This window comes from Archocentrus centrarchus, unplaced genomic scaffold (assembly GCF_007364275.1).
Source record: "Archocentrus centrarchus isolate MPI-CPG fArcCen1 unplaced genomic scaffold, fArcCen1 scaffold_64_ctg1, whole genome shotgun sequence".
Classification (NCBI taxonomy): Eukaryota; Metazoa; Chordata; class Actinopteri; order Cichliformes; family Cichlidae; genus Archocentrus; species Archocentrus centrarchus.
This window is the reverse complement of record NW_022060281.1, coordinates 764,548-876,095: the sequence shown is the minus strand read 5'-3', so window position 1 is coordinate 876,095 and position 111,548 is coordinate 764,548. Positions and strand designations below refer to the sequence as shown.

The 111,548-nt window shown below is 48.4% G+C and overlaps 1 protein-coding gene across 11 annotated transcripts; it reads right to left on the bottom strand.

The window, feature by feature from the left end:
• Positions 1 to 2,563: 2,563 nt before the first annotated feature.
• dlg1b (discs large MAGUK scaffold protein 1b) lies at positions 2,564 to 106,710 on the bottom strand. Of its 11 annotated transcripts, none has more exons than XM_030725646.1 (26): positions 105,888 to 106,710; positions 102,345 to 102,476; positions 87,264 to 87,427; positions 47,452 to 47,616; positions 43,564 to 43,713; positions 28,352 to 28,447; positions 27,635 to 27,688; positions 26,283 to 26,333; positions 24,874 to 24,998; positions 23,868 to 24,037; positions 23,080 to 23,216; positions 22,171 to 22,315; positions 16,651 to 16,780; positions 15,277 to 15,433; positions 14,886 to 14,988; positions 14,595 to 14,709; positions 14,335 to 14,511; positions 13,357 to 13,423; positions 10,945 to 11,044; positions 8,323 to 8,364; positions 7,376 to 7,426; positions 7,033 to 7,134; positions 6,772 to 6,944; positions 6,580 to 6,689; positions 6,405 to 6,496; positions 2,564 to 4,674 (listed from the first exon to the last, which is right to left on the bottom strand). In XM_030725646.1, the coding sequence occupies exons 1-26, from the start codon at positions 105,904 to 105,906 to the stop codon at positions 4,568 to 4,570; spliced, it is 2,934 nt and encodes a 977-aa protein (XP_030581506.1). In that variant the 5' UTR covers positions 105,907 to 106,710; the 3' UTR covers positions 2,564 to 4,567. The 11 variants fall into 11 exon arrangements, with proteins under 11 accessions (XP_030581506.1, XP_030581507.1, XP_030581508.1 ...); XM_030725647.1 differs by having other exon boundaries at positions 10,945 to 11,041; XM_030725648.1 differs by lacking the exon at positions 10,945 to 11,044 and adding an exon at positions 10,544 to 10,577.
• Positions 106,711 to 111,548: the final 4,838 nt, after the last annotated feature.

Genomic DNA, 111,548 nt, shown 5'->3' with positions numbered 1-111,548 from the left:
TGAACAGCCCACAGCGCAGGAAACTCAGCCGCCCTCTTTCGTGCCCCCCACTGGTCACCAGAAGCACCTGAAGGATGTAAAAATGGGTTTACTGCAGAGCAGACGCACCAGCAGGCTGGAACTGATCCAGGCTGCATCGCTGAGAGGCTGCAAACCTTTAACAGCATTTTCTTTCTTTGATTTCTGTCAGCTGAACAAAGAACGAGTCCAAAAAAAACCAGCTGTTCTTCCAGATGTTTCATGACCTCTGCTGCAGAGTCCCATTTCTGAGAGATGTTGGTGGCTCTCCGCGGGGTGCCGGGCTCACAGGCCTGCAGCCAAAATGTTTCTGAAAGAAATGAAGTCAAACTTCTCTGATTTTGGGCCCTGAAGCTGAAAACGTTGGCCGGCTCTAGTTTTGGTGATCAGGATACGACCAAAAGTTTGGAGAGCGTTTTCAAACAAAGCGGTTTTTATTTTGTTACCTCTGTGAACCAAAGGCAGCGTGGACACAAACGAACGCCTGCCTGAACGTCTCAGCTGCTTTTCAATGATGTCAGAGTCACGGACGCTCCTCCCCTTCAGCTTTCAGATGGCTACACTGAGAACACGGGTGGCGCAGTTCCTTAACTTAGGTGGGGGCCATGAAAGTAAGAACCCAGATTTTACACTGAAAGGACAAAAAGTCAGTGCCAAAGATTTAAAATCATTGGACAGATTAAAAGAAAACAGCATCACAATAATGTGAGCGAGAGGAGAAGGCGGCATGGCCAAGCAGCTCCTGAGTTTGGGAGACAAAAACCGGTCAGAGACAAATATGAACGAGAAACACGATCCGGAGCTTTATCATTATCATTAACTGAGCTGCTGTCTGCGCTCAGATTTAGACACTTTGTTTTATCCGCATCAGGCTGCGAAAAGCTATTTGCGCTCCGACCTCTGACTGCAGTAAGACAGCCATTTAAAACTTCAGTTACATTTAAATTTATGTAAACTGTCACAGTAACAAAGTGTTTGAATTCTGAGGTTTAACATACAGGACATCATAAACTATTCTCAGCAGGTTTCACTCTTAATAATAACCTCACTGCTTCCTGAGGCTCAGGAGCAGCCAGGTGTGCAGGATCAGAGGTGTTGGTCAGGTTCAGGTGTGTTAACACGCTGCCAATGAGGAAAAACATCTCAAAGAAGCAACTGCTGCTGCTCAGTCTCTGAAGGGTTAAAGGTCATTTCCAAACAATCCACAGCGAAGGCATTATTCTCACATGGCAAACATTCAGGACGGCTGCCGGTCTTCCCAGGAACGGACGTCCCGGCAGATTCACCCCCAGCTCAGAGCGAGCAACACTCTGAGAAACTATAGAGGCCCCAGAGCTGCATCCAGACTCTACAGGCCTTCATTAGCATGTTAGAGGTTAAAGGTTATGACAGTCAGAGAAAGACTGAATGGGTTTGGCTTGTTTGGAGAAGTTGATGAGAGAAAACCCGTGATGGTTCTAGTTTGTCCTCCCTCCCCTCAGCAGTGAGAAGGAAAAACTCGCTTTAACAGGAAGAAACCTCCAGCAGAACCAGGCTCAGGGAGGGGGGGTCATCTGCTGAGGGGGGGCTGAGGGGAGAGAGCCAGAGATTAATATCAATTAATGATTAAATGCAGAGTGGAGTATAAACAAAGTAAATAAGGTGAATGAGAAACAGTGCATTATGGGAACCCCCCAGCAGACTAGGCCTATAGCAGCATAACTAAGGGAGGGTTCAGGGTCACCTGATCCAGCCCTAGCTATAAGCTTTATCATAAAGGAAAGTTTTAAGCCTAATCTTAAAAATAGAGAGGGTGTCTGTCTCCTGAATCCAAGCTGGAAGCTGGTTCCACAGAAGAGGCGCCTGAAAGCTGAAGGCTCTGCCTCCCATTCTACTCTTAAGTATCCTAGGAACCACAAGTAAGCCAGCAGTCTGAGAGCGAAGTGCTCTGTTGGGGTGATATGGTACTATGAGGTCTTTGAGATAAGATGGGGCCTGATTATTCAAGACCTTGTAGGTGAGGAGAAGAATTTTAAATTCTATTCTAGATTTAACAGGGAGCCAATGAAGAGAAGCCAATATGGGAGAAATCTGCTCTCTCTTTCTAGTCCCTGTCAGTACTCTAGCTGCAGCATTTTGGATCAGCTGAAGGCTTTTCAAGGAGCTTTTAGGACAGCCTGATAATAATGAATTACAATAGTCCACCCTAGAAGTAATAAATGCATGAATGAGCTTTTCAGCATCACTCTGAGACTGAAACACTGCTGCTTCATCCTGACAGGTGATGAAAACCGTCCACAGTGGCTGACGAGCTGGATGAGTCACCTGTCTGATGCTCACTCAGGTGAGGCTGCTGGTAAACTGTGACCACAGCACAATCGCACAAATGCAGCATCGAGTTTACAATATGAACTCACAAGAACAGATCTGTGTTGTTGTCTTCAGACTTCATGACTTTATTATAAATAAATAAACTGACCACTCGTATTGTTAAGTTTTTATTATGCTTAAAAAAGAAAATTAAAAGACAGAGGAGGTGGTGATCAAAGAAAAAGAAAAAAATATATTCATATTCAAATATCTTTATACTTTTCTATTCATATATGATTAACAATGCAAAGAAAATAATTCCCGTAGTAGTAGTGCTTAAGTAAAGTTCAATATAGACTTTATTATAACAAAATAGGCAGTTTACTGAGGGTTAAATATCTGTCAAAATCTCATTGTACAATAATCGTGTTTCTGACGCCCGCCCGGAGCCGGCGGCTCGCCTCCGGCCGCGCAAATCACGTGATCGACATCGTTTTCGTGGTAAGACACTGACGACGCTGACGGACGTCACCGTGACGACCGGCGGGGTTCTTACTGCAGAGGGCGCCGCTCCATCACATGACCGCGACCTCATCGCGGAAAACAAGTTCATCGATGTGAGAGGAGAAAAACCTGCTCGAGTCTCGTTTTCGTAAACCACAAAAATAAAACTCACAAACTCGCGGTTTCATATCCGACGAGCGCGAGACTCGTTATCGTACGATCGATGTTCGCGTAACGACCGTATTTCAGACGGACTAAAAATCACGTCCTGATTTTTAAGCCTCACTTTGGATGTTTATAATAAATTTATTTTGTGATGAAATAAAGTTTCTAATAATTCTGGTTTCAATGTTTTCTCCAAACATTAAAATTGACCTAAAAAATCTTTAATGAATGTTTTTAGTATTTCAGATTTTGGGGTCATAACGAACTATTAAAATAAACTTCTTATAATTCTGTTTTTTTAATTTTGTAATTGCATTTTTGTAATTTTTGCCTTTCAAAGATTTTAGTTTTTATTCTAATTTTCTGAATGTTCGGTTTAATTCTTTTTTCTGTACATTTAAATAATTTTTGTGATTTTTTTAAAAAACTTGTTGAAATTCTGACTTTAATATAAAAATGATTTTTTTTTGTTTTTCTTAAAACCTGCTGCATTTTCTCTCGAGTAGATTTTATGTGTGATGTAATCTTTTAAAGTTTCTCTGTAATTATGAGGGACTTTATTATTTATTATTTTGTAAAATAAAGTTCAGCTTTTAAATTTTCTGAAATAATTTTCTGGTAATAAAAATAAGTTTATTTGGGATTTTCTTGTAGAGTTTTTAATGTAAAATATCCATTTCTTATAACTTTTCCTTTGGTGATTGTACTCAACTTATTTTATTTATAAAAATATTTTTGGCTCTTTGTCTCATCGTGTCTGCACTCAGAGTCGTCAGAGGCGACTTTAACGCTCGTTAACTGAAAATCAATCGGTACAATCAACAGTTCATCAGCTGAACGTAAATCTGCTGCTTCTCGTTTGTAGAACGTTTTAAATCGTTTCTCTAAAAATTAAAAAATCGTCGTATCTCTTCAGTAAGCCTCGCGGCGCCCTCTAGCAGCAGAGCAGGAACCTCGCAGCGTCCTGACGAACATCCGGCAGCAGCGAGGAGCGAAGAAACAAACTGAACTGAAGATGAATCGAGTTTAAAGAACCAACAGAAGAGAAAAGCGATGACATCAGACGCGAAGCGATGGGGCTGATGGGAAAATAAACGGGATTAACTGACATGCTGTTAAAGCTCAAACGTGCAAAGTTTTGCTTTTTGTGTCTCCGCCTCCTCCGGACCGACAGACGCTGCCTGAGACTGAAACTCCACCCACCTGCTTACCTTACAAGACAAAAAAGGGGAAAAAACCCACAAACAGAAAACCAAACCAAGTCTGCTTCGTACGTTTCTTCTCGCTGCTTCCATGTACCTTCTTCTTCTCCTCTAAAGTTCTCCTCCCTTAAACATTAAGGAGCTGTACCGCGTTGAGTGTGATGTCATCAAACTTCCTGTGTGCTTTGCTCTGCTGGTCAGGAAACCCTAAGATGAAGTCTTATCAGGCAAAAAAAAAAAGCTAAAAAAAGCTAAACTGAACTCGGGTCAGCCGCTGTGGCGCTGATGGGGCGGGTGAAGGGGTGAGGTGTGGGGGAGGGGACGTCTGCAGGTCGACTCGGCGTTCAAAGCAAACTGAATCTGAGGAGGAGGAGCCACCGCGTCCACCTTCATAACTTCTCCTTGGACTGGACCCAGATGAAGGGACCCGACTGCTCCTCGATGATCTGCTTCACCTGGTCGTAGATCTCCTCCAGAGTGTCGCCCTGCACGATGGCTGGACACAAACAGAGAATGTCAGCAACGACCCGTGTGACATCACAAACGAGCGCTCAGTCTACCGACACAGGTACAGACGGGCACCACAGACAGGTACATCTTCTTATTCTTGTTCTAGATCTGATTGGGGGACCCAAACGAACCCTCCTCAATTACACAGAAATTATAAAAGTTATGGCCCCGCCCCTTCCTGTTCGCTCTGCAGGTTTTCCTCCTGCAGAGGTCTGACGGCAGAAAGGGTCGTTAAGCTGATTGGGGTACACCTGTGTGGACCTGTGTTAAGCTACCCCCCCAAATGAATGACACTTTCAGGTTTGGTTTGTTTCATCTTTTGTGCTGCTGACATCATCATCAACACACCTGTACTTCACCTAGCCCAGGGGTCGGCAACCTGTAATCTGGAAAGAGCCATTTGAACCCGGTTCAAAACAAAACAGTGAGAGCCGCAAATACTCGCGGCTATATATGGAGAAACGACAATAAATAAATAAAATGATTTTATTTGAATATTTCAAGATCACAATAATGTTCCAATTTAAAACTACAACAAAAACCGAACTGACAAAAATAAAATGTATTTCAATTGGATACTTATAATTTATCTCACGAGCCGCTCAGAGCCACAGATTAAGCCTGAAAGAGCCGCATGCGGCTCCGGAGCCGCGGGTTGCCGACCCCTGACCTAGCCACACCCCCGACTCCCCACACCTCGTGTTTATTAGTATTTACTCTTATTTTTACCTTTCTCAGATAAAGTAATGATTGGAGTCTCCGTCTTTGCCATTGGCTGTGCCCCTGTGATGTCATTAGTTGTGATGTCATTAGCACTGTGTGTGCATTAGAGCGCCGCTGCTCTCTGAAACCAATGACAACCAAGGTCGTCTCCTTGGGCAGCTCCTCACCGCCATCAGGCTACAAGCTCCTGGTTTTCTGGAAGAGGGCATCTCCACAACTGCCATAAGCCTGAATTCCTTTGACCTCCCTCCCTCATCACTGGACACCAACACGGGACCATGAGCCCTCCATGAGTGACAGCTGTGCTGCTGAGATCAGGTTTGCTCTCGCTCAGAGAGCAGACTCTGAGGACAAATCCACGATGTCCAACCCAGTGAACGTTAAACTCCCCCCACAGGTGTGCTCCTGGTGGTACGCCTGACCTGATGCCGTGGAAACTGTGGCTCGACACCAGCGGCGACTCCCAGAGTCGGGTCAGTTTGGCAGAGAAGCCTTTGTGGAATTAACGAGACGTCCAGAGAGCGACCTGAGAGCTGCACGAGGAGACGACCTTGAAGAGATTAAATTTAACCCTATAACCCTGAAGGTGTCAGCTGTGACACAACGTACTTCAAAAGTGCTGCCGTTCGCGGACTTCCAGCAACAAATACCATAATATCCCTATATGGCTGTGAAGTGTAATTTGTGGGCTGAATTCTTACGGTAAGACAAACAGTGGCAGAGTTAGGGTAAAAAGCCATAACATGAATCTGCACTATGCTACGTCTTAACCAGCTATTTGCGGTTAGTAAGGGCAGGAAACCGGCGCTTCAGCAGCAATCGCCCGAAGTTAAAGGGTTAAACAATCTCGCTGTTTCCTCCCGTCTAAGTTTTACTGCACCTTCAGCACATGACCAGCAGGGCGAGCTGCAGAGCAGGTGTAAAACCATAATGGGGTCTTTCCTGAACGAGAGGAGACTCAGTCGTCAGGTGGAGGTGTGGGAGGAGACTCACCTGTGAAATGCTCGGTGAACTCCTGCTCCAGCTTGTTGGCTCTGTCGAAGGTCTTCTTACCTTGCTCCTCCGTCAGACGTTTGTTCATCTCCCTGCAGGTGAAAACCACATCAGCCTTCACGCTTTTCATGCTGAGAACTGAGAGCAGAAACGTTTCCTAGATGGAATGACTCACATGATGTTCTCCACAGATTTGGGTTTGATGAAGATGGCGATGGGATGAAGCTGAGCCAGCTGGAGTCTCTTGATGGCGTTGCCCGACACGTCCAGGATACAGTGTTTACCCTGAAAAGAGCAGAAGAAGAACACCTCAAACCACATGTTCAGCAGGTTGGAGGTAAAGAGGCGTGTCATTATTGCACGGTACCTTCTCCGCCACCTCTCGGACCGACTGCACGCTGGTGCCGTACAGGTGGTTGTTGTACTGCCCCGCCTCGATGAACTTGTGGTCCTGGATGTCCTTCTCCATCTGCTCCCTGGAGATCACAAAGTGATAGTCTCTGCCGTCCACCTCGTAGTCCCGCTTCGGCCGGGTCGTATCTGAGAGCGGGGCCAGGTTTACGATTTTAAACATCGGGCGACACGAGGACACACCAACCGTTTGTTTACAGGTGTTCTCTGCACTTACGTGGGACGCAGGAGCCGAATTTGTCAGGGAACTCGGAGATCAGGTCGTCATTGATCCGGTCCTTCATGGGGCCGAGGATGATGACGGGACGGGTGTAGTTCACTGAGGGGGGAGAATCGAAGCACATCAGCTCCAGAAACACAGGAAGTGACCCTAACGCGACCCTGACCAGCTGGAATCAGCGTCCACCTTTTTATACCTGAGCTGCATCAAATCTACAGCCTCCTGATCGTGGAACATTTATTTACTGCATTTCACGATGTGTGAACACCTCAGCATCTCCCTAAGAAACTCTCATGGTAATCAGATTTAAAATGATCAACGAGCCGCCGCTGGGTCTCACCTTCCTGCTGAACGACGGGCTCGTAGGACAGCACGTACTCCTCCTGCCCACCTGGAAACACAGAGGTCAGTTAGTTTAGGCGCCTGCAGCTTAGACGGAACCTGAGAGGTGTGAGCGAGGGATGAAGGCGAGGAGGAGGAGAGACGGAGGGAGGGTGAAGGATGAGGCGAGGGGGATTTATCTACTGAGGGTGGTTAGTAGGTGGAGTTTGCACCTTCAGGATTATATCAGTGTTTTCAGAAACGAGGACGGCGGCGGATACAAAACAGTTAAATAAAGTTTCTCAGACCTGCAGTCACATCAGGTTTGTATGCAGGCTGCCTGCTTCCTAACGATGTTTTCGATTATGAGTAAATCTGATCAGGTGTTTCTATTTCCCAGTGGCGGGATCTTCTCCACCCTGTGGCTCTGAATCAGAGTCCATGCAAACACTGGGACTCCTCACATAACCTCAGCCAGGTAACTTACATGAACGTGTGTGTTCAGTGGCTGTGATAATCAATCATGAGCCTTTGTATCGTATCTTTATTTCTGATGCGAGGCTCGTCGCTCAGCTCGTTTTTAAGTTTCCCCGAGTTCAGCGTTTGAGTCTCGTTAACGCTGTAATCACAGCGGGCTGACATCATCGTCGCTGCTGAGTCTGTTCGCTCGTTCACACGTTTAAGGTTAAATATTGTCATGTTGCTCCTGACATCAGTAAAAAGGTTCAGCTTCATTAGTGCAGTTTAAGCAATGAGCTGCACAGATGAGGGTCGCTGTCAGTGAAGCGGCAGAATCCATGCAGCAGCAGCGGCGTTAGCAGGGGGCAAACCGCAGGGTGTGAGGTCATGCTGTTACTGGCCAATCAGCAGTTTGTGCTCGGTAATGACGTCAGTGAGGGAGTCGGCGAGAGGTCGCGCTGAACGTTAGTGCTTCCTGTGAGTCATCGAGCGGTGAGGCGGACTTACGGTAGCTACTCTCACTATCGCTGGCGTTAGAGGTCACATGTTCTGGAATCACAACAAAAACAGAGGACACGGCGGGTCACATCGCTGTCCCAGAATGCTTTGCTCCGAGCTTGGATCACACGGGAGACTTGAGGCAGCAGATCAATCACAGCAGCACAAACAGCACAAGAAAACCTTGAAAAGCTTTCCAAGTCTTTCCAGGACTTTTCCCTGACCTCTATAACTATAACACACATTTACTCACTCTCTCCCTGAAAACGGGCGATCGCCACAAAACCCTGATGTCATTATATTACCCACAGACTGTATATAAAAGACGGACGTAGCCACTGCGATGTCATCTGCTTGTGAAGTTCAGTCTTTGGAAGCCCCGAGCAGACTTAATGAAGGAGGGATGAAGCTCAGCATCTCAGTGGGCAGCGACCTGTCAATCATTCCTCAGCCCCCCCCCCCCCCCCCCCCCAATCCTTTTTTAATCTAACGACACCAAAATTTCCCAAACAAACATCACACTCCCTTCAGTGAGGCTCAAAGATCATGAACTGTTGATGAGGGAGCAGGAGTCGCTGCCCCCTGCTCATCACCACACAGAATGCAGAATTAAGACACTTGGCTTCATTTAAGCTCCGCCCATCTTTGAAACAGCCGTCATATCTGATCCTGCACAGTAAAATTAACGGATCAATCAGAACTGATCTGTTTGAGCTTCCCGAACCTGCTGACAGTTCACAGAGGAAGAAAAACGCCGGCTCATTTTTTTCCATTGATGTGTCATAAAGTACAAATATTTAATCTGCAGAAACTCTCAGCAGTCCAAATCAAACCCACAACACAAAGTTTTAACCTCTTCATTTCAAACTGCACATCTGGGCCTGGAGTCCAGGTTCTCTTCCAGGCTGGAGTTCAGTGCAGGAACGCTAAAAAACATCTGCTTTTGTTTTTGTGCCCATCACCGATCCCGATGTTTATCCTGTAACTTTCCATGAAACAAACTTGCGGTCGGATCTTCCACAGGAGCGATGAACAGGAAACAGCAGAAACAAAACATCATGAGACGAGCGGCGGAAACTCATCGACAGAGCGAAGAGCTCCGGCCCGAAGGATCCACGAAGGTCTGTGGAAAGGAAGAGGAGGGAGGAAGAGGAGGGAGGGAGGGATGGTCTCCGACTCGGTTTCCACCAGGAACCCACATCGGATTCTTCGTCCAACTTTTACTGGTTTATTTTATATTTTTATTTTTGCAAGCACTGAGGCTCAACTTAGAGGTGATTAACTTCAGGAGCTGATCCGAACCCAGATCCAGGAATTTTTTTCTGCCGTGATAGCGAAGGACGATGTCTCCCGGTCGATATCTGGGAGACATCGTCCTGCCACTCCACAGAAACAATCAGACTCGTGTGGATCAGGATCTCCTCTCAGCGAGTCGAGTTTTAACTGTTTTTATTTATCTGATTTTATCAAATTAAAGTTTAAATAAAGTTAGTTTGTACTTTCTGTTTCAGTTTTCTCAGGTGAAGTTTTAGAACATGCAGGGACATTTATGTAATTATTACCGTAAACAGTTATGAGCAGCTGCAGACGTTCACACCTGAGGTCTCGGTGATCACCTTCATCAAAGCTTCATGAGGAAGCTGCTAAAATGTTTCAGCTGATTTTCACTCTGAGTTTTAGTTTTCTCTGAGCTCAGAATAAAACATCTGCACTAAAATATGAAGCTGATTTCTATTAAAAGTAGAAGCGGTCTCAGCTGCCTGTGCAAACCTGAGAGCAGAGCATCAATTTAGGACCTTTAATTATAGTTAATTTAACGAGAGCCGGGGTCACCATCATCATCATCATCACAGCCTTCTCACTGACAGACGTCCCTCGGCCTGACTCACTCTGATGTTAGTACTTAAACAGATTTGCTGTTCATTCAGTAAATGTCTGAATGAACTTAAACTTGTTTGCACTAAAGGAAGGAAGTGTCTGCTCTTAAACACGTGTACGTCACAGTGGGCTGTCACACTGTGAGGCTCACTGACGTAAACTGATCCTGCTGCCTCTGATGGAGCAAAAACACGGCTAAGGTGAAAGGTCAGCACCAACTCAGGCGCCGCTTTAGTGGACACGTTTTGGACTTCTGAATCTTCAGTGGAGGTTTATGGAGGAAGCTGGTGGAGACCAAAGAGGCTGATGGGAGTTTTTTTTTTTTTTGGGGGGGGGGGGGAGAGAAACTTACTGTGTCCCTTCGACATCATGTCCTCGCTGTTGTCCTGCAGCCAGCAGAGCCGAGTGAACAAAAGGAGGGAAAACAACCACAGAAACACAAAGTTACTGAGTGACAGCGACAGACTGAGAGAGCAGAGGGAACGCCACCAGGGGGCGCCACTGCAGGGCGTGGGCGCTGCAGGGCGTGGGCGCTGCAGGGCGGCCATGCTGGTTCTGGGTTCAGGTGAAGGCAGGTCGCCCTTTTTGTGTTTTTTTAAAGCTTCTGATCAGATCACATTCGTGCAGCCTCGCCCTGCAGCAGACAGCCGGCGCACGTTCAGCACGCAGCCACCAGCTGATCTCTCTTCCTGTCGCCGGCCAATCTTCTTTCAGACAGACCGCCCGCCCCGCCTCCCCCGCGCTGGTACTTACGGTCCACGTCGCTGGTCTCCTGCTCGCTCGCCTCTTTGCTCTTGTAGAACGGAAACTTTCGGGAAAAGAGGTTCTTTTTACGCTTGTCATTGAGAGACTGCTGAGGAGGAGGAAGAGGAGGAGGAGGAGGAGGAGGAGGAAGAAGAGGAGGGGTGATGGAGTAAAACAAAAAAGAGGGGGAAGAAAGGGAGATGAGGGGGTGTGATGTCGGCTTGGACAGAATGAGAAGCTCTGCGTGTCTGAGTCTGGTTTTGAAACATTAAATTAAAAAGTCACAAACTGAAATCGAGGAACAAACAAAGGGAAAAGGCCAAAACGGCGACTCAGAGCTGAACCTACAGAGCGCCGCGCTTCACACGTTTCCACAGTGACAGAGGAGGAGGAGGAGGATGAAGGTGAACATGCTGACGTCATGCAGACACACAGCAGCTACAAGCCAAGAGAAGCCGTGTGGTTATTTCCGTGAACGACGCCTTCGTGTGCCGTCAGGAAAAGTTATTAGCCAGTTTCTGCAGCAGCTGCCCTCATTATTTAATGCCGAGTAAGTAAATCACAGTCACAGGTTTACAGCCTGTGTTAAAGCAAGGACGGCGGACATCAGCTGTGCGACCGTTAACTTCCTGTCTGCCCACGGGCCAATCAAACCTCAGGCCTAAACGTGGTTGATGCACATTAAGGAAACATGAGCTGCAGCCCTGCTGAGAAATACCTCTGACTCCTCTGTAGCTTAAAGGGTAAACGAACCAATCAGCAGATGATTGGGACATGATGTCAGCAGTGAGGTCATAAATCTGGGCTGACACTGATGTTTAATTGTCTATTTCTTTCTGCGCTGCAAACAGCACAAAGTCAACAAATAGAAACAGTTTGTCTCGTTAAACTGGATCCAGATACTCGAGGATATCAGCAGGTATCACCTGACACAGGAATCCAGCAGGTGCGCTCCTGGTTGTGTCCACTGTGGACACGACCTGTTTTAGTCCCATTTCTGGCCTCCACCACCTCCTGAAGGAGGCGACCATCTGAACGCTTCGTTCGTCTGTCAGTGCTGAGATGGAGGACACTGATTACTGGAGGCTCCTGGTGGCAGTGGAGACATCGATTATTGGCTAATAATTTGGGGATATCTGGTATACCTTAGCAGCTGTGTTAAACTTCCTTTAGCCTCATCTTTGGTCTCCACCCACTCCTGAAAGACTCCGCCCCCTCCACCAGCTCTTCTCTTACTGTGGATTCATTGGAGCTGCTAAAAGGGCCTAAAAGGCTGTGAGGAGCTGCAGGTTCAAAACTGACTGAAAACATTGATTAGTTCAGCTTTAAGGTGGTTCAATGGGCCACCAGCTTGTTTAAGTTAAAGATAAGCGTAACTGTGGGAGGCGGGACTAGTGACATCATCAGATCACATGCTGCACTTTGATGTTACAGAGCAGGAGACAGAAAACAGGGTGAGTGGTGAGGAGGAAGAGGAGGAAGGTCAGAGAGCAGCAGCAGACATCAATGCCAAGCGTTTCACTCTGAACGGAGAGGAGGAGCCCGGGGGCGTCATGCATGTTGGGCGGTTCGTCTCCCCGCCCTCGGTCTGCCGTGTTAGAGGGTGGGCTGGCGGGCGACGCTGCGGCGACGCGTGTTAAAGCGGCACACGGTGTAAAGGTGGAGGGGGAGGGGCTGCTGCGGTTTGGTGAAGAAGAGAAACGTCTCAGAGACCATCATGCTGTTAAACACCGGCCGCCTCAAACATTAGTCACACACACTCATTAGTGGGTGGAGATCAGGTGGCTGCGGCCCAATCACACTGCAGCGCTCATACGGACCACACAAACAGTCATCAAAGGTCACACAAACAGTCAAAGGTCACTTCCAGGTCAAACCCGGCATTAAACAGCCCCCCCCCCTCCGAATCAGCTGATTTTATCTGTCATTAAGCCCGTCAGAATTTTACCTCATACAAATCAAATGGAGCAGTTTTACTGCTGGAACTATGACAGGATACTGACGGGTTAGAGGTCAAAGGTTCCTGCTGAAGGTGAGAGTCTGACTTCATTACATACTGACTGCTCACCACAGGTGACTGTAGGAAACATGAAGGAGTCAGCAGATTCTGCTTTGACTGATTTTAAAGCCTGACTCGTTTTATCAGCTTAATTAAGACTGAGCCTAATTAAGACTGAGCCTAATTAAGACTGAGGGGTCTGTAAACATCCATGAAGCAAACAGGACAAGAAACTCAGAGTTTCTCTACAGACGTAACTGAAACTGTAATAAATCATCTTTGTGTCGACAGATGTAAATAAAAGTGTTTATTTGTACTTCTGCTGATGTCGTCCAGAAGTACGAATAAAGTTGTGTTCATAAAACGCACTTCAGACTCCAGAGGGTTCACACGTGTTCCCGCCTGCAGCCGCACACACTCACCCCTTTGTCCCGAGACTTGGCGTTAAACTTCACCGTCTTTAACCGCGCCCGCTCCTTTTTCTCCACCCTGAGAAAACACAGCCGAAGGTCAAAGGTCAGCGAGTAAAGCTCTCATCAGGAACAAATCCAGGAAAAGCAGAAATTCATGTAATGAATACAAAACTCTGCAGCTGACATTCATGAGCTCAGGATCAGAGAAACAGAGCATCCCATAATTTATCAGCTTTATCAGATCTCACATACACACACACACACACACACACACACACACACACACACACACACACACACACACACACACACACACACACTCAGTGTTTCCGAATGGGGAACAGTGTCAGTCAATGAGCTCGTCCCCAGAAACAGGAAGTCGTGTTATTAAGGAAGTCTGAATGTTTGCTACTGAAAAAGTCACACACATCTGCACAGACACACAGCTGGAAACCTGAAGTACGAGTGACAAACGGGGTGAAACTGAACATTTGGCGTCACCGTTGTGTCTCAGACTGACGCGGCCGTGACAGCAGACTCGTCTCGCTGTGATCCCGGAAAAATCCCAGATCCTGGATTTCACTGGAGGAAACTTCATCCTGCTTCAAGGCTTTAAGTGAATTTAACAGCTTCCTGACTGATGGTACTCTGTTACTCATCGCAGTGAAGAGGATACCACACGTCACCCTGCTCACAGCAGGTGGTCCCCAGACTAAAGCTGGACGACTGTGGCCTTCAGAACAAACCGACCCGCTCAGGCTGAACAAGCAGAGTTTCACAAACAGATCGAACCTCTTACCGGCATCATTACAGACATTCTGGTTAGATCAGAGCCCGACACTAACCCTGCTGCTACCCTAAAGGTCCCCTGATACCTGCAGGTCTCCTGCAGCCGTGAGCCGAGCTCTGCGTCCTAATTGGTGAAGCAGATGTGACGTAACACCCAAAATAAATAAAGTGCAAGGGCTGCGAGCGAGTTGGACTGACCGTCTCTTGCTGGGGATGACTCCCACCTCCTCCACCTCTCCCTGCGCCGTCAGCTGCCTCGCCTGCCACCACTCGTCGTCGGAGGCGTTCACCACGTGAAGGATGTCTCCGAACTTGAAGTTCAGTCCCTGACTCGGCAGACCGGAGTCTCTCGTCTTATCGTAGTCGAACAGAGCTCTAAAAACAGAAATATTTATTAATGGTTTTCAGCAAAAGCAAAGGCTTTTCAGTAATGAGCGTCTTCCAGCCGTCACACCCACCTGACGTATAACGACCTCTTCTGACTCGTCCTCAGAGACCCCGACCCCGAGCTGATGCTGCTGTTCATCATCTGCTCCCTCAGGTCGTGGATCTTCGCCTCAAAACGGCTGTACTCTGAAGAGACAGAGGTCATTCGGAGGTCAGAGTTCAACCATGACAGCAGCACTGACAGAAACATTTTCCTAAAGGGGAACTTCAAGTTCACCACCAACAGAAAAGCTGGCTCAAACACAGGAGACCTTCCAGGGTTCATGTTAGAAACGCCATGTGATCCCGCAGGTGCGTCTCACCTTCTGGTCTGTAGTGAGCAACGATGGTCACCGTCTGCCCGGCGTTTTTCAGGGTGGCGGCGGCCTGCTCATGGGTGGCGTTACGGAGGTCCACGCCGTTCACCTGGAAACACAAACAAACGTCAGACGCGGGCGATCGACTCTCAGTCACCCAGAGAGGCACTGATGCACAGCAGGGGGTTACATCAGCTTCAGGAAATGAGCTGTAAGGTTGGGTTAAAGCCCTTCAGATGGAGAGTTTCAGCTCTCAGCGTTCACTCAGACGTTTGTTCCTCCTCAGTCACACACGCCTGCAGACAGGTTAAAGCTGGTCGCCACCTCGTCCTGATTTCCTGAAGGAAAACCTGCTTTTAGCTCAGTTGGACTTTAACAGGCGAGTGTGGATACGTACGGAGACGAGTCGGTCTCCTTTCCTCAGCTCTCCGCTCAGGTCAGCCGGTCCTCCCGCGAGGATGAAGGAGATGAAGATCCCCTCGCCGTCCTCCCCGCCCACGATGTTGAAGCCCAGTCCTGTCGCTCCTCTGTGAAGCACCACCTTCCTGGGCTCCCTGTGGGATCAAACACAGCAGCCATCAATCATCTGAAGTCATGTGAGCAGACTCTACAGGTGCATTTGGCGGCTGTCAACAATCCCCTGGCTCTTATTTTGAAAATTCAGTAAGTGATGACCAGCTGGCTGGGACTCTTCCTGTTCTTATATCATCCGGCTCTCCGGTCTCGCCCTGCGGTGCTGATTTCAACCACAACTATGAAATAAAGACAATCAGGCTAAAACTGAAACGCTTCCACTTCAGTGTTCACCTGTGTGCACCTGTGTGAGCCTGTGTGAGCCTGTGTGCGCCTGTGTGAGCCTGTGTGAGCCTGTGTGCACCTGTGTGCGCCTGTGTGAGCCTGTGTGAGCCTGTGTGCGCCTGTGTGAGCCTGTGTGAGCCTGTGTGCACCTGTGTGAGCCTGTGTGCTCCTGTGTGATCCTGTGTGCGCCTGTGTGAGCCTGTGTGCGCCTGTGTGCTCCTGTGTGCGCCTGTGTGAGCCTGTGTGAGCCTGTGTGCACCTGTGTGAGCCTGTGTGCACCTGTGTGAGCCTGTGTGCACCTGTGTGAGCCTGTGTGCGCCTGTGTGCGCCTGTGTGAGCCTGTGTGCGCCTGTGTGAGCCTGTGTGCGCCTGTGTGCACCTGTGTGAGCCTGTGTGCGCCTGTGTGCGCCTGTGTGAGCCTGTGTGAGCCTGTGTGAGCCTGTGTGCGCCTGTGTGAGCCTGTGTGAGCCTGTGTGCACCTGTGTGAGCCTGTGTGCACCTGTGTGAGCCTGTGTGCACCTGTGTGAGCCTGTGTGAGCCGAGCTGGTCTGAAGAAGATTAGAGGAAGTTAGACGCTAACTAGTCCAGATGACAGTAGTGACCAAAAAAAACATAATTATGATTTTTATAGTAGTGGAGCAGAACGAGGAGCGAATCCACGGGAGGAGAGGCAGCTCATCCAGATGAGGCGTCTCCAGAGGAAGAGCTGGACTGCGTGCTAACTCGTGTAACAGCGCCATCTGCTGGAGTCATGTGACCCCTGTGGCAGCATTAAGGTGACAGAAACATGAAATCAGGAAAATTAAATTCTGGTTTAACTTTGTTCTTCTGGTTCTCCACAGCTGGAGCTCGAACCCCGACACCGAGGGTGTAACTGCACCTTTGAACCAGCAGAGGGCGAAGCACCGCAGCTCACAAAAACACTTCGATATCGAAATGATTTTAAAGGTGCGTGCAGTGTTTCTGTCCTCACCGGGTGACATCATCGTCTCCCAGCATGCTCTTCGGGGTCGGGGAGTAACGTCCCGAGGATGCCGGCGGAGGGAGGGGCTGACCCAGGAAGTTGGGGGGGCTGATATGGTTCTCCATGCGCTGGGAGTATGCTGGAGGAGAGAGAGAGAGAGAAAACCATTAAAACCAGTCTGAACACAGTCACAGTGTTTGACGCTCAGCTGCTGCATCTGATCTCACACCTGCTCGCCTCACCTGCCAGGCTTCTCTTACCATCTGATTGGCTGAGGCTGGGAGCCGTCGAGGGGGGTCGTAAACTACACTAGTGAGCAAGAAACACAACCAGCTCCCGACTCAAGCCTTTTAAAGGACACACAACGGGTTACACAGAGCAGCTGTAGCTCCGCCTCCCTCTCAGAAACAAAGATGCCACAAAGACGAGACCAATGCACCAGGTGACGTCTTCAGATTCTGCTCTGCAGCAGCAGAGTCCGAAGTCTGAGAGGATAAAAGCTGAATGTGCTAACACCTGAAGAAGCTCCTAATTTGGCTGATAGAGGTGAGATCATCCATCACTGGGTACCTCCTCCAGGATGCTCCCATCAGTCAGTACTGTTATTCTAAACAAAGCTCATCTTTGGTTAATTCAGTGAATTTTAGGTGGAAAGAAACCACACCCCAGCAGCCCCAATGACTTCAGGCCCATAGCACTCACCTCAGTGGTGATGAAGTGTTTTGAGAGACTCATCAAGACATTCATCACCTCCTCACTGCCCACCACCCTCGACCCACTACAGTTTGCATACCGGCCAGACAGATCCACAGATGACGCCATATCCTTCCTCCTCCACAAGACCCTTTCACACATAGACACTGGTAAGGGGAACTATGTGAGAGTGCTGTTTGTAGATTACAGCTCAGCATTCAACACCATAGTTCCCTCCAGGCTGGTCTCTAAGCTGCTGGACCTGGGCCTGGGCCCATCCCTGTGCAGGTGGGTTCACAGCTTCCTGACCAGCAGACCACAGGTGGTACGAGTGGGTCACCTCACCTCATCCTCCCTCACCCTCAACACTGGATCCCCCCAAGGCTGTGTGCTCAGCCCTCTGCTGTACTCACTGTACACCCATGACTGCGAGGCCACGTCAGAGTCCAACGTCATCATCAAGTTTGCTGACGACACTGCTGTTGTGGGACTAATCTCCCACAATGAGGGGACAGCCTACAGGAGAGAGGTCTCCCGCCTGGAGAACTGGTGCCAGGAGAACCACCTCCTGCTCAACGTCAGCAAAATGAAGGACCTGATCGTGGACTTCAGCAGGAAGCAGCAGAGGGACTACCATCCACTTGTCATCAGTGGTGCTGAGGTGGAAAGAGTGGACACCTTCAAATACCTGGGAGTGACCATCTCACAGGACCTGTCCTGGACTCATCACATAAACATCACTGTGAAGAAGGCCAGACAGCGTCTCTACCTCCTCAGGCGGCTGAGAGACTTCAAGCTCCCACTCAAGGTGCTCAGGAACTTTTACACCTGCACCATTGAGAGCATCATGCGTGGGAGCATCACCACCTGGATGGGAAACTGCACCAAGCAGGACTTCATGGCCCTAAAAAGGGTGGTTCGTTCAGCTGAACGGACCATCAGAACCACCCTCCCCAACCTGCAGGACATTTACACAAAGCAGTGCAGGCTGAGGGCCATGAAGATCCTAAAACAGCCCAGCCACCCCGGACACTCTCTCTTCTCCCTGCTCCCATCAGGCCGGCGTTACCGCTGCCTGAGGGCTAAGACTGAAAGGTTGAAGAAGAGTTTTTACCCACAAGCCATCCGTCTGCTCAACTCTGAGCCCTAACTGGACCATTATTGCACAATGTAAATATTATAATTTATAAAAGTGTGTATAGTGTATAGTATATAGAGTATAGTGTATAGTGTGAATTACTTTTATTTTTATTCTTCTTATTTATATGTGTGTGTATATATGGTTGCAGGTACAAAATACATTTCACTGTGCATTGTACTGTGTATAACTGTGCATGTGACAAATAAACACTATCTTATCTTAAAAAAAATTCTTCTTATATCTCTGACGGTCGTCTAATAACGAGTTCTCCCTCTGCTGATTCTGCACGTGAAGATGTGGATCAGTGGACTGGAGGCTTTCTGGTTCATGCTCAGAATGAGTGCTTCCATCAGGTTTTTAAAACTGATCTGCATTTGTAAATAAGAACCAGCCGACCAAACCTGAAGCTCAGTCAGCAGTTTAGCTGATGGTTTCTACAGAGCACACACCCCGTGGACCCGGTTCTGGTTCAGGGCTTGCCCTGTGATGTCCTCAGCTGGTTTGCGTAGTGTGGCTGATCCAACCTCATCTGCATTTCTCAAAGCTAGTGCTAACAGGATATCAGTCGAGTCGTGCCTGCACTGAACTCACTGCTCTGAGTTTATGAGGACTAATCGATCAGCACGAGCCGGACTACAGCTGAAACACGATCCCTGCATCACTGAAAAATATTCTTCCTGTGACTCCAAACGAATCCAAAGCGGCAGGAAACACAGCTGGATGACAAACACCTGTGCAGGGAAGGTAAATCCTGCTGCCGCACACGGGACAGCCGGCAGCATCCTCGGTCCTCCTCTCCATTTGTGCCGCAGTCATTCCGACAGACTCGAGCAGCTCTGGCTCAGGGATCTCCCTCCTCCCTCAGCGATGGCGTGCCATCGTGTCGCCGTGAGGGTGCGGCGGACGCAGAAACAGCAGCTGAAGTTTGTGATGCTGCTCAGCACGCACTGACTGGATTCGCTGTTTGTCCTTCATGTCTCAACTTCAACATCAGCAAAGGAGGAGGAGGAGGAGGAGGGTGGTGATAACAGACTAAAGTGGGGGGGGGGGGGCTCAGAGGGATCTCCGGATGAAAGGCTGAAGATGGTTTTGGAAAAACAGTTGGCTGTGATTTCAGAGCAGTTATCTGTGGTTAGGATGCTGTTAGTGAAGCTGTTTTCCCTCTAACTGGACACCGTGTTCTCCCAGAAAAGGAAATTTCCATATCTGGAAACTTTCTCAGAGGAAACTTTTCCTTGAGCATGTTGGTTTGTGTTTCCACAGCCGGCCCCAAAACGCCTGAAGGTTCAGCAAATAACCTCACTGACAAATCAAAAGCAAAAACAGAAGACAAAGGTTGGACACAAGGGTCGGGCTGGGGCGCCAGGGTGGCTCAGGGCGTGAGCAGGCGACCATATATGTCGCATGGCAGCGTGGCCGGCGCAGGTTCGAGTCCCGAACTGTCGCCATTTGCCGCATGCCCTCTCCATTCTTCCCCCACTTTCTTGTCTCTCCTCACTGCCATAAAATGGCCAAAAATATCAAGAAAAAAATATGGGGCTGCTGATGGAGAACGTGCAGATGGAGGCAGTGCTGCTCAATTATGGCAGAAACCTTAAATATAACTGAAAGAAGAGCCGGTTTCTAATCTGAATTAAGGCTCTCAGTCAGAAAAGGGTGGAGAAAAAACTCCATCTTAGGGAGTTTCAGATGGATGGAGTTCAAGCCTGTCTGGGTTTTGTTCATAAATGAGGAGCGGGTGGCGCAGCGGACGGATGGCTGCACCGTCTGCTCAGTGGAATTAAGGAAGTCATGTGATGATCACTCAGAGATGATAAACTCCAGCATTTCCTGCATCATCAGCATCTCTCCGTCACCATCGGCGAGTCCGCGGCTATCGGAGAACCGAATCAGGATGTTTCCTCCGCTCGTGGATTTCTGCAGCCGGCAGTGTTGGGATCATTCTTTGGCATGTCCTCAACACGTGACCTTAAGTACCGCTGGTGTTCTTGTTTCCATAAAAGACCATCGGTCGATGCTGCAGCCCCCGCCCCTCAGGTTTATCCTCCTAAAATCAGTCCTCGTTTCCAGTGAAAGGTCTTAAAGACAATCATAACTCAGCCTGCGGGTCACCGCAGGTCTTCATCTCTGCTGAGGTCCAATTCAGAGAACAGCCTCTCAGGTTTAACCGGCACCAGCATGGAAAAACAAACCAGGTACAGCTGACACTTCTAATGCTTTAAACTGGAACTTCTTTCCAGCATGAACGATCCGAGGATGATTCCAGGATCAGTCGGTCCTTCCCATTTCGGATCATCATCATGCTCCGACTGTGAGACGTCTTGTTTGCTGAACGCTGCTGGGAACGCCATCACCTCACCCACCCAATCATCAAAGACAGACTGCAGCAGTCCTGGCTGACTTCAGCACCAGCTCAGGTCAAAGGCACAAAGTCAGGACCTGCTAATCTTTGATCCAAGCATTCCTTCAATTTACAGGAACGCTTGGATCAGTGGTCATCCTGAGAAGATGTTTGAGGAAGTCGTTTTAAAATGGGATGAATGCAGCAGCTGGAACGTCCTAAAAACCAGTGCATAAAGCAGAAGAACGTCATGAAGCTCTCCGAGAACCACAGGAGAACGTCACGAAGCTCTCCTAGATCCACAGAAGAACTTCATGAAGCTCTCCTAGATCCACAGAAGAATGTCACGAAGCTCTCCTAGATCCACAGAAGAACTTCATGAAGCTCTCCTAGATCCACAGAAGAACTTCATGAAGCTCTCCTAGATCCACATTAGAACTTCATGAAGCTCTCCTAGATCCACAGAAGAACTTCATGAAGCTCTCCTAGATCCACAGAAGAACTTCATGAAGCTCTCCTAGATCCACAGAAGAATGTCATGAAGCTCTCCTAGAACCACATTAGAACTTCATGAAGCTCTCCTAGAACCACAGAAGAATGTCATGAAGCTCTCCTAAAACCACATTAGAACTTCATGAAGCTCTCCTAGATCCACAGAAGAACTTCATGAAGCTCTCCTAAAACCACATTAGAACTTCATGAAGCTCTCCTAGATCCACAGAAGAACTTCATGAAGCTCTCCTAGAACCACAGAAGAATGTCATGAAGCTCTCCTAAAACCACAGAAGAACTTCATGAAGCTCTCCTAGAACCACATTAGAACTTCATGAAGCTCTCCTAGATCCACAGAAGAACTTCATGAAGCTCTCCTAGAACCACATTAGAACTTCATGAAGCTCTCCTAGATCCACAGAAGAACTTCATGAAGCTCTCCTAGATCCACAGAAGAACTTCATGAAGCACTCACAGAACCACAGAAGAACTTCATGAAGCTCTCCTAGATCCACAGAAGAATGTCATGAAGCTCTCCTAGAACCACATTAGAACTTCATGAAGCTCTCCTAGATCCACAGAAGAACTTCATGAAGCACTCACAGAACCACAGAAGAATGTCATGAAGCTCTCCTAGAACCACATTAGAACTTCATGAAGCTCTCCTAGAACCACATTAGTACTTCATGAAGCTCTCCTAGATCCACAGAAGAACTTCATGAAGCACTCACAGAACCACAGAAGAACGTCATGAAGCTCTCCTAGAACCACAGCAAAGCCCCGCTTGTCTTTAGTGGTCAGGCTTCTGTCTGATGGAGGTGTTTCTGCTGCATGCATGAATTGAAATGAAGCGGTCACTCACAGTTGGTGAGGTCGGGCGGAGCGAAGCTGTCGTTCATGAAGACACTGTTGGGTTTAGCCACTTTCAAGTAGACCACATCAGGAGTGTTTTTCAAGGCAGTGACGGCGTGTTCGTGGCTCACCTCCTCCAGGCAGGAGCTGTTCACCTGTGAGGAGAGGCTCAGGTTAGAGACGTCCTCCTGCCTGCAGCGCCCGAAGATGATGATGGCTCTTCGTCCGGCTGATTCTGTGACTCACATTAAACTAACGATCCTGATATAACCTCAAAAATATTCCTGATGTTCACTGAGAAAAACAAACACATTTAAACCTGTTTGAATATTTATACATTTATTAATCGGAGAATAGAAACGTTTCACTTTAATTCTATTGTTTATCTTTTCCTGTTGAGTCTCATTTTTCTTTGGTTTAATGTTGGGTTTCAATATTTTTACTTATTATTTTATTGGTCTGTTATTTGAAACGCTTGGGTTCAACTTACAGGACTTTTTATTATTTTTCTATTATTGATTCTAATGAACATCTTTGTAGCTTTTCTGGATTCATTGATTTTATTATTTATCTTGATTGTTTACTGGACTATTGTTGGTTTTCATTAATATTTTATTCTTTTATTTAAACTATGTGGTGTCACATTTTTTCCTTGTTCATTGTCAGTTTTTAATATTTTATTTGTCTTACTGGTTACAATTTTGAGTCTTTTTATGATTTTTAATCTAACTTTTATTCTTTTTAAAGGTTTTCATGAACAGATCTTTGTCATGTTTTATTAGTGAAGTATTTCTAATTATTTATGGTATTAATGGTTCATTGGTATTTGTAGAGTTTCATGGTCTTTGTGTTCCTCCTGGACTGAAATAATGATAAAAGTTTGGTGGTGATTTGTGTACAGTGCAGCGGGCGTCCTTACAGCCAGCAGTTTGTCTCCGATCTGCAGCCGCCCGTCTTTATGAGCAGCTCCGCCCTCGATGATCTTGGTGACGTAGATGCTGTTGTCGCCCGGGATGTGCTGGTTGCCCACGCCGCCTGCTATACTGAAGCCGAGACCTGCAACACATCAGAACCAGGAGGAGGGGGCAGGGTCAGGGAGATGATCGGACTGGAGGTATTATGGGAACCCCCTCCCCCACTGTGCATCATTCCCAGGGACAAACAGATAGCCCCCCCCCCCCCAAAAAAACTGCTGCCAGTTTAACGCAGGAACAAATCAGGACACAGAAATGCACAGAAGCATATTTCAGGGTGTTTCCGTGGAAACAGAGGCTGGCCCGCGGGGATTTGAGTAAAGCTCCTCAGCGAGCGGAGACGATCCGGCGACAGTCACGCTGTACGTACGCCTCGCTGCTTCCATCGAGCTGCAGCGATGAGACCACTCACACATGAAGTGTGTGCGTCAGGCAGGAAGTGAACAGCTGGTTCTGTTGGAGTGTTGATGTGGCAGAAACGGGCGGAGCCACGGGGCAACTCACCCCTCCAAAGATCGACCCACGATTCATGGGTGCACCTGTCCAGTGAGCCCAATTTAGAGCCGTTTGGTGCCGTGTGATTGGTGCAGTGTGATCGGTTCTCACTGACTGTCAGAAGTCTGGTGGTCCAGGTCTTGTTGGAAGTGGTGGATTTTTCTAATGCTCTGAAACATCAGCGTGGAGGTCGGTCTACAGAGTGAACACAAACACACAGTTTAACCCTTCACGCTACCTTTGGGTCCTTTCACCAGCTTGATCTCCATCACTTTCTCTGAGATGGGCTTTCTCCTGCGGACGTAGAGTCGGACCAGAGATCCCGCTTCCTTCAGCGCCTCCACGGCTCGGCTGTGGGTCACGTCCCGAACATCCACCTCGTTGACTCTCAGGATGACGTCATTGACCCTGAAACAGAGCGAGCACGGCCTGCATTCAGATGAACTTTGGATTTATTTTCTGATGAAAACAGGCAGACGTGACCGACTGTTTCTAATTTCTCTGTCGAGTCGAAGCAGACGGCAGAGCTAAACTGTGGTTCTAAACTGAACCTCCAACAAACAGTTTAAAGGAAACCTGAGACCGAGGCAGGAGCAGCTGTGCTCTTCATCCTCTCATCATCATTACCTGGATCAGGTGTGACAGACTTTCACTGCTGCATTATGAATGAAGCGTGAAAGGCGGCGGGACAGTGCGGGGGGTCTGGGTATAAGGACACCACCTCTGACTGCAGACCGGTGATATTTAAAGGGCGAATTCACTCATTACACGTCTGTACGAGACCGAGTTTAATCAGGCCAGCATGAAAACCTCCACTGCCCCTTCAAGCCGCCCTCACAGCTGACAAACTGATAGCTGATGAACTCCATCGCACACATTTTCTCTTAGATTAAAGCACAAACTGAAAATGTTCGGCTCCTGATATTTGGGAAAAACTCTCCCTGTAAACTTTGTGTTTAACGGGACGTCCTCCACACAAGCTACGGTCTCAAGCAGCCGCCACGGGGAGAACAAAGCATTCTGGGTGTTGTAGGATGTGCTGATGGATTCGGGTCACCTGTTTATAAAATACGCACCTGTCCAGAACACAGGAACTGCTTTAAAGATGCAACTCACTGACAGATGGAGATCATCTTTATATTAAAACCTCAGTGTGCCACTATAGTAACTCTGTGCCTTTCCTGTCCCTAACCCTGACCCTCCTGTACTAACGAGCACCTTCCAGCTCTGACGCGCCGTCTCACCTGAGCCGTCCGTCCTGCGCGGCCGCTCCTCCGGGTATCACTTTGGTGATGAAGATGCTGGGGTCTTCGCCGATGTGAGGGTTGTCTGTGCCGCCTGCGATGCTGAAGCCCAGCCCCGAGTTTCCCTGGAAACCACCGCGATTAGAGACACAAACAAACGTTAATCACAACACAAACGGCACATTCGGGACTTATTCCCATCACGCTACACTTCCTGCCAGTGTTTCACAATAAAAGCCTTCCAGGACACGACGGATCGATGCTCTTTGGGCTGCTGGAAGCTTTTATCTCACAGTAACTCAATAATGTCTCACAAAGGAGAGGAGGAAAAAAATGCAGCTTCAGAGCAGCTGGGCGGAGCTTCATGCTGTGCGACTGTCGTGAACGCAGTTGAGTTGGAAACCCTCGAGAACCAGCCAACAGGACGCGGACGAGTCAGACCGATGCCTGTTACAGTATCAGCATCAGTGAGCTCCGCCTCCATTTCTGACATCACACCAATCTCAGCTGACCTCGATTCAAGTCGCCCGGCGTGAGTAACAGACAAACATGAAGCCTGGCTCGTTGGTTCAGATCGGTCTCAGGTGGAAACAGGAAGGTGTGAACGAACCTTTATTGTTTTCAGGGGTTGAATGCAATCTCCCAGAATGCTACATCATTATTATTATTATGGTCTTTACTGGATGGTGTGACAGTGAAGAGCAGACAGGAAAGCAGGAGAAAGCGGGGAGGACGAGTGGCCGCAGGTCGGACTCGAACCTGCGGCCTTTCAGCTGCCTGTTCACGCTGTGATTTCATAAATGTGCAGTCATTAGAAACGTGATGTCTGAAGGTAGCTGTGGAGTATTAATCTTCTGAGGTTACTGCATCTGATTAATATGACCCTGCAGCATAAAGCCCTCCTTTCGCATGTGATTGTGTTGGTTTCACATGTGAAAAGGTTGTTGTGTTGTTGTAATGATGAAGAGCGCGCGAGCCGCGGGCCTGTTAGCACCGCAGACGGAGAACAGGCTCAGCTGGCAGAGGCTTTTTAAAGCTGCAATAATAATTTGCACTTAAAGAAGCAAAATTAGGACAAGAAAAAAGAGGGAGACGAGAACAATGTGGAGATAATACCAGAGGCAGAGAGCAGGATTAAAACAGAGCTGATTAAAAAGAAACTGTTTGTGTGAGAGGATCAGAAACTTTCGCTTTGTCTGCTTCGTTCAGGACGTCCTCATTTCCCCCCAAATCTCACACTTTCAGAGGCTGCAGCAGAGGTCCATTAAAACAGCGCCTCACAGTCAAGCAGAGCATCATCTCTCCTCTGAGGTACTGACTCGTTCACGTGGCTCGTAAAGACGTGACAGTCACGGCGGCTCGCGGCACGGCCGTCACTCAAAGGGAAATAAAAGGAAAAGGCAGCTTACCCGCTCCAGCGTGATCTCCTCGTACTCATAATCAGCCTCCGTCCCGTTCACCTGCAAACACACACAGGTATGAGCTCACCTGTCGGCTCCTCCCAGCTCACATATCCAGAGTCAGAGTACGAACAGTTTGTTGTGTCTTCTTAACTCTGCGTGTTAAAGGTGGGAGGAGATGCTGACGGGGTCACTGTGAGCTTCACTCAGTCATTAACTATTTAAACTGTGCTGCTAACACAAACTTTCTGTTTAACGTGGGAGAGGACAACGACCCGGAAGCTTCTTCAAATATTTCTTAACGTCAGCTGAAACTGAAGCTGGCAACGAGGCCGCGCTGACGGCAGCCAGAGTCAACCGGAGGGCTGCGGCTCTTCAAACATCAATTTAAGAAAGACGGCTCTGACGCCAGGAGGGCGAGGCTGCAGCACGAGGCTCGTCAGGCTGCAGCACGAGGCTCGTCAGGCTGCAGCAGGAAGCTCGTCAGGCTGCAGCAGGAAGCTCGTCAGGCTGCAGCAGGAAGCTCGTCAGGCTGCCGTCCTCCAACCCAAATTTATTTATAAAGCACATTTAAAACAACATGAAAATAAATACACCACACGCCAATAAATATGTCTGAGAAACCACAGAAGATCAGCCTGAACACTTCAGCGCTCACTGCAGGCAGGAAGGATGAAAGGTGGAGGCCAACCCACCAAATCCACACAGCACCACAGGAAGTCGTGACTCAGACATGATGTCACACTAAACAAGAAACATCAATTAAAAGGTAAAAAAATATTTATGCTACAATATTATTAATATAATTTTTAATCTTATTTTTAACTTATTTTTGCATTAAAGCCTCTCGAGGCGCCTGTTGGTGTTTTTCATGTATGCTCTGCAGCATCAAAACGTCACATATGGATCAATCAGTCCTCATCGATCGATCATCCTCATATATTAATCCATCTGCCTCTTCCTCCTTTACCATCCATCATCTATGTGTTCATCCAGCAACGACCAACCTATCATCTACACCCATCCATCCAGTCTTACATCCATCTACTTATTTATCCACCTACCTGTTCTCTATTGATACATCACCCATCCATCTACCTTTTTAATCATCTCATCATCCATCGCGCCGTGTATCACTCCTTCATCTATATACCCTCCGATCTATCATCTACCAGTCTATCCATAAATTATCATCCATCCATTTTAGTGTGTCACGGGTTAAACCCGTCACCTATTGGCTGATTAGAAACGTATTTATTTAGCGTTGGTCCTCCCCCCTCTGTAGAAGCTCACGTTACAGCAGCGCTCTCTCCAATGTCACAATTAAAAAACAATCCAGGTGGGACTAAAACCACACTCACGTATGGGGGCGTGTCCAAGCTGTCTGTGTTGACCACCACAGGCGGAGGATTGGCCTGAAGAGACAAGGAGACACATGAGAACATCACAGAGGAAAACATCTCCACCAACAAACATCCTCAACATAAATAAACCCCCATGAACCTGAGCTCCACCCCTCCAATCACACCCACAGTGCGCCCGGGTCGGCCGCCGTGCAGCAGCTGAAGGACTCGCTCTCCTCATGATGCTAACGAGCGGCTCAACACTGAACAGGAAGCCCGCAGATTTGAGTGCAGATTAGAGAGAACAGAGCAGTACGTACATGGCGGCATTTCACGCTGCAGAAGATGCAGTTCTGAAGCATGAAGCCTTAAAAAAAAAGAAAATCAACAAAATCCACTCGTGCAGGAGGGGAGAAGCTGATCCTTCGCCTCGTCTTCCTCATCTAGCTCTAAACCGCCCAGCTCGCTCGCTCGCTCGCTGCCCAGGAGGAGCCAGATGGGCTCTGGAAAGTCAAACGGGGGGAGCGTGGCATTCCTCCCGCTGTTTCTATCTCTAATCTGCTCACTTCATCAGCACCACAGCTGGACGGCCGACATGGAAAATGGAACTCGACAGAAAGGAGGGCAGCCAAGTGAGTGAGGGGGAAATCTGAGGATGGAGGAGGGAAGGATGGAGGAGAGAAGGATGGAGCAGAGACAGAGGAGGAAAGTCAAAAAGAAACAATAAAAGGAGACCTGTGACGCTGGAGGGATGACGGTGGTCTCGGCTGGGATTGGCGAGATTGGGATCACAGGGATTATGGGTGAGGAAGACGGGGCGGCCTCGGCCTGCTGAACAATAGCATGGTGAGGGGTCAAAGGTTAGACACACACAGATGAACAGCAGGACGATGGAATAGGAGGAGAGGATGTGTGCATGTATGTGGATGCTAATTGACAGGGGGCATTTGTTTAGGTCATGATGAAGTGCCAGATGGGAGGAGTTTGACAGGGCAGGACCACCAAGTGTCAGAGAGTTCGGCCAATCACAGGAGAGCGAGCACCGGGTGAGTGACACCTGACCATCGTGATGTGGCAAACTCACCCATCTGCTCCGAGGATTAAAACTATCTGACCTGTGTGTGTGTGCGTGCGTGCATGTGTGTGTGTGTGTGTGTGTGTGTGTGCGGTAAATCCTCAGTCCCTGGGTACAGCCTCAGCAGGGGGTCGATGCCCTTTTTGCCATTACTGAAAAGCAGGAGTATTTCAGTCGATAGAGCACAGAGGATTAACCCTGACAGGCAGCGGTGACATCAGCACAGCCAAAGGTTAAAGGTCACAGCCGCATCAGCAACCCACTGTCTGAGTTTGTACTGATGGTGGCGCTACAGGAGAGGTCGCGCGGTTATGAAAATGCAATTAAAATGCACATCGTTTTCTGTGAGTTAAAGCAGAAACAGTTACTCGCATTGGGCCGTACATCCACGCGTTCGGTCTGACATCACTGACGCCGGTCTGACATCACTGACGCCGGTCTGACATCACTGACTCCGGTCTGACATCACTGACTCCGGTCTGACATCACTGACGCCGGTCTGACATCACTGACTCCGGTCTGACATCACTGACTCCGGTCTGACATCACTGACGCCGGTCTGACATCACTGACGCCGGTCTGACATCACTGACTCCGGTCTGACATCACTGACGCCGGTCTGACATCACTGACGCCGGTCTGACATCACTGACTCCGGTCTGACATCACTGACGCCGGTCTGACATCACTGACGCCGGTCCAAACTGATCCGTGTGCTGCCTGGTTTCTGACTGAACACTAGCTCAGTTTACAGACCCGCAAAAAATAAGCTTTTATTTTTATATTTTAAAGCATCAACTCAAGATGTCACATGTACTTTATCCTTAGTACTTCAAGTCTGTGATATAAAGTTACTAAAACCAATAAATAAATGTACTCGAGTACAGCCCCGTGGCCCCTACATGGCACAGCTGCTGTCAACCACACACCCACACACAGACACACACACTCTTTTGCTTTAGCATCTGTAGCATTACCGTAGCTCTGCTGCTGCGGTGGGTGGGAGGAGCTAAAGAGACGTTTCTTCAGGTTAATCGTGTTCATTGTGAAGGAACAGATTAAATCAGCAGCCAATCAAAGGCATAGCTTTTTCACTGGGGTCACTGAGGTCAGAGGGGCACTTTTCCCTCAGACCTGCATCCAGTCAGTCTGAGGAGTCGTCCGTCTGCCCGCAGACCGAGACAAATGTGATTAAAATGAAACATCTGTTCCACAGACCGAAGGCTTATTACGTCCAACAAGTGCAATAAGACTGAGGAAGTTTCATTTTTGCTTCTGTAATTACAGAAAAAGAGATTTCTGTGCAGATGACTGAGAGCCTGCCTCTGTGTTTTCTGTTTTAGGCTTCAGAGGGTAAAAACCCACTCCGGTCTTTCTGCTTTTCCACATCTGCATTTAACACCCATCCAGCCACCTTCTAAAGCCCGCCGCGCCCACAGGACCCCATCACAGAGGAGCGAGCGGCGGCGGCTGCCTTCACCACTGTGACCTCTGTTATGCAAGAGCGGGAGCTCGTGAAGCTGCTGGCAGGAAGCGCTGCTGTGTTTCCAAGAGGCTTAATTGTTGTGCTGCAGCAGCAGAACCCGGAGCCCATGGAAAACCAACAGCCGCTAAAATTAGCCCCGCACATCGACCGCATTGATCCACCAGCCCTACTTCTGCAGCGCTGCTCGCCGGAAAGCTGCGGACAATGGGGCTTAATTGCTCCCAAAAGACACAAAACTGGTTTAACAAAGGCAGCGACGCACAGAGAGGGCAGAGTTTATGATTTCATTTATCAGGGGAGGGCGCGCCTGCACGCTCAGATGGGGACGAACACCAGAACGACCCAACAATGAGTCCTATCACCACAGCCTGTATATAAATGGACGTTACCACCGAGACACCAATGACTGCTCAGCCTCGAGCTGAGAGTTTAACATCTTAACTCTCAGTCAATCAGAAGGTAACCCCGCCCTAAAAGTCCCGGGTTAGAGTCCTTCTAACTTTGAGGCGCCATCATTTCCAATATGAGCATGTTTTATTGTACAGGACGTCACACTAGAGACTGAAACCATAAAGTCATCAGGAAAGTCTGAGGTCAGAGATCAGCTCTGAGGAGTCTCCCCCTGCTGGTCATTACAAAGAATCACACTTTCAGTTCACATGGCACGTGTCACACTCTGCAGCCCACACCTGGCTCCACATCTCACCTGTGAACAAGACAAACTTTGATAGTGTGAGCCGCTGAACCCTAATTAACCAAACTACTTTATTATGACATCACGCTGAAGCTTCGGAGGCGTCTCTGCAGGAAACCTGATTCTTGTTTAAATACACAGAACGACGCTCACGTCTTCATAAAAATACGAGGCCCGGAGTGTGTTTGAATATGGATCTGAATGAGGGGGCACCAGGGTTTGGTTTTCACATGTCACACATGGACACACAGTCTGTATTGATTCTCTATGAACTGTAGTAACTCAGTCTGACCACACACACACGCACACACATGTCCTGCTACAACACTGTACAAGCTGCTCATCATTTATGATGCCACAACCACCAACACCAAAACGGCCAGTTTTCCAAAGTACTCAGTACTCATTTACAAACGCAGTCAGTTGTTAGAACATCCACCCCCCCCGCTTGTTTCTGTTTACTTTTAGCTCGCACTCCTTTGTACCAGACCGATGTGCTTCAGAGCTGTGGTCACATTTCTGAACAGGATGGCGCCTGATCAGCAGCCTTACCCCTGATTGAAATTTAAATAAAAAGTTTTTTATTTCAGTTTACACAGGAAAAAAATTCTCACAATGTCACTACCTTACTGTACGCAAAGGGCACCCAGGGGATCTCCTTCCTGCTGCTCTTGAGGACTTTCGCCGTGCTCTTTGTCGGGCTTTTCTTCACGCTGTCCCGCAGGTTGAGGAATCGACTGCGAGCTCGGCAGGATGCCGGCACCGTGCAGGCGGTGAAGGTCGACAGAGACGCCTGGACCTGCGGATGACCGGACGACTGCTGCTGCTGTCGGTGGAGCTCGATGGCGTGCTGCCTCTGCAGAGGGTGCAGGTGGGCGATGGACTCCTGCAGGTTAACGTTGACCCGCGGCAGTTTCTTCTCACCGCCGTTCATGGCTTTAGAGAAGTCCTGCCGCAGGTAATGTGTGGTCATCTTCCCAATCGGAGGAAGAGGAGGAGGGGTTAAATAATAAATGAAAGACGCTGCCTTCAGGTCCAGACTGAACCGTTTCAGCGCCTGCAACGAGACCGCGACACTTCCAAACTCAGCCGTGTTACTCCACCACCGCACTCCAACACCACCACAGCACAGCAACACTCTCTCTCTTCTTTCCCGGCTCACCCCTCCCCGCTCGGCTGCTCTTTCTCTGTGACACCCTCCCTCTTGTCTTCTCTCATTCTCCTGCCAATTAATCGGCTCCAGCGAGCGAGGCACATGTCAGCACGAGGGGGGTGGCGGGCAGCTCCACTCGCTGCATAAATAATCGATGCCGCCCCCGGATTCAGACACAGCGACGTGCACGTCAGCAGCGAGGGGGGAATGCGACGAGGACTCCTGCTCAGCAGCAGGAAGCAGCTTTAAGCCTCTGCTGAAGAGAAAAACCTGAGGCTCCTCACAGGCTGCTGCCGCCCGAGAGCTGAACTTCTCTCCGACTTTTCAGTTAAAAACTCCGCTGTCAGAAGGAATAAACTGAACCAATGAAGGGCTTAGCTTCAGTCACGGCTGCATGGACGCTCCTGAGGGATGTATACTCGTTCAGGCCTCATTACAGGTGCAGCTCTGCTGCAGCGATGCTCTGCCACTGTGTCTGCCTCCAAGTGAGGGGAGAAAATAATATAAAATTTAGCAAAATATTGTTCAAACGGGCCACAAATTCAGCTGGAAAGCTCAAATAAGCAATACTGCATAAAACAAAGATATGCTGTTTGGTTCTTTCTGGCTATTTTGACCCAACTTCTTTCCTGGACTTCCACTGAGCCTCTCGCGGTTTCCTGAGTGTGGAGTTTGTCTGTGTTAAGACCATCTACTGAGAAGTTTAATGCTGTAAAACATCTCAGCTTCTCAGGAATGGTATCATAACTGGACTTCAGCTCTGAGGTCATATAAATAATCCGTCTGCACCAAAACCCAGAGAGATGACCACACTCAGCGCTGCAGGGAGCCTTCTGGCTTCCTGCTGTGGCAGATGGTTCATTATATGGACTCTCAGGCTGGTCGTGAACAGACAAATTATTTATACAACATAACAAAATGTCCAGAACCCCCCCCCCCCACAGGAGCCAACATGACAGGAGGGGGCGTGGGGTTAGCTGGACAGAGGTGAAATGTAGGAGGAGGGCCCAGGCTCGGAGCTCTCCAGATGACCCCTGTCCTCCCTGCAGTCCCTGAACGCCTCACCGTCAGTCACATTCACCATGGTGGAAAGATGCCTTGAAGTTTTACCGATGCAAACGTGTGCATACGAAGCTGTCGCGAGCAGGGAAGCAGACCCGGAGCGTTAAATGAGCAGGAAAATGGAAACCGAAGCACACGACGCACAAAGGCAGCGTTTAGAGAAAAATCGATGCGCCGAGCGTGTCACAGCACACATCAGAGCCCAGCCAGCGTTTACAGCTTCATCCTGACTGCACACACTGAGGATCTGCTGGACATTAGAATTAAACTGCTGCTGTGAGTCTGCAGCTCCACCTACAGGCCACACGTGTAAACACACGGCTGCAGCTCCGAGCACTGTAAACAAACCGCTGATTCACAACAAACAGCTACACAAAACAGCTTTTAAATGGCGCTACTTGTTCTACACAACATGGGTGGTTTCAGTCACGTAAAAGGAGCTGTGGAGGATTAACCTAAGTATTCGTCCTTCTTCCTCATTAACGTGCAAATGTATGCAGCAGGAGCTCTGAAGCCTGCTGGTTTATACAGTAGAAAGCTTCTATCGTGGTCTCTTCTACAGCAGAAATGAAAATATTCAATCTGCGGTCATATTAAAAACTTAATCTCAGGAGTGTGAGCATGAGCCCCGCCCTCCAAAATAACGTGCAGTGGATTAATCCAACCAGCTGATGAGGGGTGGGGGGGGGGCTCATTTTGGGAATGATTTGTGTAACTTTGTAAAGTCACACAATTACATCGTCTGCATATAGTGACAGTTTATGCTCAGTCAGTGCTCCTGTTACTCTATAAATCTGTGGCCGGTCGACCCCGGACATTTTTAACACCTTTGATTTCTGGGCGGCACAGCGGCATGGTGGTTAGCACCGCGGCCTCACAGCTAAAATTACATCTAGAAGGCCTGGGTTCAATTCCACCTTGGCCCGGGCCTCATGTTGTCCCCGTGTCTGCGTGGGATTCCTCCCACAGTCCAAAGACATGCAGTTAGTGGGAGCAGGTTAACTGGTGATTGGACTGTGACTCTCTGTGTGGGCCCTGTGACAGGCTGGCGACTTTGCTTCTCGCCTTATAACAGCTGGGATGCCCCCCCGTGACCCTGAAAAGAGGATGGATGAATGACTTCTGCCGTTTGCTTTTTTTAATGAATCAGATTCTTTTATGAGCTTTCCAAACCCAAACCTTTCCAGCACACCGGACAAAGAGCCACACACCCTTCCTAAAGTTACAAGGCTGTAAAGTTTCTTTATTATTCTTTATCAGGAACTTTAATATTATGAAAACTCTTCCTTCCACGGACAAATCCCATTTAAATAATAAATAAAATGCAGTTTTCCTGGTCGAGTTAATCCTGCAGAAAGCCACCGACCCGCTCTAATCATTTAAAAAGCACTATAAAATCTGTCTGATGAGCTTCTATCACCAAACGTGTTGGAGCTCTTTAGGTTACAGGTGATAATCAGGGAAAATGTGGTGCCCACTGAAGAGGTTTGGGCCACCAAAGACCGACCTGACGGCAGCAGAGCGAGAACCCGACGCCGCCACAACCCCGTGTTAGCAAACACTTGGCAGCGACAGGGAGGAAGAAGCCTGTTTTAATTGGGCGATTCCAGCGTCATCCTTACTGAAGCCTACGGTGCTGGAGGTTTACCTACAACTGCTGCAATCTCACTCCATTACATTCAGATACAGGTGTGCTGTTTCAGGTTACAAATACAGCAAAAACAAACCCTCCAGCAAACAGGTGGAGTTTGATATCCTTCAAACAGCTCCCAAACCAGCCTCAGAAATCACAGATGTGCACATCTAGTAATTCAGTCAAAATGACGATAAACCGGCGCCTGGGTGGCTTAGTGGTGAAGCCGGCGACCACATACACACGCCGCGTTGCGGTGCGGGCGGCGCGGGTTCGTGTCCCGGCCCGTCGCCAATTTGCCCATGTGTCTTCCCCTGTATCTTTCCCCCATTTCCTGTCACTCTCCACTGTAGACAAAAGCCGCTGTGGCCCCAAAAAAAATGACAATAAACCCTGCAACAGTCAACAAAACCAAGCAGCTTAAATGTGGAGCTGTAGATGATCTGCACACGTAGATCTTTTCCAGCTGACGGCGAGCTGAGAAGCAGCCCGTCAACCCGCGAAGGGGTCTGAAGGTGGAGGAGCGGCACTGTCGACACGAGTCACGGCCGACAGGACAGGAAACAGATCACAGTCATGAATCAGAGCTGCGAGTCACATCAGGACTGCTCCAATATTAAATACCCCACGAGGGAACAGAGGAGTACAACTACCAACCCTTCCAGTTTAACTGACGGGTACAGACGGCAGAAAATTTGGTTCCAAAAGTGAAGTCCAAAAGGTTTAATGTCCCCCCCCTTTGAACGGGATGAAGTCTGGATGAGCCGGTCCTTACTCTGATTACTCTGCTCATGCTCATCTGCTAAATAAAAGCAGAGCTGCAGTAAGGTGTGCTGTTCAGGGTCATTAATTAGTGCAGTTCTTACCCTCACATTTCCAGCTCAGTCATGGTGTCACGTTATTACACGTAGAGCCATTAAGGGTGCTTTTAGCTCAGTTTGCCTGCTGGGTATCATATTTCTCTGTAAAGAAATGCAGCTAATGATCATCTGACAGCTGCAATCTCAGGATGACTCACAAACAATAAACAATCAAGAGTTCCTGCACAGCCTCTGATCCCCGAGCCTTCAGGAGGAAAGTGAAACCCAGCGGCGTGTGTGAGGTCACAGAGTGAAAGCTTTTTGATTTCATGGCTCGTGCATCTGTTTGTTGGGCCATGACGGATTACTGCTGCTTACTGTCAGCACTCTTATTGTTGCATTAAATTTTAAATTTCCCTGTAAAATGATTCCAGGAGACAAACACTTTGTGCCCACAGAGCCGGTTGGCCTGTTAGAGAGCCAATCACTGAGCTGCTGTGAGCAGAATAAAGCTGTCTGATTGGTTTATCTAAGCTTCGTCTATCGTCATGAAGCTGGACGCTGAAAAGAGAAGCGAGCCGCGCAGCACGCCGCTCAACTGTTTCTACCGCTTTGACTTTATTTCACTTCCAAATGTCAGCAGGTTTTTAAATCACGCACACCAACATTTCAGCCAATCAGCAGGTAAACGCACAGAGCGAAGGACCACACCTGAACACGGAGTCCCTCTCTCTGTGCCGAAGGACAGCACGAGCAGTTTGACCCTGTGATGTGCCCACTGAGAACCGGATGTTTGTGATCAGATATGGTCTGATCGCTGTCTGTGATCACAGGCTGATCTGCTCAGCTTCACTTCACACTCTTCAGCAGGATGAAGGATGAAGGCCAGCAGCCGTTCGGAGGTTTTCCAACACATTTTCTTCGTATGTTTGTAAAAGTTTTCACTCAGCAGCAGACGAGCTTTTCCACCACTGCAGCACATTCGCTGGAAAGCTCTAATCAGCAGCTAAACGAGGTGCCAGCAGCATCGTTACTCATCTTAGGCCAGTTTGGATGGTGGTTTCACCGGGAACACCGGTTCAGTGAAGTTACATCCGTCCTTTGGTTTTCCAGAGTCAGGAAAGCCTGATGCCTGTGAAACAATGATTTCCAGTCTCCTCCTCACAGTGAGGATTACAGAATAATAATTATGGTATCATCAATAATTGAACCAGAAATGGAGAAGGTTATATGAGTGCATCCCTGGGAATGATGACAGCAGCTTGCCTCAGTTTAATGGGGAGTCTGCCCCCCCACCTGGAGGCAGCAGAAACCAACCGAACATCAACGTACGATCCGACCTCTGAGGTGAGAAACACCTGAGGGAAATTATCGGCTCTTTAGCTGCTAAATGATGCTCAGCTGCTTCATCGCCACGGAAACGCCTCCCGTATCCTCCCTGTGTCGTGCAAAGCCTGAAGCTTCCTGTTATAACCTCACTGTGATAAAAATACGACTGTACCACGTCGTACCCGTTAACGTGTGTGTGTGTGTGTGTGTGTGTGTGTGTGTGTGTGTGTGGGGGGGGGGGGGGGGGTAGTGCTGTGTGTCAGGAGCCTAGAGGTTGCTAGGCAACGCCGGGGAAGGCATGTGCTACTGCAGGGGTTCCTCACATCTGCCCAGAACATGATGCTGCTGTTTATGCAGGTAAATCTCTCCAGCGTAGACGCACACAGAGCGAGGTCTACAGGAACCTGCACAGGTGTGACACCAGCACAGGCTCGGGCACGCCGAGCTCCTCCTCGTCCTCCAACCGCAGCCGCTAAGAGCTCTGGAATATTCACACGTTAAGACGACACGTTAACGTAATAACCCGCTCGCGGCCGCTGCAGCCTTATCAACAAATCACCGCGGAGACACACCGCCGCGTTTTTATCACGATGGAAATCTGCTGGATGGTAAACGAGGGCGTTTCTAGACCAGATGTGAGGGTTTCTGCATGAGCCAACACATGACGCAGCAGCTCTCCTGTTGCAACTTTTACACATCATCCAGCAGCATCACGCAGCAGACGGACCGATCAATACATTTACAACAACACACGCGGAGAAGTGCATGACCGTATGAACACACGTGCTGGGAAATGAGTCACGCTGCAGCACCTCCCCCTACCTCCTCACCTTTAGGAGGATTTATTTTCCTCATGGGTGGGGGGGGGGTGACCTACCAGTAGGCGCCGGTGGAGCCGCTTGGTTCTCCTCAGGGTGCCCATGATGCGGCGTCCCATCTTTTTGGCGTACCACACAGAGTTGAGCATGCTGATGCTGATGCTGCGCTGAAGGTGGTGTGTCGCCTCCTCTGCGCCTCCTCTCGCTCCTGCTGCAGGCTGCGGGGTGGCAGAGGTGGTGCTGGCTGGAGAGCAGACGATGGGAGGGGGGCTTCACTCCACCTTGGGTCCCCCCCCCCCACCTCCTCTTCTTCCTCTCAGACACAAACAGGGAGGCTGCAGAGGAGCTGATGGAGGTGACCAGGAGAGGAGCTGCACCGCAGTCGTGCTCTTCCTGTCAGTGGTGGTAAATGCTCGTCATCACACGGGGGTGATGGGGGAAGAAAGAGCGGAGCCTCCGGGGGTGAATTAACCCGGCGGGGTGAGAGAGCATCGCTCGGCAGCCGGTCGGCGAGCCTCCGTCTGTGCGAGGCAGACGGCAACAGCAGACTGCAGGGCTGACGAGAGGACGAGCGAGAGCGTGTGTGTCTGAGTGTGTGTGTGTGCTTAAAGAGAGCGCAGGCAGGGAGGAAGTTAGTCCTCTGATCTCTTCTCTCTGCAGTCTGGAAACCTCACACAGCCCCTTCCTCCTCCTCTTCCTCCTCCCTCTCACTGGGTTTGGTCCAGCTGACCTTTGTCCCACTTCAGATTCCAAAAATGAGTCAGCAGGGGAAGACACTGAGTTTTCCCGGTATGGAAATCACAGGAGCGGTGGTCACGATGCCACAGTGACTTCATTTAGAGCGGGGGAGACAAACATGTGGCCCGGGGGCCAGAGCCAGCCCGCCAAAGGGTCCAAATCAGGACCAACGTGACAGCTTTGCGTGAAAATTAGAGCTCAATCGAGGTATCAGTAATCAAGGAGACCAATAACTGACAGCTGGAACCGATTTTTATTTTTGTAGTGCAACGTTAATAAAACTTTAGTCCAGTTTATAATCCTGATGAGTTCACGCTCTTATAATCTGGACTCGGTCACTCTTCCATCGTTTCTCTGTGCAGTTGTTTTCACACGCTGCACTGTTGTGTTAATATTCTGCACATTTTCCTCTCATGAACCTGACCACAGACTAAATCTGCCACTTCTACTCACTGAGTGAAATAACGTACACGGTCTCTTCTGAAATAAATTAAACCAGCATCAGAGACCCACATGCTTTTTGTGTCTGCTCTTCTTTATTTTTTCCATCATTTCAACAACATCCACATTAAAGAAATTTCTATTATTCAGTGAATTATGGAATAAATTAATGTTGGTGTATTTTTGGCGTATTGCATCTAATATGGCCTGAAACTGTTTTTATTTGTGTCATTGTTGCCATGACTTTGGTCCTCAATGCAAACACGTTGGGCTTGTCTTTAGTCTTTGAATCCTTTAAAGTTGTTCTGCTACAATTTAAGGAAACTTACAAACAGCAAACCTCCACTATGGAGCACCACCAGGCTCTACCCTGGGCCCACTACTTGAACACAGGTATCTGACAGGTTCACAGAAAGTGTATTACTTTATGAAGACGACACCCTGCTGATCCTGATGACCTGCCTTGTAGTTTAAAATCAGTCTATGGATGAACCAAAAACAAATGGTCATGTTATATAAACATTAGCACAAAGACCCAGTGATATGAACTACAGGATCAACATGTTAGCTTTTTGGCGTGATTATGCTACAGAGACCTGCTCCTCCTCCACCTCTGTGGTATGTTTGTACATGAATTTAACAGCAAACTGAGGCTTGGACGTTTCTCTGTCACTCCTCCAGCAGAGGAATGCTTTCACTGTGTTGGTTTTTCCACGTGTCGGCATGATTACACAGAAACTAACAGGCCAAACATGCTGCAAAGCAGCAGGATGTTAAACTTTGGTGCAGATCAGTGTTTAACAGCAGATAACGAGCGTCTGAGCGCTCTTCTAGTTTCACAGTAACACTCGCTGGTTTCCACCCGAGCGTTCTGAGAAAGAATGAAGGAAAATCTTTAAAAATGCGTCAAAGACGTGTTATGAAGCACACCATACCAGAGGAATGATCTCACTGTGTAAAAGCTTCAGTTCACCATCTATCAGAAATGCTTCAATGAAACAAAGGAAACATGATTTTCCTGGACTTTCACCAACTTTCCTGCTCATGAAAACGTCCGCACCGACATTCAACGATTTCCCTGAAACTCCATAAAGCTTTAAATGGAGCTGGCCCGTCCTCCCGGGGATGAAGTGCAGCAGAGACGATGAAGAAGCGCTCATTTCACGAGCTCTGGTGCTAAATATACTTCAGAGCAGCTGTAAATCTTTCTGTTGGGGACGAAGAGGAGGCCAGCGGTTCTCCATTTTATCATCACCCCCCTTCACTGTGTTACTGAAAGCCTCACTAAATCTGTCCTTGTCCTTCTGTGCAGGTTCACCCCTCCTCCTCCTCCTCCTCCATTTTCCTGCCGTCGGGATTTTCTTTGTCGACATTCATCTCCTGTGTTGCCATGGCGCTGCTGAGGACAGCGAGTCGAGTGAGAGGTGGAGAAAGGGAGATGAAAAAATGAAAGGGCTAAACAGCACGGAGCGTACGGTACGTCCTCCCGGCCCTCGGCGTCTTTGTGGGACGTGACGATCCATTTACTGCGTTATCGTCGTGGAGGTGTTGGAGATAGCATCCGCCTGCTGACGTCAGGCCGGGCGGCCGCCGCACATCAGACGTTTGGGACACAATGAAGAGCCGGATGAAGAGATTTCTCCAAAGACTCGCCGCGAGTGCTGGAGGTCCTGAAGAGTCATCAAGCTCCTGTGTGTTCAGTCTGAGGCGCAGGTCAGAGTTTTTCTGCCTCACAGCCACACGTGAACCCCCCCCCCAAAACACACACACACAGCTGTACCTGTCCAAAGACATTATGAAATGAGGAGAGTGATGAACCAAGCAACTGATGTTCAGTAAAGCTGCGGCATACCGACCTGCTGCTGACTCATCGGCACGTCTGCCACGTTTTCCCCGTTTTAAACCCGTCTGTTGCTTCTAACAGGAAGACCCTCAAACTTCAACACAACAAGTGTTGTGTTTAGTTCCTCACATCAGTCTACGCAGTTCGCTCTATCACCTCCTGCTTCACTGTCAGGGCTTTCTTTACTACGAAGAAAGACCCCTTAACTGGCAGTGTCCCGCCCGTGGGCTGTTTGTAGTTCTTTCCGACTTTGAAGTCTCATAGCGTCACAGTAACGCTGCAGTTCGCCCTTACGATGCTTTTATATGACAGACTAGACCCTCAGAATTCGATTGACACCTCACTTGGCCAATCATGTTATGAAATGGGTTTTCCAGAGCCAATAATAAGCAGACAGCGTCATCTGAGTTCTCTGGACCTGCCCCCAAATGTTCTCCAATCGTTCTTATTGGTCAACTCTGACCCAAAATCCAAAACCACAGCTGTATAGCCAATAATATTCCTGACACGTGGGTATATGGCACTATGGGGTGTGTTTTCACATGAATCCATAAACTCCCTGCGTATTCAGTGCGTCCTCCATGTGTGAAACTGAGCAGGAAGTAAGAGTGTGTGCGCCGTCGTGCATAAACAGTATTTACAATACTTTTTCTCACCAACGGATGTCAGAATGCATCAAAAACAGGCTATATTTATTCAACGAAGTGACGAAATGACTCACGAGAGTAGATTGTTATTTATTAGAGGACTTTGTTGCTGATTCGACCGGTTTTATCGTTGCGAACGAACAGCTGTTACTCTGAAGGTGATCCATGGTATGTGTAACTCTTTAGTCTCAGCTCGTCCTCGTATTATATGCTGTTTAGATGTAAATATGTATGTAATGGTGAGCATGACATGCACCATTACACAGAAAATATCACTGTACGCTGTTGTTACACCACTTATATTGTGCGTGTGTTTTACATATGGAAATTTACAAGAGCAGTGTTGGAGTCAGGGAAGGTTGTTACAGGTCTCGATGAGGCTTTCACGGGGTCTTTATTACGTTTATTACAGCAGGATGAGGACAAAGGCTCAGAGCTTTTTTTGACCAGTACGTGTCTAAAGTTTTACAAACAGCTTTATGCTTTGTGTCAGTTTTGTTTGTGGGGGTATTTGTTTGGGAGGGGGCTATAAGTTGTGTATCAGAGAAGGAGTATTGGGAGGATTGTGGGTTTTTTTTTTATGTGTATATGTAGTGTTTACATTTACTGTAACTTCTGATCAATATACAATTTATTTATTTTGGGTGTGAAGGAATAACTGAAAATAGACTGGGGGTTTTTTTTTGTGAATGAAGGCCTAACATTTTCCTTCTTTTACAAATTAGGGCAACCTCTGATTTATATGTCTATAATTATAATTAATTTGTACTATCAGTAACTTTGTGTATATCAGAGGATTCCTCAGGGTCGTATCTTTGATTAGAGCCTCATTGATGACTGTATGTTGAAGCATTGAGGAGTTACAGACATTTGAAGTTTGTATAACAAAGGCTGCTCACATGTGAGACCACGCCTGAGATCAACACACAAAAACCTTTACAAAACAGGAGGTTTTTGTGCTATCTTGATAAAATTTGAAATACACGGTAAAAAGACTTCATTCTACAGCTTCTCTGGAGCTTGAAAAAGGCAACTGGACTTCTTTTTGTTTCTTGAAGACGTTCCTCCTCTCATCCGAAAGGCTTCTTCAGTTCTCAACCAAATGGTGGAGAGACCCAGGTATTTAAACCCCTGTGGGCGTGGTCCCCTGGGGGGGGTTATGACCCTCTATGGTTCATGTGCATAAACACATGTGCCCAGGTGTGAAGGGAGGCGTGGGTCATTTCAATCAGTGGTTTCAGTTGAAACCAATTTAGGACTTCGCTCTATTGTTTCATGTGACCTATTGAGGTCACTGGAACAAAGCTGTGATGGGGGTTGAGACGTCTGGGGAAGGAGCTCAGGACAGCACTGTAAGGGGGGGGGGGGGAGTTGGTGACGTAATCCACCTCCTCTGTTCAGTGATGGTTGTTCACAGTGGACATAGATGCTTCTTTCACTCCTCTTTCAAACCATCTGTCTTCCCTGTCCAAACTGTGAACATTGGCATCCTCAATGTCCTCTTCACAAACGAATGGCACAACATAGAAGAGCCACCTCAACAGGACAAGACTCAGCTGTACATCTGCATCTGAAGGAGAAAGGGCACTCTTTGAGGATAAGGGATTAAAAAACTGAGCGAGTCAAGATGCGTGCGACTCTGTGGACGCACGAGAACTTAAAGATGAAAGACATTCACACACTCAAGCTTCCAGAATCAATAACTATTTCCAAACGCACTGACGATGCTAACGAGCTAGAACCAAATCTGAATCAAAACGAGCCGTCGCCTGAGCGCTGACCAGCATTACCACTGCTGCTTCCCTCGGCTGTACACAGATACCTGCTCATTACCGCTCAGTAACAGCAAACTGGACCTCCGCCTTCTTGGACCTGCTGTTAGTCCAACGAAGCAACAGCAGCCACATGATTGGTCAGATAAGTAAAGATGCTCCAAAAGGCTCCAACGGCACAATCATGGTCCACAGGTGTAGCTGAGGGGAAGCCTAGCAGACAGCTAGCAGCTACAGCCGCCTGTCAGTCAAAGAGGCCACGCCCCTAATAATGCAAACTTAATATAATTTAAACAGGTGAGGTACTACCACAACTACCACAAAGCTTCAATATCAGTAAATATGTTGTAATCAGAGCATGAAGTACTTCAGATGGGTATGAAAATATGATGGAGAGTAGGGCCAATACAACAACCTGGCAGGATGGGGGATGAAGGTGAGAGGTGGGGGGTTTACCTGGATCGGGGGGTAAGGGTTGGAGGAGCAGGAGGGGAGGGGACTGTCCTCTCCGTGGGGGTAGAGGGTGGAGGACGTAGGGGAGGGGAGCTCCGGGTGATGCTGTCCTAATGTTGAGGAACCGTCAAAGATGCACTCCAGAGATGCTACCTACAGGACAGAGGAGGAGAGGAGGGAGGAAAGATGGCGGCTCGCAGAGTCAGATTCAGCAAAGGACGAGCAGGAAGTTCACAGAAATCACACAGACATGGAGGAGGGCTGGGGAGGTTTCTGGATGTGGATGAAGAGCAGATGTTTCCACACTGAAAGACCAAAACTACACAGCAAAGACTGCACAGGTGACACCCACCCAAATCCTCACAGATCCTACATGCTGCTAAATTTAGTCATTAGTTAGGAAGCTGGTTTAAATGAGCTTTCCATTTTAATGCTGTCAGCGACCCCCTCCATCATCAGACCACAGGAGCCCCGGACCTCTAACGGATCGCTTTACGTTATCAGGTATACGACCCACGGTCTGCAGTCCTGTGGATCAGACTCACCCACAGACTCAAACCAACAGTTTTCCATCGACGCTCCTTTGAGTTCTCATTAGCTCGCTGCCAAAGTCTCCAAACACAGAACACGAAGGGTTACTGCTGTGAAGGCGTCTGTGTGAATCCAAACGACTGACTAACCCTGACCAACTGCTGAAGCTGCTTCAGTTCTTTTGATACCTGCTGTGTCTGAAGGCTGGCTGCTAATGTCGGTTTATATTATCTGTATTAAGCTACAAACTAACCAAATCTAAAACTGTGGGCTGAGATCCTAATTCTGTTTAGTTTATTCCTGCCAAAGAAGAAAACACTGCCGGGATGTTTCAGCGTTGGTCTGAGTCTGTAGGTGAGCTCTGATCTGAAGGAGAGTCATCAGAAACTCTGAGGGACCAAAACCACAAAGAGCCGACCTGTCGGAAAGCTGTGAGTTCAAAGGTGAGTGAGGGACAAACTGATGAAGAGGATGGAGGAGGGCGAAGGGCAGTAACAGACAAACTGGCTGACTCCATCAGAGTCCTGCAGAGACACATGACCCCTCAGTGGTGACTGACAGGTGATCGATCACTAATCAGTGAGCCTGGTGCAGGTTTGTCTTTGTCTTCTTTTAAATAAAGATTGAGTCAATCACACAGATGACTATGATGAGACTTTTTTAAGTGGGAAACTCAGCACAGTTACTCTGTAACAGGCAGATTCAGTTTGTACACACTGATACACACGCGCCTGAGGCCGACACACAATGAAGACAACAACACAGCTCTCATTCAGGCCACAGCAACACTACAGAAGCACAGCGCTGGTGTTAGCACAGACACACAGCACAGCAACAATTAAACTGAGACGTGATCCTCTGCACTGAGCTGCTGTGATCAATCAGTGCAACACAAACCGATCATAAAGACTTTATTTCATTCTTCTGCCTCTGCTGGGAAATCAGTGTTTCTGTGACGTGGAGGTGACATCAAAACTCTCTCCTGGGTGTACTGCAGCCATTCCTCCTCAGAGGGTCACCAGGCGAGCCGCTGCGTCATTAAAATAAACTTTGAGATTAAAATGTTAAATAAAGTCTGCGGCACCGTGAGCTCTGTGAAACCCCTCCCTTCAGCCTCTCTGACTCCACCTGCGTGGTTCTTACTCCAGCCGCTGAAGGTGGCAGCAGCTCCGCAGGAACCGGTGTTAGTCTGCGGCGTGCATTCGGCCCAGGCTGAGGGTTCACAGACGAAGAGGAGGAAACGACCCTGACGTCCGGCCGCTGTTTGAACGATGCTGAAACTAACAGACTGTGGACGGTACAGATCTGCAGGGTCTCAGAAACCTGAGCATCATCATAACATCATAAACTACGAGCTGGTGTTCATGCATTCACTGCTGGTGCAATACCCTCCCCACACACTGGGTGGCAGTCACCTGCACCTGATACAGGTCTCAGCACTAAAGCATCAACAGAAATAAGAGGAAAATATTCAGATCAGTTATATAAGGCAGCACAGACTCTTCAGTCAGGTTAAATATATTTATATATATATTAACAGCATTGAGTTTCAGCCCCCCCAAAAAAGAGGCTGTCTTTGTGAAAGGAACATCTCATGCTGAGATTACAGGAACATGTACAATAAGGTGTCTTCACTGATCACACTCACGTTTGCATCGAACCACCCGAGGCTCTTCCTGAGTCGGGAAAAGCCCGACTGCGTCGAGCTTCCCGCCACAGGAGTCCGTCAGCTCCACGCGATGGCAGCAGAGCGCCGTCTCAGCCCCACCCACCCAGCCTCGATCTGAGCTCATGCTCTCAGATGCTGCGAGCAGCGCAGCGTGAAACGGTTCAAACCTCCATGAAATATCCCGTCTCAGCTAATCGGCAGATCGGATTAATCAGCTCCGAGCAGGAAGCGCGGCGGCAGATTTTAGAGGTCCTTCTGTTTGTCCTGTCATTCGGCTGCCAACACATTTAAGTCACAGCTGCTGATGAGAGAATATAATGAGAGGAAAGGCTGAAGGGCTGCTTTGCATTTCAGCTCCTGGTTTAATGCCGTGACCTTTGTTTTTATAGCACCGATGTTTAAAAGTATCCGTCTCACAGCTACAGCTCAGACCCACAGCTCACACTGGTTTGGTGTCTTTCCCTTAAAGCTGGAGGATGGAAGCAGATATCAGGATGGGCCACACTCCAGAAACACTGGATCCTACATTTCCCATAATGCAACCTGACAGCGTCTATCCACAGATGATGGTACACACACACACACAGCCGCACACACGTTACAAGAATAACATGAGGCTGGAGCAGCGACAGACACAAACACAGCGGGCGCTGACAGACGCAGCACAGACAGCGGGCGGAGTCATGTGACTGGGAGGACGCCAAATTCTCCAGGTCGAGCTTCCAGGATGACAGGAAACAGAGCGAGCTCGGTCTGTGAGAGAAGCTGCTCACGGAGCAGAACCGGAGCGTCGGTGTCGAGGCCCAGCGGACGCCTGGCAGCCTGGGCTCAGACACACTCTAAGGCTCTGTTACAGCCAGTATCACCTTTGGTTTAAATACCTGCTCATGTGTTTCACTCACGTTTGGTTCTTCGTGCCATCCTCATAGTAATTATAACTATATTCTGTTGGGACCTGGGAGCTCCGCCCCCAACACCACGAGGTAAGCTCACCTGGACTTTTACCTGCAGTGGCTGTAACACTGAAACCTGGACCAGAGGAATTTGACTGGTGGTGTGTGTGTATGTGTGTGTGCACTTCACTGTGCTCAGTTTAAAACAGAGCCTCCCTCTGACCGACTCGAGTGTGTGAATGTTGATGAACGGCACCGTCACCATGAGAGGAAGTAAATGTAACGAGATGAAGCAGCTGCGACTTTACTGGCACCTCAGAGACAGAAACACCCTGCAGACCTCTGAGGGTCCTTTCAGTTTGCACGTCGCACACTTTACTGTTCCTGGGTCATCGTTTGCTTTTATATTCCAGGTTTATTTTCTGCATAACATTAAACAACACGATCAAACCAATGAACAGCGCACTAAAACAATAATGTAACCGTGCTGCAGGTGGCAGCCTGAACGTTTTACTAAAATCAGCTTTTATTAAAAATATTAAATAAAAATGACCAGGAGCAGATGTTAAATTTCCTGTAGCTCATTAAGCCACTGCTCGGCGTTCAGTTTGAGGTTCTTTCTGTTTGAATCAGGACTTTTTTCCCCTGTCAGACAGGGTGATGTCAGACAGGGAGGCCAGGATGTTTTTAGCCTTACATGGAGTTCAGACCCGCTGACTGCTTTAAAGTGAAACCAGTAAAGTCGCTGACAGACAGGAAGACGTTTGGACCAATGAGAGACGGGAAGCCGTCGCCTACCTTCATCGGTGAGATGTGAGCGTGGGTGACGTATCCGTGCACATTCTCGATCTGGGAAAGGTTCTTCTCTGCTACCTGGACCAGCTCTGCCCCCCCCACCTCCTCCGTCAGCTGGGGGGAGCTCTGGTCCTGGGGGGACGAGTCCTCATCGTGGTGCCTGTACTTCTGTAACAGCAAACACACAAAGACAAGAAAACGGGGTGAGCAGTGGAGCTTCTGCCGGTCACGGAGCAGTGAGAAGATCTGCTGTGAGCTCGGTGACAGCAGGAAGGAAGACCCCCCCCCCGAACAGGATAGGACCTTTCTGTGATCATCATACACCATAAAAAGCTCCACTCAAGCTCAACAGCAGAGTAGAAGGCGCCACCATGTGGTGGGAATCAGTAATTAGAGGTTAATTATTTACAGAGACACACCGCTGTAAATAATGTGATGTTTCACACACAGCCAAATATTTTAGGGCTCTGGAATAATTAGTGAGTATTAGCAGAAGTATTAGCTTTTAACGATCTACTTCTGCAGATCTCGCTGTGGCCTGGTGGCGGCAGCAGTGATCTTCTCACAAATACAGAGGTCCTGATGTTGCTCAGTTTGGCCTCGGAGAGCTGGAGGCGTCACCGGGAGAAGGTTTTATTTCCAGGCAGAAATCCAGAAGGAACGTCGTCCTGAACGGGTTAAACTCTGCTCTGATCCTCTGACTGCTGCCTTTTCTTAACCAAAGGTGACTCACTGCTGGATCACCAACACCAAACTCTGCTCACTGAAACTCACAGATATAAAAAACTGAAGGAGAGGAGTCAGCGCCAACTCCCAGAGTGCACCTCTCCAACTAACATCCAATCAAGGCCTCAGTTTGTGCTGCGGCTGAGCTTCACTCAGTTTCTAATAAACGGGAAAAGAGCAGAGATGTTCCTGTCGTCTGCTGATCGGCAGCCTTCACCACTGAGTCAGAGCTCTCGAGTCTTACTCATCTGTTTTCTGGCTCCAGGAGCAGAGACGCTCGGTTTGACAGGTGAATGACTCGACTGTCCTGAACAGCAGTGGTTACGTAACCAAACTGAGTGATGGGCACCTTTCAGAGCGCCGGCTCACTGAGCAGGAGGACCGTGGTTCACAAACCTGAGAGACACCACGGAGCTGCCACTGTAATTCAACCAGGAGCTCATTACCTGAACAAGTGAAAACATTTTAACTAGGGCTGGGACTTTAACGTGTCAATATTAATTAGTTATGGGGAAATTAACGAATTAAAAATTTTAATGCATTTTAATCGCACTTTGCACCGGAGCGTTTCTCAGTGCACGAGTTCCAGGCAAACAGATTATATCGACGCACGATGTCAAAAATTTAGCCGCATTGTTTGAAGGACCCGGCCCACATTATTCGCAGCCCACGAACGCCACAAAGGCCGGAAGTGAGCAGCTAGCCTTCATATCAGCTGCCCTCACCTCTGCGTAGCTCATGTCGCCTAGCAACCGTGAGTGCGAAGCACAGCTGTGTAAAAACAGCTGTTAAACAGAGAACGAACTTTTTCTCCTTTTTGTGGTTTAATTTTAAGTCTTTATTCAAAATAAGCTGTTAAAACAAGCGTAACACATTTCAACATCAAGGAATACAGCTGAGAGAATGATTAATTTCCAACTATAACAAGTGAGACATTAATGTTGAATAAAACTATCCAGTTATGATGCTTAACTTTAATTTCAGGAGTTTATCACAGGAGCACTTCCACCCTTCGTTGGTCAGCAGACTGGTGGGAAAATAAACAACATTTTGAAGTTTAAGCTTATGTATATGGATTCATTCATCAACCAAACTTAAATTAATATTTATCATGTTAAATATTGAAATGTGATTAAAATGCGATTAATTTCGATTAATTAATTACAAAGCTCCTAATTAATTAGATTAATTTTTTTTAATCGAGTCCCACCCTTTAACTAATAACTAGTGCCACACCCTTTGTTTGCTTCCTAAATTCATAAAGTTCCTGTATGAAAAGGTTTTTTAAAATTAAAAACAGATGAACCAATCAGAGCAGTCTGGACTAAATTCATCTCCAGCTCAGTGAGGATGAAACAGCTGAGACAAACTGTGAGAACATGCAGGCAGCACGCCCACGCTCAGGAAAATCTAAGCTAATGCAGCTTCACTAAGTGCTGTCAAAGTAAAAGCACCGAGTCCACCATCTGAGGCTGCTGCTACAGAAACAGTGCCTGTCTAACCCGACTGAGTCTCATCTCTGCTTTGGTCTGAAGAGGAGTCTGAAAACAGCTTCAGAACGACGCTGAGTGTTTCTAAGTGAACCTGTACGTCCATGAGGAGCATTAAATGGAGCGACACGTCAGCGATCAGAGCGCACAGAAAAGGACTCACTATGTGTGAACACTGAGTGATGAAGGCAAACACTGAAGCGGCTTTCTTCTTCATTTACACAGAAGTCAGTCTGTTTGACTGCTTTCATTAAGAAAAATCAGAAATTTAAAATGATGTGACTCAAATATTGAGTAAAGCTCACAGAAACATGAAACAGCCTTTTCTGCTCCAACTGAAGATGCAAAGAAAAAAATGCCGTACGATATGATCCATGATGCTCATCAGTGAGATGAAGGGACGGAGACAGTCCTGCTTTAGAGACACAGAGGAAACAAACTTTAACTAGAACTCAGCCTCTCTCTGTGGTAGCTCGGCAACAGGCTGGGGACCCGTCCAGGTGTACCCCACCTCTCACCCTGTAACAGCTGGGATAGGCTCCAGCAGCCCCACAACCCTCAGCTGGATAAGTGGAAGAAGATGGATGGACGGGCAGATAATGGAATGTATGGTCTGGATATATCTGATTTAGGTTATGTACCCTAATATAACTCATCCTATATTAGATTTATATTGATAACAGACAAATGAACAGGGCTGATAACAGCTCCGCCCCCTCCTCCACCTCTCGGTGGCAACAGCAGGTTAAAGCAGCACTTCCACTCTTATTCACAGCTGGATTTCTCAGTACTGAGTTCATTTGATTCTGTATTGATTTTTAAAATCAGACAATAATGCAGAAAAGATCTGAGCTGGTTTTCATTCGCCTGCTTCAGTGTTTCTGAGGCGCTCCTCGGCTGTCGGGGGGCTGCTTTCACGTGAGGATCGTTACGAGGGTGCCTTATTGGAGCTTAACGAGTTACAAAGGAACATTCAGAAGTAATCTGAGTAAATGTGTCCCATCCCAGGGTCTCGGGATGATTTCAGTGTTTTGGCTTTTCCTTGATCGGGGTCTCAAACGCTGATCCTGCTTTGCCTCAGCTGGAGGTTTCACCGTGAGGCAGATTAGTGGAGCCCTGACGGCGCTCTGAGAACCTCAGAAACTTTCAGCGGTGACTTCAAAGAGACACTAAGCTGCATCTGCACGGGATTATCCCACGCCTGATTGGCTGCGGGCCGGATCGGCCAGCAGAGAGCCCCCGTCATCACTGAACCCTGAACCCGTAACGCCTCCGTCCTTTGGCTCCCTCCGCCCGGTGGGCACGAAGCCAGCAAACCGTGTGAAGGGCACCGCCTCCATTCATCAGGCTGAGAGGCGCCAGCCGGCGAACGCTTGGTTAGTTCACGAAGGACGGCGGCAGCTGCAGGCCACGCCCACAAACGTAGAGGTGTGAATCTGCAGGTCTGAAGCACTACGAGCCATTTTCACTGACTCTGCAGCCACAACACGATGTCGACCCAGCCTGGTCCAAACCACGCAGCAGAGGATTTCCAGCTGTGAGGACACACCCACTTCCTGCTGTGTGACGTGTCAGGAAAACTGGGGAAAATACTGTGTTGAAACCATAAGAGCAGCGATGGACTCACAGAGAGAACACATACCAACACGTTTCCCTACAAACCTGCACACACACACACACACACACACACACACACACACACACACACACGGCCTACTCACAGTTTAACCACTGCAGCCCAGCGCTGCACCTTTTTTGCTTCGCCTCACCTAAAGAGGTCTGAGCATTAGCGCCAGTCTGAGGATGTTAAACAGGCCGCAGTGTTGCACTGCAGACACACACACACACACACACACACAGACAGCTCGTTGTGTTTGTATGAAGGTGAGAGCAGTAAAAATACCCGTTTTTGTTTCTGCGCTCATTTACAGATGTTCTTGGAGGCTGAATGTGGAGGAACAAGAGAAATAAAGGAGAACACCTGAGCCTGACCCCACAGGCCAGGTTAAATACTGCAGGTACCCTCCTCACACCTTCAGACTGTCAGACAGGCTGAATTACAGCCAACCTGCAGAAACCTGGCTGTGAGCTCATGTCTGGGCAGCTCCACACTGCTGCTGGAGGTGATCAGAAATGTTGGATTTCTCCAGATGTGGAGGACCACGATGCTGACAGAACCCGTCTGCTGGCTGTTTATGGAGGATCTGCTGTGGAGGTGTGAGCATTTCACAGCTACACTGTCTACATTACAACCACAACAGCCCACACAGACCGGCCGAGGACGTACCGCTGTGATCTGACCCTAACAGAGGAGGGAAGGCTGTGCTCGGGCTGAAGAACGGGGAGCACACAGAGGTCCCCACAGAGCTCTGACCTCAGCATCATGAACCCGGTCTGGGATTACAGGAAGAGACAGAGACACTATCAGATCAGCTGGTATCTGCCCTCGAGGAGGCGGCAGAGGTGATCCATCCTGTTACCTGATGAGCTGGGCGTGAGAAGGAGCTTAAACCGTCCGGATCAGAGCCAGCTTCCTGTCTGATGTCATCAGCTGGATTCCCGGAAAAAAAACCCGCTAGTTTCTGTCTCCCACTCGTGTTCGTGCCGTTCCCTCTGAAACACCTCACTCCCTCCTCTGCTGCAAATGCAGCACCACGACCGCTCTCACCAAACTTTCCTGTTATTCCATCAAACCGAAGGAGGAGGTGCGATTTCTCCTCCACGGCAGCTTTAACTGCTAAACAATGCAAGACACCACTCAGCTGTTATGACAGCACACACACACACACACACACACACACACACACACACACACACACACACACACACACACACACACACACACACACACACACAGGACTGTGTGTGATGTCACGACCACAGAGCAGGGCTGCGGTCACACGTACTCTCTGGAGACGAGCTCGTTTTCTTCTCCGCAGAGGGTCACCCTTCGGTTTGCGGGCGTTTTAAAAAGTCGATGTAAACCTGCTCGATCGCCGAGTGAAGCCGCAGCCTGGTCAGGTGTGAGTTACTGAGAGCCTTGGAGCCCAAACTGTGTTCGTTATCAGGCTGCAAACATGTTCATTGCTGCTGTACAGCTGCACTTTAACATGGGAGTCTATGGAGACTGGCGCCTCCGGTGGTCATTAGAGGAACTGTCAGTCTTTCTGGGCCACTTTGACATGGTTTTTCAGGTCTTATGGAGTGATGGCTGATTTTTCAGTGCACCACAGCTTCAAACTGGGGAGCACCCCAAAAAGCTGTGTGACATGGCAGGGATTAATACCCTCGACCTACCCACCCCACAAACCCAAAGCCTGGATCAGACCAGTTTACCCACCTTTACCTCAAAGGGTCACTGAAGTGCTTTCTGACCCCAGCTCAGCTTCTCAGGGAGGATTTCCTCCATCACAGAAAACTGAATCTCTGTTTGCAGTCAGAAAATCATCACTTACACTTCAGCATGTTAATCATGAATAAAACTAATCATTACGTGCAGAAATGCAGAGCACCTGGGTTACAGGAAGGCACATCATCACAGCTAGACGGGACTGGGAGCTGCAGCAGATCACTGCAGCTGCACTGCCTCTTTAACTGGGAGGAAGGCCTCAGTGATGGGAGGCCAGCTCCACCACAGAGAGTTTAACACATTCAGCTACATCTTCATGAGCTTCTGGAACAGCTGATGCTCGAGGCGTTAATGACTGCCAGCGTCTAAAGTCAGAAACTTTGCCAGCAGCTGAGGTAAGAGATCATAAAGACGCTGCCTGAGGACGAACCACGAAGCTGGAGGCAGGTCTAACCCTGAGTTTCCACCATGGAAATGCTGCAGACCTAACCTGCTCCAGATCAACAGGTATGATCCCACAACCTCCTGACCAATCAGATCTCAGGACAATACTGTCACTAAACCAGAAGAAGAAAACGCAGGAAACAGCTGGAAGCTGCCCTGAGTGCTCCGAAACAAACACCTGAGAGCTCAGTCACTGAATTTGAACTAATTTAGGCATTCAGATTAGAGATTAAAGCTTTAAGAATAATTCTAATCCCTCCGTGGTAGCTCAGCTAGTCAGAGTTTACTCTGCTTCCAGGATAGCATTAGCAGCTTCTCAGCAGTGAGAAGGCCATGAGAGAAGACACCTCCCTGCAGTCTCAGACTCTGGTGCATGAAGCACAGAGATGCACTGAGTCACAGCACATGTTCTGCAGGAAAGACTCAGAAGCAGCTTGAAGCCTGTTTTTTCTGTGAGTCTTAATATACGATCCTGAAACTGCCGTCCTGATGATGAGAGCACTAAACAGCAGCTGGGACAATAAAACTGTCTCTCACGCATCTAAACATCCACTTAATGGAACTACAAGTGTAATCTGCGACTCTTCCGAAGCTGGAATAGCAAATCCTCGTTAGCTTATCGAGCCGATAAGCACTCTGTGTGACCTCTGAGCCCGATTGATCACGTTGGGCTCGGAGAGGCCAGAGGAGGGAACGTGCTGATGGTGAGTGATGCCGAGGCTTTAAAGAGCTGCAGTGAATGAATGAATGAACGTTGGTTTGCAGTCATCACTGCTGGGGCTCCCTTCGTGTTGGGGCCACAGAGTAACACAGACGGGGGGGTTATATTACCGCTGATCATTCAGCATCAGCCGGGTCTCGTGTTCAGGAGCCTCGGGGACGCGGTGACTCGCAGCTAAGGTGAGGCTGGGTCGACCTCCGCCGCTGTGTGCGTTTGCTGCTGAAGAGCAGACTACAGGGAGGCCGGCAGCAGAGGTCAGCCTGGAGAGACGCTCTTCTGCAGCTCAGGTGTTAGGCTAAGACGACGCGGCACTCGAGGAACGGCGAGGTCACCCGACACCCGTCTGCAGGTCTGAACCCCGGCAGGAAAGGTGCTTTTATTTTGTGAGTGGGCTCAGTTTTCAGGGAGACTGTCAGACCTTAATGAGGGACTCGAACTGTGTGCCTCTGAACTCCAACCACATACAGCCTGCACACCTGCACCGGCTGTTTTTAGGGGAATTATAGATACAGGAGCAGATCCTTACTGACATTTATTACAGAGCTTCTGTGTCTGCCTCTCATCCAGAAAACACACAAACACACAAACAGCACTCTGTGGTGACACAAAGACGTTAGTAAGAACCAGCAGGGATGGAAGCCCTGAGGTTAGGTCATACTGGTTCAGTTTGGAGGATTGCTCCAAACGTCAGGAATATTTTCACCAAACCAACACCTGATGGTCCGGGGGGAGGACAACAGCTTCAGTCCCAGTTTGTGTCACCCTGTCACACCTGTTATTGACCTCAGTGGGGCTGGAAGCCTATTTAAGGTGGGTGAAGAAGGCCAGCTGAATACCAAGAGTGTTTTTCCTGTTCCCGTGCCATGGGAAGAGTATGACATCACTGGAGGACAGCGGCTGCTCTCAGCGCTGTGAAGCACACGAGCGCTTTACTCACATCTGTGACTAACGTGTGAATAAAGTTCCAGCACGAGCAGCCTCAGGTTTCCTCGCAGCAGCAGCAGCAGCAAGGATGAGGAGGATGATGATGATGTGAGGAAAACCACAGCTGCTCCATCCACCACAGAGGCGGAAACACGGCTGCAGCAGCTGAAACTGAAGCCCTCTGTGACTCCGTCAGGTTACCTGTAAGCAGCAGGGATACCTGCAGCATGCAGGGAGAGTCTGAGCCCCCCCAGCTTTCTTCCACAGGGTCTTTAAGCCTGTCTTTGTGCTGCAGTCGCTGCTGTAACCTGCAGACACACTAACAGCTCGAGCTGGATGTGAAGCAGCAGATGGAGAAGCATCAGGAGGCCGCGGGCGAACCGAAGCGTCCCAGCGCTCGAAGGCAACGCGTGCACAAAGAAACTGCCGGGTCACAGGTTCGACTCCCTCCACCTGAGCCCACATCTGCGGCCCCCTCTGCGTTATTCTGAGCCGATTCAGAAAGAAATAAAGGTTTAAAGCTGCGAGACGCCGAGCCCACTCACTGTGGACCACAGCAGCACAAATGGAAATGTGGGAGGCAGCGGGGAGGTATCCACTGATGACACTCTCTGCCTGAAAAGAGCTTCCTCCTCCTCATCATCCTCCTCTCTCTCAGAGCTGTCGAGGAGGAGGCGGAGGCGGCACAGTGCCGACTCCTGCCTGCCAAAAGCTGCTATAAATAGGAGCATCACCGCGGAGAGGATGTAGCAGGATGTTCAGGAGGAGGAGGGCTGCCGGATGATTCAGGGGGTGATGAGGAGGAAGATGGGAACGACCGACAGAGGAATCACTCACTGCAATCTAACTGGAGGACTTTCTGTGTTCTGTCCCCATTTACCCTCTTTCTGTCTCTCCATCAGCTGTGCAGCTGATGAGGACACACCACCACATCAGTGAGGTAGACACAGGTTTACCCCACACCGGGCAGCAGCAGACAGAACCTCTGAGACCCTCCATGACAGAATTTAGAAGCTCCATCAGGACCTAAAGCTGCTTCATCAGTGTGATCATGTGATCAGCCACCTGTCCCACCTGGTGAAATGAGCCTGAAGTTTTCCCCCGTGAACGAGCAGAAACGTCAAACCGCTGCAGTTTGTTGTTGATGCTCCAGGTTCAGTCTCTAGACTCTGACACTTGGAGTGGGTGTAAAACTGATCTGACTGCAGTTTTTTGGCATTATGTTTTTGGGCTGTCGGTTATTTGTCTTCCCTTCCAGCTTCATTAATAACGTGTGAAACGAGCTCATTAAGGGCTGAATATATACATTTGAAATGTGAAGAACATAAAGTCCTGAGATTTCTGTCTCGTTTAAATCCCTCGGCGCTCAGACGGACGGTCTGGTCTGAGTCGAGACGATCTCAGCGCCAACAAACCCAGAGATGCTTGAAAAGGGGCTCAGAAAAAGAGCAGCTCACTAAATACTCTACGCCCCCACGATCGGTAACTTCAGGCACTATCTATCGAGCGTGTGGCTGTGAGAGCGGTCGATAGCGGCCGATCGATGGGACTTAATTAGGACTAGTTGCGATCAAACGCTCACAGAGCAGACGCGACAGCGGTGGCGGCTCGTGCTGGGAGCGTCTCCATGTGACCGTCTAACCTCCAGATTTAAGGGCATCCCAATCCCCACAGATTAACAGCAGATACAATCCAACCCTGATCCACGCAGTTCAGAGGTCAACACGGCGCTCCACATGATACCACAAACCCCTCCTCCTCCTCCTCCAGGCACTGGGTCAGCATCCAATCAAAGCCCACAACTGGGGGTGTGTACAGCCCGAGTATGAACAGATGCCCTCTGTGTCTGTTGCGGGGTCCCTCTTTATCACAGCGTATTAATCAGTCTATCAATCTCAGGCTCCGGTTTTCATCCAGGGAAAAACTCTGAGATAACTTCAGCTTCTCCCCGTGAGCCAGCAACTCCTCCCCAACCCACAGTTTCCAATCCAGCCTTTCCACCCTAAGAAACAGTTTTTCTGAGCTTTAAGCATCACAAGGCGACTCGATTCAGATGAAAATACTGAGGAGAGGAAGTCCTCTCTACAGCCGATATCTCCAAACTCACACAGGCCGTGTGGAAAATTACAATCTGTGCCTTTAAAGTTCACATGAAGCTAATATGAGGCTCCAGCAGTCTGAGTCACTCAAAACAAGAAGAAATCTTCCCATTTCTCCCACTTCAGTACAGAATTCCTTCTTGGTTTTCCTCATTTTGTGCTAAAGTCAACTTGATCCGACTAACAGAGACGTCTGAAGCCTCGGAGTAGCATCGACTAAAGGAGGACGACTGAAACAGAAATCACATCACGAGGGGTCATTCAGGGGCCGTGTGAGGAGCAATTACAGCAAGAAAGGAGGCGACACGAGACGTGGAGCCATCGGTTTTTACTCTCCTCACACGGTTCTGCAGCAAACACGCCAACGCTCAGACAGAACCTCAGACAGGACCTCAGACAGAACCTCAGACAGAACCTCAGACAGAACCTCAGGATCCTCTTTCCCACCAACAGGGTTCTGGAGCCGGTGCCGTAATTTGAACCGTTAGGCGGGTTTTCCACCGCGGAAGCACTCGGTGCTCGGCCAAAAAACGGGTTCAACTCCGGCCCCGCAAACTACCTGGTCTGGAACCAAGAACGTGTGACGAAAGTGGCAGAAGGGCGTGACTCTGCCGTCTCAACATCAAGTTTTCTACCATATTACATGTGTATTACAGGAGAAAAGCGAAGCGATTTTCACGGCTGTGAATTAGGTTGGGCTCTAAGGCTGAACTTGCTGCTTTGTATCAGTTCATATCACAGATAAAAGGACACAAAGTGCGTACTTGTCGTCTTGCTCTAATCGCTGTCTGTGTTTCCCTCTGTGCTGCACACAGATGCTGCAGTAGTTTGGTTTGGACCCTAAAACGTATTTGCAGCACAGAAAGGAGAGCGTGTTCTCCCACGTTTGTGCGCTTCGGCTTCGTGTCCAGGCCCCGCCCACACTCACACGTAAAGGAGCAGTTCACAGAAACGTGGTGGGAACACAAAGTTTTGGAGTGTTGTCACTGTCAAAGCCGTCCCTCACCATATTTATCCTTACATCGGGACCTCATCCTGAATTAATACAAAAATGGTCTTTTTATAAATTAAAGGAATAAAGTGCCACTAACAGGCTGCCAGTACCTCTGCTGTAACTGCTTTATGTTTATTTATTGTAAATCCAAATTTCTCTGTAATGTGGAAAAACTGAGATGTTCACTAAGTGTTATTAAATGTTTCCAGTTAAAGTTACTCAGACTGAAGAAAGGGAAACCATCACTGCAGCTGCTGCCTGATCCTCCACCAGTCACCTCTGACCTTCACTAATCTATAGACAAACAGTGCAGACTGGCATCCTTAAACTGCAGTTTTTTTCTAATTATTATTCCAAAGGGATTAAAGTTGGAAAGCTGTGTGCCGGGTTTGAACCCCTGCTGTGGTCATTATAACTAACACACTCTAAATCTGGGCTCTGCTGGTTGTATTGTTGCATATTGCTGTATATCTGCAGACATCACCTGTTTGTGGGAGCATAACTGTGCAGTCTGTGTGAAACTTTAGTGGCTCGGCTTTTACAGCACGATCAGAGGGGAAATTCAAACATGTGGAGTCAGTGAAGCCTGGAAACGTGTAGGAAACTTCACAGGAAGTCATCGTTTACTTGTCTGCAGCACAGCTCTGCATTTATGACGCGCTGTTCAGACCTGAACTCTGTTAAAGCACAAATGTTCCTGCAGAGCCGTCCCTGCGTGCACGCTGAGCCTGACGTCTCTCAGCTGACAGCAGAGCTCATGAGGGAGCGAGCTTTCGGTTCGCTGGCGTTTCCCTGCGCAGCACATGTCCGCCGCACACGCACGTGCCTGCCGGCCAGCCGCCGCCGCTCCCCGACAGCCAATCGCGCCTCAGCGCTGCTGCGGACCGAGCCTCCGATTGGCCGGCGGGGTGATCCGGGCGTGACGGGCAGCTCGGGCGGCCAATGTTGTGGCATCAGGTCAAAACGTTAAACAGAGGCTCTCTGTGACAGCCAGCGAACGCGAGTTATTTCCCCCTCAGCTGTCGCCTGACAGGAAACGAGCACAGCAGAACCAGGTTTCTATCGTTTTAAGGGTTTGTGATGTGCAGCTCGTCACAGCCCTGCAGCTTTTCTGTCTCACCCACACACTTCTGAGTACGTTCATAGTTCAGCGTCTCTGCTCCTGCACAGCTTTATGTAAGAAAACATCAGCAGCTGATTGGTTTGAGTTGCAGAAGTAAATTTAGACCCGTGTTACTGCAGCAGCAATGAGCATCAATGTTAGAGGAGCCTTTATTCCACAGGAGCAAACAGTAATCTGTCCTTTGTGGCGCTGCCGTCTCCTTTTACAGCTCACAATAATCCGGATCGGACTTCTCGGCAGGCCGCGGAAACACTTCCTGCCTCTCTATGAAGGTGACAGGACATCATTTAGAGCTCGGTCCCGCGTGCAGACGCCTTTTCATACTGTCAGTTCTCATGAAGAAACAGGTGAATTACCCTGATTACTCAGCTCAGCGTTTCAGACGTTCTCATGAATGAATGCACGCAGCAGCAGGAAGCTACTCGTACGAGTCGAGGAGCTCCTTTTATTTCTGAAGGCTTCTTTATTCCTGCCTAATTTCTTCTGTTCTAAGGATTTACAGCTTTTAAACAATTAATTTAAAAAGAACTCATTTCTCAAAAATAAAATATATATAATGTCAAATTATAACAAAATGTTTCATATTTTAATCCTTCTGTTTTCATCCATCGCAGTTTATTTGCAGTTCATTTTTACGATCAAACTTCCACCCCATGTTGACCCTAAAATGAACCCTCGCTAACCCAGCTGTGAATTATGGGAAATGTAGGCGAGTGGATGTGTGCCTGAGAGCAGAGCTGGAACCTGGCTCCTCGGCCTCAGCGCTGCTTCAAGATCGGGAAAAGAGACGGCGTCAGAAAGTCGCCCGCCGCGATTCCCCGACTTCTGTGAGGGCGGCGCAATAAATCCATACGCACGAGTACAGAGCGTCAGGGCGCTCTGAGGCAAAGAGCCCACAATAATCTCTGGAGGGTCTCTGCCTGCAGCTGTGGAGCTGAAACACAGTCAGCCAAAACAGCGCCCCCTGGTGTGTGTTTACACTCGTTACACAGAAATCACTGCTGGCTAGCGCCTCGTTACTGAGAGCACCACTCAGTGACCTCATCGCCTCATCCTGACCTTTAAACACCCTGGAGTTTGTTCACAGTTCATCTCACAAAGCTGCTCAAGAAACATCTGCCCGAGAAACCTGCTCTCAGATTTAAGTCAGTGTTTCTGTGGGGCACGGGGGGGGCTCAGGGTCCTGCTGGGGGGGGGGGGGGGGACGACCTGGGAGAAAAGTTGTGCAGAACAAATGTTGAACATGGGACTGATTCTCATGATGGAACAAGGAAAGGTTAGCAGGTACGTTAGCACAGTGAGGAGCAAAACTCTGCTGCGACGTCTCAGCATCATCAGAAAGTCTCGTTTTTAACAGTTTGTAACAAGCAGAGTTATTTTTAGATTCATAAATTTAATTCTTTTAGACTTTAAGGATCCACCATGACTCAGACGTTCAGCGAAACCCCCAAAATCGTCAAGAAAACGATCAGCTGCATGTTTTCGGTTTAGTTAGCTAATAATAATAATAATATAATAAATGTGGTGCCGTCTGAGCGCGGTACGAAAGGCTGCAGCTTCTACTTTAAACAAATCCGCCTGAAGTGCCGGCAGATCCGAGATTCTCCGAGATTCTCCGAGCTGCCGTGCAGCGTTTTTGTGGTTTTCCGGCCGAACCGTGTGACTGAGGTGCATCATGGGAAGATGAGGATGGATTGATGGGAATGAGGAATGTCTCAGGTTAGAGGACTGATCGCTCCGTCCGGCTCAGGATGTCACAGCGAGCTTCCTGAAATATTTATTTTTGAAGAATCGTGAATTTTAAGGATTTTTATGAGGAACAGGAAGTAAATTCAAACTTTACTTTGGATTCTACTTTTTTAGCAAAAACACGCGAACTTGCCGCGACCCCGCGCTGCTGAGTACCCCCGCCCCATCCTCCTCAGCGCTCCTCTGGACGTTTCCACCCACCTTGCAGCCGAACATGAGGGAGATGGTGCTGTTGGTGCAGGCCACCTTGCAGTGGCACAGCATGGGCGAGAAACACTCCACCTTCTTCATGCTGGGGGACATCTTGTCGACGCCGGGGCAGTTGGCCGACAGCCGCCTCCTCAGGGAGCGCTGCCGGCTCCTCCCGCGCCGCCCGCCTCCAGCTGCAGTTCCCCCAGCAGCACCTCCTCCTCCTCCGTCTCCACCTCCTGCCTCTCCACCTCCTCCACTGCTGCTGCTGCTCCCTGCTCTCACCATCCGCCCTCATTCCTCGCATCGCTCCATCGCGGCGGGGAGGAAACGACTCCCAGAGCTCTTCCTTCATTCAGGGAGAACCTCCCCCTCCTCCTCTCCGCTGACCCCTCCTTCTCCTTCTTCTTCTGCTGCTGGTTGAATGTTTTCCTCTCCCTCTTGACCTCCTCTCAGGCGCTCGCCTGGACTCCTCTCTCCCTCGTCCTCGCGCTTGTTTTCCTCCTTCCTCTCTCTCCCGCTGCACTCAGAGTGTGATGATGACGAGAGCGAGCGAGCACTGCTGTGTGTTCGGTGTGTGCGTAAAGCGTCCCTCTGTGGGGGTGTGATTGGTCTCCAGGGAGAGGGGGGAGGCGAGAGAGGTTGGTCACATGACTCATCGGAAACGAGGAGGGATGAACGACAGAGGGAGAGAGAGAGAGAGAGAGTGGGGGTGTATCCTCAGGGAAGGTAGAGTGATGTAGGACAGAGTCAGTGATGTGGAGGAGAGGAGGATGAGGAGGGCACTGAGGAAGAGTGCGAGCCCACACACACACACACACACACACACACACACACACACACACCATCAAAGAGGGCTGTTTCAGTTTGACAGTGACGGAGGAGCGCAGCAGGTGATTGGTCGGCGGGGATGGCAGTCATGTCCGCGGTGGAGACAGACGTTACGTTAAAGGTGGACGCTGCCTCCGGGTCTGAAACACGAACCAACGCGCAGGTGCTTTCTTTTTCATGGCCACCAGGGGGCATCTACTGCACAACTTCCTGTTGAGAATATTAGCCCGTGCTTCCTGATGAACCCTGTGGAGGAAGCTTCCCAAAAAACAGATCCTGGATCAGGTGGGAACTGACGGAAATCTGACGGAAACTTTCTGGATGATGAAATAATCTCAGGCGTTCTCGTGCAGCTGATTTTCTATCCTTAAATTTTTTTGCTCAGGCCGAGTTCATCAAACCTGAAATAACAAGTTTCACTGATCAGTGTTTTTATTGCTCACACTCAAACAGCAGCTGTCACAAAGTTATATGTATGTTATGAAGTTATACATATGTTACCAGCAGATCCAACTTGGTTATCAAGCACGTGATTTTATCTGCGACACAGCTGGATAATCAGGGACCTACAGCTGTGCTGCCCTCCTGCGTCACAGTAATCAGCTGATATCAGCCTGCTAACGACGCTGAGGAGAATAATTAATAAAGACAAACAAACTCCCTCCGAGTACAACACAACACTGCCCAGCTTTGTGAGTCTGTGTGTGTAATGGACCAGGTCTTATAAAGTGCTTTTCTACTCCAGCTGAGCACTCACAGCACTTTATACAACACGTTTGGATTCACACACATTCATGGTTCAGCATCTTGCCCAAGGATACTCCAGCACGCAGACCGGAGCAACCAGGAATCGAACCACCAGCCTTCTGATTAGTAGATGACCTACCTCCTGAGCCACAGCCACCCTGTGTGTGTGTGTGTGTGTGTGTGTGTGTGTGTGTGTGAGGAGGCAGGTTTAGTCCTGGGTGGAGACGTCAGGAAGCAGAAATTCCTTCTGAGACCAACAGCAGAAGCTACGGAGTGAATCCGTCCATCTGTCTTATCCGTGTGTCTTTCTGTGCTTTTACTTTGACAGTTTCTCTGCACTACACACACACAGACACAGACACACACACACACACATGCGCGTCCACCCACTGTCTGCCGCTCGCCTCCTCGGTGTGTGTTAGTCATTCGGGGTGCAGAGATGAGAGAAAATGTGAGAAAAGGAGCTCTGTGTCCCGCCGGCTCTCACTGCTGCTGCTGTAAAGAAGCAGCCCGCTGCTCTTATCGACCGATAGTCTGATTTTTAAATGCAGGACTGCTGCCTCACAGCAAGAAGGTCGTGGGTTTGAATCCGGCGTGTGGGACCGTCCTGTGTGGAGTCCGCATGTTCTCCCCGTGTCTGCGTGGGTTCCTCCCACAGTCCAAACACATGCCGTCAGTGGGGTTCTAAACACAGGTGTGAATGATTGTGTGTGACAGACCAGGGTGCCGTCCAGGTGTGTCCCGCCTCCCGCCCTGTGGTGGCTGGGACAGACTCCACCCCCACCCTGTGACCCTGAACTGGATCAGTGGAAGAAGACGGATGTTAATATTTATGGTTTTACAGGCTGGAGTCAGTGAGTATGTTGGACTTTTTCACCACTTTAAAAACAAATTATTATAAAGGTGAAACATCATGATCATTACATAAACGGACCCGTGCTGACCCGGAGGCTCCGGGGAGCAGCATCGGCTCACAGCAGTCACCTTCATGCTGTGAGGCACAGACATCAGGAGAAGATCATACAAACCTGATCCCCAGCAGCTAAGGCTCATGGGTACTGTAGTTTTAGGAGCCAGCCACCACAGATGCAGTCATTTAACAAAGCTTTGTCCCACGGCCCGGCAGCAGCATCTCCTCCAACGACAGCAGGCGCCTTTAACCAGACTGAAGCTGAGTCTGAGACACGCAGCCTCTCATTAAACCCAATTACAGCAGTTTGCACCAATTAGCTTCCATCTGGGCGCGCGTCTGCGTGAGCGCCTCATTACGGAGGTCTGAGTCAGGCTCGCCACGCGCAGACACACAGACGCAGCCGAAGCGCGGCCATCACACTCGGCCCAGCCGTGCAGACTGAGCGTGTGCGGCGGCAGCAGCTGACGGGTTCAGGTGTGACTCTAAATTTACATGCCGACCGGCCGTCACACCGAGGAGCTCGCAGAGAGACGGGGGGGGGGGGTCGTTTCAGGAGCACCTGAAGTGGGTCAGAGACACTCTGTGGGCTTTAAACACAAAACACACCTGAAATGTTCCCGAGTCGCAGCTTTACACGATTTTAACGTGAGCGCTGCTGCGATGACACACAGGAGGAACAGAGAGAGACGAAGCAGCCCGACGTCTCCTGCAGCAGATCCTGAAAAACCTGATCAAGAAAAATCTGATCCATCCAACTGGGAGTCAGATCACTGGGATCACTGGGAGTTTGGGGTTAAACAGCTGCAGTCAGAGCAAACCGCAGACTGGCTCCGACCCCCTCTCAGTCGGGTAAACAGCCGTGGAGGTGGCTCCCCCTGCTGGACGTCAGTCAGAGCTGAATGAGACCATCCCAAAGGGATGTGCTGCCCCTCACACCCTAACCCTCACCCCACCTGCAGCTCTAAAAGATAAAAACCAGACTGAGCCGACCTCACAGAGGAGGGGGTCAAAGTTCACACACTGAGAAGCTGAGCAATGACAGCTGACAGACAAACATTACTGAGCTGATGGGTGGATAATCTGCTGTGGGCGACCCCGTGAATAAATCATAAACCATCAAAACATGCTGCGTACATTAATCAATGAGTGGGATCAGAAATAAAGCTGATTTTTGTTTCTCTTGTGTTTGTTTCCTTCCTCCTTTTTAAGCTGCTGGCTCTAAAATCTTCATCAGCTGACCTGAACACAGCCGCTCTGCTGGGCTCCATCTTTGGATCACTCTGGGATTAGTCTCTCATAAACTCTAATCGGGTAACATAATAATAATCTGAATGTAAAAACTCTGACAGGGCAGAGTTAATCCAGCTCAGCCTGCAGCAGCATCACCGTGCAGCAGCAGCAGGGGGCAGCACAGCCTCAGCCAGGCTCTCCTCCCTCTGCAGCTGAGCAGGTTCGAGCGATCAATGGGACTAAATGGAAACGCGCTGGCTCGTGTGCAGCAGGCTGACTTCACTTTCCAGAAACAGGAGCAGACACGAGACTCAAGAACCTCCTTAATGCTCTGAAGAATCTACCAAAGACAACAGTGTTAATAATTTAATATGCACTGAGAGCACATGTGCTAATTATAGATGACAAACTGCATACAATAACCATCTGCCACCCATACAGAAACCCACTGCTGACCAGCTGCATCTACAGCTCAGTCAGAAGCTCCTCAGGGTCACCTGAACACCTCTGTCAGCACAGGTGGGGTTAGCACCACCGAACCAAGGTCTGACAACTTCCTGTTAAAGTCTCATTTTACAACCAGGAAATAACCTGGTCCTCTTATTAATCTGAGACAAACACTCCCTGTGATCACTGCAGAGTTTCTGTCCACCTGCACCGGAGAGGCCACGCCCCCTCTCTGAGTGTCTGCCTGTGAGTGTTTTTGTCCCAAATGACAGTTTGGCAGTGACGTCCTGTGCCTGTGTCGACCCAGATGGCGAGGAGTCGCCCTGAGGCGAGGGAGGAGGAGGAGGGGACGTCAGAGCCATCTGAGGTCACATCTTAGCTTCCCTGTTGTATCTGCAGCGACTCAGTGCCACTCCCTACCCACAATCCTCTGTGCCTGCATGCTCCAGCAGGGAGAGGCTGGCTTCAGAAGTGAAGACTCCTCAGCTTTCTTCAGAGAACAGATGTGCTTTAGATTCAGAGCTGCTGACACACATGTGCACAAAACACTGAATACACACCGAGTCTGAGACGACACATCAGCTGCACTGACTCCGCATTACTGTACCAGTCAGTATTGATTAGTGAATGATGATGTTTAGCTCAGATTACAATAAAGCTGCAGGAATTAGTCACTCATTTTTGCTTTTAACAAACATCCAAATAATTCTTAAATGTCTGAATCAGCTGATCGATCAGCTGTTTTTTAAAGCAAACATGAAACATGTTTCTGCTCCGTCTTCAGCCTGCAGCCAACCTGAACTAACCTGAGGCTAACCTGGAGCTAACCGGCAGCTAACCCCATCAATCCACAGGGGAGTCCCATTTAGATGATTGGGCTGGACTCGCAGCAACACATTAAACACGCAGCAAACACACTGTAAAATGCTGCAGCAACATCTACAACCTCTCACAGGAGCAGCAGCCACGCTGCTTCTTCCCCACACAGCAGATATGCGAGAAGATTTCCAAGCAGCTCAGTAAGAAATTTTTTCCATGTGTGTCAAACCCATTAACAAAGAATCCGTCTGGAGGCGGAAGAAGATCAACTGGGAAGTTTAATGAGGAATCATTTACAGATAAGAATATATCAGCTGTTTCCTATGAGCGGCCGTGATGAGAGACCCAGTGGTGAGTAACAGACCCTGTGATTAGTCGGTCTCAGTAACCCTGAGGAGGCAGCATGAATATCACTGTGAGGCAGAACAGCAGCTTTCCCAGGAAATGTTTATTCCTAAAATAACAGCCAACCTTCACGTGGAGCTTCCCAGTGAGCCTGCGCAGCCAAACACTGGTGTGAGTGCAGCCTTGGACTGGATTCACAGTGAAGATGTAATAAAGGACTCGGACCTGAGATCAGCTCAGGCTGCAGGGACAGCCAGGCTGAAACCAGCAGCAGGTTTCAGGAGGAAGTGGCAGATGGAAAATCTCTGAGCAGAGAGGAAGCGGGAGCTTTGTGATCCGCTCTCTATGGAAAAGCCCTGAAGTTAATCAATACAGAACCACTTCCTGTCCCTGATGATGGCCGCCACAAACACAGAAGTCAGAGGTTGCGTGAAGACACAGACTGCCCTGGGGGGGGCACCCTCTGAGATCTCCGGTCCCCGCGGGCCTTTAATCAGAAAATCTGCCCTCCGCTCAGCACAGGAAGACATTTTTACTTCCTGTCGTTTGAAGCAAATGTTTTCGTTAACTCGTCATCGGGCACTCGCCCAGGGCCTCCATCAGGGTGCCAGAGCAAAGACTGCACTGTTAAACCAGCCCCCCCGTAACCGTCAGGTGGACACAAAGCCGAAAGGTGCCCGCCCGCCCGGCGGGCTGCCAACGTTACCCCTGAGAAGGCTGAGATCTCCCTCTGAGACACGGAGCACGCCTCCAAACCTTTAGAGTCAGACAAACCAAGCTTCTACTGGGAAACATCACCTCAGTCTACTGTGAGTCTACTGTGAGTCTACTGTGAGTCTACTTCAGTCTGCTGTGAGTCTACTGTGAGTCTACTTCAGTCTGCTGTGAGTCTACTGTGAGTCTACTTCAGTCTACTGTGAGTCTACTTCAGTCTGCTGTGAGTCTACTGTGAGTCTACTGTGAGTCTACTTCAGTCTGCTGTGAGTCTACTGTGAGTCTACTGTGAGTCTACTTCAGTCTACTGTGAGTCTACTTCAGTCTGCTGTGAGTCTACTGTGAGTCTACTGTGAGTCTACTGTGAGTCTACTTCAGTCTACTGTGAGTTTTCTTCATTCTCAGACTCACAGTAGACTCACAGTAGACTCACAGCAGAGCCATGCTCCTCACATGCTGCAGCCTCTCAGTGAAGCAGCTGCTGCTCCTCGCTGCAGTAAAGCCTCCTCAGCCTGCTGCAGCTGCTCATGTTCTGGTCTCAAACCCCTCAAACATCTCTGTTCATCCAAATGAGCCTCTAGTGTTTTTATTCTGCACCATGAACACACAGACGAGAGCATCCTCACACTGGAAAGATTATTTTTCCGTGTCAGCTTCATAAAGATGTCAGACTTGATTAATTTTCCTGTGGTTATGAAGGCTGCAGCTTTAATCAAACATTTACTCTCCAAATTCAACATCTGTCCTCTGATTCTGCTCTTTAATAATGGAAACGAGTCATGTTAGCATACATCATCTTCCCTGTTCCTTCATCTTTTCCTCTCTGAAACACAAAGAGAGGAAATCTATTATTCAGCACAGCTCAGAGATATGACAGCTCAGTTTAATATGCAGGAAAACCAGAGATTCTCCATCAGTATGCACATGGAAGGAGGGGGGAGACCCAGGGGGAGGCCGAGGATCAGGGAGGAGGAGGAAATCTTCCTCTGCTGTAAAAGTGCCTGCAGAGCAAAGCGTCGAGCTCACAACTCCAACCACAGCTTAATGAAGACGACAAAGAGGAAGCAGAACACGAGCGACACAAACAGCTGGAGACTCAGGAGGATAAATTAATACAGATGATTCTGAAGGATGACAGCGACCCACAAACGTCACCAATAATGACAGCTGATCGATTTTAATGTGTTCATCAGGGAGAAACGAGCCCAGGCTCACACTGACACAAACAGGCTGCTCAAATAAAATCTCAGGCTCTGTTTTCCTGTTCCTGGACACAAGGAGACTGAATGTCTTTGTAGCTGCTGCACACACACACTGCTGCGTATACACACTGCTGCGTATACACACTGCCCTGCCTCCATGCTGTGACTGCAGTCTCCACCCTCTCAGGGTTGTAGCCGGTGGACAGCACAGCATTAACCAAACACACCAACGTCCAGCGGTGGGCTCTGGTGACAGAGGGTGGAACCAGCACTGATACCTGGGTTCATCACCTCTGACACGTGGATGCCTCAACCCAGCCAGGAGTCCACCTGCCAGGACGATGTCAGGTGTGATCCAAGTCAAGCCCAGCTCACAGCTTCTGGCCTAACGACCCTGCAGCAGTGAGAGGTGATCATCACCTTCATCAACCGATGAAGGCCAATACATCAGGACTGAGATTTATAACAGCTGAGACGGAGGAAACACACCTAAACCGTGACCTGAGTGTTGATGTTGCACAGTTTGTCCACAAGAGGGCAACACCTCCAACAACAATCAGCTGTTCTGAGCCGCCAGGCGGAGTAAACGAGTGACCCACCTGACCATGAAACAAACGAGTGACCCACCTCATCAGGCACACAATCACGAGAATAACGCACAGAAAATGAACCAGTTAAACAAAAACAACCTTTACGTGGCAGCAGCCGACCTCGCTGCGTCACAACTCCAACCGAAATCATCAGAAACGCTCCTTAAAGTGAGCAAACGGTGCTTTCATATGCGTCACTGCAGGAATCACATGATGCAGAGCAGCCAATGAGAGCAGGGGTTTACAGCAGGGTGCTGTCTGTTTACGCCCGGGACTCTTCGGCTCCCCCTGCAGGAGTACACGCTTCATTACAGCGCTCACAGCGTGAGAAACTTTAAAAACTCCCCTGTATTCTAACATTTCCATCTATTTAAACTCCAGTTAGATCCAGACTGTAATGATCATCACCTGTGATATAAAGGAGGGCTCCTCACAGCTGTGGGCTTCAGGGTTGGACTCTGCAGGGATTCACTCACACTGACGCTGATTAAATGTTTCCACTGAACAAACTGCATCAGTGATCCTTCACACCCACATACGGACAAACCTGCCAATTTAACTCCCAGCTGTGCTGCTTGATTATGGCATCATCAGCGGAGGTCAAAGGTCACAGCAGAGAGAAAGCAAACAGAAGTGGGAGCCAGTCTCGCTCCTCTTCTTCTGCCTCTCTGTTTTCATCTCGGCGCCCTGCCCACGCTTCCCAGCATCCTCTCTGTTCCTCCTCCTCTCCAACCTCTCCTTCTGTTCTCCTCACCTCCCTGCAGACTGCTGGCAGCCGGCTCTGTGTGTGTTTTTAGACCAATGTGTGTGCGTTTTATTAGAGCGCGCGGATGCTCGTGTCTTCCTTCAGGGCCCATCAGCCTCTTACAGCGCTAACACGGCCATTAAAAAATGCCTCGCGGCGCCTCCACGTCACTCTCAGCAGGACCGCCGTTACTCTGAGGGCATACGTGATTGTTCAGCTTCCTGAGCCTCGACCGTCACAGCCGGACTCAGCACGGTGTCTATCTGTGGGGTCCACCAGCTTACAGCAGAGCGGGTGGACCTGAGAACGTCATCTACTTGAGTAAAGCCAGGTCTCAAACCGGCTCAGCACAGAGCCTGAGGAACGGCTCCGTAAACTTCCAGGGGACAGGGAACGATGTGGGCTCTGCAGCCATTTCATCCTTAAGGGCAGATCAGAAGCCAGAGGTTCGAATCCCCTGCAGCTTCACAGCCTTCTTACTGACAAAGACCTCACAGGGCCTCGGACCACAGCCAAGGTGACGGTCCGTGAATCCCAACTGTCCGTCTGTATTCCCACTACAGACAAAATCACTGAGGCCAGACAGAGTTACAGCCGGGCCACAGGAACAAAGACCAACCCCAGGTCTCGAGTTAGAGGTCATCATGTCATTGTTTCATCACACTCAAGTCTGACCCCGACCGCCACGGCCACCGCCGAGTCCACATGACCCCTACAGTCGCACCGCGATCACGAACTCCGGGTACAAAGAATGAGGACGGGCCCCCAAACTGCCCCGAGTACAAGGTCCCCGACCGCACGCAATAACAGAGCTAATGCTGCAGTAAGCTAACCACAGCCCAGATCCACAGAACAGAGCCTGCTGCACTTCATTCACCCGTTATAGTAACTGAGTGGCTCACACACATGTATGTGCAGTTTATGTGAAACACTGTCCACACGAAGCCCACAGCAGTAACTGCTGCACCTGAGCCTGAGGAGGCCGCGCAACAGCCTTTAACTGCCAGCGTGTCACCGCCGACACGTTTCTGCACACTTTATATCACTGTAATTACACACACACACACACACACACACACACACACACACACACACACACACACACACACATATACATAAATGGTGCTGAGCTCCACTTTCTGCTTTTATGGAGGTTTGATTACCTCCTCCAGGCAGCTGTAAACGTCACATCTGTGTGGATCTGTGCTGCCGTCCTCACCGACTGCCCAATCACAGCACATCTGAGAACCATGTGACCACACAGTCACGTGACCAGCGAAGGTTTTAGCGTCTCTGAGCAGCGATTCATGTAACGCTGGAGCATAACCGTCTCAGGTCTTAGTGTTCAGGTAACAGAAACTGCATTACAATCATAAACTTTATAATTACAAATCAAACAGAAAAAATACAAAATAATTAAAACGTATGAACAAAAGTATGAACCATAAAATAAAAGGTTCAGAAATAAATTCATAAAACTGTAACTAAAGTAAATATAAATTTAGTATTAACATTAATTACAGTAAAATTAGTTCAAAATTAAAACCTTAAAAATGATGTTTAATAAAATATAAATGCTGAAAATCTTTGTATAAAATAATAAAGTATAAAAAAATGACCTTAGGGGCGCCTGGGTGGCTTAGTGGTGAAGCCGGCGACCACATACATATGCCACGTTGTGGTGCGGGTTCGCATCCCGGCCCGTCACCAATTTGCCCGCGTGTCTTCCCCTGCATCTTTCCCCCATTTCCTGTCTCTCTCCACTGCTATCAAGAGCCGCTGTGGCCAAAAACGCAAAAAAAAGTGAAGTGCTGTAAAATAAAATAATTACACAGGAAACAAATAAAACTTTAGTAAAAACTTAAAATCAAGCTCATAAAAGTGTTTAAGTATTTTAAAATTAATCACTAACACAATGACCAACAAATGAGTCAGAAAGTCGCCGCAGAATAAAAGCTGCTCCTGACTCTTCCTGCTGCGAGCCGTACGCGGCGCACCTGAACTGCCCGTCATTAACATGAATTATTCAGTCAGCTGATCGAAGCTGAGGCGCCGCCGCCATCAGCAGCCCAACGAGCTCATTACGCTTCGGCCTCTGCAGCGGATCGACCTTCCCGTCAGCCCCTGCTGCTGCGTTTACGGTCACTTTCTGGAAGTGGAGACAACTAACTTGACCTTTAACCTCCAGCTGCTGCAAACTGTGGTTCTGAGAACGGCACGCAGAGCGAGCAGCCTGAAACAGCTGATATTTCACTGCAGCAGCAGAGACATCCTGTCACTTACCCATAATTAAATTAAACATCATCTCGTGCGCGAACGTTCGCTCGGAGAGGCGGGGACTTAAACAGACTCCTGACAGGAACGTCTGGATCTGCGTGAGTGGCGCCGGGCTGCTGGTGTCAGTGTGGACGACCCGCCGGAGGTTTTACCTCAGGTCATTTTTCCTGCGTTTTCCATAGAAGGCAAAGGTTGTGTTTCCTGTTCCAGGCTCGTTATAATGAGCTCAGTGTAAGCACCGTAATCCCTGAGAGCTCTGAACACTCAGGTCGTCACACGTTAGCTCTACTCTTGGACCTCTGTGATGTCACAGGTAACTTATCGCTCTGCCCCCTCATCTAAATCCGGTCACTTCTGTTACCATGTCAGTGCCGGAGCCAGCAAGTGGATGTGGTCACGTAACACCCGGGCAGTCTCTGCCCTGTGACCTCAGGCGCTCCACGAGTCCTGATCCACTGTTTCTGTATTTAGAGCGAGCCACTCCGTCCCGCTGAATCACAGAGCTGCAGCTCGCCGCTAATAAGGAGCTGAAAATAGTGCCAACGCCGAGGCGCTGCCCTACAAACACACACCTGAGGCTCACACACCTTTGCTGAAACAAACAGGGGCACGAAGGCTGCTGGTTCAAATCCACTGAGGTAAAAATGTCCCTGAAGTTAATGAATTCTGCTGCTCTTACTGTTTAATGTGATCCAGGGGCGGCTTTCAGGGGGGTGTCGGATCACAGGAAGGACACGGATCACCTTTGTGACCTTACCTGCAGGTGTGCGCTCAGACTGTGTTTGACTGTCTTTGTTTTTGGAGGCTTTGGTCTCATCTCTCTGGCTTCGTCCTGTCCTCGGTCACCTCCTCAGAGCCTGAAGCTCATCTTTGGACTGAACGACATCAGCGTTTCCTGAGGACACGCCCCTTTTTTCCCAGCATAACTCCCATATCATCAGAAACGCCGTGGCCCATCTCAGAGCCTGAGCCTCTGCTGCTGCTCCAAACCTTAAATCCCACGGGCCTAACGCCTCGCTTACAGTCACGCCAACTGTGACGTCATCGCAGCCTCATGAACATGCAGAGCTGATAGGCTCGACGCAGTCTTACTGCCCACAGTTAAGATGGCCGAAAGCCTGAGCCCCCGAGTGAGTCTCTGAGGAGACTAACGGATGGTAGATGCCTGCTGACCAACACGCCGCCGTCACTCAGACATCCTTCAAATCACCAACACCCCCCCCCCACACACACACACACACACACACACACACACACACACACACACACACACACACACACACACACTCTGAGTTTATCTTTAAAACACAGACTCGGCCCGAGTCGTCCTGCTGACCCAACTCCACGCCAGCAGGCCGAGATCACATCAGCTCAAAGGTCACGGCCTCCTCGTTGGAGCACTCTCAGACCGCCGTTTAAAGGTCCAGTCTGTGTAACTGTCGAGTCTGAATCTCTCAGTATAAAAACAACCGTGACTGCGTCTCAGAGGGCGCCTCACCTGCACAGTTTACTCTCCCTGAGGACACTGAGGCACTCAGTTTGTAAAAATGAACCTCACTCATTCATTCAAACCACAGAAACATCACCTTGTTAGGGCTGTACATTTCATCTAAATTTGATTTTGGCTCCAAACGATCACACAAACAGTGTAAAGGACAAAAACGATCACTATTAAAATGATTTTGTCACACTGCTGCGTTTACTCTTAGCCCTGATTAGGCTGCAGCGCTGTCTTTGTGGGGCTACAACGTAACCTTTGAAGCAGCCTTTACACTAGTGCAGCTTCATTATGGGTTAATTACCGTTAATTATCGAGCGGGAAATCTACACCGTAACCTGACCTGCTCCTCCCAAGAATAACGTCCGATTTGTCCCTACTGATCACGGGGCAGGATTAGCGAGGGTATTTTGTTTTAAATTTTGTATTTTCAAGAGACTGTAGACGTGCAGCAGAGTTCAGTCACTTTTCTTCCACTTCAATAAATGCAGTGTTTAAAGTCAGTGAGTGATGGTGTGACTCATGAGCATCATATGATCCCTTATTGAAGCTAATAAGCAAAATTCATCTCACTAAACTGTTAGTTATAAAGGGCTGCATCGATTCATCGAGTAACTCGAATGATTCGACTGTAAAAAAATCCTCGACACAAATCTGTTTAAACTCTGCAGCTCAGGAGTCTCCGTGTTAGCGCAGCGTTTCACCGGGATTAGTAGATAAAGTTCTCCATCACTGCCACGGATTTCCATCATTCGAAAACATCAACCCTTTAACTCCAAGTGGATCATCGCTGACGTGTTTTTCCACGCCTCCACTGCTCTCTGCTGTGTGTGTGTGTGTGTGTGTGTGTGTGTGTGTGTGTGTGTGTGTGTGTGTGTGTGTGTGTGTTGTGCTCCCTGTGCTGAGAATTTCAGCTGTAGCCACAAGAACAGATCACTATCACCACAGTCACAGTTACAGCATTAAACTCATGCAGACCCCAGTTTCCCAACAAAAACATTGATAACAGCAGCAGCTGTTTTACGTGCAGTCTGTCTGCGCAGGCGCAGCAACAGCAAAGAGGCGGAGCCATTACTGAGGCGGTGAGCTCAGGTGGAGTGACAGGAAACGTTTTTCTAGCATCCAGAGCAGCAGCGCTTGTTCCTGTAACCACCTTAAAACCTTTACTGGGACACGGACGAAGGTCCTTCATCAACCACCTGAAGAACACGAGGAACTGAGAACTTTGGAGCTGATCCATCCACCCTGTTTCACTGCAGTTAAACTGCAGTATAGAAGTTAAAATATGCAGATGAACTGTTAATATGAAAAATTATTTATCTGATTTCTCGATTAATCACAGGAATAACCGATAGTTGCTGCCCTATTGAAAATAAATCAATGCCCGTTTTGTTCATGTGTTTTTATAAATCCAATAATCTAAAGACTGAGGGATACCAAAGAGCAGCCGATGAATTCATATAAAATAAAGCTGTAAAAATACTACCTTAAGAGCTGTAACCTGTCAGATCCCCGTCTGTCACTGAAAAACACCCTTAAAAACAATCAAAACCCTCCACGGACCTCAACACACCACATTCAGTGTGTCCCAGGACAGCTGACATCCTTCCTGCCCCCTGCAGAGGAGCTCCAGCCCCGAAACCAGCTCTCACCTTCAGTAACACAATGACACCACGGAGCATATCACACACCGCGTTATTAGCTTTTCCCACATTAATGAACACTGACAGGCCGCCGCTGACTTCATTTACAGTTAACAGCCTGTGTTTAATCAGCCGGTAATGAGCCTGATCAGTAATCAATACATGGATCAGACTGAACCACCAACCAAACCACAATCTAAAACGATGAACCCCACCTTTCTATGACAGTTAACCGGGTTTAATAAACTGACGGTGCGAAGATGTCACACTAAACCCACTTTAAAAAAGACGCATTTTTACCTTCTTATTTCTGGACACGAAACTGATGAGTAAGAATAAAAGAGAAAAGGTCTTAAATGTTCATTAACTGATCTTTAATTCATAAAATAAGGACATGGCTTTACTTTCCCTGCAAGCATCACTTTATGTCATCAAACCTCCACCAACCTCCGTCCACCCGCGCTGTGGTTTTATCGAGGATGAAGGACGTGAATGAGGAGCGAAGCCTGCTAAAAAGTAGATTTTTTACTGAATTAAGAGCCGTGTGAATTATAATATACGAGCCGAATTAAACATCACGGCACACGTAATAAAACCATACCGTCCGTTAAAGAGTGGCGCTGGTTTTTATCGCAGAAATCTCCGTTTTTTTAAATCGTCACAAAGCGCCACCGGGCTCAGCAGCGGTGCTGCTTAATGAGGGTAAACGGCGGGAACGAGGCGCGGAGCCGGGACAAAAGTGGGATTTTACTGCAGTAAAAGCCGTTTGGATGATGGGATGGAAGCCGAATTTAACACCGACTCACAACTAAGCTCACCGTCCCGTGTGTGTGTGTTGGTATTTTACACGCTTCAGGCGTTACCTTAGTGGTGACAATACAAATGCAGTCCATGGTTCCGAGCCGGGAGTGAAGCCCGGGAACATCAGCATCTCCGTCCGTCCCGCTGAGCGAACTCCAGCCGGGCGCCGCTCCTCCTCAAAGCCTCACATCCACTCACACACCGGCCGGCTGCCGTCCCAGATCTACCCGAGAGTGCGCGTGCTCACCGGAGAGCCACCTCATGCCTCCTCCGGTCCTCCTTCATACCGTATCCGGAGCTCAGCGGACCCCGCTCCTCCACACACACATACACACACACAGGCTGCGTTCAGGCGCTGTGGGAAAACACCACTCCCTCAAGTTTAAACAATAAAGGGCGATGAGCGGAACATTAAAACCACGGTTTTACCGTTTCTCAGCGATGTTATAGCAGACAGACTACAAATATTATCATTTTAATCAGTCTTGTTTTCGCTTAAACTTGGTCGATGACAGGCGTTTTGACTGGAAAACTCAAGTTTCCAAGTGTCTCTAAATGCAACACTAAATACCTGTACTGTAATGATTGCGTAATTGAAACCCAGATTATTTATTTAACTCCTAAAAAGAAGCGCTCAGTATTTAACTTTTAACCACTTAAAACAGTTTTGATGCAAATATGATGTAAAATGTCTTTGGCTGAGTTCTGGTGGATGCTGCTCTTTGTTTAATTTTGTGGGTACCTGCTGGTACTTTGTCATAGAAGCATAACGAAGTACCTGCTGGTACTTCGTTATGCTTCTATGACAAAGGTGTCTATAAAGATGATGACGCTCATGGCATATTTATAGTTTTTGTACCATCAGTAAATTGTATTATTTTGATTAGAAAGTCCTTCAAACACCCAGCGTGATCTCCAATCTTCAAAAAGCCTCATTTTAAATCTAAAGATTTCCCGTTACTGTCATTAAATCTCACACTTTATAGAAATTCAGCCGTTTTCGCTCCTGAGATGAACTGAGATCGTTACCAAGGCTGATTTATTATTAACTGTTCAATGTATGAATGTCCGAAAGACTTAAAACAGAAGCAGCAGCTGAAGACAGCAGTATTTACCTTTGATTAGTCAATCATTTTTGTATCAATCAGCTAATTGACTTATTGACTGATCCCTGAGCTGTGTTCATGACACTGCTTTAATGGGAAAGCATCTTTGGAGCGCTGTGACGTCCCACTCGACAGGAGACCACAAACTCATCTCGTCTGAGTCACACTCTGCCTCGGCGTGTCCTCTGGAGGTCTGAAAACACGCTAACTGCTGCCGACATGCGTGACTCAACGCCAAATGGTCGTGGAGGAGGAGGAGGAGGAGGAGGCGGCAGCGTGGGCGTTTGGCAGGTGGGAACCTTTCGCAGCTCCATGAATCCATCACGTAGCTGCATCCCGTCTCACATATCATCATCATCATCATCATCATCATGCGTGTTTCACACCTCGACATTTAACAGCACAGGAAGTGATGAAAGCGGCGTTTACACAGAACCACCTGACTTCCTTTAAAGTTGGGACAGAAGTGATGTAAGTTCACTCGTTTCCACTGAAAACAGCTCTTTATTAATCAATAATTTGCATCCATGAGTCAAACCGGTGATCCTGTTGTTGTTTAAACAGGTAACATTCAAGTGCAGGTAAACTTTTAAAGCCAGAAGCTGGTTTTATTCTGCAGGCAGCGGTGAGCAGAGGTGTGATGGAGCATCGAGGTCTGCAGCAGAAACGAGCTCCGATGTTCGATCGGTTTTTGATCATTACCTGGAGAAATGCATTCTGGGTAACTTTCTGGGCTGATTCCAGGTGTGGAACGGGTGATAAATGCTCCTTTTACCCACGTGTGGCTCATAGAAAACTGCAGATCCAGGATCTGCTTCACTGAGCTGCTGCATCCTGGGAAATTCTCAAGTCTGAGTTTTAAACAGTTCCTGTGAATTTATTTAGGTTCATAATAACATGAAATAACAGTTTAACCCAACAGACAAGCGTGACCTCCGCCTGCTTCACCACAATAAACGATGTCTCAGAGTGGAGCTCAGAGGAACTTTAGATCATGAAATCAGTGAACATCACAGTGACCTCTCTGAGGTCTCTGGGAGGTACCCTCAGCCTCATATATGTGAACATGTGGTTTCTGTGATGCTTTGCTTCTCTGCACAGTCAGCACCTGTTTCAGGTAAAGCTCACATGTATGAGTTTTATTCTGCACTGAATTTCACCTGAAACCCCACCTGCTCACAGGTAAACAGTCACAGTGTTTTTATTGGTTGATGTGGATCTCGGAGGACTCGTTCACAGGTGTGAGGGTTCTGGCGTCTGAGTCTCGGTCTCTTCCTGCAGCGGCGCCATGACTCTGTGGGTTCAGACCACAGACTGTAAATAAAAGATGAACTTCCAGGCCTGCAGAGTAAAGCGAGCGCATTCTTCTTCATGGCCAGCAGGGGGTGTCTCCTCTGACTCTGAGGATGTCTACAGAGCTCAGCTGATCTCTGAGCTCCTGATGAGTTTATGGTCTCAGTTGCTGGTTTCATATGTCAATAAATAAAACCTTTATTTCTTCAGTTGCATTACAGTTAAAAAAAAAAAGCATAAAGAACAGGATGCTCATTGGCTAACAACTTGCCACTGACAAGTCATTAATCAATGAGCATCCTTCTATTTCAGCTCCACCTCTTGTTCATGACGTTCAAAAGCTAAGATGGCTAAAACGTGAGGCTTCACTAACCAACAGGTGATGTCACGGAGCCTACGTCCATCTGTTATATACAGTCTATTCCCCCCCCAACCCCACCCCTGGGGCAGTTATTTTGAAGCCTGGAGCTGAATGAATGAGAATAGAGCCATAACTTTAATTTCAGTGGGACAAAAAAGGAGTTTTTGGGTCAAAAACACCTGCCTGTCTGGCTCTAACCCTAACCGGATCACCCCCACCTCTATTTTAATTTAAGCTTTCATTAGCGGTATAAAAGCGAGCAGTGGCGCCGGCCTCATACGTGGCCTCGCTGCAGCCTCGACACAAACGTATAAATCACCCCTCAGAGAAACTTGTTCCTCCTCACTGATCCCACAGAGTCATCTTTCAGGGATCTCGGCTCGAGAAAAGTAAACAGTGAGGGAGTCGGAGCGTTTTCCATCACAGATCTGAGAGGAGGATTTCTGCAGCCTGATTATCCCGGCGTCTCTACAGCGAGGTGCAGCGAGCCCACAGTAACACAAAGTGGAATAAAAATGGACCTTGTGTTACTGACACTGAGCCTCAGACCACAGCTTCAGGACTCAGTAACTCTAAGCTGAGCCCTTTGTGTTGGTTTATGGACAAAGCTTCTCAGGGAGGTTTGCACAGACGGGTCACTGCGGTGTGGAGTCAGAAGATCTGCCCTTTGCTGTGAAACAGAGACACCTGAGTGACCTCTGACCCCTCCTCAGTGTCACGCTGCCAAACAGCAATCAGCTCAGAAACGTAAAAATACTGAAAGACATGAGGATGGCGTTTCAGAGCAGCACGGCATGGAGACACACAGGAACCTAAAGAGGCGACGCAGGGCTGCAGCCTGCACAGAAACCACAACTGAAATCCACATGAACCACCACCACACGGGTGCTGAACACCAGTACAGCTCCAGTCTGTCCCAGCAAGGCCTCCGCCTTCACAATAACAGCTCCACACATCCAGGGTCAGGGGTCAGGGGGACGCTCTGTCTGGTTAAAGCTGCAGTTAAAGGGTCATACCGTGTTTTTTTAATGGGTTCTCTCACTAACAGGTTCATTTAAACTACAGCTGGACTACAGTTAGTTAACTACAGTTTAACTAATCTAAGATTAGAGCCTTTTAAAAACACTGAAGGGTTTAAGGTCACTGACATGAGTTCAGGTTCAGGTCTAGTGGCTCAGACTGATCGAAGGTCACAGTCGAGTCCATCTGAACCTGAAAGGAGCTGACATAAATCAGATCTACGAACACGCAGCTCCAACAAACAAACTGCATTTAAAACTGGTTTCTGCTCCTTTACATCTGTGAGAATCCTGCACAGACCTGAACCTTTCTGCATTTCCAATTAAAATATGCATTAATGTGTTTTTATCCAGTGGTTCAGACTGATCCTTTACTGATGCTAATGATCAGGTTAAAGTGTGACTGATCCCTGAGAACAGCTGAGGTAAAGCTGTGTTTGTGCTGCAGCCAAACACACAGATGTATCCGACCTCCTCTGGGTTTAGTTTAGCTTTAGTTTAGTTTAGCTTTAGTTTAGCTTTAGTTTAGCTTTAGTTTAGTTTAGCTTTAGTTTAGTTTAGCTTTAGTTTAGCTTTAGTTTAGTTTAACTTTAATTTAGTTTAGCTTTAGTTTAGTTTAGCTTTAGTTTAGTTTAGCTTTAATTTAGCTTTAGTTTAGTTTAGCTTTAATTTAGCTTTAGTTTAATTTAGCTTTAGTTTAGTTTAGCTTTAATTTACCTTTAGTTTAGTTTAGCTTTAATTTACCTTTAGTTTAGCTTTAGTTTAGTTTAGCTTTAATTTAGCTTTAGTTTAGTTTAGCTTTAGTTTAGGTATAGTTTAATTTAGCTTTAGTTTAGCTTTAGTTTAGTTTAGCTTTAATTTAGCTTTAGTTTAGTTTAGCTTTAGTTTAGCTTTAGTTTAGCTTTAAGCCTGTCTAAGGCTGGTTTTACTCCCTGAGCTGCTTCTGGAAAACACCAGCTACCTTTTCTCCAGTGAAATAAATGTTTTTAAACCTGATTTACTGTGTAATGTCTGAACTGTATAAAAGAATCACAAGGAAAAATGTGATCATTGATTGATTAAAATGGTCTTTCTAAGCAGTCCAGTAAAAGCTGCACCTGAGCTCATCGGTCCAGTTTGATCTGGTCTGTGTGGATCTGCTCTGAGGACAGGAGGTGTACTGTTCAGACCCGACAACATGAATGAAGCACGATGAAACCACGAGCCCTGACGAGCACAGGCAGCCTCAGCGTGTCGCCTCAGTTCTCGCCGTTAGCAGACAGGAAGTGTGGCTGATGCCGGAGCAGCTGAAGAGTCTGCTGACTCGGAGGTCATCAGGCTCTTACTGAAGCTCCTCCGGTCACATTTCTCAGCACTGATACAAACTTTAGTCATTCTGACTAAATACCTGCTCCTCTGGATCGTCTCGCATTAATGCTGACCACGATCCATGAGCCTTGGTGGAGAATGACCTCTGACCTCAGTGACTTAAATCCAAGGAGGAGTCAATAACATGTTTTCTTGACAAGTGTTAAACAGATTTGTGAGATCATGTGACCAGCTGCTCCTCAGACTCTGGTTTCACTTGGATCAAACTCAGATCGGCGTGAACGACTCAAAGCGACATTCTGAGGCCGTCTGGGCGAACCTGACCCCTGACCCCATCCCTCTGATGGCCCAAAAAGCACATGAGGACTGGATGGGACATGCGAAGGTGGACGACACCAACACCCCCTCCCACCAACAGCAGGCGTCCAGTACTTACTTGTCCGTCACGGCCGGGCGGGCGTTTGGCCTGCGCCAACGTGTGGAGGATTTCGTTTAGGAGGGGGGAGTCCTACAGGGGAGCACGAGCAGTTACAGCCGGGAAAAAGAGGAAAGAAGAAGAAAGGCATTCAATGCAAACAACACACAGGCTTCACAGTGGATCTGAACATCATCTTCATCCTGTTTCAGTGCCAGATGGAGCGGGGCGGTCACACCGACCTGTTACAGTGTTACCGCTGACCTGTCAGCGACCCCAAACCCTGCCCCTCACTCAGCCCGCTGCTGACCGCGGGGGCACCGACAGCTTCACCTCCATCGATTTCTGATTGTATTTGAAACTAAGTCACCATCAGCAGACTCCTGTACTGAACCTTCACCTCTCTGAACTCCACTTCAGGACTTGGTCTGGAGTCTGGGGGACATCTGACCACCTTACACTGTGTTGTGGTGCTGATCCAGGTACTCTGGCACCCTCTGTGCTTTCTAACAGAGAGGCTGATACATGTGCAGCTCCAGCTGCAAACAGGGAGAATAAACCTGTGCTCTGATCTGTCTGAATTATTCGTAAACTTAACTTTAAATATTTCCATCTCATGTATTTGCCTCCACTCATGACAAAGTGTCAGACTTCACCCCAAACTGCTGTGAGCAGTCTGCAGACGGTTACTGCAGAGCTTCCTCCTCTTTGTGCAGCTGCAGCTCTGAGGTTCATTATGGCCAACGTCCGCCTACGGGAGCGTTTTACGCCGTACCGCGCACAGCCAAACACAGGAAGTCGTCACATGACCTATTAGAGTCTTTACTGAAAATGAACACATGCCGTAAACCAAAGAGATGATTTAACCTGGCACTCCAAACAGGTAAAACAAACCTTTACACACATGACCCAGACTGGTCCTCAGGACTGCAGCTACAATGAAACACCAGCACGAATGAGCAGTAAGACCAGGAAGCTCATGACTGGATCAGATGGAGGAGAACGAGCACACGGTGGGAGGGTCCGGCAGTCTCCCCACTGAGGACATCCAGGCTCCGCTGTGTTAGCCCGGCTCCATCAGATGGGAAACATCACCTCCACTTCACTGCAGCAGCATTTACAGTATGTGTCACAGTGACTTCCTGTGTGTGCATTAGGCAGAGAGACGCTCACAACCCTGCAAACTTGACCTCCACCCGTGAGTGGATGAACGTTTCCATCCGGCCCTTCTCCAACTGCCTGATAGCACAGCACGGGAATAATGATGCACTACATCCAGACTCCAGCTGTTTGCCACTGCAGCCTCTGCAAACTTCAGCTTTAAAAAGCAAAAAAATCAATCTCACACAAAGATACAAAATAACATTTTGTGGATTATATTCCAATTTCTGGCTAATCCCATCGACTATTATGAAAACATGGGATTAGAGTGAAATGAAAGCAGCGCTGCACAGAGGAGGCACAGACTGCTCCGCATGGCTTCATCTTTCTGTTTTACTGATGTAATCACTGTGTGTGTGTGTGTGTGTGTGTGTGTGTGTGTGTGTGTGTGTGTGTGTGTGTGTGTGTGTGTGTGTGTGTGTGTTCACCACAGCATCCAACAGGAAGCAGCGTTTGGAGACGTGTCCAAAGACCTGCAGCCTGGATACAGTCACTGTAACCAATAATCAATCAATTGTTTTGACTAGAAGACGTCAGAAAACTGAAACCAATCAGAAATATGTAACTGTATTCACTGAGTCATGTTTATTCTGTTAAACTGTTTGACCTGCAGACACTTGATTGTGTTACACTGAACATCTTATTTCTTACAGCCCGTCTTTGTTTTAGTTGAGCTTCATTTCCCTCTCTGAGCGCTTTGTTTTATTTACCACAGATGGTGTTTATTGTTTATTAATCCTGGCATCTCACAACTTTGGATAAACGAAGGCAGTTTGTCTGCTAACGAGGGTCGACACGATCGATGGTTACAAAAATTAGTCCTCGTGGAGTTTTAATGTTGACGCATCATATTCTAAAACCATGTAGGTGATTTTGTAACTACAGGAAGGTATGGGGGCAGCGCTGCCGCCATTGTCTGCCAATAACAACAATACCAGCGAAGAAGAACATAACCTGAAGAACATGGTGGAGCAGAGAGGAGGGAGGAGAAAATAAAAGTAAATGCAGGCAGACTGTCAAAGGTGTGAAACCAAAGTAAAGCTGAATGCAGAGCAGAGCTTTCCGTCCACGGCAGCATCGCACCGGCACCCTGGAGCTGTGACGTCAGCTCTGCACGGGTACGTTTTAAAGAGTTAACACGTCACTGATACCTGTTAATGTTACAGTAATGCTTCTGTTAGCTTACCTGAAACAAGCTCTCACGGATGACGTTAGCTAACGAGTGAAGGACCGTAGCAGCAGCTACGCTGGCTCCTATTTGCATTAATATCAGCGTTCATTCTGAATAATAAACCTCTGCATGAACTGAATCATCTGTAAACTTTTTGGATGGAAAAATCTTTCTGCTTCTAACAAACTGAGTTTAAATGTAGAAAGCAGCACAAAGTCTAACAGAAAATACTCCATGTTTGCAGGTAAAAACCTTCAACAGTGAACTGGTGAACAGACTAATGATGTCTGTTTTCCAGCTGAGGGCACAGCCTGCTGCCGTCCACACCAAAACCAGAGCTTGTAATGAAAACTGTTAAAGTTTCCTTAAACTGTTTTTAGACACGAGTTTAAAGGACAGAACTGCCTCAGCTCAGAGACCAGAAACAGGAGAAACTACAGCTGCACGTTTATTAGAAATAAATCATATGAAAACAGCTGTTTGGGGAGGATTTCTGTATATGAGCCCTTTGTTTTTCCTGTTGTTGATGATCACAGTTTAAAAACTCGCTGTCAGTTAAACGTGTTCATGTGGAGTTTTTACTGATCGTTTTATTATTCATGAAACACCTGCAGACGCACTGATGAGGAGATGTTACAGTTCAGCTGAACGACAGTTTAGATAAACATCACACACACACACACACACACACACACACACACCTGCATGATGACATCTTAACCCTGAGAAGCACACCAAACCTTCACCTGCTCCTCCATCAGGCTCCTCAAACCTCAACCTCACCAGGAAGCCAGAAAAACACAAAAACACACCTGAGTGTAACAATGAGCACAGCGACTCTCTCACACACAGACACACAAACAGGCCAAAAGCAGCAGACAGAGAAGCAGAGCGACGGGGCAGCAGCTCAGCCTGAAGGACCTCTGATGATCTCCACCTCAGGAGAACCCGAGCACTCACAGCGTCCCAGCCGCTCATCACTGCACTCACGTTCTCTGTCCTTTAACTGTGACTGAGTGGGTTCTTCCTCAGGCTGCTGAGGATGAAGACTCTCTCTCCTCAGAAGGATATCTGACACCATCGTGTGCTCCCAGCGAGACGTCGTCTTTGAGCACAGACGTGCTGCAGAGGCTCCGCCCTGCACAGGTCACCCTCACAGCTGGTTAACCCATCAAACACTGAACCAGGACCACTAAGAACTCATTATTTAAAATGGCAGTCTGGGAAAAGTGAGGAACCACAAGAAGGGTTAAAGACAAGTACCAAAAGTTACAAACAGCAGCACACTAGGAAGGTGCTGCCCCCTGGTGGTGAAAGTTCTAGTTAAATTCTGCAAAAAGTTCCTTTAAAACTGAAAAATGAGACCAGCGCTTATGAGCAATAGAAAGCTGCAGTTCCTCTGCCGTCCACTGGAGGCTCCAGCGGTGAGTCAGTCCCCATAGACTCCCATGATAAACCTCTCCATGTTTACAGCCTGATACAGAAACTGCTTTGGCCTCTGGAGCCCCCCCACCCTTCATAACAGCTGTACGGGGGTGAGGCCGTTTCTATAAGTCACCTGTTTAAAGTCTGCATTATTAGGGGCGTGGCCTCTGTGACTGACAGGTAGATGGCGAGACAGGTGGCTGCAGCTGCTAGCTGTCTGCTAGGCTTCCCCTCAGCTAACTGGAGTCCCTGAACTGGAGCTCTGGACCGTGTTTGTGCTCTTGGAGCCTTTTGGATCGTTTTTAATGACATTATCTGACCAATAACATGGCTTCTGTGGCTTCATTGGACCAACAGACCATCCAAGAAGGCGGAGCTCCAGTTTGGGTGAGTCTGGGATTTATTTGGATACTAGTTAGCGCTAATTAGCAGCTTTCTGTGTTGGTGGATGCAGCGTGCTAACCAAGCTTGCTAGCTGCCAGCTACCTGGTAACTTAGCACGTCGTCCAAATATGGTCACGTCTGGCTCCAAAAAGCCAACAAAACGCTGACACTGCAGCTTTAAGAGGCGGGGCCTAAACCAAAGGGCGACGTCACCATGGTTACAGCCATGTTTAACACTAACTGAGAACAGCACCATGAAAGGAGGAAGGACGGCTCTGCGGCGTCCACACTCAAACTGCCATTATTTTTAATTCTGTCAGGAAATAATCACGGCTGCTGGAGCCGGAGAGGGACAGGAAGACCCGGGGCTCGCTGGTTGAAGTTTCAAAATAATAGCAGAGGGACTGCTCTTATTGATCACAGATGGCATCCACACACTGACTCAGGGCCTTTGGCTCGTAATGGGCTTTTAGGAGCTGAGTAATCACAAAGGTTCAGCCTGCAGTAACGGCTACAGTATAATAGAGTCTGTGTTACCCGAGTCCTCAGACGTTTATGCATTTGTTTCTGTGTTTTTGCCTTCAGATGCATAAACATGTATGTAGCCCTTTAACGCCGGGCGATCGCTGCTGAAGTGCCCGTTACTTGCCCTCAATAGCGGCGAACAGCTGATTGAGACGTGGCGTATCAGCTCGGAGTCGGCTGATCAAAGGAACGTTGATCAGCTGGCGTATTACCGTAACTCCGCAACCGTTTGTCCTATCGAAAAAATGCAAACGGTTCCTGAAAGCCCAGAAATTGCACGTCACAGCCATATAGGGGTATTACGGTATTTGTTGCCGGAAGTCCGCGAACGGCGGCACTTTTGAAGTATGTCGTGTCACATGGGACACATTCGGTGTTAAAAAGCTTCAGTAAATTTAACTCCTTCGGGTCCAAATTAGTTTTTGAGTTCTTTCTTTGGTGGAAGACCAAAAGCTCCAGATTTTCTACACAGAGCAAAAGAAAAAGTGTAATTTGGGTGAACTGTCCCTTTATTTGGGCTCAAAATAGGAAATACTGGGGCTCTTCTTTTTTCTTCTGCAGTGAAAACATCAATGAAAGTAAATTTTGTCCTTTAATAAAACTGTCCAACTGTGGCCTGAACTCTTATTTTGACAGTTCAGACCCTGTGTAAGAAACACGATGGCCTCATTGGTTCGATCTTTAAACCACAGCCCATCGAAGCAGAGGTGCTCGGACTGTTCGGTACACTCGTGCCTGCCGAGGAGCCGGCTGAAACCGCCTTTTCCTCGTTTACCGCGGGAGGAACGGGACCGGGGAGCAGATGGCGTCAGTTTGTCCATCGAAATCAAAAAGCAGCTTCGCTCTTCATCCTGCGAGCTCTGAAAGCTTTCATCTATTTTTACCATTTTCTATTTTTACAGCAGCCGCTGCGCCTCTGTTACAGAGCAGCAGGAAAGCAGGAAAAAGAAGCCGAGCGCTCGGCGACACTTCCTGTCCTGACGGGCCGAGCGGCAGCCGTCAGCAGCTGGATTTCACCGCGCTCGCTCGCTCCTTACCTCGATGCTGGTGCTAAGGCTGGGAAGAGTGTCCGAGGTCACCGTTGTGCTTTGAAGGCTGGAGAAGTCCCACAGGTTGACGGGTGCCATGGGGTCCGCCCCCTTGGAAGACTCCGCCCATCTCTGACTGTCCAATAAGGTCACTTCGTAAAACTCCTGGATATCTGAGAGGACACAGAGACAAACACATCAAAAGAAACCATCAAATGAGCCAGCCTCACGTTTCACTCAGAAATGAAGCTCAATGACTCGCTCTTATTTTGAAACTCCAGTCAGTTTAGTTTAGTTAGTCGTGTTGTTTCTAACATGTAATCTGAGCAGAAATGTGTTTTATTTAATAAACATGAACCTCAGTTATCAGGAAAACTCCTCACGTCTCTGCTCTTACCCTGTTGGCAGACTTTACAAACTTTAGAGCATGAGCAGATTAAAAATTATTTTATTTTCTTCCTTAAAAAACAAAAAAAAAAGGGGGGGGGGCAGAGGGAGGCCCGAGCGGAGGACAAACACCGACCGACTCATCGGGTCATGTGAGGTCGACAGACTGGGCGCTCGACCTCGAGTCTGGATGTGACATGTTTAGCATCACTACAGTGTGTGAGGCGTTCACAGGTACCTGACAGGTATTCCTCTGCAGGTTAAATGCTGCTCATGCTTCATTTATTGGTAAGAATCCAGTTTCAACAGGTGAGAGTCACCTGCTGATGTACACCTGTCACATTCTGGGACAGCGCTCCTGTAAAGGTATGCAGACAAACATAAACCTCAGGAGGAGATCTCTTTAAGGTGGACCGATTCTGCCTTCACAGACTAAAGCAGCCACAGGGGCGCAGCGTCCACCTGCGTCAGGGGCGCAGCGTCCACCTGCGTCAGGGGCGCAGCGTCCACCTGCGTCAGGGGCGCAGCGTCCACCTGCGTCAGGGGCGCACAACAGGAAGTGCGTCCTGTTTCAAAGCTGCACAGAAACTGCACGAGGAAACAGGCTTCTGTCAATCATATGCAAAGCAGTGGGAACAGCATGTGGTTCATGGAGCTGTAAAAATGCTATCGTTCAATAGCTGCAGCATGTGTGGAAGCTCCAGGTTAATAATGAGCTGCATACACAGCACAGACACACTGCTCTGTTTCTGCTTTATGATCCATGATATCATAACTGTACTGCAGTGTGTTAGGGACCACTGAAGGGAACAGCAGCAGCAGTAACAGGACAGGTGATATTCAGAGGAAAAAACTCCAAAATTTCAAAATTAAAGCTGCAAATATGAGGGGAAAAAAGTGAAACCTGAAAACAAGTTTCTATTTTTGTTTTATCTTCAGCAGCGATGTCGCTTCAGTTCTGCAGGTATTGATGTATTTGAGCTCTGATCATCATCAATAAGGATTATTTAGTGCCCATTAAATGATGAATTATTGTAACTCTGTCACAGATGAGTCTGAAGCGCTGCCATGACTGATGGTCTGCCTCGGGGTGACGACTGAAGTGAAAAATCAAAACTATTGACAAACTAATCTTTATTGGACGCGCTCCATGAGCCGCTCTCGTACCCGGCCCTGCCTGTTGGGAACGTTTGCTGGATGAACCTGATATTTAGCCCTTAACGACGTTCCTGATGAGCTGAAACACGTCGGTGTAATAATGAACCTGTGGCTGTTCCCACAGACTGATCAGAACCATCTCAGCCTGGACCAGCGTCAGCGTTTCCTCCTTCGTCCCGACTGACCGCGGCTCGGATCACGACTCCACACTCGGCCTGTTTCTGTGAGGCCGTCGTTATAAAAAGCCTTCGGCCCGGCAGCCACATCCAACGAGCTGTTTTTAAGCTCTGAGCGAGCGTGGATCTAAAATAAGCGAGCTTTCTTTGGCGCGGCGTGGCCGGCACAGATGTTTCCCCGTAAACCGTCGGATCACCACTTCAACAGCTCCTCGCAGTGACCGCTGGCCTTTAAGTCTCTGACTCTCTCCCCGCCGCCAGCCTGCAGCACCATCCAGCTACCCTTTAACCCTTTACACACATTTCAACGTGACCTCAAAGTGCCGAGCTCGGAAAAAGGAAAAACCAGTCCAGCGTGTGGATCGATCTGGGAAAACAGCGTCGTGACAAATGAGGAATTCCAAACATCCTCCGGGCTCCTCGGCAGCTTTCCAGCCTCTATTTTGGAGTTCTGGCACATCTGAGTGTTATAAATACCACAAAGCAGCTCCATCATAAAGTCTGCTCCTTTCACACCCACAGGAAACTGTTAGTCCACAATCCAAACCCATCAACCTCCACCTCTGCAGCACCTTTCAGAGCTGGCTGTGTCGTTTTTACCTCCACCCGTGCTCGCGGAGGCCTCGACCAGCCGCAGAGCACCTTCAAACACCCGCCTCTATCTGCCACGGTGACGGCTGCACCTCAAAAACCAGCCCCCCCCTCTGCGTCCTCCAGCCCCCATTTCCTGTAATAAACTGGTTTAATTACAGCATCGTGAACACGGAGGCTCTCATGCCTTTGTCTCTGTAATGACGGTGTTTGGTGACAGTAAACTCTGCTCCTTTCTCAGCACTCTTTCACAATAAAAGCCTCTCCCACGGCTCAGAGCGCAGCAGTGCCACGTGGAGCTGAACCTTCATCATCAGGTGTGTTTCTGGGCTGCCCGGTCACATGACCGACCACACAATGAACGGAGCAGTGAAAGCAGAGAGGCGGGGCTTCCGCTGCAGCTCCTGTTCTTTGATGACTGAAAATAGCCTCAGACATCAGCACACAACTAAAAATACAAGCTTTGTTTCAGCTGTGTTTGTCTGCAGCACCGCGGCTCCAAACTGGAGTCTCAGCAGCAGCTGGATCACATTCACCACCCCCACCCACCCCAACCGCTTAACCAGCAGCACCACCCGCTGGGAGGCTTTCAGTAAAGATGTGACGGAGGGATGGATGGTTTCCTGCTGTGACAGATACGTGATCTTCATACCTGCTGATGCCGAGCAGCAGTTACATCACTCTGACGTGGGATTTAGCTTCCACCTAAAAAGCTGCAGGTTCACCCATCATACAAACCTGCAGCGTAACGAGACGATGGACTGCACGCCTGCAGCTGCGGTTTCAGCTCGCCGACTCCTCCTGTGCATCTGCAGCTAGTTTTTCTCTGCAGCTTTTGGATGCATCACAGAGAGAATAATAACATCCCCTCGATACACAGGCTCTCAGAGCCCCGGGAGTTCCTGGAGGGAGCGGTGGGAACTGTGGGAAAGGACATGAGGGAATGTGTGAAGAAGTGAAAGAACCTCCAAAACAAACTGCCCACAGAGAGCAGGAGGGACAAACAGCGAGACCACGAGGTCATTAACACACGATGCAGCGCACACCAGCACAAACACCGCTAACGCCGTCATCCACCTGCATCAGCTACGTCACAGGATCTAAGATTTCACCTCAGGAGGGTAAATCGGCCGTCCGGTGTGTAACACCCAGACTGAAACACTTCACTGTCCAAACTTTACACAATAAAAGGTCACAAATCAACACAAAGTTATTGATGAGTGAAATGAAGATCGCAGCACACATAAGGAGGTGCTCTCAGTCTCCCTGTGTGTGCGCCTCCTCACACACAGAGTGGAGCAGACTGCTTACTTCAGTCAGACTGAGGCAGAGGGTCATTCTGAGCTGGAAATCATCATCCAGAGAGCAGAGGAAAGACACGTTGTTGCAGCCTCCCCCTGCACAGACTGCATGCTGCACAAAGCACAGCTTTAAAATAAATAAACAACAACAGACACACAACTGGGATGGATTACAGGGAGGTGGAGGCCACCATGAGCAGACGGATTAAACTATACTGTATGAAGCGATGAGGAATAACAGCCAGAAATGATGCTGCACACCAAGCATACTTTGTCTCTCCAGTTAGCGCCCCCTACAGGCTGCGCCATCCAGCATGCTCAGCCTTCAGCACTCAGCTGCCCCCCCCCCCCCCCCCCCGCTCCTCGATCAGGGCATCAGAGCTGCAGGTACACAATCAGAAAAGCTTTCAGACTGTCTCAGAAACAGGTTTGAAACCATTTTCCCTGGAATTGATCTTTCTGAACCATCTTCACTGTTAGCATCTCTTCAGGATTCTTTAGAGCCACGCCTCCTGTATACAGAGGGCGGAGCTAGAAGAAAGCTAATGAGTAATCTAGAACAAAAATGCCTTTTTGTGCCAGAGACACGCTCAGATGTTTGTATGCAGACACAAACTTCTTAAAGCTGAAGCTCATTTCTAAAGACGGCTGCAGCACCAATAATAAAGACTTGGGCTGCAACGATTCCTCGAGTAACTCGAATAATTCGATTATAAACAAATCAAAGCAAATTCGTTGCTTCGATGCTTCGTTTAAACTCTGCAGAGCTCAGGTGTCTCCATAAGTGGAGTGTTTCACCCACAGTATCAGCATTAAAGTTCTCCATCGTCTTCTTGTGGGTTTAATGGTGGTGGGCAAACCAGCTTACGGCTGCATTACCGCCATCTACTAGACTGGAGTGTGGATCAGGAGTTACAAAAAAAAACCCAAAAAAACTCAGATTCTAAAAAGTTCTCCGTCGCTGCGATGGTTTCCCTTTGACACTAAAGCCGCGTTTCCATACGGGAAAGCACGGGTCGCCTCGACTCGCCGCGGTTTGACGGCGTTTCCATTAGTAACTGATACAAGTTTGCAGGTACTTTTTCGTACCCACTCACCCGAGGTTCTGAGCGATACGAGGCGATACAAAAATGTGACACAGAGGACAGCATGCCACTGATTGGCCAGGGAGTGTCGTCACTATCGGAGGCATGAGAGTGACTCCTTCACCAGAATCAAGCCTGACATTTTTAAAACCCCACAGCAAGAAACTGGAGGCACGCAAAGCACCGGTTGAATGCCCAGACCGACAATTTGCAGCAGTAGTTTTGCAACATGAGAGCCATCTGAAACGCTCACACAGCATACATATTATAACCCTATACTGCCGGGCGATCGCCGCTGAAGCACCGTTACCTGCCCCTACCAGCTGGTTAGCACAGAGCCGGAGGGCTGATCAAAGGAACTTTGAATTACCGTAATAACGCGACTGTTTGTCCTATCGGAAAAATTCAAACAGTTTCTGAAAGCTGAGAAACTGCACTTCACAACCAACATAGGGCATTACTGTGGTGTTATTACGGTAATTGTTGCCGTAACTCCGCGAACGGCGGCTCTTTTGAAGTACACTGAGCTGATTATTTTCGGGGTTTGGGGTTATAGTTAACAATGATAACCTTCATCCATTAACACATTGTACGGGGACTTATGCATGATGATGATATTAAACTGGCATTAGCTGTTAGCTTGCCTCTTTCTCATGTATTGTGTTGTGTTTTGAGCCGCACACGAGTCACGTCATGAGATTACTACCCGCACTGCTATATTGACTCCACCCACACTGTGGTGGTCCTCAATTGCAATGGAAACACAACACGACCGTGCCGAGTTGTGTTGACCGAGTCGACCCGTGCCGAGTCGTCCCGTATGGAAAAGTGGCTTTAGTGAATCATCGCTGACATGTTTTCCCACGCCAAAGCTGGGAAAACGCCCAGAACGGATCGCTATAACCACTGTTGCTGGCAAGCGCCGCCATTAGCACTAGCGATCATTCTGTACTGGAAGAACACCCCGCCCCCCCAAGTCAAAATATTTTTGATACTTTAATCCCTGATTAGTGACTAAATATAGACCTGCAGTAGAAACGTATTTAGGAGAATGTTTGTGAATATAAAGCATTACAAGATTACGCTCACGCAGCCCCCAGTCTTTCAACATAAACACTGATAACACAACAACAGCTGTTTTATGTGCAGTCTGCCTGCACAAGCGCAAAGGGGCGGAGCCGTTATGCTCACGGTGAGACGGTGAGCTCAGGTGGACAGGGCTTTCAAATTATGCCGCGGCAGGCGCATTTTCCACCTACTCCACCACTCAGCGCTGTCTACTTTTTAATTTTCCTAAAAAAACTTTTGCGCTGTACGCCGTCTCCATTTCCAGCACCATGTGGACGCATGTGGCAATATTTACATTCATTCAATGTGAGCCATTTGATTGGTTCACGACTGCCATGTGACTATTAATATCGTCTGCTGCCATCATGGCTTCAGTCTCGGTCATAAGGCACCTGCTACTTTGGCATGCCCCCCTGCTACTCCAAAACAATTTGAAAGCCCTGGTGGAGCAGAAGGAAATGTTTTTCTAGCGTTCAAAAGAAGCTTCTTCCCCTGTAAGCACCATTAAACCTTTACTGGGAAACAGCTGGAGGTCCTTCATCAACCACCTGATCAGTAAGTGAAGAAAAGAGAACTTTGTAGCTGCTCCATCCACCCTCCATCCCAAATTTCCCCTCTGTGGGACAATAAAGGCTGTTTCTTCTTCTTCTTCTGTTTGTTTCACACCGACAAAAACTGCAGTACAGAAGTTAAAATATGCAGATGAACTGTTAATGTGAAAAAAGTATTTCTTATCCAGTTACTCAAGTGGAATAATGGATTACTAAAATAATCGATAGTTGCAGCCCTAATAAAGACTCAGATTTTATCCGCAGGAACCAGGAACCATCAAAATCCTCAGAAATCCGTTTTTTGGGGGTAATTTCAGCTCCTGCTTCAGGGCACCGACTCTCAGGCCCAACACGCACCTTTAACTGTACCTGAGCTCATATGGAATCATTATTGATTCTTCAAACATTCTTCAAACAGTCAATAAATTACATTTTAAAAGAACTGTTCATGCAACAGTTTGTTGTCCTAAAATGTATTTTTTTTAACCCATGAATTGCATTAAACACAGATGCATCTTCCAGGCCTGAAAAATGAGGCTCATGTGGAAGCGCCTTAAACCTGCCTTCTTTCTAACGGCCACCAGGGGGCGACGCCTCTGGCTGAATAAAGGTTTTCTGGGAGGACTTCAGATTTAATTGAAGGCGGCTGACGGATAGCGGCGACCGTGATCACATTAACCTGTTAGAGTGACACAGGAGCGTCTGTTGTTGGCTCTAATAAAAGACCACACCTACTCAGTCTGCAGGCGCCAGCAGCTCTCAAAGCACGACCACAAAGCCTGCAGTGAAACATGCAGCCTGGAGTCGCCACACCCAGAGCCCGCAGAGGTCAGGAGAGCAGATCAAACACGGAGTAATCTCTAAATCCCATCGACAAACTGAAACAGGAACACCAGGAAGTCTTTCTGAACCCGTGAGAAGACAAAGAAGCTTTCACATGAAGTCGGCTTTAAAACGTCTTCATGAAACCACTGCAGAGTCACAGCGACAGAAACAGCACAGGGTGCATAAGAACAGAGAAAAAGGCAGGAAACTACTGCAGAGGACCCCTGGACTGTTTTTGTCTCACATGCTTGACTTTATTAAACCATTAAAAAGCCTTTTATTCCCACTGGATGCTCCTAATAAACTCCAACACATTGTTTTTTTTAGATTTCCTGTCTGTCCCGCTCATGTCTGCTGTGGTGAGGTTTTGGCAACACAAACCAAAAACTACATCTTTGTATTTTTAGGCTGAAAATACTTTAAACATATAGAGTACACAAATCACAACAAACAGTCGCCTCAGGGTGCTTTATACTGTAGGTAACGACCCTACAATAATTACACAGGTAACGACCCCCTATGAGCAGCACTTGGTGACAGTGGGAAGGAAAAACTCCCTTTTAACAGGAAGAAACCTCCAGCAGAACCAGAACCGGGCTCAGGGAGGGGCATAAGCACCTCAGTGGACTGGGCACAGCTTAATACTGGAAGTCGAAGCTGTGACTTTCAAAGTAAAGTTCAGCCTGTGAGCTTCATGTCTGCAGCAGGAGCTCTGTGGGAACACCTGAGGCAGTTCCTCCTTCCTGCAGATGTTTGATGTTCACGTTGGTTCGTGGAGCCCACAAAAAGCTTATTAAAAGATAAAATAATGATCTCCTGATCCACAGGAACGACAGCGCGACTACAACAACCTGTTTCACAGGCCTTAACACGACCGTGAGGTTTGTAATCAAACACACATCATGCTGTCAAAGCAAAGCAATAAATCTCTGTGCCCACACACACACAGCCACATTTTATTAATGCTCTGTGATCGCATACACACAAACTGCTGCTGCACACACACACTGAACTTCACAGCTGCAGAACCCGTGGTTCTGGTTCCTGGATTCAAACATGTCTGACGGCCTCTGTGTCAGGCTCCTCAGTCTCACGCCTCGGCTCTAATCCAGCATTAAACTTCAATTCAGCTTCAGTCTGTCAGCCAGCTCGTTCACCTGCAGGGGGCGCTGCAGGGCGGCGGGGCGTCACCATGCTGCAGACCAGCCAAAACATATCCAGAACCTGAAAATATCTGAAGTTCTAAAATGTGGGCCAAACTGGTCACGCTGAGGAGAAATAATGAGATGATTTTCCACAATCAGACCTGCAGATGTGCGGTTTCCCCACGGTCAGTCTGATCGTGCAGCCGTTTCCACAGACAGACGAACGTTTGTCGCCCACTGAGCGAACTGATGGAGACCCGTTTAAAGCTGAAACGACATCTCTGGAGTCGGTTTGATGAAAACTGTCCATAAACAATCACAAACCCAAAGGCATCCCGAGGGTGAGACAGCACTGTAAGAGCTCCCAGCAGTCACAGCATAAATGATCAGAAACGCATTAAATTTCATTATAATGTGGAACAGCTCCAAAGCACAAACAAAGAGCACTTCTGTTTAATTACAGTAATTATTAGCTGACCTTTGACCTCCACCTTCAGCCCGGCTGTAATAACATCCAAATCTTTTAGGCTGAAAACTCAGCGCTGAGTTATTAAATTGATTCATGGGACGCCATCTGTTTGTGAGGAAATCAGGCCAGTCTGAGCAGAAACGACGAAGAAAAACTGAACTGAAGCTGGGGGTGGGGGGGATTATGGACCGGGGGTAATCGTCGTGTCCGCAGAGGGATTACACCATGCTCGCCTGCTGCGCACGGCTCCTTTTGGTGAGGGGGGGTGGCAGATTGGAAAACTGTGGCAGAAATCTATTTTTCATCATCAGGGACGCTGGGACGTCAGGGTGAGCGTGACAAACACAGAGGGCCGGGGCAGGACTCAGAGAAGAAAGTCTGATTATTAAAGTCATGATTCAGGCTCTGAAACTCCAAATAAAGACGGCGCAGAGCTAACGGCGTCGCTTTACTGCCTGGCTCGCTGAATGAGAGCTGATTGGCTGCTGAAGGCAAACAGCAGGTGGAGCCACGTCTGCGATCGATGCCGTTAAACCGCGGCAGAAAAAGAGGAGACGTTAAATCCAGGATGTTGGTCTGACGCACGACGTGAGAAGGGCTTCCTCAGCTGATGCTTCCTCTTCACAGGAAGTCTGAAGTCATGTGACACGCTCTGCTTCCCATCCACAAAAACGACAGCTGCACCTCGGAAAATTAAGATTCTGGCCTCCAACGGTGAAACGAGATAATCTGATTAGTTTTGTTATGAATCGAGTGCAGCTCTTTGCTCTGCAGCGCTGAGCTTTCACAGCGCCGTGAAACTCTGCAGCTTCCTGCAGGAGAACCTGTGGGAGGAGGCTGCAGCTGCAGGCCTGCTGCAGCTCTGCAGCTGCCACAGGGCTGCAGTGCAGGTTAATGAAGCTGCCCTTAGCAAAACATCTTCTACACCAACACTCCCACCAGGCTCCCTCTGTCCTCCAACACCCTCAGCTTTGCCTCCATTATTTGTTTTTTCATGATCTGAATTCTGAGTAACGCTGGAGGAAATTCTCTGTTAAAAACAGCACACAGTGCTTGTTAATCCAATACTGCTGCTCCTGATCGAACCTTTGACCTCTCTGGATTATACAATCATACCGGGTTATAGTTCTGCTCATGCTGGTGTAATCTAACACATACACACACACACACGAACTGCTGGGAGCATCAGGCCGATGAAAGCTGCAGCCTCTGCAGAAGATTCGCCTCCAACAGTCTGAGACGATTGTCCTCTCATGATGATGTCAGCATGAGCACAAAGCTGCACAGCACTCTAAAGCTGGACCTGTGTGAGGTCACAGAGAGGGGATATCCCTAATATAGTCATCTCAGAAGCCCCACCTTTGTTCTCTTGAGGGGCAGCCAATGAGCAGAAAGTGGAGCTAAAACAGCTCATTTGAGACAGGATGAACGAATCACACAGAGCTGCTCTAACAGCAGCAAACAAACAGATCAGGACCTCGAAATAAAAACGTCCCCGACGCCCCGTCGACCTGCTGTTTGAACCATTTATTCACCAGGAGGAGCTCGATTATTCAGATCAGTCTAAACGACAAAAACTAAAAAACCATTAAAATGATTAAATCTGGATTTTGAAGGCAGCGGGGGGGCTTGGGCTCTCTGTCCTCGTATAAACTGCTCAGACTCCTCGTTTCTCTGAATCCTGTAATGAGACTTTAATTTCAGTCAGAATTAAGATGTAATGAATCCAGCCGGTCCAATTATGTTTCACAGGACGTCTCCGTTCTGGAGACGCTTCCAAACAAAATGCTGCTTCTTTAAACTTACAGATGAACTTTGATCAGTGCAGCTCAGAGCTCACAGGCTCCGCCCACTCTGCATGAAACTTGGAGGATTAGCATTAATGAGCTGCAGCTGCTGTAATCTGATGAAGAGCGGAGACGAAGAGGAGTCCGATCTCTTCGTCTCTGAGCTCCTCGATCTGAATCCGTCATCGGGGGCAGAGACGCTGGCGTTCCCCGACGGAGAGTCAGCTGGATATGAATGAGGGGTCATTTACTCGAGCACATTTTAAGCATAAACAACAGTTAATGCATTTGTGCTTCAGGTAACAGACCGCGGCTCTGACGGCATGACCACCACCCTAAAGAGGAAACCCAGCAGCATCCATGTCTAAGAGCAGCTCAGTAAAAAGATGCAGCCGGACACAAACACCACATCGTCCTGCAGGAGAGGTGGAGCTTCTGCAACCACGAGACGAGTGTGTTTTCATTGGACGAAACAAGTCAGGTGAAGACAAACTTCTCTGATATAGACTCATCCATCCATCCATCTATCCAGCCTTAAAGCAGAGACACCTGGACATCAGTCTAACCAGCCACCTCTTCCAGCCCCTCTGGAGGTACATGAGGTGTTCATCTCAGTCAGTCCACCTTAACAGGTGGAGGAGGAGCAGCTCCACTCTGAGCTCCTCAGCCTCTCTAAGAAAAGGAGGAAGCTCATTTCTGCCACTTGGATCCAAAATGATTTTATTTTCTTCAGGGTCCGAGTTCGACCGCTCCACTTTCAGCTCTCCATCACAGCAGACCAGGAGAGCATCCAGCGAGGCAGCAACTCCTCCCAAACCTGGAGCAGGAGCCTGGACCACCCTTTAACAACTGATACCGAGGCCTCAGACTTGGACATGCTGACTCGTTCAGCTGCTTCACACCTGACTGCAAACAGCCTCAGTGCAGCTGGAGGTGATCGCTCGATAAAGGACCTCATCATCCATATGCAGCGAAGACGAGATCCTGACACCCGCCACCAGCACCTGTCCATGCCCCTAAACATCCAGAGCCTTCAGGAAGGCTCCCATCCACTCAAACTAAGCATTCCCATTCAGCATCCTGCTTTATTGTTCACCTCTCGCTGTGAGACATCCACCAACAACCATCACAAACTAACAGCAGTGGGAGACGACGTCAGGCTGATGAGACTCTACTGAAGCTGCAGAGCAGAAGAAGGTGGAAGATGGAGGCAGAGAGGATTCAGGCCACCGAGCTCACACTGATGATCTGCACTCATCTATTAGTGATGAGGACTGAGAGCAGAGCTGGATGTCTGCACAACAAACAAACTGAGCGAGTCGCCTCACGCAGTTCAATCTGACTGGACGGTTTGCACCAATCACACTGCAGGATTTCAGCTGAGTGCTGATAAACAGGTTGATCACTGAGAGCTCCCACTAATTACATCTTTACCCACTGACTCAGTTTTCTTTATGACTCCCCTCATGACATCCTGCAGGTCACAGCGGACGCTTCAGAGCTTCCACCGGTTTACTCGATGTTTAGGGTTCATTAGTATTATTATACATGGATCGCCAAACAGGAAACTTATTGTGCAGCAGCTTTAATCAAACAGCACTGAGACAGCAGGACAGGCTGTTACAGCCACGCTAACCTCCTTATGCAGCGTGTGGATACCTGGAATCTGCAAACAAAGACTTCAGTTACAAACTCCAATTTAAAGAGCCAAAAACTGCAGTTCCTCTCTTGACCACTGGAGGCTCCAGCGGTGAGTTGGTCCCCAGGTTAGAAATAAACAAAGACGGTTACATTCGATGAGATGGAAAATCAAACCCATCAGCTACAATTTATCTTTTTATTGCCTTTTATTTTTATTTCACTGCATTAGTAAATAATGGCTGAATCAGGGACTCCTGCATCAGTGACCATCCAGACCTCCTGGTTACACAAGTCCTCACTGACTAACACGATTACAGCTGCACAGTTGAAGGTCCACAGCAATCTAAAATTCCCAAAGCTCTGAGCTTTAGATCCCAAATGAATCTAAAAACCGACAGTTTAGCCGTCTCAGATCTGCAGATCGATGGCAGGGTACTGAAAGCAGACCATCATCTGCTCTGAGGAACCACACTGAGAAACCTGCCATCAAAAACACAGAAACTAGAACTCATTCAGCTCAATCTGAAGTTATTAATTTAAAGAGGTGGGCCCCGCGCAGCCTGGAATAGCTTTACAGGATTATGGAAACGTCTGTGGATAAAAAACAGAATCGTCTGGATCTTCATGCTATGCATCGTGATTAATGAGGTGGTCCTGCCAGAAGAACTGCTTCCCAAACTGATGCTGCAGCATGAGGGTAAATTAGATATCTGCTCATCTTCCACAGGGTTCCTTCAGATTCCTGTGAGCTTCCATGAAAATGTGCAGAAACAAAGTTTATGTAGTGAAAGAACATTTAAAGGCGGCCCTGCAGACGCCCCGCACCCTCAGAGCTTCAGCCTCTCCTGGGAAACTCAAACACATCGGACCACATTCCTGCTGCTCGGCGTCCGTTAACCTCCGTTTACCCTCCGAGTCCCGTTACCTGGCAGCGAGGTGACAGGAAAAACACGACGCTGGCAAAACATCAGAGACACGCCGACGGCTGCAAACCTGCAGGGCGACTTCAGCGTAATTACAGAGAAGAGCCCAACAGTTAAATAACAGTTTCATTTGTTTTCTCAATGAGCCAAGCAATCAAATCCACCTTCACAGCAGCCGGAGGCTCATTCACTGTGGGTACAAGCACCTGCAAAATGTAAGGGGGGTGGGGGGCACTTTAAAGCATGCCACAATAAAATGGATCCATACTTCTGTTGGTATGTAGCACCATCGTTTTCTTTCACATGATCATTGGCTTCAGGATGGGATGTCTACAAGCTCTCAGTTTTGGTACCAACATGTTACAGTAAGGATGCACTCTCTGGAGCTTGAAAAAGGCGACTGGACTTCTTTTTGTTTCTTGAAGACGTTTCACCTCTCATCCGAAAGGCTTCTTCAGTTCTCAACCAAATGGTGGAGAGACCCAGGTATTTAAACCCCTGTGGGCGTAGTCCCCTGGAGGTGGTTATGACCCTCTATTGATCATGTGCTGTGATCATAGGCCACAGGAAACAATGGAGCGGAGTCCTAAATTGGTTTCAACTGAAACCACTGATTAAATATGACCCACGCCCCCTTCACACCTGGGCACATGTGTTCAAGCACATGATCAATAGAGGGTCATAACCACCTCCAGGGGACTACGCCCACAGGGGTTTAAATACCTGGGTCTCTCCACCATTTGGTTGAGAACTGAAGAAGCCTTTCGGATGAGAGGTGAAACGTCTTCAAGAAACAAAAAGAAGTCCAGTCGCCTTTTTCAAGCTCCAGAGACTACTATGACCTGGATAACTGAGAATCTACACAGACATAAGGATGCACTCACACCCCACATGCTGATATGACCCTCTGAATCTAATTCAGTGAGGCTGCTGTAGTAGTAGTAGTAGTAGTAGTAGTAGTAGTAGGAGTACAAATGAAACAAACCACCTCAGACTCCTCCTGACCTCTGACCTCACCCATCACATCAGCCCGCCTTTCACCACCCAACAAACTTTACGACCTCTCGCCCCACCGTAGAAACAAACCCGAGCCACGAAGCCCGTTTCTACGCTGCAGAGCCTCAAATGTGACGAGGTCAGAGGTCACAGGTGGTGGAAGCACATTAACAGTTCAGTGACAATGATCATGTGATATTTGTCCTTCAATAAAAGGATTTAATTCATGCTTTGCCCCACAGAGGTTAAACTGTGGCTCTGAACACCATCAGCTGAGTAAAATGTTGGTCTCATTTTATTCAGCATGTGTAGAAATGCAGCAGCGTGTGTGACTTTAAAACCAGATCAGATCCCTCAGAGCAGACGGTGGTACAGTTAAAGGTTCAGACGAGCTCTAAGGTGCCACATTACTGATCATGATCTTTATAAACGCCTCAGAAAGCACCGAGGTCTAAAATCTGCAGCTCATGTCTGCAGATCTCTGCTGTCCAGGTGTTTGCATCTGCTGAGCTCAGTGAGCTGCAGGGCAGCTGACGTGAATGAGCTGCACACGTGCAGTCAGTGCTGCTGAGGACCAAACGCTGCTCTGGATTGGTTCGTTTTCCTCCCCCCCGCTGAAGGGGAACACCGCTGTCGGCTCATCGCTGCAGTTGAAGCGCCACTCTGGTTTTCTTTATATTCAGACCACTTAATAAAAATACTGTCATACATGCATGCACCAGACTCCTGAGTATGTTCATTTACTAACAAACACCTGTGTCACCTCCACCTGTTCACCCACCTCACTGACCCTCTCCAGGACAAAGAACTGCATTTAAACTCTGCATTTTTATTCAGTTTCTGTCAGATTACTTTTTGGTGCTGCGAGCTAGCAAACCTTTACCAGGACAGGTCCTTATTTTCCAGGGATTTCCAGGACTGCAGATCTGCAGCAGCTCGTTTCCAGGATGTGCAGTAACCCTGTGTGAGGTGTTTTGTGGATCGTACCTATGAGAGCTTGGAAGAGGTTGCTCTGGAAGATGTCGATGACCCTCTGGATGGAGTGCCGGAGCTGCCGGTCCTCGGCGTGGTTCAGCTTGGCCCGGTACTCCTCCAGCAGCAGCAGAGCTCGCTGCGCGTCTGCAAAACAGAAGGAGAAGCAGCGAGAGGTGAGCCGGGGATACAACAGAGACCAACGTGGACGATCTGAGACGGCAGGAGAGCCGCTGCTGCACAGATAATCCCGAGAGCTGAAACACTGAGCGGCAGCACGCACGAATCAGCAGAGAAATAATACTTTAAACATCCAGATACGCGCTTCAGACGGCGGGCAGGTTTAAAGGAGTATAACCGAGTTAAAGAGGCCCGTCCCCAGCGGGAAGCATAAAGGTCAGAGTGTCAGGCTCAGCTCACAGGAAGCATTAAGGACAGAGTCCTGCTGCTGGAGTCACATTCAGACTGAAGCAAAGACATCAGATCACATGATTAAACTGAGACAGTAAGAAGAACGAAGGGGTCAAAGGCTTTATTCAGAACTTGGCTTTAATGCAGGCCTCAGATCAGCGTTATCATCACTGCATCATTGATCAGTAAACAACAATAAAACAAAAGGTGAACATCAGATATCCAAACATGCAGAACAGCTTGAAGAACGTCTCCTCACAGCTGTGCAGCTGGAAGTCCAGGACTGATTACTCAGTGTTAGATTTAAGGTGAGCACAGCAGTGGGAACCAGGGCTGCAACGACACTGTCGACAACAATCGACAATGAAAATAGTTGATGATGAATTTAATTGTTGTTAATAGTCGTTTTTTATTACTGATGATTTTTTTTTTTTAAACAGAGTGAGACGTCTTCCTGTCCGTCTTTAAGTGATGACGTAGAAGTCCATTTCCGGGTCCAAACTCTCCTGTGTTCAATACTCAGCGATGCTGTGTCCCTTTGACCGATCCAAACGTAAGAGTGAACAGTCACTGGGCTGCCATTGCTGTCCATTTATGGGCATCTGGACCCAGAAGTGACATCGGACTTAAAGACCGGATGTTCAGTCATTGCAGCCATAACACGGCACGCTAAACGATCCGAGGTTTGGGACAGTTTCACCCTCAATAAAGGAAAAATAAATCTGCAGCGTTTACAAAGCAGAGCTTCTGTGATACACGAGCTAAAGTGCTAACTTTGATTTACAGGACAGAAAAAGTACTTTATATATTTTTATGGTTGGAAAAATGGACGTTAAATTTATATCAGCAGCAAACCTGATTCAAACTTTTGAAGGAAGTATCCATCCATGTGTTTACTACATTTTAAATAACCTCAGGCTAAATGTAAACGCTGAGAGCTAAATAAGTGTCAACTCATAATTATGTGATTCATAATCCGATTAGTCAACTAATCGTTTCAATAGTCGGTGACTGATCAACTATTGAAATAGTCGTTAGTTGCAGCTCCAGTGGGAACATCAGGCTCTGCAGAGTTTGACCAAAACTCTTAGAATAAACGAGGACGTCGTAAATATGAATCTGAGTTTACTCGATAAAATCAGCTCTTCCACTGAGGGACAGTGATCATCATTAACCTGCTCGCTCTGATTCATCCCTGTGCTGATTGGCTGAACCTCACCTGCATATAAAGCCTGAGGAGGCGGAGCATTAAGCCTCCTTCATCAGTGTTAATTATCAGTTGAGTTGGTGGTCAGCAGCAGGCGTGTGTTTGGGCTTTTTCATTGTGTTTTCAAGCTTAGTGTAGGAGAGCAGCCTGACCTCTGACCCTGTCTTAACCATTGCTGAACATCCAGCCACACAGAACTGCTGCGACAGTTTCTGAGGTCGCTGAACGGCGTCTCGATCAGAGAAGTCTGAGTGTAGGTAAAGAGCCGGAGAACATCCATACTTCAAACTGCCTCAGACAATCCCTCAGACTTCAGATGCTGGGTCAAAGTTCAGCTTCAGCTAGTTTCAGACTTCAGATGATGTAACTGCCTCGTACAGAAGAAACCCAGCTGAACTGATGACCTCATGAGTCTGAGAGCAGTGGGAGGCGGTGTGATAGCGTCTGGGCTCTTTGGGCCAAAGTGTCAGTGTAAGGCTTCAAGTTCAGATAGAAACCCTCACACTGAGATTCTGCAGAGGTCCAGCTGAGGCATCAGGCCTCAGCATCATGATAAACATTCATTTAGAGCTTTGAAGGCACAAAATAACAAACAGGAACCTTTTAGGAGGCGCGAGTCACAAACAGGCTCTGATGCTTCAACCTGAGGCCACAGTTTCAGTTTGGCTTCATGATGAGATTATGATGACCTATAACCCCTCAGCTGACCCCAGCCTGCAGCCTGATACACTCTCCTGCATTTACAGCTCATCTGCATATCAGCAGCTCTGAACTCAGTTTCCTCCGATTTCCTCACGAGTTTGATGGTTAATTAAAGTAAAGGCGGATAAATCAATAGAAAAAAAAATGAAATCCAATGAAACATAAACCTGCAGCACAGAGTTACACTCAAATATTATGTTTAGGCCAAGTTTTAAAATATTATTATTATTAATAACCAGCCTAATAAACCCAAAGTGTTTTCAGTACATGGTAACAGGAAGGTAATAAAATTTAGGTTTATTATGTTAAATAATTTTTGTACATAGTCTGATTTATAGTGTATATATTGTGTATAGTGTGTGTGTGTGTGTGTGTGTGTGTGTGTGTGTGCACATTAAATCCACTGAATACTGTGAGCAGCTTCTTCTTCTAACTGATGGTAACATTTGGATTTGCTGCAGTTTTTTGACCAAATGATCTTTAAAATGTTTCTGTGCTGATGAACTGAGCTGCTTATAACAGCAGATTAGAGCCACGCACTCCCTCTGAAAATACTGCAGTGATACTTAGGGACTCAAATATAATTACTCTGTATAATTAGAAGGCTTTTAACTCACCATTTTCCACACTTTTCACACAATCTTTATTTTTCCTGGGATTAAAGTGGAAGTATACATGTTTATTAATGTGTAAACTAACTAAGCATGTTTTTCTAAATTTTTACAGTTACTCTGGTTCATGAAATGAGCCCTGAAGATCTGGTTGTTTTTATTACCGTATAATTAGATGTCTTAACTCGCCTTGGAGACAATCTTTATTTTTCCTGGGATATCGGTGCAGTCACGCACGGTTAATAACATGTGAACTAAATGAGAGTATTTTTCTAAATTTTTACAGTTAATTTAATTCACGCATCGAGCGCTGGCTGCTGAGGGCGAGGTGAATATTTTATAAATATTAGAGTTTATTTTTAGTTCCCCAGACAAGGTGCCCCATTTACAACTTGGTTAGCAGCGGTGGCTAACCGGCTAGCTCCTACTTTAACGGACTTCACCTGGCTCGGCTCGGCTCGGCAGGGCCAAACTGAGCAGCGTGGGCCGTGTTTGGCTCGGCTCGTGTCTGACCCACTGAGTGTCCCGGGTTTGTTCAGACTGCGTTTCTTTGAGCGAAGGAGCAGCCGGAGTTGGAGCGGTTAGCCTGCTAGCCTGCTAGTTAATATGTGAGTGAAAGCGGCTTACCTTTCTTCCTCACTGGCATGGTGGGGGTCTGGCTCGGCTCGGCACGGCTAGATCCGCCTCAGCCGCATGCAGTCCTCACACAGGACGGCCGTTTGTTCGCTGTTCCGCCGGATAAACCCGCCGCTGTCACCGCTCCAAGTCGGGGCTGAAGAAAATCCCTCCACGACGACACCAAGTTCCCCCCGAGCCAGAAAACCCTCCGAGCCGAGCGTCAGGGGGGCAAAGTGGCACAACAACACCGAGCCTCCGGGGAGCGCACACGCACCAGTCCCGCTTACAGGGAAAATCCCTCAAAGCGAGCCGCAAGAAAGCTCCGCTGAGCTACGGCTCTCAGAGGTGTAGTTCACCGCCAGAGAGGCTCTCCGCGCCGGCGTGCCCCGCGCAGGCTGACCGCTGCGGAGCTGGCTCCGGAAAAGTGCCGATCTCGCAGTGACCGAGCGGGACCTGCTGCGTGCCAAACTCTGAAAAACAGCCCGTTTCCGTGCAGGCGCAGCGCCAGGCGGTGCAGGCATGCATGAGCTGCCCGCTGCTGCTGCTGCTGCTCCCGCTGGGTGGAGGGAAATGACCCGCTGGAGCTCCGCTGCTTTTTCCAGGGATAAAAACTTCAAAGCGCAGACTGCAGGCACACCTAGACCCACTTATCCCACACGGGTCTGCGGCGCTGCTGTCCCAGCCCGGCCGTGCATTCGTGTCAAACTTCTGTGAAATCCCTCCTCCCTTTCCCCTCCTCCTTCCTCGGTTTTTCTTTCTCCTCTTTTCTTCTCCTCCTCCCGTCTCCTCCTCCTGTCCCTCTCCAGCACCTCCTCAGGTCTGCAAATTCCCAAACTTTCCTCCAAAATGGCGACTCAGGGATCTGGAAATGCAAACCATGTGATTTCCAACAGCCTACCCCTCCAACCTGCCGCCCAATCACGCAGCTCACCTACGGGGCCAAGGAGGAGGAAGAGGAGGGTCAGGGAGGAGGGGAGAATAAACTTTGTGAGGAAAAAAGTGAGAAAGGAGGAGGAGAGAGGAAGGAAGAGGAGGTGAAAGTTAAGGAAAGCAAAGCGGGAGAGGTGAGAGGGGATGGAGGTGAAAGCAGGACAGACGGATGAAAACATGGACTAAAGGGTGGAAACAGAGTCTGCTTGTTTTTACAGAGAACATTTAAAGTGAGCAGGAAGGAGAACAAATCACAGCAAACACACGAGAACGAAGGAGGTGGAAGGAGATCTGCTCAGAGACAGAGCTTAAACAGAATAGAATAGAATAGAATAGAATAGAATGCCTTTATTGTCATTATACAGGATGTAGATTGGAGGGCCACTCCTGTTCAGTGCCATGTAACAGAAAATCAAACTCTCTAAATGAAAATAAAAATATTATAAAAATATTATAATCAGTATAATCAATATGATCAAGAGATATACAGAAAATAAACAATGTGTAAAATATACAAAAAATAGAATGTATAAAAATACATACCTACATTGGTGCATCTGTACATTGTAAAAAAGTAAATGCGTGTATACATATAATAATGAAGATGATGAATATTGCACTTGGTGAATGAATATTGCACTAGTGAATGAATACTGGATATTACACAATATAGGAATGTTAGATATTGTTCAGTATGAATAATATAATATTGCACAGAGATGTGGGTGTTGCACAGTTACAGTGGGTGAGTGTGTGAGTTCAGGGTGGTGATTGCTCTGGCGAAGAAACTGTTCCTGAGTCTGTTTGTTCTGGCTTTGATGCACCTGTAGCGCCTGCCAGAGGGCAGCAGGTCAAACAGGTCAAAGCCAGGGTGTGAGCTGTCCTTGATGATGTTCCTGGCTCTGCTGATGCAGCGGGAGGTGTAGATGTCCATCAGGGAGGGGAGAGGGCAGCCAACGATTCTTTGTGCTGTCTTGACTACCCTCTGAAGCCTGACCCTGTCTGCCTCAGTGCAGCTGCCGTACCATACTGTGATACAGTACGTCAGCAGGCTCTCAGTGGATGAGCGGTAGAAGGTCAGCAGCAGGTTTGAGTCCAAGTTGTTCTTCCTGAGGACCCTCAGGAAGTGAAGTCACTGCTGAGCCTTCTTGATAACAGCTGTGATGTTATCTGACCAAGAGAGATCAGCAGAGATGAGGACACCAAGAAACCTGAAGGTGTGGACCCTCTCCACACGCTCGCCGTTGATGTAGAGGGGAGCTGGGTCAGTCCTGTGCTTCCTGAAGTCGATGATGATCTCTTTGGTTTTCATGGTGTTCAGTACCAGGTTGTTCTCTGAACACCAGGCTGTCAACTTCAGGACCTCCTCTCTGTAGGCTGCCTCATCTCCCTTTGAGATGAGTCCGACCACTGTGGTGTCGTCAGCAAATTTGACGATGAGGTTGTTATTGTGGGCCGGACTGCAGTCATGGGTGTAGAGGCAGTACAGGAGGGGGCTCAGCACACAGCCCTGTGGGGAGCCAGTGCTCAGTGTGTGGGTGGAGGAGAGATGGGGGCCAAGTCTCACAGTCTGGGGCCGGTTGGTTAAGAAGTCCTTTATCCAGGAACATGTGAGAGGGGGGAGGCCCAGGGTGTGCAGTTTGGTGGTGAGAATGTCCGGGATGATTGTGTTGAACGCTGAGCTGTAATCCACAAAGAGCATGCGAGCGTAGCTCTGCTGCTGCTCCAAGTGGCTCAACACAGAGTGGAGAGCTACAGCGATGGCGTCCTCTGTGGATCTGTTTGCACGATATGCAAACTGATGGGTGTCGAAAGTGGGGGGCAGATGGTCTTTGATGTGCTGGAGAACCAGCCTCTCAAAGCACTTCATGATTACCGGTGTGAGGGCCACAGGGCGGTAATCATTTAGGCTGGTGACAGATGACCTTTTGGGCACAGGGATGATTGTGGATGTTTTTAGGCAGGGGGGGGGTGACTGCTTGGGCCAGGGAGAGGTTGAAAATCCTGGTGAGAATCAGAGTGAGCTGGTGGGCACACGCTCTGATCACCTTGCCAGGTACTCCGTCTGGTCCGGCAGCCTTCCTGGGGTTCACTGCCAGGAGCACGCGCCGTACCTCATGCTCCTGGACAGTGAGTGGGGTGCAGCCTGGTGGGGGGGGCAGGACTGGAGCAGATGGGTGGTCCTGAGGCATCTCAAGGTGAGCAAAGAAACAGTTAAGTTCCTCTTCTAGTGACACACTCAGGTCTCCTGCAGTCACATCACAGCCTCTGAAGTTTGTGATGTTCTGAATGCCCTGCCACACCTCCCGTGTGTTATTGCTGGACAGATGGGACTCTATTCTCCTCCTGTAGTCCGTTTTGGCTTTTTTAATTCCTCTTTTCAGGTCAGCTCGAGCAGCACTGTACAGAGCTCTGTCACCTGACCTGAAGGCAGCATCACGGGTTTTGAGGAGTGAACGGACCTGGCTGTTCATCCAGGGTTTCTGGTTAGGGAAAACCCGGATGTTTTTGCTAACAGTCACATTTCCGATACAGAACTTAATGTAGTCCAGTACCGTCCCTGTGAATGTTTCTAGGTCCTCGTGTTCGAACCAGAGGATTCAGATGTCTCTCCATCCTCGTAGTTTCACTGGTGTTTCATTAGAACCTGATAAAATCAGTGTTTTCTCCATCGAGTCACGCCTGTATTAGCAGAGTGAAAACTAAGCTGGAAGCTTCTCCAGCTGCTTGGATGAGTCTCTAAAGGTTTTCTGTACCTTGATTTGTGCAGTTTGTTAACCTGTGAACTCTGAACTCTGCACCTGTGGATGCTCAGAGCCGTCCTGAAGCCTCTCAGGTCCCCATCAGTCTCAGGTCCTCTGCAGGAAGCTTCCTTCTCTCTGCTCAACGTGCCCTCCAGTCTTACTGAGGTTAGAGAAGATGGATGGATGGATGGATGGATGGACACTAATTAGCAGGCACAGGTACCTGCTAATTAGTGCTCAGCAGAATGATATCAAACTAAGCTCATGTAGACTGGAGCAGTCTACAAACCAGTGAGTGTCACTCAGGGCCTCAGGCCTGGGATGGGAAGCTTTTGTCAGAAATAAACCTGCTGGGTGTAACTTTGAGTCCAGAAAGTGTTGGAGGCCCTGATGCCACTTCCAGCTGACTCAGCGCGCTCTCACACCGTCACAGCTGATTCTGTCCAGCTGCCTGCTGATGGTTTAAACCAAGAAACTAAAGGAGAGAAAGCAAAGTGAGGGAGTCAGCTGATAACGATAACCACTGTGAGCAGAGAGCTGTCAGCAGCTGAGCCAGAGTCACATTATATCTATTAAAATGTTCCAGCACAGCTGAAGCCTTCAGAGAGCTCAGCAGCAGCAGGCGGAGCTCCAAAGCTCAGGATTTAAAGTTCGTACCTGCAGCAGCTTCTCCGTCTGCTGAGCAGCTCTGAGCTGAGCAGGACTCTGAGGAAACTTTGGGATGAAGAAATATGACTCTGTAACACCACAATGATGCTGCTGCTGCATCAAACAGAAAACTGGGCAGTCACGTATGTTTGCATGATGTGTTTGTTGTAATGAAACACCAACAGGCAGCAACAACACACCTGCACACACTCACTGGATCACCCAGTTTATGTGCAGGACCCTCAGCTCTGTGGGACCTTCAGCTCTGTGGGACCCTCAGCTCTGTGGGACCCTCAGCTCTGTGGGACAGCTGATCACATCAGAGGAACAATAACAGAAAGTGTCTATTATATCACATCACTGCATGTATATATAACTGAATTTTAACAGCCTGCTGTAGTCATTCTAGTGCTGCAGTTTAATAAACATAATAATCATTTAATTACATTATTTACAGTTATTCTGTGACCTCTGATGATCTTTGACCTCTGATGGTCCTCAGCAGCAAACAGGCTGAGTTCAGTCTGAGGGTGTGAGCAGGTGAGCAGGAAGACGTGATCGAGGATGATGGAAGTGAAGAGGGAGGAAGATGAAGGTTGCTGAGGGTGATGAATGAAGAGAGGACGTTAGCAAAGGTTTGGAACACAAAGATTCTGCTCTGAAGCTTTTTATCCCACAGGAATCATAAATAATCAAAAATAAATAAAGTAATGCATCCTGAGGCCGACGCTCCAGGGAACACACATGCAAACATGGATCAGCTGCAGGATTCGGCCTGGAGACGAAGGCTGACAGGAGGAAACTGCAGGTGTATGCACCCACCGCTGATCTGGGGTCAGTTTGGCTCAGTCGGATGAAGAGATGAAGAAGTCCACCCTGTACTACAAACAGGAAGTGATGTCAGCACGCAGCACCAAACCGAAACTGGACTCAGAGTGCATTTTGGCCACTAGGGGGTGCTGCACCAGACACAAACTCACACTGTTGTGTTGTTGGAGCATCCCGACAGTCACGATGGCGTTCCAGCATAGTGGTGGAAAAGAGTGGAGCAGGTGGAAGTGTGCGCTGTATCATATTTTTATTAGGTCTTAAAGCCATAGTTTGGCCTTCTGTGACATGCACAATAACGCACAATAACACACAATAACACATAATAATACACAATAACACACAATAACACAAATCCATTTTCCTTCTCTGAGAGTTTTGTTCAGTCCTCCTGAACCATCAGCAGCTGTTTGGAGCAAACGTCTCACCTGCGTCTGTTCACAGGTAAAACTGAATCAGCTGATCGGACATGAACCTGGAGTTCGCTCGTTTCTGCATCAGGATAAAACCTCGTTTTCTT

Bases quoted from the DNA above. Each gene is read 5' to 3' on its own strand.
- dlg1b (XM_030725646.1), bottom strand. The intron at 26,334-27,634 runs GTGAGTGTGGTT...GTGTGTTTGCAG, and splicing joins GCTTGGACACGCCCCCATAC to GTGAACGGGACGGAGGCTGA. The intron at 14,989-15,276 runs GTACGTATCCAC...TTGTGTTTCCAG, and splicing joins AAGGAGACCGACTCGTCTCC to GTGAACGGCGTGGACCTCCG.